The sequence below is a fragment of the Vidua macroura genome, chromosome 2 (assembly GCF_024509145.1).
Source record: "Vidua macroura isolate BioBank_ID:100142 chromosome 2, ASM2450914v1, whole genome shotgun sequence".
NCBI classification, from domain to species: Eukaryota; Metazoa; Chordata; class Aves; order Passeriformes; family Viduidae; genus Vidua; species Vidua macroura.
Genome location: NC_071572.1, coordinates 33291725 through 33435903, shown reverse-complemented (window position 1 = coordinate 33435903; position 144179 = coordinate 33291725). Strand labels below are relative to the sequence as shown.

The window sequence follows — 144179 nt, the reverse complement described above, 5'->3', positions numbered from 1 at the left end:
GCAAATAGAAAAAAAAAGGAAATTACAAGCAAAAATATTAAGAATAATTTATGCCTGGATTACAGGAGGAAAGTTATCTCACAACTGGATGACAACAAGAAAAGATTCTGTCTCCTTTTCTGTATACATTAAGTTGCGATGCTCACCAGTGTACAACACAGGGCTTCAGAAAGGCTGAAAAGCACACTCTTTTGAGTTTCTTCAAATGCTCCAGCTATGTGGAATTTGAGTAAAGAGCAGTGTAGATATACTGAATATTCCTGACCCTCAAGGGGGTCTCAGTGGCCACAGAAAAATAACCTTCATAAACAGCTCACCTCACATAAAACAATTTAGTCAGTATTTAACTGAATGACAGCTCCCAGAAGAAAAAAACAGGGGGCAAGAAAAAGGTAACAGTGTTAACTTCACTTGATTATCACAGTGATTTAACATACTTTTGACATCGTTTATCAAACATGGCACATTGGTATTTGTGATTTCTCATAAGGAAAGCCTCTCTGTTCCTTCATGGTCAGACATCACACCAGCACTTAAACTGTCACTTTCACCTGCAAAGAAACTGCATAAATAAATAAAGCACCCAAGCTTTGCCCTTAGACCGCAAAAACACAAGACTTGGAGCCCAATCAAATGACAATTAATGAAGCAGCAGAAACTAAAACACAGTAAACAAGACCTCATCACCTTCTTCCTCTGTGGCTGCAAATCCCATAGCAGCAATCAAATATGCCTTCTTCCTTGAAGATGATCTTAAATGGTTGGAAAGGGTTGTGTTGGGGGTTTTTTTACTGCTATGAAGGAGAAACTTGTGTCAATCCTTTTCCAAAGTCATTCCTACTCAGGCAAAACACATGACAAGCTCTGAGAAACAAGCAGGGAAACTTTGGTCTTGGTGGAGTCAATGGGAATTAAAGCCAGTGCCAAAACAAAGCCAGAAATTAGCAAAACATTTATCTGATGAATTTGTGAGCAGAATTCCTAAATTACAAAACTGAGTTTATTTCTTAAAATCTTTTGATGCAAATATATTGGGGAAGGGTGGAGGATTGCAAGACCAAGTTGTAAAGCAAGAAAACTATTCTTTTTTAAAGCACCCACTGTCAGAAAAACTTACTGTCAAAAGGAAAAACCTTTAACAGAATTGTCTAAAATACTGTCTAAGATCTTTCTGTTTTCTTTTAGTTTATTAACGTAAGACTTCCACTATACAAACTGTTACCTTTATAGAGGCAAAACTTCTGATATTGTTAAGCAAGGGATAAAACTAGACTTGGATAGTCTCCCACCCACATCATTATGGATGGGCTTCCACCAGTTCCAAGAAGGACAGCAGGTAACACTGCCCTTCACATACACGGGCATTAAAAAAAAAAAAAAAAAGAGAAAACTAGCCTTAATAGGTTTGCTCTCAGAGTTTTACATTACTTCTGCTTACCTGAAGCACAAAAACCTCTATAATCCTGCCAGACCTGGAAAGCTCAAAAGCAGAAGTAAACAAAGGAGCTGAGCTTTTTCTCTTTTGAGAATTGCCATCATGCAGTTAAATCCACAGTTCTGACTGATTAAATCCCTATGAACCTATAAGAGACCACAAACAGGCAGAAGTGACATAGTGTACCCTAATGTGACATTAAAACCTCTAAAAGAAAGATCTAAAGATGCTTTGTTATGGCCAAAGGAATCTGGTGCAGGAGTGAAGCTGGCTCAACTAGTACAGCCCTCGTGCAAAGGCTGACACTAATGCCACTTCAGAATTAGGTGTACATGACCAGTCGGATCATTATAAGAGAGTTACACCAGAGCAACACCTTCAAACTGTTATGAAAGCTGGCTTATTTGATAGAATGAGCTTAGGATAGAGTCCCTGAAATTATTTAAAGGGGGAAAGAAAAATCGTATTTTGACAAAAAAATTATCTTAGGGTAGCAAATGGTTTAAAAAGAGTTTGATACAAGTAACCAGGATGCATTGAAATGTTTTAAAATTTACTCCACTAAACCAATGCTTTGCCACTGTTTTACTTTTTCTAGCAGTTCCTCCCTATATAAAAGCAAGTTTGTTTTGAAACACTCTCATTATCTGTACCAAAGTAAACACAATTGCTGATGTGTGTTTAAGTCCAACATAGAGATTTAACTTCCTTAACCAAGCAAAATTTACCTATGTACAGGCATAACACAGAAGGGTTTCTTGTTAAACACTAGCTAAATAGTCATCACATCAGGAAAAAAGTTTTACATCACAAACGCTTCTTTTAATGAATTTTAAAAAATACAACTTGAATTTGCAGTGCACGATGCTTTTGTACATGCACATATGTAAACCCCCACAAATGTACCAGCCCCAAAAAAAAAAAAAAAACAAACACCTTACAAAAAAAACACTGATGAAGGAAAAGGCCCCCTTTATCAGACTGAGCAAACTTACACCAAAAAAAAAAACCACACCAAACCAACAAGTCTGCCAAAATACTTTCAGGTTGACTGCAAATAATCTGGAAGTCTATACTGTCTGTAGTCTGGTATAGGAGACAAATTTAATTTTACCCAGATGATTTATAGGGTCCCAAGAAGACTATGAGACACTCACTGGAAACACTGTTTTTTCCAATAATAGGAAAAAGTTGGAAAGTTATGTCAAAAAGAAGAGGGGAAACCAAAGGGAGACTACAAAGGCATCAAAGACATGGATGGCTGAGAGAGGTAAGTAAGAACTACAAATCACGTTCAAGTTCTCTTCTGCAATTGAGGCTTGACTTTTTCCCTTAAGTTTTTTCAGACTTTTTTTTCCAACTCTTAACCCATTCATACTTCAAAAATTGACTAATTCAAATGTCGAAGTCAAGCACACAGAAGTGAACACAGAAAAAAAAGTAGTTCAATAATCTTAGAGAATGAAATGGCACCTGCAAAAGCTACTGGATTTCAGTAACCTAGATTAATGCACATCCCTGTTTGCTGTCACATAGAGAGGCTTCTGAAAATCTGGAACAAGTATATAGAAGATGCCAAACAAAGTATCTAAGGCAGCACTTAAGCCAGTTTAATCCACCTAATGGCAGTCACAGGGCTCTGACTGGTACTGAGCTGATTGGCAGGTATGTAAACTTTCTAATAACTTATGTCCCACCTTCTGAAGTTCTATGGCATTTACAGAGGAGGAAAAATGAAAACATCATGCATCAGATCCATATGTATCCAGTTTTAAGCAACAGAGGAAAGGCTACTAAGAATACTAAGTATTGAAACACAGTTTAAACTCCTCTTTCATGGAGCTCAGGGCAGAGTCCCATTTTCTACAGTATTATACCACAGATATTCTGTCTCTGTATAGGTGTATACGACCAAATAAGGCAAGTCAGATCTCCATCAAAACTGCAGAAACACACACAAATGTAACCTGCCAGTCACTGGTAAAATCTCATTCAGTTGCCATTTTACGTAAACTCTTTGTACACTAGCTATCTACATAAGTATTTGGATCAAAAATATATTTACTACTAACATGAGCAAACTTAGGCATCTGAAAAATACCTGAATAAAGAACAACTTTCACAATTTTCATAAAATATCACTGGAAATTGTAGTATGAATCATTAAAAAGTACAAAACTACAAGAATCAAAATGAAACCACCCAAATTTATGGATACCAGTTGCAAAGGGCATACAAAATCATTTTGCATCATTTCTATTTATATAAAAATATGGAATTATTTAATCCCATGGATTTTTTGATCTTCTTCTTTGGCCCAAAAAAGTGAACAAGCAGTAACCAAGAAAGTGAAGAAAATTAGTATCTGTTATACAGGCATAATATTTTGAAAAAATATCTTCCATAAAAGAATCAGTATCATAAGAAGAAGTGAATTTTACTTCCTAGCCATTACAATACTGTTGTTCATAAACATGTACCTTACATTAAGATCAACTTTTTGGTTCCTCCCTCACTCCTAGCACATTCTGTTGCAGAGCTGCAAGTTCAAATTTGTCAAGCAAAATGCTTCACTTACTTCTCAAGATTGCTCATTTCATGCTACAATGGAAATGATTACATTGTTAACATAAGGAAGACTGCAACTTCATTAACAGGTTTAAGTATCTGCTTTTCAGTTACTTAAATGACAGGCAATTTGATTTTTGTAAAACAACACAACTGCTCTTGAATTAGGCTCAAGCCTAAGAGTTCCTGGAACTCCCCCAAACAAGGTGAACAATGGCAAAGCATAGCAGCAACACTGACAAGCAGTACCCCTTCCTTTTTCAGTGCTCTGGTCAGCAGTTCTTGGGAAAAAAATAACCTAACATAAAAAGCTGTTATCTGTGCTTGAAATGAGCATTTTTTCCCCCCTCCTATCAAACAACATCTAACAAGTTTACATTGCACTGCAGAGTAATCACTCGTTATCACTATTTCAGTCACTATATTTTCCTGCTGGGAAAAAGAGTCTATTAGTATGAAAGCAGGAAGAAGAGCACCACTTTATTACTGCTCTTTCTATCCAAGTATTAATAAAAGTGGGAGAAGTATTAGTCCTACCTCTCTGCTGAGGCTCCTCCTGGCCAGAGAATTGCTGAGCCTAATACTTTCCTGTGTGTCTGTAATGCACTTACATACTGAGTATTTCAGCTCCTCAAAGTCCTTGGTTGGCTTGTTTTTTCATTAAAGCCAAAACCTGTACAGGACACGGACACTATTTCCTATGATGAGCCCTCTACAGCCACTTTGATATCGAAGCCTGCAAATTAACACTGAAAGAACATTAAATAAGTACAAGCAGTTAAAAGCAGAACAAATAAAGAGAATTAAACACAAGGAGTCCCACTAGGGACATTTGTTTCCTCCCATGACAGGGTAGACATTTCTCCTATACACTTGTGTATCCAGCAGTTCAAGATGTCAGATTTTCTGACATGTCAGTAGATAGAAAATACTACCATTTTATTCTGCTATACTTGATACGGACGGCAAGATTTAAATATTTGCACATTAAAAGTAGTAATTTTCTCAATGCTACCACAGTCTATAGAGGAATCATTATTTACAAACTGTCTGGTCTAAAACCAAGACTTACATTTTTAAGTATGAATGAAAGCTCATAGTTTAGTTATGGTTTTCAAGTGCTTGTGAACAGCCATGTTACTGTAACTCTTGTCTAGCACTTGTATTAAAACCATCATTTATCAACAGATTTAATGAATTTCAGTCATTCAATATTACATGATAAACTGTATAGCACAATTAAAATACAGCACCCAGGCAGAAATTCTCCTATGCAGTTCTCCTCTCACTATTCTGTCATCAACCCAACAGCATATTCCAAAACAAGAACTACCTGAAAATAAAAAACAAAGCTTGGAAAACTCTTCATAACACAGTCACACAAAATTAACTACCTCCAATAAATGTTCCTGGTCAGTTGTTTCATTTTGTAGCACCTGGTGTTTGGGGTATCACCCCTCCCTTTGGAGGAGCTCAGGCATCCTAGCCTCTGCTCACCCAATGCACTATGCTAACGCCTAGCAGCTGTTGGACTTGCTGTGCACCAAACCACTTGTGCAGGCATGAAACTGCTCTCTAAGAGATGAGCAAGAGCCTAAGCCTTTCACCAGCAAAGGCTATCAACTGTCAGGAGCTTTAAGCAGATAAGACAGACCCTCAGAAAATATTCAAGAATAACTTTTTAGAGCAAGGTGGTAAAAAAGGAAAAAGGAAAGAAAGGGGGCTGGGGGAAGCCTAGAACAGTAGATTAGCAAAATAATACATTATTCCCTCAAGACTGTGTGACAAGCATATTCAGTTTAGCAACCAGTCAGGCATGTGTATAAACCTGTTTTTTAACATCTCCTAGAGCTCTAATTAAAACACAAAGAGACATTAACTACATGATATGTTATGTTCACCATTCAATTCAATAATCAAGAAGCACAGCTCTTTAATCTAATGCTGTAACAGGTGTACTTTGAAGAAGAAAAGCACTCCAAAATTTTCAAACAAAGTTTAACAAGCTAAGGCAAGCATCCCAGTATTTAATCCAGGAGAAAGTTATAACAAATAGTATCAGCAGTCACGAGCTTATCCTCCCACCTTCTCCTGCTTCTCTGAAGAGGGCAACTAAGCAAGTACCAGTGGAGCCTCCGCAGTCACACGCACAGCTCGGGGTCTCTTCCATTCCTTTAAATCAGAGTAAAGCCTGCAGTACAGCTCAACAAACACAGGAGCTTTCCTTAGGTCCAAGATCACACTTCCCAGACTGCTCTAATCCCTAAATTCTTGGTCTCCTACACACTGAAATAAGATATTAGAAGTTGGAAAAGTTCAGATGTCATCTAGAAAAGGGTACCTTGGAAGCAAATGAGTAAGAAAGAGTGAACGGCCCAGGGAAACAGGGAGGTGCTTGGTAAATATATCTGCATCTTTCCACAGAAAGCAACACCCAGTTTGTCACATTACGTTTCTGAAACTTATTTACCAGATACCTTCTTGTAGTCAAAGTAAGTTGAAGTATCAAAAAACATAATACCTATAGACACAATTTTTAGGGGTTCTGAACATTAGACGTGCAGTTGTAACTGGAAAATAGCAGAAAGAAAAGTACTTTTAAAGTGACAGGTTTAATTGATCATTTAACATGAATAAACATAAAAGAAATCAATTCTTAAATCAAAACGTTGTTCTTTTTATTAGCAGCATTAGACTAAAATAAGCTATGTGCTAAAAGGCAAAATTTCATACAGTTATCTCACTTTTCAGAGGTGCCATCAAGCCCTCCAGATCTCCACCATCTCCCACTCCCACCTGACCCAGCCTCCACCAGCATAAAACCTGCCAGGGCCTTGACATAACATTTTGTACATCAGCTCTTCAAGATGCAAATAGCATCTGTTGGCTTCCATTACATAAATACTCCCGATAAGAGCTATTATTAACTTGTTAGTTTCCATTTTAAGTAAAGTATGTAAAAATTGTATTTATGTCTCCAATTACATGAAGCCTCGAGCATTACAGGCACTTCAAATCTTCAGAAAAGAGAAACACCACACAATTTCAGAGGTTTCCCTCTCTGTAGAATTCAAAAGCCCCTGAGCCTCCTTAGCTATAGCTCCCACAAAAATTGTGGGAGTGGAGAGATTAAGCAACATGTGCAAATAGCAAGTTTTGGCTCAGTCCATTTCTGTCCATAACAAAAGAAGTCACCAACTAAAATACAACACTACCACTGATCTAGACAAAACAGTAACTTTTTGGTTATAAAATGCATTGAGAGAATGATACCTATACTTAACATAATATTAACTTTTACATTTCAGTTGAATACAACATTCTTTGCTATCAAATTGCCTGATATTTTCTGAAGAGTGGTCATAACACTACACCATCAAACCCATTCAAGTAATAGCCTCCCAAAGCACATACCAACTTCTGAAGGAGACTTCTAGGGACTAAAGGAGGAAGACAAACCACAGAAACACATGTTTACATGACATTTCCATCCATGCATGATAAAAGATGCACTACAGAAATGGGTGCACATTCCTTCTCCAGATGCATCCCATGTCTTGCCAAGCTAACCAAAAATATGCAGGCACCATGCCCCGCTTCTCACCCACTGGAGCATGATAGTCAGAAATTAATTACAAAGATTGAAATAAGCTACCTAAATAGACCACAAGGAACACTGCAGGAATGTTTCAAACTCAAGTCAGCTTGTACAGGATTTAGCTTCACTTCTCTCCATCAAATCTACCAAATCCAGCCATTTTCACCATGGCCTTGAACACTTGCCAACACACTAGGCAGGAGCTGAGATCACCAATCAAGATATCCCCCAGCCCAGCTGCAACAAGCTCTTGAGGAAAATGCTCTACAGCATTCAGCATGTGATAGCTACTACAGTGACCACGCACATAAGTCTCTGCCCATGTGTATATACATATAAAACTGTACATGTAAAAATAATACTAAATTGTAGATAAGAAAGCATCATATAAATTCTTCTCCATAAGCAAATCATCCAGGTTTATCAAAAGTATGTATATTTTAAAAATCAAAACAAAAAGCCCACGACAATCCCAAGTATCCCAATAAATCCCAAACACAAACTTCCTGATTTTCTGCCGCTGAGAGGAAGTGCACAGAACCGCAGAGAAGAAAACAGCTGGGTTTATTCTAACACTACACTGAGATCTATCTATCCCAGCCTCTTACATTCACAGCGGATTTTCATGGTTTTAATGAGATCCCAAATGAACATGCATCCTTGCCAATAAATGCCACTGCATATGTTCCTACATCAGTTCTCTAGCAAACCTTTGTGGGTATTTGCTACATGTACGTAATACAAATATAATAAAAAAGACCTATGGTCAGACCCAACTCAGAGGAATTTTTCCCACTGGGGGAGGGAGGCTTTGTTGTAAAAGGAACTTAGAAAGAGGAAACATCAAAGGAGGGACAGGTAACAGAAACAGTTCTGCTATTTTGATTACTTTTACTACATCTAAAGTCCAAGTTTTGCAAATAAAGCGAGTTCTCCTCCTCTCTGCAATAAAAACAGGGCATATCTAGTCTGAAAAGAGGTCAGAAGTTCAGTTTAAAAAGAAAAACAAAACAACACAAACTTTACATCCTAAAAGTACTAATTTGCTTTTAGTCTGAAAAGGTCCATTCTTAACCAAAGAGACTTCAAATTGCATTTTCTCCCATTGGTAAGTACAGGTAAAGACTTTTTTGATGTCTCCTTAAGGAACTCTCTGGCAAGCTGGAAAGTTATGCAAACGTGCCTTCATCCAGGTCGACCTTTCCAGCCTAAGGCTCTCACACTTTCAAGCCAGCTCTCTAACCATCACGAAGATGCGGTCTCACTGTATAGAGATGAGCAGGTGTGCTCAAGATGCTCTACAGAACAGCCCATAACAAGCACCAACCTGATGTAAAAAGTCAGCTGCTGATTAAGCATCTTGCAAGCACCAGGACAAAATACATTTCTCTTAACCTTTCAGTTTTAGCACAAAGGCTCTTTTCCATTAACAGAGAAGCACAAAAGCCTTCAAGTATCTAGTGTGTAGTAACTGAAGGTTTTCTAATCATACTTGGATGTTGTCTTCAGCATCCCTTCTCTCCTGAACATGAGAAATACATTGGGCTTTGAAGTACAGCACAAATTTAGTGATATTTTAATAAAAATACATAGCTCCTCATTATAACAATTTGCAAACAATAGCTGAACTCCTAAAGTAACTATAAGTGCTATTTATAAAACAACTATAGTTAAAAGACAGAAAAACGTGGCGCTTATTTGCCTGGTAAGATGTATTTTAGGGTGCCCTGTACCAAATTCTCCCATTAATCATCCCATAATTATTTGCAAGTACAAATACTTTTACTACATCCCCCAGCCGCTAACCATACTGGTCACGGTACATCCGTAGAACGAAGCCATGCCTTTGCAGGAAGATGAACAGCATTAAAGCAAACACCATGCAAGGTAGTAAGGTTTGATCCGGAGAAGTGAAGTCAGGACCTTCCTGTTCCTCTGCCTGCAGACACAGAGGGCACTGGGGGGCCATCCGCCCCCGCCGCTCAGGAGAAAACTTACCTTGGCGGCGCGGCCGGGCAGGCGGGAGGGCTGCGCTAGCGCTTCATTGTCAAACTCAGTTCTAGCAAGTTCCTCGACATACCGGCGGAGCGGTGCTCGGCGGCGGACAAGCGCCCGGCTGTCTGTCTGTCTGTCTGTCTGCCCGCCCGCCAGCCACGCCCAGCCGCGCTCCGCAGGGCCCCGCCGGCTCGGGCACCGCCGGGTCGCCGCCTCTCCGGGCTGCGGCGAACAAAAGGGCGCTTGGCCGGAGGTCGCCCGGCCCTTGCCGCCCCCCGCGGGTGCAGCGCCCGCCCGGCTCCGGAGCCGCCGCAACTTTTCCCTCCGGACGCGGCCGGGGCCGCAGCGCCCACACCGGACGGGCTGCCCGCCGCGCCGCCCGCCGCCCCCGGCGCGGCTCCGCGCGCTCTCCGCCGGTGCCCCACGTACCCGCAGCGCCCGCCGCCGCTTCCTCCTCCTCCTCCTCCCTCCTGCCCGGCCTTGGCGCCAAACGCCGCCGCCGCAGGCCCGGCGCCTCCCCCGCACAGGCCCGGCGCGGCGGCCCCGGCGCCCGCCCCCCGCCCCGCCTCCATGCGGGCAGCCCGGGCCGCGCTCACCTCCCGCCGCCGGCCCGGCCCGGCGCGCCGCCGCCTCCTCCTCCTGCCCTGCTCCCTGCCGTGGGCGGCCGCGGCCGTCAGGGCTGGCGCTCCCGCCGCGGCGGCGGCGGCGGCTCCTGCTGCGGGTGCTGCTGGTGCCGTCCCGCGCCGGCGCGCATCGCCCCCGCTCGCTCGCCCGCCCGGGCCCGTGGCCGGCGGCGGCTCCCGCCCTGCGTGCCGGCTGCTCGACGCGCCCGCAGCCCGGCCCGCTCCTCCTCCAGCGGCGGCAGCCGCACAAGAGCCCTATTGTATTATTGACACTGCTGGGCTCCAGGCCCCGCCTCTTCCCCTTCCCTCCCTGCCCGCGCCGGGCCTTCCTGCCAGCTGCGCCGGCAAAGCCGCCCCCCGCCCGGAGAGCGAGCGGGAAGCGGACGGCAGGGAAGGAAGAAGGGCAGTGTGTCTGGTGAAGGTGTGGAGCGCATGTCCTGAGAGGAACGGCTAAGGGAGCGGGGGTTGTTCAGCCTGGAGAAGAGGAGGCTCAGGGGTGACCTTATCACTTTCTACAACCACGAAAGGAGACCGTAGCCAGGTGGGGGTCGACCTCTTCTCCCAGGCAACCAGCGACAGGACAAGAGGTCTTAGTCTAAAACTATGACGGGAGGTTTAGGTCGGACATGAGGAAGAATTTTTCCACAGAAAGGGCGATTAGATACTGGGATGGGCTGTCCAGGGAGGTAGTGCAGTCACTGTCCCTGGAGATGTTTAAGAAAAGACTGGATGTGGCACTCAGTGTCATGGTCTAGTTGACATAGCAGAGTTTGGTAATGGGTTGGACTTGATGCTCCCAGGGGTCTTTCCAACCTAATTCATTCTGTGATTCTGTGAAGAGGCTGGAAGGGAAGGTCACGGTTCCCAGCCCTTCCAGTGGGTGTCAGGGACTGGGGGGAGAGAACCATACCTGAAACCGGGTGAGAGACAGGAGCTGGCTCCCACCGCTCTCACATGTTACTTTTCCCTTTGCCAGTTCAGAAGATGAGCCAGGAGGCAATGCCTGGTCTTCATCCCTGAAGCCACTGGCTACCGAGACTCAGCCTTGGACTGGGCAGCTGGTGGCAGTGACAGAGGTGGCCAGGCAACTCACCACATCCCTTTTACCTTCTAACAGCTTCTGAGGGCACGGTGCACCCATCTCAGCCCAGTCCAGAATTCAACTGAGGTTGAATATTGCCTCAGTGGCACAATCTGGAAAATAATGAGCGTAAACTTTACCTTAAGGCAGCTTTTAGCCAGCAATCAGTCTTAATCATTCAGCCCATGACATTGAAACAACATTAGATAGAAAGCACAGTAGGAAGCATCAGAATAAAGGAAACAGTGGCAAAAATTCAGCAAACCTGCTCTGTTGTTACGCCTCACACCCACACTCATTTCCCATACTGCTATTATTAAGTATCACTTGCGTCAAATCCTCTGGAAAGCCCTTTTGCCTTTCTTACCAGAAGATCTGCTGCAAAGAGTCTTAGTTGGAGATCACCCCTTGGCTGCTGCAGCCCTGTTTCTCCATGCACACAGTAACTGAGGCACAGAAGGGCTATGGAAACTTGGCAGAGAAAGAAATGGAACCTGGGAACTCAGATCTGGGGTACAGGCCTTCTCTTCTCTGGGGTACAGGCATAGAGAAGAAACAGCAAGATTATAATAAGGAGTACAAAGGAGAAAAAGGAAGAGATAAGCAGCAAGCATGGAAAGGATAGTTTGGCATGCGTGAGCTGCATTTCTACAAAGTTTTCTGACAGCAGTCAAAAGATGAAGAGAAACAGATCATAAGAAAGGAGGGACTGTTTCAGCCAAATGTTCCATCTAGCTCAGCCTAGCTTCCCACCTGCTCTACCAAGTCACGGGCACCTCGCACTGACTTCCTCTTGGCCCATGTGGGCATCCACAATAAGATACTTCCCCTGAGTACTCTCCAAGTACTTAATCACATTTCCCAAGCAGTATGTGGAGCGTCTCTTTAGTAACCCCAAACAAATCACTTCTCCAAGTACTTGTCCAAGTCATCTCTCACTGAATTCTTGCAGGCTCCTGACTGTAAATCACTGCTGGCAAGGACTTCTATGTATCTACTACCTGCTTCAAAATGAAAAAATTATAGTCTTTTTTCTTTAGAATAACTGGTTCATATTCTTGAGTGTAATATGAGGCATAGCTTTCTACAAATGCAGTTAGACCACAACTAAACACCAATGCTGACACATATGACTTCCTTCACACACCAGCAATCACCTCATTTGCCTTCAGTTCATTTACGTGCCAGAAAAGCACTCTGAGCAGCTTCAGAAAACCACAATATCAAGTAAAACACCAAGAATGCTGCCCCTACCACCGCCACTTGTGGAATCCTTCATATCAAACCAGCTGAAGCAGGCAGCAGGGCAAGCAATATTGAATTTAAGACAAGAGATTTGAAGACCCAAATGAAGGGAATTCAGAGTGATAAAACAAAGTTCAGTACTAAAGACCTGTTTTCTTGTCATAAAAGAAATAAAGTCTGATTGAATTAAACTAAACAAAAATCTTTTTCAAGTACCAATATCTTCATTAGGATTTCAGAACAATTTATATTTTTTGCATGTCCTTGAAACCTTAGTAGAGTATACTCACAACACACACACACACACATATAATATTTAAAGTATCCATCATTCTGAAGGACAATAAAGAATGTATATTCCCATCAGTGAAGAAAACATCCTTACAAGAAGTTTCCTGACAGACTACTTTATATATGTGTGACCTCATCAGGAGCAGATGCAGCCCAGCCCAGGAAAGGTGTTTAACAGCTATCTTCATTTCCCATGTCTGGAATCACACACACCTCCCTACACTGGCTGTCACATGTCAAGAGAAAATGACATCCAAGCTTCTAATTCTATAGTAAATCCATAGCTGTACATGGTGGGCTCATAGCCAAAAGATAAGTGACGTAGGAAAACTAGTATCAGAAAGTCTGTGGGGCTACATGTTTCAATAAATGCTTTACATTCACTGTGTATTTCTATAGGAACACCTAGCAAGATTAATAAATAGGAAGCAGACTGTACACTTTTGTTCTTTTTGAAGACGTATGCGACACAGTTTATACATTTGCTCACGAAAGGATGAACTTCAGATGCTCTTATGCACCTAGAGAATATAAGGAATTTACAAAGCCAGATGTTAACACATTGATAAAATGTAGCACAAACAGGAAGTCTTCCCAAAGGAAGAATGATCTGGAAACTAGAAGAGGTATGATCAGGGTAAAATAATGTATGGACATATACCATACCCAAGTTGAACCAAGTCCTAACTCAGCTGTACAAAAGCTGCCTGTGGTATATTAGGATATTAAGAAAGTTACACTGAAGTAGAGTTTAACATTTGAGGAGATGGTCTCGCAGAGTTTAACATGGATCTGAGCCACAAAAGAAGTACCTCTAACTGAAATACCTAGAAATACTCCAGTAAATTTGAACAACAGCAACAAGAAGTATTTTTTAATACTGCATCTGCTGTTGCTGATCAGATGCCAGAGAAGAAAAAGACAAGTATGTCACAGAGGAGTAGTCGGGGGAAACAAGCATTAGAAAGGCCTGGGAAGTTAATTCAAACCCCTTACCTCCAAGTCTTTGTGGCATTCCCGGCCTGCACACAGAAGACTCCATGGTCAGCAATTCTAGTTGTGTCTGATAAAAGAAATACACAGATACCAAAGGCTGGTGTACTACTTTTCTTTGAAATGCATAGATGCTGCATAAAACTCCCTTCATCAGCAGAGCAGATACCATTGATGAAAACTTGATACAATGTCCTTGAAACCAGAGCAAGCATTGGCAGTTACTGGCAAGAGACAGAAAAGCTTAACTTCTTTATTTTCCTTTCACAGTGAGCAAAATTACTGAACTGTTACCATAAAGCTTAAACATGCACCTGCAAATGAGAGCATTAATTATGACTGCAGAGAAACTTTCATTCTTCTGTGTAAAAAATGCAAAGCAGAATCTCAAATAAGGATGACTAGCCATCTCTAAACCCTTGTGGCTAAAAATGTTTCTAATACTCACTAGTAGAAATAGAAGCAAAGAACACTCAGAGCTTCAAAAGATAGTCTTTAAACACTGAATCCAATCCTTAGCACTTGTTGGGGCAGCTATCAAAAGATGCCCTCAGGTCATAGTACAGCCCTTCCATTTTATCTCCAGGACCCTATAAAAAAAGGCCCCTGAAGTGTTGGGTTTTTTTGTGGAGGGACTTCAGAAATGGGGGGGGAAGATCTCCCTTCATAAAAAGATCAGTACATTCAGACAAAAAAAAAAAATAGTACTTTCATAATCATGAGCCATTTACTCTCTTAAGAGCAAAATGTGCCAGCTTCACTTCCCAGGATCTGACAAGTTCAAAGTTCTGTGCTTAGGGAGATCTTTGATTTATCTTTCTCCTTCTAAGACAGTAGCACAGAATGCAGAGGGCTGCCAGTAGCTTTCAAAACCGATTAGTATTATAGCTCTGTACCTTAAAAGCACAGAAGTAAGTACCTAAAAAAAAAAAAATCAAAGAATACATTTTATGCTTGTATTAGTGAGGAAATAAAATTGCCTAAAAGACCTGAAAAGTTAGCTGCCTCCCTGGTGATGTACATCAGTTTGGGGGAAATCTCACCACAACAGACAGCATCCATGTAAATAGGGGAGAATAGGGCTGCTGCTCCCTTCATCCCTTCAGTGCTCAGAAATCACAGCTTTGTGGTCATCCCACCTTTCCATGTCCCCCAAAAGGTTTAATTTATTTTCTTTTTATTTTTGAGACACATGAGTTTAATGCCTTAAACAGGAAAAACAAACAAACAAACAAACAAACAAACAAACCAAACAAAAAAAAAAAAAAAAAAAAGAAACAAACCCAAGCTTTCCAAGTTTTCTTCCCTATGACAAAAGGTTCCTAAAATTAAAAGTGTAGAATCGCACATGACTATGAACTGTGACTTCACTACCACAATACTTGTGCTAAAATGAAATTGGAAAAGCAGAGAGATACATACCAGTGTTATTTAGACACAGAGTCCTTTGAGCTCCCAGTACTGCAGAGGTGCTTTGCTTTAAATTTAGCTTCATCATTTGGGTAGAACTTATAATAGCACATTGCTTTCAGCCTTTGCAGTTTGGAAGCATGAGACAAACACTCATTTAAACACTGTTCAAGAGCCTTTTAACATCACTGTAATTTCCTATCTATGAACTTTGTTGTTTGAAGGACAAATTGTCTACATCTTTTTTAGCAAAAGGATACAAGCAAAATCCACACATATTTGAAAGATCTCCTAGACCCTTGCAGCACTGTAAATTTTAAAGCCTTGAGCAATTGGAAAGAGGATGACTTGTACTTGACAGATGCTGGCCACATTGCTTAATATATATTCTGGGAAAATACTCAGATACTCTGGCCATGAAATTGTAATAGCTGGGGATTATCACTAAATGCATAAAAAAAAAAGAAAGAATGAGCAGTTGCACATTTTTCTTTATGTACTCAGAAAACTAAAGAGCTTTTTTAAAAGCTTCTCTCACTTCCTCCTCCTTTTCTTCTCTCTTACTCAGAAGCAGTGATGACTATGTGTGCCTCAGGAAGACTCTGACCACAAACATTACCAGCAACAGTCTTATGGCAACTGGGCACTCTGAAGAGATGAAAGCAGTAAAAAGCATTTTTTTATCAAACTGGACACCAAGATATCAATGTCTGGACTGTTAATGCGCCATGACTCCCAGGCATTCAGTTAATCCTCCTGCACATGTTGTTTCTAGCAGGTTTGATGTTTGCAAGGTTTTGCCATATGTAGATGGTTGTGTTGAGAGACAGAGCTCTGACTAGACAGCTTTAAGAAAAACCTCCAGGATGGCAATACAGCAAATTATTACTTTTCAGAAATTGTTGTCCTCAGCAAATTACTATAGCTCCTACTGCAAACTCTGCAATCAATGTCCAGGGAACAGGGTGGACTCCCAGAGCTAGCTGCCTTCCAACATATACTGCAGCAAAATGCAGTACTACAGCACACAGCTTCAGGAAGTGCTACAGCCAGTTGCACCATCCCACTCAAATCCAAGGATGCTAGAGACAATACTTGCAATTGGCACTTATTCATAGCTTTTGAAACTGTTGGACTAGAATTTACATGGTTTAGATCAGATTTAAACATGCCTTGGAAGAGCTGTTCCTGCAGACCTCCAAAGATGTATATCACCCTTGTGGACTCAGGAGGCTTACTCATTAATTCAAAAAATAAATGGCACAAAGGTCCCAATGAGTCAACAAGGAACCTGATAGTGAAAGACCTACTAGAGTTTAGGAACTAATCAGACAGGCAACTGGGCTACTCCTAGGTGTTAAAAGACTTATTTCACTATGTCCTGCATTAAATTTTTAGGAAAACAGCCTTTGAAATCAACATATTTTAGAAGATCTTATCAATGCTGATTTAAATTTGTGCAGAACCCTGAATTCTGTATTAATTACACCTAAATACTTAAAAGCCAGCATTTAAATAAGAAAATATTCAGCTCCAGAGTTTTACTCATGCTTAAGTCAGTAAAACAACTTTTTTTTACCTTATTAGTCAGAATGACTTAAGCAAGTATTTTGTAATAAAAGGTCAAGGCTGCTTTATGGAATTAAAAAAAAAAAAAAGTCCAAGTTATGTAAGTGCAGCCTGGTATGTGGATTAAAGTAATGCAAAAATGCATATATATTAAATGTGACAAAAGGAATTGGGTGATCTTCTAGCAACTGGGGCACAGATACTTCTTCATGTTTGTATTTGAAGATGTGATTGGTAAAAATGATTAAAATACTTAAGGGTAGCTTTGCTATGACTCAGACACATAAAAGAACAGATTATTAGGCAACTTGGATCCAGCTGGGGTAACAAGATGGTTTTTAAACTGTAAAATTGTACAATAATAGCTAAAGGTAAACCAAAAGCTTTGATACTTTAAAGCGTTACAATATTACTCAATATATTCAAAAGACAATTGTATTGATACAGTATTTTATGTTCTTTCCAAATATTTATGCTTAGTGAGAGTTACCCTAGACCATCTCTGCTTGGAAGAGTCACATTTCTGACCAGTTTAAACCCATGTTTGGAAATGTATTAAATAATTACCTATTTTCAGAAGGATTTTACTGATTTTCAGATATTAAATGGACCTGCTTTCTAAATTAACAATTTTACTACTATAACCACCACAATCTCTGAAAAATCCCTGCTGTCAAAAAATCACCTTTTTCAGAGAATGAATACCTAGAGAGTTAAAGTTTTTTTTTCAATTAGTTATAAGTATCTATTTCAAGATATATCCCTGTTTAATATCCCAGTTTTTATACCGAATATAATGTAATTATGTTTTTCAATATACCATAATTTTAAAAAGTCTTCAGAATCCAGAGCTCAAATATTTCAAATGTTTATTATGAATCACATTCACAGTGCAATACAAATTACATTAAAAGCTACACAAGAAACATACAAAGAATACATTAAACGCGTACCATTCTGTAATGCAAAGATTTCCTGACTCTTAAGCTAGAAGTGTTCTTAACACCTGTTAGCAAGAAATGGAAATCAATCATTGGATTGAGAAACTCCTTCATTATTTAGGGATTTTTTATTAAACATTCTTCATGCCGGTAAACAGACCATCCATGTTAAAAATAAAATAAAAATCAACACTGCTCTTTCCCAGCATGTAGAAAAGTTATTTCACTGTTTCAAGCCTAGATTAATTTTCAATTAATCTTCCTGCCTCCAGCAAAAGGAATCATAAAAGTCCATTTAGCACTTTGTTTCCAGAGCAGGTTGATGATACAAAAAATAAGCTATAAACATACACATAATCATGTGTCAGCATGTAACTTTGGAAATATTATATGCAGAAGTTTAGAGACCAAGATAGTCTGGTATATGTACTGCTGATAGAAATCACACAATGACAGCTCTGAAGTACATTATGCAATTTCAAAGTACTGTCCATACCAAAATAATACATTTTCTGTACATGTCTAGATTACTTCCTGTAAATGTTGACTGATCAGTTGTGCTAGTACTTTAGAGAGCAAGATAAAGTTTTTAGTTCTTTTTACAGCCTCACCTCACACTTATAAAAAAAAAAAAAAATTCCTGGCTGGCTAAGTGCAAGTAACTGATAATTTCTGCTACCAGTTGAATTCTGGTGGTGGCTTGACTTTGTCAAATAACATTTCAAAGAAGTGGCAATTTTCTTACCTCCAGTACACCAATGGTTTAGTTTATTCAGGAGATAGTCTTCCTTATTTAATCTATGTATAACTATAACAAGAGGTCCTAAGGACATATTCTCGAATTTAAACTAAAGGCAAGCATTTGCCCAGTAGCAACAAAATGACATTTCAGAACCTCTCTTGGTCATTACAGAATTATGAATTTCAGAAGAGATTCTTTCATGTGCTATTTCAAAAAAAAATTAGAGATCTGTTTTTAGCCATCCACTTTGGAGCTCCAGAGCTGTGAAACTGATGAGTCAAGACTCATCTTCAGTTAAAATTTGCAAGATCTTCCCTTTTGATGGATGACCATAATGAGGAAATTGCTTTAGCACCTCAACACAGCCCCAATCCTTTCAATGAATTGTAAAGGCTATGCATACTGGAAAGCCGTGTTTTAATTAAGAAATTTGGTTTTGTGTGTCTGCACTCACAATTGGTTCAAGTATTACAGAGGGCTTGTAAACCTGGACTGAAGCTTTAAGTTCATGTAGAAAAATCAGTTAGGCTGTAATATGCAAAAATAAATCAATCATGTATTTAATACCCATATAGATTTGCATTCTAATAGCATTATTTAGCAATAAGCATTATTACTGAACATTATTCAAATGCATCTCACAAAATACTGGTAGCACTTCTTCAGTCTGTCTTTAGAATTAATACAAAATAAATCCTATGGCAGTGTGTAGCACTTTACAGCACTTTCTATGTTACTTCTACATGCAAAAGCCTTCTCCTGGGGTCTAGCAAGGAAGAAGGAGTTTTTAATGCCATCAGAGTCCTTCTCTGACTACTGGCTATGTCCCTTCTAGCAAACAATACTATGCCAGACGTTTATTGCTCAAGTGCAAAGAAACCTCAAATATATCCCATGTGTGAGCTGGCAATGCCAGAGGTAGCTGTATCACCAAAGAACCTGAGCAGACCTTAGAGTAGCCTCAGCAGGGCACTCATGCTCAGGATTCACCTCAAAGCAGAAAAGCTTGGAAGTGCTCACTTACCAGAATGCTGTTGTGACAACTCACCACAAATGCTGCTGCAAACAACTTTATTCAAAAAGCATGCTGAAGCAGAGTAAGCCAAAGTCACAAACCGCTTTTGAAAGCGTGCTACAAGAACAATTCATTTCAGACTAAGCTTTCAGAAAAAGTCAACGACAGCTTCCTTCCTGGACACCCAGTGAAGATAAATTTGCATGTGGGAAAATTTTGAAGGGCACATTTCACATAAATACTTTCACACTTTCTAAACAATGTGTCTGAGTGAAAGATAACAATTACTATTGCATCGAACTTGGATCAGCATTGCACTTTTAAAATATGTATAACCATTGGATGTTGTCAAGAAACATTCAAGTGTCAATAGATGTTTAGAAATCACTGTAAAAAAATTAGTAGAAAAGCTCAATTGTTTTTGAAGTTAAACTTAAGTTTCAAACACAATGCACATGGCTAGCTATTCAGTTTACTCCAGTTGAGATAATATGGTATTAAAAACCACCAGTGGCATTATAAAAGGGATATATGAGAAATACAAAACTAAATGACAAAAAAACTGTGATATTGAAGCCAAGTGACGTCCAAGTGCTAAGACAAACCGTACGTGAGCACCTTCATGTTAAACTTCACATTCCCATCTGCATGTCAGCAAAATTGTAGAAATTGTCTACATCTTGAGATGCTGATGCTTTGCTTTCTGACACAAAAACCTGTTTTGTTAAACCAGAAAATAGTTATGCATCAGTAAAAGCAGTCATGCTCATTTGGAACCAGTAATGTTTATTTTTAGTTTTGCATTTTATGAGAGACACAACTCTGTTGGTCCCCACTGCACGACAGAACAAATCCTAGTATTCTCTCAGCCCTGATTCATCCACCATTTGTTATCGTCACCCTTCCTTAGCACACATTCTGGCTGCATTAACCCTTGCCTTCAGGATCAGGAGCCTGGGGCTTCATTATTCAGAGGTCACAGCTTCAGTTAGTGTCTATTTAGATATATTTTGATTGGCAAAATCAACTCTCTCCAGGAGATAGGGGGAAAAATAAATACCCAAAATCCTTAGACTACTACTTTCCTTTAACAGAAAGGGAGAGTTTGTAAGAAAGACTTCCTTGTGCTCTATTACCCTCAAAAAAATCTTCATTGCTTCTCCAGCAGATGACTATTTTTTAAAAAGTAACTTCAATTACTTTTGCATTTTTCAAAATTTATCAATGTGTGTCAAAGTCCAAGCTCCAGGAGAGTCACCTTTGAAAGCTTAGGTACTATCCAAACAGTTGAGTGTAAACTGAGGACATTGTGGCTGTTCACCCATCTCAACATGTAAGCAATAGCCTCAATTAAAAAATTAAATGGGATTACTTATCACAAGATGACTGCTTTCCAGAAACTGGGCAGCCTAGTTCCAAGTAAGTCTTTTGAAAGGAACTGAAAGACAGCAAGGAGCTGCATGGATGCTGTATCACAAAGACATTCTACTCATCTTTCAACAGCTGCCTGAAAGCAAAGGGTCTCTCTCCTGTTATCAGGAGTGCTCTAAATGTTTCCATAAACTTTCTCAAATCCGTTACCATTTAGAGAAATGGAACAGCAAGGAAAGAGGAGGTGTGGTGTAAGGAAGCTAAAGTGAAAGAAGCTGACAGAAGAAAAAAAGAACACTGTCTTTGAAGGATGGCATTCTGTGGTATCCTACACAGCAAAGGTAAACATGGAAAAAAGTTGAAATCCCATCATATTATCTTTGTTGTGGTTTAATAGAGAGGACACCACAAAGTTAAGTGACTAAATCCAAGACTTGAAGTGAAACTTTTTTGTACTACAATTATAGGAATTGATTTTGTGTTATGTGAAATAACAGTTTTAAGTGGAAATCTTGTATTCTTCAGTGGATATGGGGATTCAGAACTCTCTTTCCTAGGACAATTTTCTTGTCAGCAAAAAGTAACTCATGTTTTGAGTACAAAAAACAACAAAAGGATATTCCAATTTTACTACCCATGAACCTAAAAAAAAAAAGTGTAGTATGTCAACACTACATCTTGACCATGAAATAGCTCAGACATTCTGTAATATTTTCTGTGAATAAAGCAATACAACAGCTTACCTTGGTCCCACTAAAAACTTCATTTACAGTGCTTTGACATTGTTCCACAGCACCATCTCCATTGAATTCCAAAGCAACCACTGGACCTAGGAAATAGTTTCATCTAAAATCAATAATAATTTTAAGCTTGGCATTGAAACAGTAGATTTCTCAACCCATAGGGAATTGTGAAGCTTGCAACAAGCATTTTATTTTTTTGCTTGAGCAGTCCCATAACAGCAGATAAAGAATTAAAAAGACTTAAACATGTTACAAAAAAAATACCATGTTATCTGCAATTCCATGCCTTTTTTTTTTTTTTTTTTTTTTAGATATTTGGGCAGGATTCCAGTTTTACTTCTTGAAAGGCAGCAATAGCACAAAAATGCTAAGGAGTGCAAGGCATCATGGAAGTGAGTCAGACTGTGCTGCTCAAATAGTGAGCCATTTCACAGACATCTGGAGTGTCACTGAGTCATTCAAGCATTTTTGCTTCAGTCCCAAGACAGTGAATTGCCTGATTTTTAGACTTGTTCTCACCCATATTTGCAGATCTGCTTTCTCTGGTTTCATTCTGAACATTGTATTTCCTCCCACATGACTGTAATATAGCCCATAAGCTGGACTATCATCTTACAAGTGCAATGACTTTTGTCCTATTCTTGCAATGAGCATCACAGACCACTCATGTCACCATGAAAAAACCTGCTTGTTGCTACTAAGTTTGGGAATGTGCAGTGAGCTTTAGCATGTAACAGATAACAAGATGTCAGTACTTCTGAAAGAAGAGACAAAACCCAACTGCAGTCATATCAATAGAAAGACTTCTGAAATACTCTGACAGTACACCAGTTGTCAACAAGAATTTTAAACACTCATTTGCTTTATGTACACCTATACTGATTTGCTTAAATAATTTATACAGAAACACTGAACAGCTCAGTGGTTGAGCTAGCACTGGTGATAAGTCAGAAATAGTCTAAAAGCATGAGCTTTTTTTGACCATTTCAGGCAGACCTGCATGTGCCACTGCTCCTGAGCTATGCGGTTGGACCACTAGAGGGGGAACAGAAACACAAAACATATGTGAAATAACTAATTTTTGATGCCTTCAGGAGTTTTGGCTGGTTTAGGGCCTCACTGAGGCTTCCAAAACTCATCTCAACAGGTTTTACAGTATGCCCTTGAAATAAAAATTTGTCCCTCATTCCTGCTTCTTCTCCAGAACTTTCTAGTGACAGAATTCTATATCAAGAGGAGAAAGAAAACACAAACCTTTTTCCAGCAGGGGAATGAATTCTAATGCACTCTGCTGGAAAACTCTGTTAGCATCCTCTGCCTTCATTAAAACTTCTTTAGTCTGTACCAGCTGAAAGCCTTTGCCAGTCATCTGTTAACAGAGGAAGAATTCATGTTAAAAATGCTTCTAAGGCAGAGTTCAACTTGAGCATCCAAATTACGCTGTAATAGACTCATTTTTCCCATACACATTAATTCTCAGAGCAAAGGGACTCTTTTTGCTCTTTTCAGAGATCATTTGCTTTTTCTACACTTCTGTTTATTTTCATTCCATTCATCCAGATTTTCTCCTCTGCCCTAGTGCACCTAGAGGAATAAATGTGAATGTTTTTGTTTTATGTATTAGGGCCCAGGGTTATGTGTTTTTCCCCACAATCCCTCACAAGCAGAAACTAATGGGAGTTAAAGGCATTCAGCATCTGGAAACAAGCAGTCAGTTCTCTTTAGTCTGCAATAGTTTAGTCAAGCATTAGCTCAAACTCTCATCTGTCCACTGCTAAGTTTTCAGTTTTGGAACAAGAGTTAACAACGTTTGAAAACACATATACACATCCCACCCCCTCATTTTTACTCCAAATCTAATATGAAACTAAAAGCACGTGGGAAAGGAGCAAATATATTTTTACTTCCAAAACATCCACTAATCTACAGAGAAGTTAGCTTTCCACAGAAACTCACTAACTAGTTCTTTAGCATCTTCTTAACTCTAACTTCTAAAAAACTACTAACAGAGGAGAACACATCTATTACTCTCCTCCTGTAGCTATTCCTTTGTCAGAAAATAAACCACCCGAAAGTATCATTATCTGCCTTCACTCAAGTAACTCAGTAGCTCAGACCCATAAAAGTCCAGCTGGGCAGTGAGGAGGCAAGGAGACATCCTACAGCTTTCTTTCCTTGCAGATAAAGACCCAAGGGAAAGAGCTCCACCAGATGTTTAGTTGATCATACAACACTGTGATCAGCAGCTTTTGCAGATACCACTCTCAGATGCTGTAGCCCATGGTTGCTAGCTCTGCTCTGTGACATCCTTGGCACTTCAGGATGGTGAAAGCAGCCAGCCACTCCCAGGTTTTAGCCCCAGGAAAGTACAAACTCAGTCAAGCTTGCAGCCACGACAAACACTCACTGCCCCTTTCAGAAAAAAAAGTTCCAACACTGGATGACAGGGGGGATACATTTTAACACTTTTTTTTTTTTTTTTTTTTTTTAAAGACTCTCTGTTAGTACTGGAAAAACTTTGAGGACAGACTTTTGTTAGCTGAGACTTTTAGGACAAGCTAACAAGTTAATCGGTTACATCTTTCTCACAAGCATTGTCAATCACTTACTCTATATTTGACCAAGTTAATCAAATCAACTACACATTTTCTTCAGAGCATCGCTTTGCTGTGTCATGATGGAAAAGTACACCAGAACTGTTAGAGCATAGATGTGCCACTCACAGGATGTCAATTGTAAAGAACTGACTGATCAAATGAGATTCAGTCTCTTACCTTGCTTTAAAGTTTTAAACAATGCAGTTGATCAGTATGGTCAGTAGACAAACACAGCCTTGATATTCTCCCTTCAGGGAGAATCAGAGGCTGTCCACAGGAATGTTGAATTGTAAAACCTGAATGAATACAAAGGTTGCTTACCTCATCAATTAACTTCCTGGCATTTGCAGTTGTGTAGTCACCAGCAAAAAACACGGCCAAACACGATTCATCACTGTTCTTCTGTCTCCGCCCTCGAGTTATGGGTATTATGCTCTTTGTAGCATCAGTAGAAACCCTGACAGCTTTCAGCTCCTCAGAGCTGGGCAGAGGAACATAATCTTGGACTACAGCAGTTTCAGGCAAAAGGCCCCAGTTATTTTCTCCAGACACAGGGGTAAAGTCATGGATGTTGCTCCACGTGTTATTGAAGATACTCAGACCAGCATCTTTAAATTGTAAAGCAAGCTCGGGATAATAGTACTGGAAACATCCAAATTTCATACCTGTGGAGGACTCAATAATGGGCTGGGTGGCACAGCACAAGAACACCTCCAGCTTTCTGCAGTCCCGCGTGCGGAACTGTTGGCAGGCAACCACACATTTACAATCTTTGCAGTCACGGAAAAACACGCTGCCTTTTATTGGTCCTAAAAAGATTTGGCAATTTACACAGTCGTCAATCGTGATTGTAGCAGAATGGTCAAATATGTAGATTTTGCAGTTCTCACAATCCTGAATGACAAATTGTTGCCCTGCTACTTTTCCAGGCAGTCTACCCACAGTTTCATTCTTCAATCCGGAAAAAGTGTAATCTTTGGGGTCAATCTGAAGGAGGGATAAATAAAAAAAATGGTTAAAGTCTTCAAATGCAGAGACTATTATAATGTTAAATGCCCACTGACTTGCAGTGGTTGAAGTACCACTGAATTGTACAGGATAAACTGCCACAAGGCAGTTTATCAATGAGTGATGAAAGATCAGAAGCAACTCTTTCAGCTAAACTACTGGAATACACAATATTGAGATACAACTAAGAAGTGAAACTACACTTCTGAAAATCCCCAGAAGAATTTAAAAATAAAAAGCAACTCAGTTTGTCCTTAATAAAGAAAGGGGCAAGGGGAGCTAGTTTTAACTGTAGACTCTGAACTGTTTCAACAAGGATGATGGTTCTGGGTAGAGTAGTAACTGTAATAAATAAATTGCCCAACATACTTACAGATTCATAAAGCTGGAGATACACAGTATTTCCTTTTTGAGTAGCTTTCTTGGTCATATTTTACCTCAACACATTGCAAGGAAACCTTGTTGCTGTCAAATAGTATCTTCTCTATTATGTTTGCAAACTACAGAGAGCTCATTAATGTGTGCCACAGCGTTACCTCGTGCTAACAATGACAAGATTTTTGTGCTAACCAAACATAAGAGATTGTTTTAGCTATGTCCAAGAAGCAAAAACTGGCAGGGGTGGTACAGGGGGCATGTTTGCAGATCTCCTCCACACCCCAGCATCCCTCTAGCTGAGGCAGAACACTTGAGGGAGGTTGTGGCTTTCCCTGGAACTCTCCTTTAGGGAGCAGCAAGTCACAAGCCACACAGCAACTGGATGGATGCAATACAGGTGGAAAGCATGAATAAAACAGCCCATGCTGTCCTGAAACCAAAGGAATCTGAGCTGGCTTATTTCTAGATATAAGTTAAGTTTCAAGCCATCTACAATTCCTGGAGCAAATTCTACTCTTCCCTCTTGTGAAAGTTCATTAAAATAGCACTTAGAAGTGTACGAGTGAATGACTAACACAAGACCACTTCACCAACCTGCTATCTGATTATCAGCCTTGAAGCTCCTAAACTTTGCTGTACCATAGTCAGTTATCATGCATTACCACAGTTTTGATGTAGTCCAATTTCTAAAAAAACTTCTTCCTAGCAGGTCAAACATCAACACAATATTTAGAGACTGGTAAAAAGCATAAGCCAGAACGGGCTAGCACCAGACATTCATTAAATGTCCAGCTACCAGCCTTGGTAGCTTTTGACTGGAACAGCCAAAGGAAGCTAAAAATCTCTGCCAGCTGATAAAATGTATTTTGTTCTATGCAACATATATGACCTTCAGACAGGAAAGGAGGTTTGCAGCTGATGAATCTTCCAAATAAAATGCAAGTTGAGACAATGAAGATGGCTTCTTAGAATTCTCTCCTCAATCATACTTAATACCACTAGTATACCTCCAGGAAAGTGTTGCTGGAAGTATTATAAATAAAATTGGGAGACTCAAAAGATAAGGGACACCTTATGGAGACTCAGTCGCACAGCACGCTTTGGATTCAAACTCTCCAAGGTCTTTAGTCTCAAGTAATGTTACATATCTGTTCCATATACAAGTTATTTATCCTCATATTCTCTCTTACTTGAGAACAAAAATATTAAAATTGCTTCTGGACATATTCTTTCCAGGCATCTCCTTGAACATTTATGTATGTTTGTGTATATCAGGTGTTTTTTTTTTTTTCCTTAATAACCATGGGAGACAGACTCACTACTTTCAAAAGAGGCACAGAGGAACAATTACTTCTCTTAGGAATGAGAAGTTCAGTGTTTCCAGAACTTAGAGCATTTTTGAAACTAAGCATGTCTTTCTGAATTGCTCTGCTCTACAAAGCCTCTGAAGCAGCTCTAGCTCATCCTACCCAGTGGCCTTTGCAAGGACATGTGAAACTTCACTTTGCAATTTTATTTAGGCCTAGCTGAAAAACACTGTCAGCAAACTCACAGCTTATAAACATTTTCAAATGAGAGTTTTTGAGTAAGAACAGTAGTCAAGTTAAAGATAAAAGTTTGACTTATTATCAGATTCAGGAGCTCCTCTTTATTTACCTTTTTTCCAGAACTAAAGAGTTCCACCCCGACACAGCTTTTACTTCTCAATTTGTTGAACATGCCAAGGAATTTGCACATTTCCTTTGATTTTGCTTTGCAGTTATCCTTTTAAAGACTAAGAGTATTTATTAACACTGCAGTACAGACTGGAGGGACTGCATGAAATAGATTTGATACTCTCTCCCACCACTGGGTTATTGCCCCTGAGAGGAGGGGATAAAAGACTGTAGCAGATATAAATATTTCACTTCTCCTGGGTAAAAGAAGCATGCCAGAGAAACAGGCCTGAAGGCAGAACCATGACTTTGAGGATGCATCCACCATCTCCTTATATGCTCATAGGATTACAGAATAGTTTAAATTGGAAAAGACCTCCAAATCCATCAAGTGCAGCCATTAACCTGACACTGCCAAGTCCACCACTAAACTATGTCCCCAGCTGCCACATCTACACATCTTTTAAATACCTCCAGGGATGGTGACTCAAACTCAGGGCATCCCTGGGATGCCTGTTCCAACTCTTTCCATGAAGAAATTTTTCCTAATGTCCAATCTAAGCCTCCACTGGAGCAACCTGGGGCCTTTTCATCTTGTCCTATCACTCAGTACTTGGGAGAAGAGACCAATCCTGACCTCCAACAGCCTCCTTTCAGGTGGTTATAGAGAGCAATAAGATCTTCCCTGAGCCTCCTTTTCTTCCAATAGCCACAGCTCCCTCAGCTGCTTCTCATCAGACTTGTGCTCCAGACCCTTCACCAGCCCCATTGCCCTTTTCTGGACACGCTCCAGAACTTCAGTGTCTTTCCTGAAGTGAGGAATTCAGAACTGAACACAGGATTTGAGGTACAACCTCAACAGTGCCAAGTACAGGTCATGGCTCTAGTCCTGCTGGCCACACTACTTTTGATGCCAGGATGCCATCAGCCTTCTTGGTGCACATTCACTATCTCTGAAGTCTTCAGGTATCATCAACAGGTTAATATTAAGTCACTGCAACCACCTTCCTTCCCCTGACAGTGAACACCAACTGCTTCTTAAGCTCTGTCTTGGCAATATAGCAAAAAAAGCAGGCTAGGAAAGCCAAAAGAAACAGAAGAAAGGAACATCTGCAGTCTTGTACAACCACAACCAGGGCTATATACATTTCTCTGCCCACTCATTTGGTCTTCCACTGGCTATAAAATCTTCAGCACATGGCAGGTCAGGAAAATTCAACTATTTGATAACTCATCTACTTGTCCTTTGTATTTGGATAAAGTTTCAAAAAACTTTGTCCAAATCCACCCATCTCACCCAGACAGATGCTTTACTCTCCAGTTCTCAACAGGTTTTTTAAATGTCTTTTTTCCCCCAGGCTGCTATAAGTTCAAAAGGTGACAGTATTCATAGCAGTAACTTTTAATATTTTCAGCTGAATTTAAAGAGTTCTTAGAGTAGATAAGAGTCGTACATCAATAGATATCGGCGCAGCTCAGGAGCTGAAACCTTCTAACTTCAGTGGCTATGCAGAGGTTAAGGAATTACTCCATAGAATGACCTAACATAACCAGATGTGAGGATGAAAAAACCAGCCCTTCTTACAGGGCTAATACTTTTCCTTCTCAAAACAGGCATAGAAGCATAATCTTTGGTTCTTAGCAATTACAATGGTGAGAAGTCTGTTACAAAGGGCTAGAGGATAAATTGTAAGGAACAAGGATTTTAAAGAACAAACAAAAGGAGAGAAGTGAAGGCAAACAAGTTTACAGCCCCAGGACATCCTGTTACAAGTGCAAGATACATTAAGTAGCTTTCCTTCCTGCAAACACTTGTCTTGCAAGAAGGTCAGAGGCTAGGTGAAAGCTGCACATGACATACATCTCTTCAGCCACCATTATCCAATTTACTGGCACCAAAACTGGGCAGCTCCCATTTGGAAGAAGACTTGGAAGCACTAGAGCTTCACAACTTTTAATGGTAACTGTACCTAGAATCATAAAGGATCCCAACATCTTGAAGTGTTTCTGGTATGAGTTCATGTCTTAGCAAGACTTTTTCACAGGATCTATCAGGGAAGGAGTTTCAGTCAACAGTGATACATCCCTATAAATATGAGAAGGTACTAACATTCTTACAGTTCTCCGCTAGTTATCTGTGTCTAGGCTGCTGAGCAAACAGTTTGTGAAGTATTTCTAAACCACTTACACCAAGGTCTTCTCTTTTAAATATAATTCTCAAAAAATCATTCCCTATCTCTCTAAGTCACTATAGATGGCAGTTCAGAAATTAACTTACAGCTGATGACATACAGAAGTTGGCTGCTGACCCAGTGACATTAAAAGCTGCACCTATAGGGTAGGCACATCAACTTAAGAAGCTTTAAGTACTATTTTTGTCAGCAGGGGAATTAACTTTAGGGAAATAAGAAATAGAAGTGCATTCCCAGGCCTAGACACTTCTGCATATTCATACTTGCATGGGTTTGGTGCCCTCAAGTAATGAGTTGCAACATCCTCTGGAGTTTGCTTGTTGAAGTTACTCACCCACTGGCAGATTTCAAGATTCTTGCACAACAAGAAAAGGTGGAAAATGTAGTGCAGGTTCCTGTCTCTAGCAAACAGTTTTTCATTTTGGAGCACACTGTGACTTTAGAAGTGGCCAATACAACAGTCTGAATGCTCATTTCATTCTATTCTTGGGAATCTTCATGCTTTTCCATAATGCCCATAACATCATAAAACGGTCATTCACATTCAGCAAACTACTGCCAAATATTGCATACAGAAAAAGTGAAAGAAGAGAGGAAGCTACCACAGGCCTGTATTTGATCTAACTGGAAATACTGCTTAATATGAACCTTCTGACTGTTTCTCAGTTGATCTGACCACATTTTGAGAAATACAGCAATAGTTCTGGTGCACCAGGAAGCATAAGGGAGATACATTGGATTTAAGGACAAAATAATTAATTGTTTAGAGAAAAAAAGTTACGAATATTCAAAAATAAAGTACAAAATGGCTACCTAAACAAGATCTAGACAATTCAAGATACACAAGACACATTCATGAAAAACCCTGTATGGGTAAGGTAATGTAAGGCAATTAACAAAAGACTATGATTTAGGCAAAAAGTTAAACCTCTTGAGGTTTTTTAACCATTTAAATACAGCTACACAGCACAATAACAATGATAGCTGCATGTTTCCTATCAACTAAACCAGCTGCAAGTCAGTTGACATAAAATAAAACTTTACTTGTTCCTCCTAGAAGTTAAAAAAATAATCTGAGAAGGAAAGTTCCTCTAAGCTCTAAATGCCACTATAATCATAATTAATCTAATCCTACTTCTGTGAACATGAGACAAAAGCAAAAAAGATGATGCAGCTATTTGTGTTTCTTCTCCTGTGGAGGTCATGAGTGTATCTGCCATCACAGACACAAAAGCCCCAGTTCCTGTCTGTACATACCCACTTTCAGTTACTGCTGGTAGTCATAGAGTGGGAAAGGAAAACAACCCAGGTGGAAAGCTAGCTGAAGAAGGCTGGGAAGGGCTGAGCACCACCAAGTTCCCCTCCCAAACTTGGTCAGAAAGAGACTCTCATGACAGCCCAAAGACATCAAGAGACATAATAAGTCCTCAGGATGCAATGCAATACTAACAGTCTCTGGAATAAACTGTGCTCTACTTACACTCGTGGACTGAGAATCCCAGAGCAGCAAGAAACTGAATACTCATCCTTCCCCTTTCTGTTTTCAAGATAATCTGATCCTTTGTTTCTTCTACTGCACCATAAGTAATCTTCACACAGTTCTCTGAACCCATGGCTGAGTAAGCATTACAGAGACTCCAGAAGATTTACAATGTAATCTAAATTTGATTAAATTTTGCATACCTTAAAACTTCTGTCCTCACTTAATAATGTCACACAGAAATCTGAAAAGGTTCCTCAAATTCATATACTTTCCTTAATTTCAATTTAGCTATCAGCATCTCATAATATTTTCTATTTAGAATTTTCTACCACATGGTCTGGTTTTGGGTCTATTACACGAGATTTACATGGTCACTGTAATATCATCATATTACTCTTTGTCTGGGGCTACACTAGTAGACAGTATCAATACTAATCATCTTTTGCCATGAAAACATGATTAAAATAGGCTCAACTAACAATTATGTCCTTCAGAAGCAGCAGAAGTAGTTTTGTTAGAGGAACCCCTCAGGTTCCCCTATGCACACAAGTGTGCCTACATTTTTCTGCCATGTCAGGATGGCATTAGTTTACAGGAAGACAGCTGAAGTGTCTGAGCAGCAAGACGTACTCACCTGTAAGAACATACAGAGCATAGTTTACAAAAACTACAGACAACTGCCAAATCTGCTTGTGAAACTGAACTATATAACCACAACTGCATCACTGAGTAGGAGAGCCTAAAATTAGAAACACATCCCCAACCCAAATGGTGGAAATAAACATCAAAAGAAAACTTAGCAGATCTGTTGACAGAGTTGAGGTTTTCAGGGTTTAGAATACGATTCAATGCACTTGATGACCAAAAAGGAGTCTTGATGCCACAAGTTTTCTAACTGTCTTCAATTTAACTTTATGTACAAACACAAACTTGTGAAATAAATAAGTATATGTGAAGCATCAGAAATGAGAAAGCAATAGACAACAGGACAAGGTATCATACACAACATTTAAAGCTACTACATTAACACTGACAGGGTGTCACTTAATACAAACTGGGATCAACAAGTTTAATGCACCAAGTGCTCAGTACTCCATCTAAGATAAGGTGACTCCAGGTGCTTTCCTAGTTTAATGTATTACTCTTACATCCAAAAAAAACAATGAAAAATAAGGCTGCAAAGAGCAAGGGAAATGAACTCAGACATTAAACAGCCATTCTTAGGCTGTACAGTCCAAAATTAAGCAGCTGATTTGATGGTTTACACAGTTCACTAGCACAGCCCCAAACTCACTGATTCTTCTGGTTTCTAAGAGTCTTTTACAGAAAAAGAGGAAGTTTTACATGCAATACATGACCGTGTTTTTTTTACTCCACAGAGATAGATTGTTGGTGCTGTAACAGTTTCATATGTTAGCTTGAGCCTACTTCCAGCAAGTTAACAACAACCATTTCCTTAGCAACAAGGCCGGCTATTCTCTGAATCAAGTCTTTCTATATCCTGACTTTCCTTCTTTTAGTTTTCAAAGTTAGCTGTATATAAGTAGATGGGGTAAAAATTCTCATACCTGTTGAGCTTTAGCCGGTGAATTTGCTCTAAAATTAAAAAATAGTATTCCAAAGGCTGATTTAGTAATTTACTTTCAGATAAAGTTTTGTTCTGTCACTAAAATGTGGCTTCACTACAGTCCCTCCCATGTGAGAGTAGTCTCCATACAAGCGACAGGCTGTTATCCTCTCTTTCTCTGTCTGCTCCCTAAATATCCGCTATCCAGTCAAAGCAATAAGCCCAACACAGATTGCTCATCTTTATCCTCAAGGAACCAATTCCTCCAGGCCATGCGCACACTCTCTAGCTCATCTCCATCTAAGCTTGTCTTAATCTACTTGGAAGACTTAAGGGACACCCTAGAGCACCTGGCCAAGTTTAAAAAACAAGCAAACTAAGCATTCAAATAAGTTCACGCATTTTCTTTTCCATACTTGTAAAATATGGCCTAAAGGCTTAAGGATTTTATTTGTTGAAGCCACATTAATTACGTTTTTCTCCTGCCGAGTTTCTGCTTCCCCCACCCGAAGGCAGCTGGAGAGGAAGAGAGGCCTAGTAGGGCTACAATGTCATTATATATTTAGGAAGTGACACTTGAAATGAGTCTAGGAAGAAATACATTTTATCCAGCACTTAAATGCTTTCCCGCTTGAGTCTTCATGACTGCCTCCGGGAGCACTGGAAACAGCATGGGACAGGCTTTGACTTCTGTCTTTTTAGGGGCTAATAAACCCACCCTAAAGCCTTAAAAAAACCCAACCAACCAACCAAACCAGCAGCGCAAACACCCAAGCTAGATGAAGCTTCTTCTAGCTATAGAAGAATCAATCTATACATACATTCAGGACACACGGCAGGAGTTTTATGCCTCCGCTCCAACCCAGGTGCGGGGATTCGCCCGGGCACAAGCCGCTCCCCAGCCATTAATCCCGGTTTTCTCGAGTGAAGCACGCACCCAGGGGACTCCGCGCTGTATCAGGAATCCCGACGGCAGGCAGACACCCTTGGGGACTGTCACAGCCAAGCTGCCTGCCCACAGGGCGCTGTCCCACCGGGAGGCAGCGCCAGCCCCCTCCGAAGCAGCCCCGCACCGGGGACCGATGCTCGCACCGCCGGCAGCTGCGGCATCCAGCGCGCCGCCCTCTCCGCTTACACAATTTGAGACTGCCTGGTAAAATCCTTAGGCTAAACACTTTTGAATTGTTCAAATAAACGCACTGAACTGCACGGACCTAGGCGTAACAGCGGGACGGGGGAAGGCGTGCTCTCTGCCGGAGTACACACCCCGCCGCAAAGCCCGGACGGCAGGAGAGAGCGAGATGCTGCCCACTGAGAGAGGCGATGGCGATAGCCCTAACCCTAACCCTAGCCCCAGCCCCAGCCCCAGCCCCAGCCCGCGGCAGCCGCCGGGGTGGTACCTTGGCTCGCAGGTCCCAGCTGTACTGCGGCGCCTTCTGCTCGCTGGTCCCCGCGTCCTGCCCGGCTCCCGCTTGCTGCTGCAGCGGCAGCTGGCCGCCCTGGGCCGGCTTCCTGCGGCGGGAGAAGAAGCACCCCATGGCGCTGCTGCCGCCGCCCGGCGGGGAGAGGCTGGCAGCGGGGAAGGGCTCGCCAGCGCCGCGCCGCCCCGCCCCGCCAGCTTCCGGTTTTCTCCCGTCTCCCGTAGCGACCGCGACATTTCCCCCCGCCTTTCCCTTCCCCTTCCCCGCCCCGTCCCGCTCCAGCCATCGCCTCCGGCCGGCGGAGGCGCCTGGACGGGGCGGTGCCTGACAGCGGGCGAGGCGCCACCGGAGGCAACGCACCCGCGGGGCTGGGGGGACCGGGGGCAAGCGGGACAGTGGGGTTTGTCAATGATCGCTATCGCTCCCCTGCCCCGGGGAGGGTTCTCTCCCGCCCGTCCCGCGGGAGCGGCTCGGAAGAGGCGGTGGCTGCCCGTGAACCCAGCGCTCTACCGAGGTGAAACCTGTGTCCCGCCCGGAGCCATGTGCGGGTTCAGCTGTGGAAGCCGGAGGCAAAACGCCCTGTACGGGCTGTAAATACAAACCGGCTGATCCTGCAACACGTCATTTTCCTATGGATACACCGGCGCGGGCCCCTCGGGACGCGTGCCACCGCCGTGCTCGCCTCCCTGGAAGCGGTGCCCCAGAAGACCCGGCTTCTTGCAAGTGTTTCAGAGCAGCAGAAGCAGCAAGTGGCGGCATGAGAACCCACAGCGTTCTGCTGCTTTGTGCCTCCCTTTGCAAATAGTCGGGCTTCCTATGTTGGGTTGTTTGTGAGTTTGTTGTTTGGCTTGGTTTTCTTTGGCTGTTTTTTGGGGTGGTTTTTTTTTTTGGTTTTTTTTTTTTTTTGTTTTTTTTTCCCAGAGGAAAAACCCACACTCTTTTTATCAGACTGTCTGACCAGTCAAAAACATTTCCCCCGAGATTTTACAGATTTGAGTTCTGTGGTTGAGGTGAAATAGTTCAAAATTGTCTCTGATGCTTTGTTCAGTTTCTTCAGAAAGTATCCACCGGCTCTATTGTAGGCACCCTTATGGGCCACACTGTGGATATTTGCACTCAGTGTGGTTTTTTACATGGGCTGCAGGGAAATCCTTGTTCCAGCACCTGCAGCACCTCCATCCCCTCCTTTTTTTGGCCTTGATGTTCACAATGGTATTCCCCACTTTTTTTTTCTTCTCCCTCCTCTCTCTCTCACTTGTACGTAGTGGTTTTGCCCTTCTTTAAATATGTTTTCCCAGGAGTGCCACTGGTGTTTCTGGTGGGGCTCAGCCATTCCCCATGATGGGTCTGTTGGAGCTGTCTAGAAGTGGCTGTGTCCGGCATGGGACAGCCCTGTTTCCTCACAGAGACCACCCGTGCTGCCAGCACATGGTCACCTATATGTGGTCCACACCCACTAACAAAACTTCTGAGACATTTTGTGTTAAACAGAGGATGACATTCCTGCAGTAGGAATAGAAGAGACGAGAAGCCAGGAAATGTAGCAGAGCAGTGCTGTGCCAGCTGAGCAGGCTGAAAGGCTTGTCCAGCTCAGGGCCCCGAGAACAGCAGAAAGGAGGAAGTGAAACCAATTGCTCATAAATGGTTGCTAAGGAGGAGGGGTGACTGACACCCTTTTTGGCGTCATCTGTACTGCAAAACCGTATACCTGGGCAGTAGTGAAGCCTGCTCTGAGCTTTTGAAGCTATAGTTCAAGTCAATAGCTACCCTCAACACCACCAAGCACAGCTTTACGTCTCAGTTGAAAAGTAGATTTGCTCTATGAGCCATTTTCCTGGGTTTCTTGGGCACTGGTTTGCTGATCTTAATCTAATCCTCTGCACCAGCTCTTTCCTCCCAAGTTTTGTCTCAAACCATTACACACGGTGTGTCCAGCTAGCACAGTTTGAGACTGTTTGCGAATGCAGGAGTCTGATACAACCTCACCTCTTCTGGCTCACTCTCTGGAAGTCGAAGAGTCCTCCAAGACCCCTGTGTATTTCATACAGAGTAGCAAAGTTCTGCAGCCTTTAGACAACCAGGCTTCTCTTTCTGTGCATCCATTAAAAAAAAAATAAATAGAAGGAATAAAAAGCATTTTTGTTAAAAACTAAAATACCATACTTGTCCTGCAAAATTATCAGTCCCATGAAAACACAGGATTTTTGTATGACTACAGCTGATCAGCAGAACCCATTGGTTTTATTTCTCTGGTATAACACAACCTCTCAAGCTCCAGGGTGTCTCCTGACACCAAAGCCCCAGAGTATTTATTCCTGAGCAAATTAATATGACTTGTGATTTATAAGCACATAACTTCTTAAGAAATCGCAAATGCGTATTTCAGTTCTTCATTCTCTACTCATCTGCCAGCCAGACCCAACCCTCTTGGCTTCTGAGATTTGATACAATCCTAGCCTGAAGTGTAGTAATACAAGATTGCAATAGTATCATAGTCACTACCAACCATGACTACACTCACCTTAATTTCAACAAACTGCTGTAATCAGTGATTTCCCTCATGGGGGTGTTGTGAAATATATCTAATTACAGTCTAATACAGAGTTTTGTGGTCTCCAAGAGTGGTATCTAGGTAACTGAAAAGTAAAACATTTTCTTTGTAAAGGTTATATTTTAAGGTATTTGGTGAAAGAGACTCGCTCTATCGATGACTCCTGGGCACGTGCAGCTCACAAGAAGCCTTTCAGATCTCTGCTGTCCTTCCCAGGGGGGCAGTGATGCCATTCTCAGGTAGATGGGCAAAGCACCTGCATGGGCTGTGTCTCTGGACTGGCTCTTACCCCCATAATGCTTGAAAGTGCTTGCATGCCCACAGATAAGATTCTAATGCCCTTTCCTCCTTTTGTTTGACACTCTTCTGTATTGCCCCAAAAGCACAGAGAGGGAGTTCTCAGTGAACATTGGGACCTGGAATCCAGCCCAGGTCTTAAGCAGGTATCTTAAGGAAGCAAGAGCTCACTGTGTGCACATCTGCACTTCTCCTATCTTGGGCTAGAATCTGTTTGTCTTGGTAGTGTTGGAAGCCTGACAAAATGCACAAAGCCAAACTCTCACAATCTTCTTCTTCATGAGATTCATTGTATTCCCTGTGTGTTCTCTTAAAGCTCTTGTAATCATACATTTATGACAAAATCAAAGTGTGTTTTGTTTAAAGCAGGTTTTTAATCCTGTTGGTTATAGAGAAAACCTTGAAAATATAATTTCTAAGACATGAAAATAAAGAAAACCAAAGAGCTTAAATATTACCATTCTCTAAGAACTCCTTTCATGTTTTCTATCAGAAAAGATTATAAATCCCGTGTTTGGGATCCTAGCAACTTATCTAAAGTTGATCTAAAGCTTTGGAAAGAATTCCTAGTTAAGATTAGATTAACCTATACTCATACAAAATTGTGAATTACAGATGAATCCTTCCACAGTATTCAATTCCTTACATAGTATTCAACAGAAAGGAAGAGAAGGATACTTTATGGCTGGGTTCACTCTCTGAGGCTATGTTTTCATACACATTTAAGATAGAACTGTCACAGAAAGCATCCCTTGCCTCCAGCAACTTATTTAAATCCCCAAACACCTATGCAGTGGGACAGCACAAATATTTGCATAGACTTGGTAAACTGTGATGGGAAACAGACGAATGTGTAAAACAACCATTTCAATCAGACATCTGTGCATTAGAGTCTCATATATTTTTTTTCCCCTTTTTTTCTTACTTTTTTTTTTCCTTTTCAGAAGCAGATGATGTATATACAGACTAGGATTTTCACACAGAGTCATCACATACTATGAGGTCATTTTGGTCTTTTTTGGTTTCTTTAGCAGATTCTCCTGCTAGAGATTCTTGCTAGACTGGACACCAAGAGAAGCTAGTCTGCAACTTGAGACCGGGTAGAACAAATGATATGGCTAATTTTGTGACAAGATGTACTAGAATCTGTTTTGCATTGCTAATGGGATTTTGGACTAAGGTCCTCCCCATTTTCAAGCAATATATGGTTTTCAGCATCTCCTTGCATACAGAAATTAGCCCTGGTCATGAGTAACTATGCTGAATCACATTGCTGCTGGTCAACAAGGAAATGTACTCTTCTTTGTAGTCTTTTGGGTAGCTGTCCCTAGCATAGAGTCTGTGATACGCAGCTTTAATGCTGGGATTCTTTAAGTGGGAACAATGGATAGGTGTGCCTGTGTCCCAGGTTACTGTGAACTTACCTGATAGGACAAGGAAAATCACAAACAAACAAACTGAATAGTTAATGTTTGCTAAGCTGCTTATTCAAAAATTACCTTCCACATACTTCCAACAAAAATGACATTCCCTGTAAGAATTCGCAGCTTGTCTACAGATCTTTTCCTGTCGCTTGTATTCGGAACCAAAGTGAGCAGTGTTCTACGCAGTACATGAGATGCAGACAGCACAGTATTTTAAATCATTATTAAAAGGCACCACATAGAAGTACAAGTCATTTTAGAAGTGTGCTTTACTGAAGATCCAAATAGTCAATAATTTTTAAAAGGCATACATTAAATATTGTTGTCTGAAGGAATGAAAGACTATGTCCTAATATTAGCATGAAGGACAGCATAATGCACAATACAAACCCCACACTAATTCTGAAGTTTGCTTCAAGCCATCTCTGAGACAGAAATTCTGCATTTGGAAAGGTCACAATTGGCTTAAGGGCTGCTAATGTAGTGGGTGCAGTTACTCCAACAGAGCACAATTAAATTTTCAGCTATAAAGCTTATCCTTATGCAACACTTACAGGTTGATAGATCTCACACAAGAGTCTATATCCGAGATCCAGTTTTGTGATATGAAGAGAGCTGCCATAATGAGGGTATTGCCCAACATTCTGGTTGCCAGAAAGCCTTGTGTTCCATCTGAGCCTCTAGCTGAAGCAGACAGACCCTTCAGTTTAATGTTAAATGAAAATGCAATGTAGTTACATTAAAGTTTATGAATTATATCTCTTTAATTCATGTTTAATAGGGCAACAATTCAGAAAACAAGCTGCAGTGCTGATTCAGCAAGGCATGTGTGCACATGCTAAAACTGATAGATTTCAGTGGGATTTGTGGGAGTGCGAAGAGTTGGACACATAGTTAAAATTAAGATGTATTTTAACAGCTTGCTGCATCATGGCCCAGCAGCCCTTAATTTTTTTCCCAAGCTTAGAATTATCCTTTTTTTTTGTGGTAAAAGTGAGAGGTGCTCTGATTCCCCATGAATCTCAGTCAAAATTGACAAAATCATCTGCCAGCATCTGTCTCCAGTTACTTTGTCCAGGTCTCTAGCATCTGACATTGGGGTGCTCAGTGGAGCACTGTTACAAAGGTAGGGTGAGAGAAAGTTTCCCTCTGTCACAGTCCTAATGCAGAAAAGTCCATAAAACACTTGGGTAAAACTGGCTTGCTCTTATCACTTGGCATTTTAGAGACTTTTTGACTGTATGTTCTGTTTCTTTGGGGGGAGTTTTCTTGCTTAATGTCTGACATAATACAAATCCTCTTTCACTGTTGGTGTCAGCTGCTGCTGTGGCACAGAAAATGGTTGCTGAGACCTGGGGTAGAGACTTTCCTCCTAATTCTGGTGCACCAGACCATGACAAATGGACACTTGGAAGTGGCAAAGTGTTAATTTGCTATTGCACAATTCATCATAATTTGTCCATCTGAACTTTCATTTTACATTGTTGCACAGTTTATTGATGCTCTTCCAATCTGAAGCTCTTAACATTAGTTTTGCGGGATGTCTTTATCTCTGGCGACAACCAGCCATACATATTGTTCTTGTGGGTGTGAGCACTGGCTGCCTGATGCTCCCAGTGAGACTGGAAAAAAATGAGAAAGGTGTGATCCTCAACAAAAATGTAGACAAAAATCACTGATCTGAACCTTGTAATCCTGCCAAAATATACTGAAAGGCTGCAGTAAGGCAGTAGTCTGCTTACATTAACTTTAGGGAATTACACGGGAATCTATAAGCCTGAGCAACTCTCACACAGGTTGAGACTTTATAAAATTTCATCGGCATAGTAATAAGCCAATGAATCAGATCTAAACTGCACATTTAAATATTCAGCATTAACTGTGAAAAATCCTGCTGTTAAAGTAAACAAACACAGGATTCTATTTGTTTTGCCTTTTCTTCCCTTTCTGTCTTTCAGCAGAATGTGCAATTAACATTCTAGACAGTTTTTGGAAATAGTGCTATGTCACTGTAAGACTCTGAGGAATAAATTAGTTAAACTGTTGATAATACAAAATAGCAAGGGATACTGCAGAGACAGCAGATGGAAAGAAAATACTGATGTAATTATTATTGGGAAGAGATTAAACTCTAGAGCTTGCTTGGCTATTAGGAAGACTCACACTAGGACTGGTTTTCAAATAATGTATTTTGCACTGAATGAGTGAAAATGTTCAGTATGGAAATCAGTAAATAAAATGCTCAGCGACAGAGGAACTGAAGTGGAATGAAAGACATGTTCTCTTGCAAAATAGACTTACTCACTAGAGCGAAGTATAAATTCTAATATTGTAAGGTGAAATCCCAAAGGAATCCTGTGATCATAAACAGCATTAAGTACACTACACATGACCTGCATGTAGTTAGGCAAATTGGTCCAGAGTTAAAAGTCAAAAGAGGGGAAGCACAGCCAAGTCACGAGAAACTGATACAGAGCTGGCCACTGAGCATTGTGAAAATGGTGAATATCTTTGATTTAGAGCAAATTAAGTAATTTCTCATTCGACCTTCTGGTGTTTTGATGATTCTCAATCCTTCTTTTTTTAGGAGCTCAGGGGTTATTCAAACTCTCTAAAAATTTTCATCCAGAAAGTCGTCAGGACAAAGCCAAATGAAAAAAAGAACCAAAATCCAATAATGACAGCTGAGTTTGGGACTCACACTTTACTCTGTTTCAGACCTATTAAGCAGGACCTATGTACCCAGAAAAACAATCTAATAGCTGTCTCTGGTTTTAATTATGTAAGGAAGAATCTCTCCTGTACTTCTGTTAGTGGCTGAACATCTTCAGTACAGGCAAGTGATCAAAAAGTGCTTTTTTTTTCTTTTTCAGTTCATAGCTCACTGGAATCCATTGCTGCCAAACAGAGTCCTGGGTAGACTTCCTCAGCCATAGTATGGTAGGTCTACTTGTTAGATATGGGGCTCTCAGTTTGTCACCCAAAGCAATCATTTTGTAGGCCATGGAAAAAAATGTGGGGGTGGCAATTCATCTCTGATAAGCACTTTTGGATGGTAGCTAACCAGACCTATCTCAACTTCAAATTTTTTTTCTTAATAAAGCAAACAAAGAATGATGAACACAGACACCAAAACTTTAGGCAAGGCTGTTTTAGGTTAATCACACTTCTTATGTTCAATTGTTTGTCATTGATTATTTCCAGGAGTTCTCTCTAAGTTATATGTGCTATACATAAATGAAACCACAGTCCATGCCAGAAATGGCTTACATCTGGAAAGCAGCTAAGTCAAATCAGCTCACACACACAATAAAAGGTCAAATCAATTCACACGTTAAAGAGGTGCCTGCTATAACAACTCAGCTTTGAACAACTGGTTAAATTATACTCACTTTTTATTTATAAAGGTGGCATATCTATTGAGATAAATATAGTAAGCCAATAACCCTGGATCATACCCTGAAAAAAATCCATTTAAGATCTTATTCAGGCTTAAAAAAGATGTTAGAATTTAAATGAGTTATGGTAAGCACAATATTAATTATCTGGATTAAACTGGCTTGAGGTCAATATTGCAATGCCTATTTAAAATTATTTCTTTTTAAAATAGTTTGCTTTGAAGTCCCTCTCTCTATTTACACAACAAAGGACTAAAGAGTAAATCATAGAAAGCAACAGGAATATAATTAGAAAACTTCAAAATAGCCTGGTGCCATGAATGTAGACGAAGAGCACTAGAGAAAAAGCCCAAACACCAGAATGGGAGTGAAACCAAATTTAAGAGCAAATGAAATAAAATATGCCTTCCATAATGAGCTCTTTATCAAAATGTGAGTGCATCTCTCTCAGTTGTAGCAGAGCACTGAAATAATTTTGTTGGATGGGCTGTTGGGGACTGACTCATTGCACACTCTGCATGTCTCAAGGGCCACAGAATATGATGTTTGAGAAGGGAAACCATGGGAACAGGCTCCATAGCTTTAAAGAGCCCAATTTTTCTGTCTCAAGGTGTCCAGCAACCTCCTGTTTGTTGCACTGAGAAGCTGCATCAGCAACTCACAAGAGAAGGCTTCCCCAACCAGCCTGGTTGGGAAAGCCTGGTTTCCTAATCACACAGCTGATTAGGTGTTCAGTGTTCAGTGTCTTCTGTTGCCACACTTGTTGCCATTTCCACCTCATCTTCACATCAATAGCTTCTTTCTGGCAGACCTGGTCCTGCCTTTCCCTGCTGCCAAAGTTGATATCCTAGGCAGCAGCAGCAGATCATTTCTACCTTCTTTTTCAAGCTGTGGGGATTCCAGACCCTCTGAGAGGATGTCAGCAATGATGGCTGCATCTCTTCAGTGAAATAGAACCCACCAAAAAAAAAAAACAAAACCAGGGAATCAGAACATTATTCTTTTCCTGATGTTAACAGAAATCCTTACTCCTCTTTGACTTTCTGAATCACTGCAGAGAAAGCACTGCCAATTTTACCTTCTGGTTCCCATTGTCATTCCTTCTTGCACTGGTGCTTCCATGTTCCTTATTTCTCTACATGAAGATAATAGCAGGTGGGCTGGTTTTGACCAGGATAGAGTTAATTTTCTTCATAGTAACTTGTGTGGGGCTGTGTTTTGTATTTGTGCTGGAAACAGCGTTGATAGCAAAGGGATATTTTCCTTATTGCTCTGCAGTGCTTGCACAGAGTCAAGGCCTTTTCTGCTCCTCATCCCACCAGGGAGGAGCCTGGGGGTGCACAAGGAGTTGGGAGGGGTCACAGCTGGGACAGCTGACCCCAGCTGGCCACAGGGATATGCCACACCATACGGTTTCATGCTCGGGATGTAAAGCTGGGCAGAATTAAAAAAAGATGGGGGTACATTCAGAGTGGTGGCATTTGTTTTCCCAAGTCACTGTTATGTGTGATGAAGCCCAGCTTCCCTGGAGATGACTGAACACCTGACTCCATGGGAAGCAGTGAATTAACTCCTTGTTTTGTTTTGCATAGCCTTTGCTTTCCCTATTAAACTGTTTTTGTCTCAACCCAAGAGTGTTTTCACTTTTACCCTTTTGATTCTCTTTCCCATCCCACTGTGGAAGGAGTGAGCAAGTGGCTGGGTCAGGCTGAGCTGCTGCTTGGGGTTAAACCATGACACCAGGAAAGATTAATGACAATGTGTTATTAGTTGACAATGAAAACATTGCTGCAAAGCATTCACTCTGCTGAGTGTTTGTAATTTTTGCTGAATTAAAAACTTTTCTCAGTCTTACCCTGGCAATGGGCCAAAATTGGGGCTGGCGTAAATCTGGCAGTAAGGTGGGGTACAACAGCACAGAACTATCACATATGTGATAGTTCTTTTGTGACCTTGGCTTTTCCCCAGCAGCATGAAACTGCTATGTGTGACTTTGACAGTGCCTTGGGCTTAATACCACTAGAGGTCATGCGATGTACTTATTATCTAAGCTGCTTTTGGAAAATGCTCTAATACCACATTTAGTAGATGTATTTGTACTCACAGTATCTGCAGACACTGCTCTGGCCTCTAGATGTCCCAGCTTTGTATGCAAGTAGGAACTACATCACAGTAGATCACCCCACCTATTCTACTGCCCAAACCTGGAATTTATCTCGACTAGCACACAACAGGGGAAGCATGAGGAACTGGGAATATGCAAATAATTTTAATACGAAAAACCTTCTTTATAGAATGAAATACTCTGTTTACTAAAATAAGGAACAAATAGGTAAAGACAGTGCAGTATAACATCAAATCCTTCCTTACAATACTGTAGGTGGCATCTGTTCCTACAGTACCAGTTGTGTCTGACCTGACTACTGTGATGTTGATTCCACCAACATATCTGTCTTGGATGTTTCCCATCTTGGGGTTACAGTCTGCAATTATATTGATTGCACCTCGAAGCAGCTGATAGCTACTCTCTGTCTTTTAATTTCAGTCTTTTGTATCTTTCTCCTCTTTGCCTTTGGCCAGCAGCCTAGCAATGAACCAAATAAAAAATACCCCTATCTGCATCATCCCCATGAAAGCTCCATGTCCAATGTTTTAGGGAGCTGTTAGACATCTCATTCTCTCACAACTTGGCCCAGACCTATTATCATAAATTTTCCAGTAGATGCAGATCTGTGGTGAGAGGGTTCTACTGTTGGAGCCAGCATGTTTCCCTTTAGAGCTTCCCATTGGTATTAGCCAGAGTCCACCAGAAGCTAAAACTTGCCCAACAGCACTGCCTGACCAGCCCAAATTTGGTTATTCTTGGAAAGGAACAACCAGCTTTCAGTACTGGCATCACCTGGTCTTGTTTTGGACTTGTGTCTAATCCTCATCTTTCAGCTAGGCAGCCATGTCTGCTTCCCTGACTTGGAGTTCTCCCAAATTGTGTGGAACTCAAAATGAGCTGGTATTAGTCAACCATAAATAAAGTTTTTAGTTTCCACAGTAATACAAATTTACAATTTAAGTTTGATTTTGAAACACCACTCTCAGACTTTTGCCAGTATGGAAAGCTCTGGAGATGATTATTGTTGCTAAAATAGGTATTACATTCACAATCTCATAATTGATAATCTAATCTCATTTTATCATCTATTGATAATTTCATCAATGTCTATAAATATCTGAAGGGAAATTGTAAAGAAAGTGGAGGCAGGTTGTGCTCAGTAGCAGGACCAGAGGAAATGGACTAAAACTGAAACACAGAAGGTTCCCTCTGACCATCAGAACAGTTTTTACTCTGAAGGTGACTGACCCCTGGCACAGGTTGCACAGAGAGGTTGTGGAATCTCCATCTTTGGAATTGTTTAAAGGCTGTATGGACATGGTCCTAGCCAACCAGCTCTAAGTGTCTCTTCTTAAGCAGGGGGGTTGGGCAAGATGGACTACAGGGATCCCTTCCAACCTCAGCCATCCTATGCTTTCTGGCCAGTTATCTGACATTCTGTCTCCCTTAGTTATTTCTAATTTGTGCAAAAAATTGCTTTGATTATATGAATTGACTTATTAGTATACTGTTAATAATTCAGCTCTTTCAGCAGAATTAGAGCCTATGCCAGCCAAGTTATACCTTCTTACCTCTAGTTATGCCTCAAACCTCTAGGCTTCTTTCTAAACTGCAGAACAGCTGCTGTCCAGCATGATGGAAGTCATTTATCCATGGTTGTTTTAGGATCTCATATTTCTAGGAAAATTTTTTTTCCTGTAGAAATTTCCTGTTTGATCACTTCTTTCCAGAACAAGAGCAAAAAATAAGCACTTTCAGACATAACTTTTCAGGACAGATCTAACCTTTTTCTGTACAATGTCTCACCACACCTCGGAGCTCCTAATTCACATGAAGCTAAGATACTTAGCATAACTTTACTGACTAAGATTCATTTTCTAGCCTGTGCAATGCCTACAGGCATACATAATGAACATAGTCAAGATTTAATGAAGCATAATTTTGACTTTCTGTTTCTCTATCAAGAAGACAACAGAGGGCTTTGGGGTTTTTTGGGTTTTTTGTTTGTTTTTGTTTTGTTCAGTTTTCGTTGGTTTTTTTTTTTTTTTTTGTTTGGTTTGGTTTTGTTTGTTTGTTTGTTTGTTTTTTCCAAACAAATTTGAATGCCACAACATTGTACCCACATTTTTCCCAGTCTTTCCTCCTTTATGCTTCTGAACTGCATTCAGAGAAACTTTTTGCAGACACTCTTTCTGGTAGTGGTCAAGTGACAACTGTCACTAACACAGCATCTATGTGCATGCTTGCAGTTTCAAATGATGTTCGCATAGCCCCTTCTTTTGTGCACAAGGTCAAATCATAAGTCACACGTCTCAACAGGGGCTCACTTACTTTTTCCAGAATGTTTTTTTCAGACTCTGTTGGCACAGGTTGAGTTGTGGCACTTGCTGAGCTGTGATATTCACCTGTTTTAATATTTATGGGGAACATGGTGGGAAGTGATGAAAAGAATGATTGCTTAGCTTCTTCTTTGAGTGATTGCAACTTTCAAAGTCATAACCCTGATGTGCACCTGCAAAGGGTAATGAACTGCCTTCTTCTGAGGAAAAAGAGACAACCTGCTTTGCCCCTACCCTAGTAGAATGACACTTGCTGATATCACATACAGCTAGAAGGGGAAATAAATCTGTTTGGATACAAGGGAGATGACAGAGCACTCTTACATAGATAAAATTTCTAGTCGTATCCCTCTCAGACATTTTGAAAGTTTACCATGACTCAAAAGCTGTGAAATGTGGCTGCACAATGAGTGACTACTGCATCTTGCAAATAGCACAAAACAGCTTTTACTCTAGCTAGACTTTGTCTACTGGAAAGGCTAATTATGATTTCTGCACTTGCATTGATGGAAAATGGCAGTCCTGACATTTTCTCAGCTATATGACACCTCTGCAGAACTGGTACAAGCAGAGAAATGTGTCACAATTGTTAGCACCTCCAACAAGCTGGAGATTTGAAAATAAATGGTTTTCAGTAAAAACATGACATGTTCTTCAGAATTCAATTGCAGAACACTTAGTTGTCTTTAACCTCACATCTCAATAGGGCATGTTTTATGGGATCCTGGGATATGTGGATATCTTACACAGACACAGGAGAGTTGCCCACACGATGATGCCACTGGTGCCAGAAGTTAGCTATGGGTTGCCATTTTAAAGCAGAGTGAAGGGAGGGTTTGGCTTAAAATGGAAGAAAGGAGAAAAAAAGGAGAAGAAAGGAGAAAAAAGGGGAAGAAAGGAGAAAAAAGGGGAAGAAAGGAGTGTGGCTGACATGGCAGCTGCTCTACAAGGCTGATCTGACAACTAATCAATTTGCTACTGCATTCTGGATTAATGTGCTAGAAAATGTGAGTGTGCAAAGGCAGTTGCATAAGCACGCCATGTATTAAGATAAGGATTTGTTTGATTTTCCATTTTTTATAAGCCAAAGTAACAGCAAGACCTTCCTCTACCAGAATCGGTCCTACAACAGCATGTTAGATCAGTGAAAATCTCCAAACTGCTGCTTTCACCAGCACAAAGGGCCAGTCTCAACAGACTTGCATAATACAGAAAAGGGCTCAATAGAGCACCAGTTCTCCAGTTTGATTGACAAGGAGTGGATGATGTTACCACCAACAGTTGGAGAGAGAGTGATTGAAAATAGGACCTTGCACTTGCCTTACATGACATTATTCAACTCTGGGAATATGAATAAACCCAGAGTGTGTATCAGTTCATGTGATAACAATGACTTTCTTGACAAACAAAGCTATAAAAATGCTGAATGGACTCTTTGATGTTGCTTCTGGCAGAATGAACATTTTAATTAGACAAGACTGGTAGGCAAAGCGTAGGCTGAACCATATCAGTCTCTGTGGTGTTTTGGCCAGACTCCTGTGACTCAATCCTGCAAGTCAATTACCAATTATGTACAAATGTAAATATTTATTAGCATTTAATATAAAAATCCTCTTGCATCCCTCCAAGTATGGCTGAACTCTGATGAATGGCTATGCGTTGTCCTGTGACCTATTCATTGCCATCTTATAGTTTAGTTTGAAACTTTTTATACCTATGTAATTATCCATTTGGCCTTCCATCTCCCAAAGCACACATAATTGTTTCTGCCTCAAGGTAGGCCTCTCAAACAGCAAGCAGATCAAAGATCTCTGCCTGGGTCCAGATCAAAATTAACAAATGGATAGAAAGCAGGAATAGAATCCAATGACAGTTTTGCTAAGCAGGCATGCTGACTTCTGCAACATATGTGGTGGCTGTCAGGCAGAGATCCCACCTGTAGAGTACATGAAGTTTTAGTGCAGAACAGCTTGGGAAGGCAAGTAGAGGTCTGCCAAAAATAATCTGGAACAAAAACTGTAACTGCAGGTCTATTACAGTGGTGGAGCTACCCCTTGAGGTGAGATTATTGATGTTCCTAATGGACTGAAAACAGCATGGAGATCTGGGAGTTACACCACTGCAAGGAGCTGAGCTGTGTCAACACAACCCTCTTACAAGCCTGGTTTACAAAGATGCATAAAGAAGCTCAACTTGATATCTTTTTTCCTTAGTTGATAGCATACCCTCTAGATGATGCTGTTTGAATCAGTTTAGGTATTTATGCACCATGATACCAATCCATGAGTGTAAAGAGGCAGCAAGTTATGGCCTGTACAAATCAAATATGCTCTGCATATCAAGTTCCCTGGCAATAACTTATTAGATGGAACACTGAGTTGAAAAGAAGTCAATTACATCACTATTAAATTTTGATGCTCTGCACAGACAGAAACAATCATGCTGCCATCACCATTTTGCATACAGGATTTAGTTACACCTACACAGTCCAGAGAAAGAATAAGCTGTACTCACTTTTGCATACAACAGTAGTGAACACTGTATTTTTAATTTGATAAAAATAATTGGGGAAAGACTCCTAGGACAAGGTGATACCTGTACAAGGCCACAGGGGCAGGACAGCAGTGAAAAAAACAGGTAAACATGAATGTGGGAGTTCAAGGCTTGAGCTGATGGTTCTGACACACTGATACGTCAAACCATGGATGAATGCTTTCCTCCATAAACAACAGAGTTCAGCTGGGAAAAAGAAAGGAAAATTTGTCTACTATCCTTAAGTATTAAAAAAATTGCTACGATATTTCTCATTGTTGAATGGAGAGCAAAAGGCATAGTATGCAGTGAACTGTAGAAGGATAAAACACAGATTACTGGTGGGAGACTTGGCAGGAAGTAACTTAAGACCCTGACTGCAGCTTAACTGAGAGGTGGATAAAATTACAATATACATGGAAATTGTCTCCTTAAAAAGAGCCATCACATAGTGACAGACTTTGCCCAGCACTATGCAGCACATAAAAACAAAAGCCACAGAGGAGAGCCTGTTATTGCTATCCAGTTTTTTATTTTACAACTTTATTAGCATTACACATACTTAGCACTGTAGTGCATAACTCTAGTCTGCTAGGAGGCCTTTAGCTTGTTATATCCTAAAGATATATGTAACATTGTATGTAGATTGTATATCCTAAAGATACACAGTAAAGATTTAGTGGTATAATGATCTCATTATACCAGAAATGTTAATTTTGAATATGAGATTTAACATGTCAGCCTTGAGGCAGTAATTTTTAATGGTTCACATGGGTTTAAGAGCTAGGTCTTCAAGGCAAATTCTTTTCATCTCTAAGAGGTTTACAAATGATGGCACTATCAAAGTAAGCTTTCAGCTCTGCAAAAATATTTAAATATAATTGCACCTAATTACGCTGGATTTTTAAGGTTGTTAAGGACAGTTTGCATAAATATTGTCTTTAAAAGGACTACATATAAATAGAAGTGTAGATTTACATAGCTGTCATCTTGAGATATTTATAAAAGGGAATTTCTAAGATGACACAAAGACAATTCCAGATGCATTAGCAGGAGATAAAAGTTTATTGTAACTAGAGCATCCCAATAAATACCCTTAGAAACATGGCAACAATGTTAAGAAAGAGCACAACGCTAAAGGAGATAAGACCTGGCATGTAACTAATTAAAGATGTGGCCAAAGCTATTGTGCTTTCTTTTTATACAAAATAATGGCTAAAAATACATGTTAGATGTTGTCATTGAAAATAACTCTGGGAGAAAGGCCCCAGGAGCAGAAATGTCAGCACTGCTTACACCACCACTGGAAGGGGGGGGGGGGTATTCCTCTGATAGAAAAAAGGCAAAGCACTCTCCTGCCAAAGCTGGTAAAACAAAAAACCAAAACCAACCAACAAAACCCCAAAAGAAAACACAAACCCAGTTTTATAGCTGTTTGTATTTCTTTAAACCCAAACAATTTCACTGCTCAATGTTTCATCTGTTTCATCTTTTAAAGGGGTTGTGACTCATTTAAGAAAAAGGAAAAAAAAGCTAATGGAGAAAGTGCTGATTTTGGGTTGCTTGCAAAAAGTGACTTTTCTTTCCCTCCCCTAATTCGAGATGATTTTCAAACGTAAAACATATGCTCTTTTTCTTTTCAGGAAAAAAAAAATTCAATTAAAAATTGCCGACTTGCTCTTTATTAATTTCCTACAATTGTCTTGTTTCCTAGAAGCAAATGTCCAGTAGGATGTACCTGGATGAAAACCTCTAAGTCAGCAATTTACGTTTTTACGTTTTCCTATGTCTTACAAAAAAAAAAAAAAAAAAAAAAAAAGAAAAAAAAAAAAGAGAGACTACAGCGCTTATCCCCCGCCAGATCTCCCGGGGGCCGTCCGCTCCTGGTCCAGTTCGAGCCCGAGCGCGGCCGTGGGCAGGGCGGGCTCTGTGGTGATGATTTCCAGCACCGCCCCGGTGTGAGAGCCGCTCACAGGTTCGCTCTGCACCGCGGGGAGGGAGAGCGGCACCGGCGCCGCAGCTCTGCCCGCGCCTGGAGCTCCCGGAGCAGAACCAGCCCCGCGGGGGCGAGGGGAAATCTCGCCCACCCCTGCACCTCCGCCGGGCGGGGCCGGCCGGGCCAGGCACGGGGGAAGCAGCGACACCGCGTCCTTGGGGCGGACCAGCTTTCGCTGCCCGGCCGAGGCGAGCGCCGGCGGGGCTGCGCCTTTAAGGGGCCGGGGGAGGCGGTGGCGGGCGGGCTCCTGCGCGCCGGGGCCGCTCCCTCCCGCCGTCCTTCTTTCCCTTCCCCGCTCCCTCCCCCGGTGGGCGGTGGGCAGTGCCCGTGGGCCGCCGCCACGGGAGTGGGACGGGGCGCCGCGGCATCCCGGCTCCCGCAGCCATGGCCGAGCCCCTGCGCCGCAGGCTCCCGCTGCTCTCTCTGCTCCTGCTGGCAGCCGGGGGGCTGCGAGCGGCGGAGCGGAGCGGCGACAGCAGCAGCGCCATGGAGGAGCTCGCCACCGAGAAGGAGGCGGAGGAGAGCCACCGGCAGGACAGCGTGAGCCTGCTCACCTTCATCCTGCTCCTCACCCTCACTATCCTCACCATCTGGCTCTTCAAGCACCGGCGTGTCCGCTTTCTCCACGAGACTGGCCTGGCCATGATCTACGGTGAGTCTGGCCGGGGCCGTGGCACCGCCTCAGCCCCCGGTGTCAGCCCCGGCAGGTGCCGGGAGGGGCGGGGGGCGGCGGAGGGCCCGGTACCGGCCGCGCCCCTCCGTGCCGCCGGAGGAGCACCGAGCCGCTGCGGCTGACGGGCGGCAGCGCCCGGTAGGCCAAGCCCCGGGCAGGGGGAGCCCCTCGCCGCAGAGCCCGACTGTCCCCGCCGGTGCTCCTGGATCCCTTCCCCTTGCCGGCGCCTTTCCTGGGGTTGGGGACAGAAGGACACTGAGGGGGGACATGCGGTCCGCAGCCTCCCGTGCGGCAGCGGAGCGATGTCCTGCGGGAAGGTGCGCCCCACCGCCGTGGCCGCGCTGCCGGGGACAGCGTTCCAGTGACCCTCCCCGCCGCAGAAAGGCAGCTCGCCGGCCGCACTTCCAGCAGCCGGGAGTGCCGAGCCGTGCAGGTCATCGTAGAGATGACTTTGGAAAGCGCCATCGCGCTGTCCTCGCCGTGCTGTGGCCGCACCACGCGGAAAGGAGCGTGTTTAGCCTCCGGCTTTGCTCCCTGGCTGTCGGCGCGCTGCTGTCACCTGCGGCCCGCGTTTGCGGATCCCGACTGACCGCAGTGACCAGACACCCTGACACTGTCTGCGGCTCATCCCGAGCCCTCGTGGTGGATCGAGGGCTCTACTGAGTTGAGTTCACCCACTCCAGGCCCCTCTTCTCGGTGGATGTGAGTAAAGGGAAAGTAAATCCCTCAGGAGAAGCTGTGTGTTTCCCCTGCGTTTGTGGGACTGACGGTCCAGAGGAGCTGGTCTCTGCAGAATAATGTTCATGGTGCTGGTCTGCTCTCCCTGGTGCTGTCGATGCCTGGTGCAGAGGGCAGCAGGTGAGCCTGAACTGGGGACGCAGAGCCCTCGCTCCGCGGGAAACTCCACGGTTGCGCTTGGTGCGCAGTTTGCTACGCAGAGCATAGTGGGTTGCGGTGAAGAGCAGCCATCCATTTGAAAAATTATTTGTCTGCTGGTGATTGGCTACTGCCATAAGTGCCAGGGGCACTTCTTCACCAGCGGAATCTGTTCCTGTTGAACCGTGTGAAACACCTGCCTGATGTTGGTCGGGATAAGCATATTGAGGGTAACCACACATGAGAAATTCAGCACTCGAGGGGAGGGGGAACGTGAAACGTTTCCTCCTTGATGAGTACTACTGCTCTTGAGAGCTATGTGATTGCTTGCAAAGCAGTGGAATTTTCCTCTGCTGATGCTTCCCTTAAACCATCCCAATTTGCTCTTAGTCACTGATCTCTTTGCTGCACTGCTGTGTACTTCACATATGTTCATTGCTGAAAACTGACAAATTAATAACTGGGCATATAAGTAAGTTATGCACTGGCATGATAATGCTTAGCAGCTGAAGAGTGCCCAGGAGACAGTAGATTAACAGTCTGTATTGATCAGAAAAGAGACAGGGTAAGGTAGTATTGAAGATGTTCAGATATTACCCTAGTGTTGTTACCTTTGGAAAGTTCATTTATGATGTTTTATGATCATTTTAGTGGCTTAGTTTATGGTGAAAATCTTGTGTATGTGGGTGTGCTAATGCATGCAGTACAGGTGTCAGGGCATCAAGGGCATTTGAGTATGTGTTTTGATGAACTGTGTGGGAAAGGAGAAATTGTTCAGCTGGAGAGATTCTGCCTCTCATTAAACTCAGTTTAGTTTGCTCTAACACGCAGTTCCTGATCTGTGAAAAGATTGTTAGGTTCCCAATTTGATGTGCAAATGCTGAAGTTTTGTCTTAGGAAAGGCACTATGCTATATCTCTTTCAGCCCCCCTGGCAGCATCCAAAAAAGAATAATTGGCTCAATCGAGGTGTGCCCTCACTTAAATAATTTTGCTTTCATAGATTGTTCCCCAATATAATTGCCTTCTAAATGAGTCCCCTTAGTATATCAAAATACATCTTGTTCTCCCTCCCAAATTGACTCTTGCCTTTTCATGGCAAACACCCTAGGAAGCATGTTTAGTGTGTTCAGTTCCTACCTAACATGGTTAACCTCCACGCTGGTAAAACTCTGTTGAGAACTGGCTTCACTTTAACATTTCACAGACTTTCCATAGGGGATGAAGAACAACCTAGCAAGTGCCGTAGTAACTTTCTGTTACACTTCTGCTAACTGGGCTTAAGTTTCCTCTTCCTTCCTTGTTGTTTAAAAGACAGTGGTTAAACTGATAGATGGGTTTCTATTTTGCTGATAATTTGCTATCTGAGAAACGCACTTTTAAAAAAGCTATATATCTATTTAAAGTGCATATGTTTGATCACTCTGCCTTAAACACAAAATCATAAGGCAATATGTCAAAGAAAGAGTTTGTAGTCCCAAAAGCACAAGTATCTATTAATGCTAAATAGAATTGAATTTTAGGGTTGAAACAGTAACAAGAGTGCTGCTCTGTGGAAGTGAAATACTAGCAAATGTCAGTTGCTCCAGCAATAATATTGCTAATGCAAGTTATAATGGAACAATTAAAAAATCTGACACAACCAAAGCAAACCCCAATCCACAACAGAGAAATAAGGGAATTGAACTTTGCTGACACGTGTATTTCAGCTAGTGATAAAGATCGTGATGCTTGCTGTTCTTAGTGTTGGTCTGAGTTGGAGGATAAAGTGTTCTGAGACATGTTTTTCCTGAAGATGTTTGGTGGTGGCTCTGTTTTGCAGGCTTCTTGGTTCTGTACTGAGAGGCATCACCTTGTAGTAGGAGCGACGAGGCACGGACTGTGCACCTGGACAGCTCAGGGTGGACTTAAGGGTGGGAGGTGATGGTGGGCCTCCAGTTGGTGGGCTTCCTAAGGCTGCTCCTTAGGAGGCAGCCACCTGGATAAGTAGATGTCTCCCAGCAGATGCAGTGGTATCACTGCCACTAGGCAATTACTTTGTCCCTTTTCATAAGTGGTAATTCAGACAACTGGCCACCCATGAATCAGCATAGGTGTCAGTCCTATCAGGTGCCTTCTTGTCTGCAGGCCACACGTGCTAGTGCTGCAGAAAAAAGTGAAAGCAAATGGGACTTGGGTACAGTGAAAGAAAAACAGTATATGAAGAGGAATATAATACTTCTGTTACCTTTTCTGGAACACAAATGAGAGATAAGGTGTAAATCTTCAGGATAAAAAACCTTATACATGTTCTGCAATACTCTGTATCAGACTAAGTTTCTCTATCCACAGAGTAGATACAGAAAAGGTCTATTTTTAGCTCATCTGGCTGCAGTGCTCTCTGTTAGAATTGTTGTATCTATCTACACATGCTAGAGATGACCTAACACATCTCCACTGCCAGCAAAATAATGTCAGTCTTCGTTTTTAATAAGCCACTTTGACATAAGCCTCCTAATACTAGATTTAGGATCATAACTGAGCACCCAGTTTTGAGAACATTATCCTTTCTCTGGCAACCTGCTTGTTCTTCCTGAATATTATTTTAAATCACTTTGTTACAGGCTTTTAAAGTGAGTTTTGCTCCACTTTTTGACTGCTCAGTATGTTTTAATTGTAATACAAATCTTTTATCTAAGCTTACTTTATGGCTTGTGACCAGGTAGAAAAATTGTAAATTCTTCTTTTGAGAGAAATTTTGAAGAAATGCTATATAGTTTTTATTAACCTGCATGTATTTCAGATCTGCTCTTTGGGCAGGGGTAGTTGGATAGCTTATAATTGCTGGTGTTTCTGAAGTATCTTTGGAGTACAATTTATCTATAGTCCTCAGGGCAATGATTTTGGGTTTCTTTCTTTGTTTCTGTGGGTTGGGGTTTTGTTTTTGTTTCTGTGGGCTTGGGGGTTTTGTTAATTTGTTTCTGTAAGGGTAGTGTATTTCATTAAGATTAAATTAGTTCATTTTTATGTCTGTTAACTTCATCTTCATGAGAAGTTCTGTCAAATCAGCACCAGAATACCCTCTGATCATGGCATAAGCCAAAGAAGAGAGAAATGGCAACTTGGATTTCTTTTGCTTGAGGAAGCCTTTGGTGACACACCTGGCTGTTAAAGTTGGTACTGTTCTGTAGCACCGTGTAATTGTACGCACCGTGCAGAGGCTGAAGGGGGAAGGTGGTCCTCTCCATGTCCTGTTATTTTCATCTAAATTAGAAAGTTACCACAAACAGATGCCAGATCTGTAATACTGCAGAGCTCACACACCTGCCTGCCTTCTTCTCCTGTGTGAGTGCTCTGGTTGTGTTTGCTGGACTGTGCTGAGCTGAGGGCAGGTAACCTGATGTCTGGTGCACAAGCTTGTTGTCAGAGTGAGGTGGTTCCACAGCAGGTTAATATTGTGCATGTCTGGGCCCTGTAAGAACTGGAGATTTTCTTTTGTCCACTTCAGAAAATTTCTTTTGGAACCACTTCCAATTTGTCTTTGCTTCTTTGCAATAGAAAGATGTCTCTAAATAGGTCTGCTAATGATTGTCTCTGAAAGAACACAAGGACTGGACTGCTCTGTAGATGCAGAGCATCTGCATCAACTCTAGTTAACTTCTGCTATTGGTGCAGATGAGAAAACAGAAAAGGAGATGGTGAAGGAGTATACAAAAGCTATCAAGTCCAACAGGATGCCCAGAATTACTTCTCAGGTGTTGATGGTGTCCCCGTCTCAGTGCTTCTTTATTTAGTCTTTGGGGGTCTATATTTTTGGCAAGAGGATGATGGGAGAGAGGCCTGAGTTCTCACCTGTCCCCTTTTTGTTTGGTAAAGTAGGCCTTTGTTTTAAGATGGTGAGAGAAAGGTGATAGGGAAAGTTTCTTTAGCTGTGTTAACAAAAATCTGTGTGGCAACTAGTGTGTAATCTTATCTCTGGATTTCACAATACTGCATAGTAAATTTTCTGTAATGAACTATAATTGGTCATTCAAACAGAATGAACAATTCAGATATTGTTCTTTTAGAACTTTAATTTTAAAATGTACTGATAGAAGTGGTTATAGATGTGTATTCCTTTGCAGTGTATGTTTAATAAACCTTCTCAATTCTTGTGCTGTAGGAAGATTAGAACACCTGAACACTGAAATTGCCTTCACCCAGAGTAATTATGCAGGCATCAGGAAGTGCTTCTGGGTCACCTGTACAGGCAGTCCTGGGCACCATTTAGGAGTATCTGTGCTACCTGTTAAACGCCTTTATAAAGTACACTGTGCGTCCTGGGCTCACTAACAGAGTGACTAGAGAGAACTCTAGACCTCTGCTCTATGTGCTCCCAGCACAACTGGAAGCAGATGTAAGCCTTGCCTCTACTTACCCTAAATCTTCCTTCTCAAGGGTTTGGCCTTGACTCCAAGCCAGGATGGTTTCCTGCAGCGCACAGAGGTAGCTCTGGAAGCAGTGATGGGAAGGCTCGATTCCCTGTGACAGAAAATTGTCATGGTACAGCTAGCTATGATTCTCTTATGTCTTCAGTCCCTTTGTGGGTGAAGGACTTGCTTTGTGGGTCCATAGCAGCTCTTTCCCCCACTCCTTCCTTATGAAGGTTGGGCTCCCCTTACATATCAACTCTGCAGAGTAGTTCAAAACATCTTAGAGAGCTGGGTGAAACATTTTCCTGCTTCTGGTAGGGAGCTATTCCCACCCCTCTCTGCTGCTATCTGAACAACCATTATCTCCATTAGGTAGGGGTAGCAGCTTTACCCTCAACTGATTTAGAAACCAGATATCTGAAGCAGGAACCTCAGCTCCACCATTATTAAAGAAAAAGAAAAAAAAAGAAAAAAGAAAAAAAAACCCAACCAACCAAACAACAACAACAACAACAACAAAAAAACAAAACAAAACCCCAAAAACAACAACAACAACAAAAAAAAAACAACAACAAAAAAAAACCACAGAGGACACAGTTTGCATTCTAGAACTATGTATCTTGGCCTGCTGGGGCCAGAAGTAAAAATATTTTGTAGTTCCTATCTAGGCCTTTAACAGGTGTTGTATACTATGGATGTTCTCTCCTTGCTTACATGCTGAATGCTGTGAGTCCAGCACTGGGCTGCTGAACTGTCCCTGTGTGTTCAAGAGACAGCCTCAGTATTTAACTCAAGTCTGTTGTTTCCATGCTGACAGCCAGAAATACCAGCTTGTAGAGTTACTTTTTTTTTTCCCCCCAACATAGAGTACTTATTTGTGACTCAGGATTAAAGCTTTATCCCTTTTAAATACTGAATATAGCCTTTCTCGCCCTGCTTTACACTAAGTGGTGTCTACATTGAAAGAATGTGATACAAGCAATTTTTTTAGGAGAGTGTTTATGTTGAAGGGTTTTTTACTAGTGTTGTAAAGAATACACAGTCGTTCGCAGCAGTTCAGATCTTTTTGTCTACCAGACATAGGTAATTTAGCTAAAATGCACTGCTTTTTTCTCCCCTATTAAAAAGCACTTCAGCCTGCAATTAACTGAGTATGAAGAGAGAAAAGCAAATTGTGAGAAACTGTTGGTTTGGTTTTTTCCCCATGTCCTGAAATCAGACAAATCGCTTTACTTTAGAAGTACCAAAAGACCCTATGGTGAAAGAAAGAGTTGGGATATTTTTCTTTTACTGGGGAGAAAGAGTTGAAGGCTCCTTTAATTTAAAGTTGAGGAGATGAGCTCTGCTCTCAGCCAGAGGAGGTGTGTGGTTTCTTGTGCTTTCTTCATGGCTTTGGTATTCCATGTTGCTTTTCAAAGGTTGGGTGGAAGCTCTTCATTTCTCTTGATACAGACGTATGTGTGAGTGATACATGGAGAAAGATCACACCCTCTCCTGGCAGAGCGCTTGTGGGTCAGCACTGCTGCCAGGGGTGTCTGTGGGCTTGGCTACACTGCTACCCCGATGGCTCAGCAATGGGGGGGATCTGCTGCCACGGGAGGGTCCTGGCCCTAATGCCACACTGGTGGGACTTGCAGTTTTGCTGTAGCCTGTGTTACTGCTCCACAGCTGCCACTTTCTCTGTTTGTAGCTTTTTTCAAAATGTCGCTTCCTTGTTGAAATAGGTCTGTAGTAGATGGTTTTAAAGGCAGCTGAAGCTACCAGAATACCTGCTGCGTATTTTAAATGTATTTGAGTGTGTTACTGATTCCTTTTCTGTTACCTTGTAAGCTCCTTGGAGAGGGGAGTTTGAACAGCAAAGCTGTGGGTCTTGGTGTGCTGGATTTGTGGAAATGTTTAAATAAAATTGTCTGCTTATTCAGAATGCCACGCCTTTCCACCTTTCCATAGATGTCTTCACTTCTCACTTAGACTTAAAAAAAAAAAAAATTAGGATTGAGGAGATTTTTTTAAGTAAATTTGACATGTTCGCCTGCTAATTTTATTATAAAACTGGGGAACTATTCCTAATGAAAAAAGGGATGGAAACAAAGGAACATGCTACAAAAGGATTCTAAAATGCAATTAACTTGTCTGTGCATGAGATGACAGTCTTTAATGTGCTGGCTGCTTATGGAAGTGTGGTGGGTGCACCTGCATTTCTTGCCATCAGTAGCTAGAAGAAGAGAAAGCTGCTTGTGTGGCATGGTGTCACCTACATGTGAGAGTCCTCCCTGTGTCAGCTCTGCAGCAGAGCACTCCATGTCCATAGGCAGTGCCAACACACTGGGATTAGTTATTGCTTCTGAGGCTCGGAGGCTGTTCCATTAATTCAAGAACTGGATTCAATATAAAAACTGCTGTTAACCTTTGCCATTGCTTTGAATATGAGATACTAACAGAAGGATGTTGTAACTGATGATAGTTTAAAAATAGCAAGTGACCCACATGGATCTGACTAGCTTTTGGTTTTTACTCTGAATCCATTAAAATGAATGCTATTGCTTCCACACTAATTCTAAGAAATTATTTCCCCCCACACATACACTTCTTAGCACTTGACATCAAGTTCTTCAGTAGTGAAAGGGAACCTACATTTTAAGTGTCATGTACCTCTCTGCTGTTGTTTTACTGCTGTACAATCCTTCCTATTTCTCATTCCTTTGTGACAGTCTTCATTGTACTTACTGATTGTGTAATGGCCTTTCTCCTGAAAAGATTTTCCTCATCCATGAGAGAACTTGACTGTTCTCCTTAAAATGCCTTCTTAGCGAGTGAATACCAACTTATTTTAATTGGCTTTTAGCCTTGCTATGTAACTGATGCTTTAGAAGTTAGGTTCCCTAGAAGAGTTCAAAGTGGCAAACACAGAGAGCTCCCTGGTTAGCTGAGAGGAAAGGGTATTGACAGGAGAATTGAAGCAGTGAGTGGAGCTGGCATCACTGGCTACGCTGCAGTTTTGCACTCTCTGGAAAATACAGGAAAAATACATAAGAAGAAAACTGGCGTAAAGGTTTATTTCTGTTGGGGAAGTGCAACCCGATTGTTTCTCCTGGGTTATCTTTGATATTTTAGTTGCTTATTATGTAATGTTATATATTAAGAGAAGAGGAGGCTGACTGTAAGTGACCTTTCACAGACATCCCTGGCAGGGTTGGCTGTAGCATCCTCTCCTGACTCACAGAATTCAAGTGGGCACTTCTGCTTGTTTGGTTTGTCTTGAAGATTTATACTTTGAGAGTCATCTTTATACTCTGCACAGTATAAGGGGTGTGGCTTTGTCATACCTATCTGCAATAGTAGTGTCTTACAGGGAACATATTTCCAGCAGACATGGGTTGCAGTGAATCATTCTTGGAAGAAAATGAGTATTTTGAAAATGTGTTGGTGTGTGTGAAATAACCTTAATGCTCGAATAGACTTCTACATAGGCAACTGAGCGTCAGGACACTGTTTCAGGCTAACCTTTATTGCTTGTGATCTCTGCACAGCAGTATGTCTGACTTGGCAAAAATTTGTTTATGAAGTTGATTTTTATATCTAGAGACTTTTAACCTTCTTTCAACCATGTTCACTTGTGGTAAAGCAATGTGTATACACACACACAGAGTCTCTTTCTGATTATCTTTTACAGAGATACATAGATATAAAATTAATCTTTTCCTCAGCTGTACATGACTGAACAGTTAGTGAGTGATTTCCTAATGATGATCTGCTTGTTAAGCTGCAGTAACAAAATATAATTGCAGCATACTCTGATTACACATGTGCCTGCATGAAACAGAGAAATGTCAACATAGATATCTTGGTGATACTTAGTACTTGATTATGTCCCCCATTTCCTCAGGGAGCCATAAAAAGTGTTTATTGCTTTTGCTGGCAAATGCTTGAATCTACTTATTTCAACATTTTCACTTTTTGATCCTAATGGTTTTGGGCTCTCTTCCAAAGTATAAAAGATAGGACAGTTACATTTTTTTTTTGTTCTCTGTACTTCAAACGGAAATATCTAACCTCAGGTGCTTATGATGTTCGTGTTTTGTCAACCCTAATTACAGATAGAGGAAACTTTGCATTATCTTTTGTTTGTACATACGATATAGCCCCTCTTCTAAAGATTGAAAGGCTGGGCCAACCAAAAAAAAAAAACAAACCCCAAACAAACAAAAACAAACAAAAAAGCCCCCCAAAACAAACAAAAAAGCCCCACAAAAACCCAGTCATCAAACAACCCTAAAATCTACCTCTGAAGCATTTGGTTTGCTCAGCTTACTAGCCAAAGTCAGAGGTTGTCTTTACCTCTCTGTGACCAGGCCAGAAGTTCTTTTTCTGCATTCAGTGCTACCTCTACCACTGTAGAGCTCTAAGAGAAGATTGAGACTCTCACAATTTTTGGAGCATGGTCTCTATACAATTTTTTTAGCCTCCTTTTGCTCTTCTTTCTTCATTTGCATGATGATGAGACATAAGCCTTGCTCTCCAATGGTTCCTGTGGGTATTACAATTGTCATGTGTTTCAGCTGTCCGAGAAATTGTATTATGCTGACAGCCTGCTTTTTTGTGGGAATCTCCTAACACTCTTTCCTTGTTACTTCATTTGTCTCCACAGTGCATCCAATAGTTTATTTTAAAGCTGACAGCCTGGATTCCTCTCCATACATGAGAACTACGTTCCCATTCTAAACTGAAAACCTTTGCTCACTTCCCTGCTTCATGGGAATGTGAGGATTGGCTCAATAGCAGAATGGCTGAAATAGCTTGTCATTTTTATCTTCCTCCTGCTACCACAGTCTTCATCACTGAGACTGGTTCCCCTGACTATCTGTGCCTTGTCTTCACCGTAAGCTGTTTAAGCTGTGCAAGGTATTTCTAGGTAACATATGAGTAACGCATGAATTCCTATGTCTCTCTACACATCTACAGTTCAGGCTTTCACTTCAACACAGGCTCCTTTGATGTTCTGGTTTTCAAGATACGCGAGAATTTTGTTCAGATGGAACTTTTTTAGTCTGTGTTGTAGGAAACTTTTTTTCCCTGACCCTCTCTTGCTTTGTTTCTGTGTTCTCAGCTGTCCTCAGTAAAGTAAAAGATAAAGGTGCCACTATCTCTAGGCCCATTTAATCATAACAAGAATCAAACTAACATTTTTTAACTTGCTAATAGACCGTGTCAAGACAAAGACCTGTTTTTTAGCCCTTATACTTTAAAAAAGGCCTAAAGTTTGACTCATGAGCAACATAAAGATTTCACAGCTATGAGAAGAAAACTTGGACCGCTGAGGCTATTTATCACTAGGGTTGTGTTATAGATTTTTTGAACAGTCAGCGAGGAAATTTGAGTTAATTTGTAACATTTATAATAAGTAACAAGTTTATAACAACTTTGTAAAAAAAGCAGTCTTTCAGTAAGTTAAACCTTCCAAGATCTTTAGAATACTTAAATGCAGGAAAGGGCAATGCATAAGAACAATAATTGGAGCTTTTGTAATTATGTCAAGGTGCCAGAATCCCAGTGATGCAACACGTGCATGGCATTTTTGATCCTTGAACAGATCACATTTGACCCATGTGTGTGCACCCACAGGCAACATGCACACCTCAGAGCTGAATTGCTCACTTTCCAGAATAGCCTGTTCTTGTGTAATAGCCTGTCTGAGCAGAGACAGACTTCTGGTGCTTCACTTGATTGGAAACAGTATTTCTTTGTATTTGATTTAGTATAGAAAATATACCATTTTACATGTGGATATGGTATTTTTAAATGACACTGGTAAAACTTTTCAACTAAAACTTAGATTCATCTTTCTATTGTCCCGATACATAAACGGAGTGCATGTTGTGTGAAGAATATAAAAAGTCTGTGAATCATATACTGAGATAAATATGGCTGGTGGAAAGCTGATACACCTGAAGTTAATAGTTAGGTACACTCCTAAATTTAACCACTCTTACTGTAGATGGTTTTCCTGTTACATTGTATTTGCCTAACTGGTTAAGAGGATTGAAACAGCAGCTTGTTGACAAATGCAGATTTATGGGAAGTTCCTGTTCAAACAGGGGCTTTCTGAGGTTTGGAGGCAGTGGACTGGTGCAACCAGGAAGGTGTTCCAGAGCCGTTAAAAAGGTTTGGGAAGACATTACTTATTTCTGTTAGCAGTGGCTTGCCAGAGGTCCATTCCATACTGCTGGGCTTCAAAGTTAAGGAAAATTAACTTGAAAACAGTATCATATTTTAAAAATGTCTGTAATGTCTGGAACAAAGCTAATTTTCATACTGTAACTTGAACTGACCTAGTTCCTTGGACTAGGAGTTACTGCTGGGACTAGGAGTTACTACATTTGCAGGACATGTTCTGTTGGACAAGTGGTCGTTTTGGCCAGGGAAATTTATCTATGACTTAGGATTTGATGGACTTGAGAATCAAGCAGTCTTGTAAGCTTCAGTGAGCAGGAGGTCAGCCAGCACTGAAAAAGTCACCTAACCTGGCCAGAAGAAGTTGCAGAACAGATTCCTGCTGCAAAAGGTACCCCAAAGAGAAATGCTTGGCTTAATTGTATCTGCAGGGAGAGATGAAGGCAGAGGACTCAGTCAGGCTTATTGAAATGGACTGAGATGCTGACTATGGGAGGACAGAAATATCGGGAGGTGATAAGAATTTTTTTAGGGATGGCAAATCAATGGCTGAAAAACTAGAAGTTTTCTGCAAAGAAAAACATTCTGATTTCCTTGTCTAATTTTCCTTGCTATATTCCTGTGCTGTTTGTTTGACCTTTCTATTTAGTCTGTGGGTCACAGTCCAGTAATCTCGAATCTTTGAGAGAATAAATAGGAAATCCTGAAAAAGAACACTTTCTCTTAGCAACTTAATGAAGGAGGGGAGTCCTGGCTGTGACGGGGGTTAGGCTGTTGAGGTAAATAGTGACAAAGGTTTTCAGAAGTCAATGTCAGTTGCACCATCTCTGAACTACCACAAGTAAATTGCTCAGCCCTTAAAAATATTTTTAGTCACCTGCTTATACTGCTGCTTTTTTTCTTTGTATTCCTCCTTGCTTGGTACACCTACAGTATGTATATGTACAGTATATATCATGCAGTATAGTATGATAGCAGGGAGTAGGGGAATAGTTGGGCTAATGCTGCCCCTCAGCCTGAAGCTGGAACCCAGTTTTTATCTCTGCCTGTTTATATGGGATGGAAAAAAAAAAAAAAGTGTGTGTGTATTTACAGTTCCATGAAAAGTATCCAAGCATTGTAAAACCTTTTCATTTTAATTTTTGCCTCTTAAAGATGGAAAACAGTACTAGGTCTGAAGTGCAACAGGAAAGGTTTTCTCAAGATAGCTTGGGAAACTCACTGCTGAATCAGATCATGAGCTATGTTTCTGTCCTTGCTCAGTGATTTCTGTCAGTGCTGTCTTTACAGTTCCAGGAAAAGAGGAACTTCTACTCTGAAGCAGTTGTTGCTGTGCATGCTCTTTACTCTTGTAATGATCACACAGGGCCCCAGCTAAACATGATCTGACTTTACATATCCACCTATGCCTGCAATACATTCATCCTTTTTTCTTTACGACAGCCATGCAAAGCAGGCAGGCTGCCATGTCTCTTACACTGAGTTAGAGACTGTGGGGGTGCTGGAGTGCCCATGAATTTTAACCTGGCACAGAAGAGTGGAGTCACTTCTTGTGGTCCTTTTTTTCTAGTCAACAATTATAAAAAGAGGTGACTAATTTTTTTTTTCCAAGGGTGTCTAAGTATTGGTAAAACAATTAATGGGGGGGTTTCCTGCCTTGTGGGGTTTTGGTGTTTGCCACAAGTGTCTTAATATTGGCCATTGTGTGCATTACTCATGTTGCAAGATCCTCTCAGTCCTTTATTTCCATTTGATTTTGTACAATTTTTAGTTACTGTTGTGGCAGAAGGATTGTGGCGTGCCTTGTTAACTTTCAGTTGAATTTAATGTAAGTGTTCCACTTAGACTGCTGGAAAATATGATCTTTTACTCAGAGAGTAATCAAAACTAAATCCAGTCCTCAAAGCAAATACTTTAGTACTGACTAGTCATTATGCAGGATAATGAATATGTGAATTTTATATATGTAGTGATATTGTCTGCCAATTTTTTAAAATTGTTATGTTTGTGGCCTACAGCTTGGCAGCCTGACACTCTGAGTGTTTTCCCAATGATCTGGCAGTTCAGTCTGTCAGCATTTAGCATGAGCAATTGGGCACACCTTTTGTCAGTGCTTTGCTATTGTAACAAATATGACAATTTCTCCTGCACCCATCTGGATCTCATAGGCTGAAACATTATGGTAACAATGATAATGCTGTGCTCATCCCCAAAGTCCTGTTGTTCCTTTTGAAATATTACAACTATTTATTCCAGAAGAATATGGTAGGCTGAAGAGTCTATTTGCTTTCTCAGGATAATTAGCTCTAATCCCAAAACTGGTTCTCTATACCTGAGTCTAACAGCTAGGTAAAACTTCACTGTAAGGAGCAGTTATTCAATTAGATTTCCCATTTATTGTTACTTAACCTGCTCATATTTCATAATAATTTCTCTTGCTTAAGTTGATACAGCTTGTTAAAAGAAAAAAAAAAAAAAAAGAAAAAAAAATCTTTTTACTGGGTTGCAATTTTGCAATTGTGTAATTTGTTTTTAGAATTTGGGAGAGATTTTTTTTTATTTATTTATTTCTGTTGGGCTCTAGCAGAAGCATTGTGAAGCTGGTTTGCCTGCTACTGAGGGAAGGCTCACTGAAGCAGTGATTCTCTTGAGGCCATTGACATGAATAGGCATTGCAGCAATAATTTTTCTTTTCTTAAGAACTATTTTAATTGCTGCAGCTTCAGAATACATCAGGACCTGACATGAACATACTTTTGTACAGAAGCGGCAGAAAGCTCTACTATAGCTGCAACAATGTTTCAGCCTATCTGTAACATCTCTTAATTTTTGTCATTCCTTCTTTCTCTGAGTTACTGATCCCTATATAAAAAGGAATGGGGAAAGATAGCCCTTCTGCATATTTGGGAGGGATGGTACTGTGAAAAAACTCTATTCATACAGAAGCACATGTGGTTTTTGAAATACCACATTGTTTATGAAGCACTGCATCATTTAAATTTTTACTCAATTTCCACCATTTCCCTGTTTTGTTTATAGTGTGTATATTTTCTAGCTGACCATTGTACAGATCAGCAAATCTTCAGTGCATGCTCTGAAAGCTTGGATTTTCTTTGGATTGATTTTCATTATGGCCCTATTGCCATTCTTTACAATCTGAAGAAAGCCTGCATTCATAAGGATTACTGCATCTGCAAAGGACGAAGAATAAGTAGGAATGATGAACTCCAGTGGTCATGAATGGGCAGATTGTCCTGGACATTTATTCAGTTGTCAGTATATTGTGGAGTATTTGGGCTGAAAAAAAATGTTAGCATTGGGTAGCATACTCTTTTTATTAAAAGCACAGTAGAGTACTCAGAGAGGGTGTATAGTCCAAGACACACTAGTACAGCACATGCTGTCTCTCTTCCTAAGTGTGATGATTTGTTTATTTCTCACTGAAAGCTCGTAATTTTGGATTTTAATTCTTCTTTCCATTGCTAGCTGTGCTTATCTTATCAGACAAGTCTTATCAAAAAGTGCTTGCAATTCTGAGTGGGATGCTGCACTATGTTATTCCAGGAGCACTGAACAAGGAACACTCTGCTGTGCTGGCTGAAGATCAGAGTTGATTCTGGAGTCTGAAATGTTCCCTGTGCTTCTCAAATATAAATAGTACTGTCACCAAGAACTGTGTGCCTTCATATTCCAATTTGCCCTTGATGAGGTAGGTGTTGGTAAATGCAGATTTTTTCCCATGATGTTTAGATAAAGCACTTTATCAGTTCTATCCTCAGTGATAACAGTCTTTTCTGCAGAAGATATTTATCAGGAGTACATGACCACTGGGCAGTTGCTGTACTTTCAGGTGGCATACAGCACTTCCCAGTGCTCCATTAGTGGAGCAATTTAGGAATATCTCATGTTAACAACCAACACTTCAAATAGATAAAACATAGGAAACTAGTACAATGTAATTTAAAATAGAGAATTACAATGAAATTGTTTTGTAAGTGTTTTGGAGGGCATGTGTGAGTAGTGTGTCTGGTACAGACATGTCTTGACTGCCTGGGGCCTCTGATTCCATTGGCAGGGGCTGGTTTAGCAGCTGCACAAACCAAACATATGAAGTAAAAGTATAGCATTTCAGTGAGTGTCATTTATTGCAAACAGTATTAATATTCTGATCTGAAGAAGGTTTTTTTGCCTTTGAGATTTCACTATGGATCTCTTCTGGCTGAGTCAAGAAGCAAATATAGCCAGACTTTGATACAGCTACTGAAGTGATGTTAGTGGTGCTTTTTGAAGACAATCTTCTCTGAACAGTATTTTGCTACTGGTAGTACGTTACTGACAACTCTTGCATGAAGGCCTTTAAACAGCAAACTAAGAGCTTGAAAATAGCAACTATTTCAGAGAGATGGAGAGAGATAACAGGAAGCGAGCAATGGGGAAAGATTTTCTCTTGATGAAGACACAGTGCTATATAAGCCACTTAAGTGCATATTTTGAACACTGTTTTCTTCAGCTTTTCAGTGAAATTATTTTGTATGTACTTGCCATCTTTTCGATCTTTGCTAGTGCTAGACTTGAGCACAAAGTGGTGTGCTTTTTTGCTAATGTACGTGTGTTCCCTGGTTTGACAGATAATGGTGTGACTGCATTTCCTGACATCAGGACACCTGTGATTATTGCTCAGAGATGTTGTTAATTGAATATTTGCACTTCTGTAGACATCAGTTGCCCAGCTGCTGTCTGTCAGGCTGGATTTGTATTACTATAGGCATGTCACAGAAAAAATTTTTTTCATGTTCCTACTTGATGATTTTGACAGGTCACACTGAAGGAATTGGACTGTATAGTACATTTGTGTGAACCAGCTTCCATGCTACTTCTGGCACAGAAAATTGAATAACAATGTCCAATATTACTATACCCCATGTTCACCTGGACTCCTAGGATATTTCACTAGGTCTCTGGATACTGCAAAAATAATGACTGTCATACTCTGAAAGTGTACCAGATCAATCTGTGCACTGCTTCTGCCCTAAGGAAATGCTTCATTGTGTGTGTTCCACTGTGCCTCACCTGTGCTTCAGCAGCACTAGTCCAGCTTGTTTATCTTAGACTGAAGGATATTGTGTTTCCAGCAGCAGTGAGGAACATCTCCTAGATATTGTTGGAGATGGTGTATCCAAAATAGCAAATTGTCACCAGCAGTTGACTTGACTGGCCTACTTTACTCATGGTGCCTCTGTTGGCTTCTAGCAGAGAGCTTCAATGTGGTATATCAAGCTGCTATCATGTAACATGTTGCTGTAAAGTTTTTTTCCTTCCTTCTATTCTTTGGGAATATGATGGCCACTCCCAAGGTTCACACAATCATCAAACCCTGAGATGCATTTGCAGAGTAGTGCTATGGCTTCATCTTGCAGGTAAGAAGCTGTGGCAAGGAGCAAGATCTAAAGCAGTCACTGCAGCTTTCACCTGCTCCTTTCTGATGCCTGCAATTGGGATTTTCTTTTCTTATGCTCCCACATATGCTCTCATGTATCAGTGAAACTTGGAAAGCCCAGTACTTTTCTCAACCAAACCCCTAAATACTTATTTGTTCAAGAATGCCAAGTCATGGCCCCTGGTGAAAAGGGACTTGTGGTTGTTGGCATCACCTGGTAGCTCTTATGGGCTCAAGCCTGGAATCTAACTCTGCAGACAGTGTGGCTTTGCTTTAAGGCTTTGTCACTCTTGGAAGAGACCCACCTTGCTGATATCCTTAACAAATTGCAACAAACTGGACATGATCCTGGTGCTCAGCAACCTTCTGTGAGGTGTAGGAAGGCTAATCTTAGAGTAAATCCAAGGCATGTGTTGGAATGAGGCTGGGTTTTATGTTTGAGCTGTCTAAACCAGCACAGTGTTCTCATGTTCTGCCAGCTGATTTCTGGGAGTGGAGAGCAATTTTCTAAAGCAAACTGAAATTAAATTTATTGTGCTGCTTGTGCAGAGTGGAACACTTCTGTTTGTTTTAGAAAATTGTGTTCTGCACAGAAACATGGTATTGGAGTTAAGATGAAACAATGATACCGGTGATGGAGGGAAAAGAAAAGCCAGGGGATGCAGCTCCATGTAGTTTTGGTTACAGCTTCTTTGCACTTTGCTTCTTGGGAAGTGTTTTTGTCTTTGCTTTGTTGTCAGTCAGTTTGCCATCACCCAGCCCTTTTCCTTGCCCTCTGAGCTATGTCACAGTGCCCTCCCTGCCCCAACATCTGTGGGTTTTCTGGTGTCCCGTGAGTCAGTGTTGTAGTTTTGATCAAGGTAAATGTGGAGGCCTAGTTAAAGATACAGCTAAATATAACTGGTTTTAATCTTTCATAACTAACGGCAGAATTGTGATGGAAGCCTCTTCGGAAATATTCGTAACGTTATTTGGATTTCTCTCTTCCTAGTGTAGTAAGTGATTCTTTTAACAGCTAAAATAGCTGTTCTTACTAGTGTCAATTTTTTTGTTTGTTTATCTAAGTAGTCTTGAATCTTTTTAATCCTCTTTTAAAATCTTTTATGGAGGTCTCTAGTTAATCTTTTACAGTAAATTTATTTTAAAACACAGGCATCAATGAGGATAGGGCTTAAGTCTAGCAAGATAGAATTATACAAATTTTATTTGATAGAACTTGCCTTGCAAGTTCTGAGACACATTCTCAGAAACTGGAACTGTGAAATATTGTTCTGACAAATATTTTCTACTCCTTGTCTGAAAAAAAAAATCAAATTACTTTTTATGCAATCATGCCTTTTGCAAAATCTACAGCAATATTAGATGAGGATACCACAGTGACTGTTCAGCCTGTCAGTATTAGATTGCAAAGTCTTGAGTCTTGTTGACATCTCTGCAATTTGTCTGGCCTTAATATTTAATAAGCCTCATACTCTACAACCTCAGAGTGAGAGCAGTTCTTTTAAAAACCACCTTTTACTTTTGTCAGATTTCTTACCAGACTCTTTAAAGTTAGAGGTGTGCTTGCGGGTGTGATGGGTAGAGCAGTCATCAATTTTATGGCTCCATGCTCCTGTTGTATTAAACTTTTAAGGAGTTTGCAGAATGAATACGTTGTATAGCACATCAGGACCCTGGGTTTGCTCCTGACCAGTGGGGACTGTGGCAAGGCTCAAGTTGCTTTTTCAGGAGGACGAGTATTAGGAATGTCCAGGTAGCTCAGCAGCCTGCATTTTCTAGTTGTCCACTTGTTGCTGAACTCTTCACTGAGACCTAGATTTTCCACAGGGAACAGAGGAGATGAATGAGAGAGGCAACCCATATCTGTCAGTGAAATGGCAACAGTGAAAGCAGCAGATAAAGGTTTGCAGATGTGCTAGGAAAAAGCAGCTGAGCCTGCTCCATAAAGACAAATTTTTGTGTTTGTCTCCAGTAAAAAGCCATGGAGAATCTTAGAGAAATAGAGTCTGAATAAACTTTCATTCCAGAACTCTGTTTTTGTCTTTGTATACACAGGTGTAAATTTTTAGGATTGCTAATCCTAAAAACCTGCAGGTTCCCACCAGCTGGACTTGTCATAGTGGAGAGTGTTCATCCCTTGCATTGTGTACTCCAAATTTGCTAGCTTGAGTTGGTGGCTGTCTTTGAAACTACTGCCTCTCCTGGCTTTTGGACAGTCTAAGTGAAGAAGTTGACTTCCTTTGTTCTGCAAACCCTTAGCCAGTAGAAAGTAATGCACAAATTTAAAAGTATTTGTCAATACATTGGTGTATTTCACCAAGGCAATCCATAATAACATTTTGAATTACTTTTGTGTAAGAAGCTGCGTAGCTAAAATTGAAAAGCTCTATTATGTGGTTTGGGAGTTTTCTAGAACTCTTCCAAAGCATTTCAGTCTTTAAACCCTAGAAGTGGCTTTTTTTAGGTCTCAAAAGTGGTTTTAGCAAGCAACATTCAGCTGACATCTAAGGAAAAAAAAAGTAATTTTATTTTTTCTATTTTCCCTGGAGGCTTGAGTAAATTTTCGGTAATTTCTTTTTCTCTGTAGTTATGACAGTTTAAAGTTGCAAATGTTTTGTCCTAATAGCTCTTTATATTTTGAATCTGAGCTTGAATTTTAGATTTGTTTGTCAGACTTAAGTCAGTTCTAACTCTTCAACACTTCAATTTGTTTTGTTTGCAGCTGTGTACTTTTCTTTTTTCCCCACCCATCGTGATGAACAGCATGGAAGATAAATGTGTGGGAGCTGCTGCAAACTGCTAATGGCTTTTAAAAGGCAGATCATTAAATCAGAACTCTCTTCAAGTGCACCAGGGACTTTGTGTCTGAAAAAAAATGAACTTCATTTAAAGCACATCTGTAGCTTTTTTAACAAGAATTGCACAAAAGACATTCAGTTTCTGCCTATGAGGTGTATGTGAACTCAACTCTAATATTTTGAGACATTAAAGAATTTCTCCTGAGGTGTAAAAAGTATCATGTTGTGCTGAAAATGCTGTGTTGGACTGGAAGCCTCGAGCAGTGGGTTGAAAGGAAAAGTTATTTATCTTCTGACTTGGTGCTTTGGAGATATGGGAAATCCTAGGCTGGTGTCTCTTTGTTTTAATGCTTGGCGGCCTGGAAGAGGAAGAGATGACAGCTGTGTTTCCTGCTGGCTCTGGGCTACTCACCACTTCTAGTGGCTTCCCTAAATGTCAAGGTATACAGAGGGCTGGTACCAAACCAAAGCTTGGTGGAGGCAAAATAGGAGTTGCAATGAGTTGCTCTAGATACTTTACCTCCACTGAGGTAAATCTGAGGTTTTTATGTGTTAGATACTGGTCAAGCTTTTGTACTGTGAGGATATTAATAAGTGCACGTACACTGCCATTTAACCTGCAAATTCACATGGTAAAAAATCTTGGAATAAGTACTTTTTAAAGTTTCAAAAGGAGTTTCTCTAAGTACCTAATTAGTCATGTGTCTCTTAGCCATGCTATCTAAAAGCAACAGTACTAGCACAAAATTTTTAAAAACAAAAATCCAGCTGCATCTCCCCAAGGTAGCTCTCTCCATGGGCAGTGTTGATGGATATAGATTGTCTCAGCACTTAGGCAGGGTGGAGTAACCTTTTATCTATACATACCATTGTTCAGTGGGGTTTTTTTGGGTTTTTTTTTCTTCTCTTAGTTCCAACTACTTATCTGATACCAGGGCCCTACCAGGCACATTGCTATTAAATGACATGCTTTTTCTGTGGTTTGGGATGGCAGTTGCAAACTGGACAAAATGCATTATAATATATTACATGTTACTGTCACCTGCATTATTCTATCATGCAATTTTCTTAGTCTTTGGAGAAGTGAAATTGAATAGAAGCCAGAATTAGCTGTATTTTTTACTTGAAAAATCTAAATGGAAAAGTGAAATGAAAAAGGCTATGAAGGTATATGCTATATCTGAGCAGTGATGTGGCAGGCTACTTAAACTCACGTATGCAAAAAGGATAAAGGATGTGCATGGTGAGCAGCAGTGCTTGGTTTCATGGCCTGCTACTCTCTGTCCTTCATTGTGAGCATGGCTGTGGGTCCATCCTGTCCTCTAGTTTTATGTCAAGGTGGAGTTGTTCATACTTCTGGTGGCAAATGTATAAATTATTTTTATAAGTATCATGTGTGACTAATTATCTAAGGAGCAAGTTGATTTCAGTAATTTTTCAACTGTACTGGTTAGACATAATTTTATTGATGAAAATGGTTATTTTTGAATTCATATAAATTATGTCGTGAGAAAAAAAAATAGGAATTTTGGAGGGTATTCTGGTGATGCTTATCTGAAACAGCTCTGAAAGTACTGTGGTGTGAAAAAAGTGAAATGAAGATCCTTCTTCTGGCTTGGTATCTTCCTTGGGATGCAAGAATTGCTTTGTAGTGATTGTTTTGCAAATGTCCAAACCCAAAATTTTAGTGTAGGGCTGAGAGCTGTTGTGTTGAAACTGTGTGGGAAAACCTGCTGTCTTAACCTGAGAATTTCTTATGTTTGTTCTTGAGGTTGTTCAAGTGAATATGCAGGGAAGAGGAATGAATGGCCAAAAGACAGCATAAATAAAAAAAATATGGTTTACACACTTCAAATGGGTTAAGAGGAAGCTCATGGGATTCTGCTGATGTAGGTGGGATGGTTCTGATGGTTCTGCTCATGTAGGTAGGATCAGCCTTTGGAAGGGCTTACTCCTGACCTTTTTCTGTCCTGCCAAGGGGTCTTGCACCAAACCCTTGTGGTGTCAGTAGCTACCCTTGATGCCAGTGGGTCAGATTATTCCATGTAGCAGCAATTGGCTGCTCCTCTTCTCTAGTAAATCTGATTTTATTAGCCCTCATCTGACACCTTTTGCCTAGGAGGAAACATGAAATCATAGGTTCCCATCCACTTCTGTGCCACCAATGAGACATGCTGGGGTTAGAGTTGAGCTGGCATGCTGAGAAGAGATGAAATGGATTTGATTGCTTGGGCACCTTGTTGGCACCACTGGTGTTAAAACGATGTAAGTGATGGCAGAAAAGTCAGGCTGCAGCAGCACCTGAGATCTGTTGGGAGTAGGCAAGGAGGCATCAGTGTGTAGTAGGAGCAGAGCAAGAAGTTAGTGGCTAGGAACTGTAGGGTGAGCTCGTATGGAAAAAGGTAATGCTTGTGCCAGTTTAGGGGGAAAGGAGGGTGGTAACAGGCTGTGTAAGAGGTTGGGAACTGCAGCTGTGGGACCTCTGGACAATGTACTGCTTGTAAGCAGGCTGGGCTTTTGGATGGCTTTTTTTTTTTTGTTACAGCTCAAAGTGCATTCTTTCTTCTTCTCCAGCTCATGGGAAGAGCTCATGGGAATCAGTCAGGAAAGCAGAAGTGTTGTGAAACTGCTCATGCACTGCAGGCTGTGGCAGAAGCAATTTGCTGGCTTCTGCAGTTAGTACTAAACCAACTGATTAAATTAAATTTTTGAACTACTTATGAAAGCAAGTAATAGTAGATTCCTTTGCTCCTCTGGACAGCTGTCCATAAGGTCCTAGAAGAGCAATTGCTGGCTTTTTTTTTTTTTTTTTTTTTTTTTTTTTTTTTTTTTTTTTTTTCAGTTCAAAGCAGATATAGTGGGATGGATGTTAGAACAGCTATACAGGGGCATTGACAATTGTGGTGTGGTTTTGAGAAGGCCATGGTCAATGAGGTGCCTGTGCTCAGAGCAGTCACCCAGAAATGAGAAACAGGAAACATGTGGCTTCTTGGCTCTGCTTTGGGACATGTCTGTAAGGAGCAGATTGCTTCTATGAGACAGAATAGATCTTCTGTTGGACTGTGTGTGTTTGGATGCTGTAATAGCAAGGTTTTTATGGTCAGACATGATCACAGAAAGCTAGAGTTGTCATCTTGCTGCTATTTCTGTCTTTTGGGTCAGTACATTTCTCTGTAAGCCACAAACCGTTTTATCTACAAGTGCTGGTTGCTTTTCTGCCCACAGCTACAGAACATGGGGCTTGCCTCAGCAAAAAATTAGTTTCTTGAAAATTCAGTCAACTTGAAACCTTTGTCCCCTCTACATGTAGAAGATTATATTGTTAGTAACTGGGAAGGGCTTGGTGCAAAAAGATCTTTGGGAAGAGAGCAGTACACTTTGGGAAGAGAGAAGTAATGTTTTCAGTTGTCTCAAGGAGAACTTTTCTGGTACATGTTTTATTTCATTCACCTTGCTCAAATTTATTCTTGTTCTTTTCCTCCTTAGACTTTGTTTTGGCCCCTATCCTAGTCACAAGTTCCCAGAAATAGTTTTTAGGATGAAGGCCTCCACACACATCTATTACTTTCTACAGATGAGCAAAGGCCTGCGGATGTCATGTCAGAGTGTTCCTAGTAAGAAAATACACCTAGCTACACTCCTTGTAGCTACTGTGAGATCTCTGAACCCAAAACTGTACCAAGATGGATGCAGTTCCTGCCCCTTCCCCCTTCCTCCTTGCCTTAAGTCAAACCTTCAAAATTAAATGACAGTGTCAGGAAAGAGATTGTTGCTGCTTAATGAGTTTCAATTGGGTTATAGATTGAAGCCTGACTCCTTGACTCCTTGCAATGACAGATTAATAACTCCTTCTGCTGAAGATTTAGGAGGGGGGATAATTATTTTCTGGGCTTTTTTTTTTTTTTTTTTTTTTAACTGAAAAGCTCATTTCTTGCTAGTGCCTGAGCCAGGTGCTATTACTGTAAATCTTTTTGTAACAAAAGATTTGACGTTATTTTTCAGACTCTGAGGAACTTGTGGCCTCCTGTTTGAGATATGCTGAGTGTTCTGCCATGCAAATGGGAGAAAAAGCAGTAACAGAACACAAGGATTAAATAGAAAGCGTTCTGTTATACACAATTCTATAAATATAATTAATATATTATTTAATAATAGAAATATTAATACTTATAATAAACATAAAATTTAAAAAACTGCTGCTGGTTCTGCTTTTCTTCTTGGTGCCTGCCAGCATGGCCACTGATGTGCCTGGGGGAAAGAATCTTGGTGTTTGGGGTTTTACTCATCTGGCTTAGAAGTCTGTGTTGGAAGAAATGCTTCAGCTCTGCTGCTGCTGCAGGGGACTGGGACCAGTTGCAGTTGGCACTCTGTTAGGGAGTCACTCCTGTGTGAAGGAAGGAAAAGGGAGCCACAGTGAGGCAAAGGTTGGTGTCTTTGTTATGGCCCATTGCTGCCCACATCTCTAGGAACGTACTGGTACATGTATGGCTTTCACTATTTGGGGTTTATAAATAAGGAAGGAAACTTAACTTACATTTTCAAAAGTATAAAGGAGCTTTTAAAATGTTGTTTATAAAGTATTTAACAGCAAATGCTTTAAATGCTTAAATCTGTGTTGCATGAAACAATGATTATGCAGTAACTAAACTTGAAAACACCTGAGTTGAGATTAGTTGCAGACTCTGTAATCTCTTGACAAATACTTGTGCCCTTTATGACTATGTTATTTTATTTCTAAGTTGAGACTGTCTCTTTAAATTGTGTTCTGTAGTTGTCCAAGGTCTTTCACTGAGTCATTACTAAGGCTAGGGCTGGCTCAGGAGCCTTGACTCATAGTCCCATGCTTGGACCAGAGGCCACATGTGATTACCACAGGACAGCAGCTTCTTCCAGGGCTGCCTGTCAGTTCAGGCTGTTTGACAGATGCTGTTGGGTTGGGGTGTGTGTGTTGGTGGGTTTAGGGTTTTTTTTTAATGCTTCTAAACTTTTTTTTTTTTTTTGTCTTTTCTGGATTTTATATTCTAGGGGAGGATAAAACCAGCAATTTTTCTTACTGGCTATCATTTTGCCACATTTTTATTGTCATCTTTATGTGGCTGCCCTCTTGCTAATAGTCTACTCATCCCTCCAAATTATTTGGAACAAACTAATTTTTCTGGGGCTATAGCTCTCCTGTGCAAATGTAAAGCTGTATGTGAAACTTAATGCTGCTTCAGAAACTAACTTTTGACATTCCAAAGGAATCTTCTGTTTAAGTCTTCTGATAGTTGTGTTTTTAAATCAGCCTTCTTCTACTTTGACCCTGTTCTTTAACCTCACTATCAGTAAGAATGTGCATTACAGAATAAAGCATACCTGTCTGCTCCTGTAGTTCATAATTTTTTTTTTACCATTTTGATATACATACAAGTATGTAAATCACACAACATGAAAAAAAACTAGATCCCTACACTCCTGTAAGTTTTTTGGAACCAAAGGCTTGCGAGAAGGCACGAATTCACAGTGCATGTGTGTCTGGCAGCACAAAGCCAGCAAGTTAATTTCATATTTGGTTCTGCACAGTGTGCCAATAACATTTTGTGTAATCTGTTTATTTAAATTCAAAACTATGCTTAGTTTGGCTTATTTTAAAAGTGAATGAAATGCTTATTACAAAGATGCCCTTGATAGCATAGTGCTATGTCTGCCTACAAGGAGGAAGAACTACCCGCTTGTTTATTGTCTTTTAACTTCCTTATCTAAAATAGCCCTAAGGCAATGACAAAGCATGACCTTGAACTTGTTATTCAGAATTTTAGGGTTTGGATATCCTCAAAATTTCTTCCAGACTTCAAGAATTCGCATCCTCTGCCTTCCTCTCCTGTTAAAAAAGGCTGGTTTTAAATTTTTAAAATTGAAATATAGTGAGGATTTATTATCCTCAGTGCTCACACTGCTGAACATAAACTGCTTTCCATTTTTCCAAGTTTGCGTCTTCTGCAGCAATGTGACAAGCTGGTGAATGCCACACAGACAGCATTGCACCATTGAGAAAGTAGTTGGTGATTAGCTATGCTGAGTGCAAGACAGAATCACAATTAGGTTGGAAAAGACCTCTGAGATCAAGTCCAATTCGGGACCTAACACCACCATGTCAATAGACCATGGCAGTGGGTGGCACATGCAGTTGTTTCTTAAACACCTCCAGGGATGGTGACTCGACCATCTCCCTGTCTGTTCCAATGTCTAATCACCCTTTCTGTGAAGAAATTCCTCCTAATGTCCACCTTCAGCCTTCCCTGGCACAGTGTTAGGCCATTTCCTCTTGTCCTGTCAGTATCTGCCTGGGAGAAGAGGCCGACCCCCACCTGGCTACAGCCTCCTTTTGGGTGGTTCTAGAGAGCGATAAGGTCACCCCTGAGCCTCCTTTTTTCCAGGTTAGCAATCCCAGCTTCCTCAGCTGCACCTCATAGGACCTGTGTTTCAGACCCTTCACCAGCTCCATTGCACTTCTCTGGACTTGCTCCAGCCCCTCAAAATTCGTCTTGAAGTGAGGTGCCCAGAATTTGACAGAGGACTTGAAGTGTGGCTTCACCAGTGCTGAGTATATGGGAAATACAGATTCTGTCACAGGCCTGGGGTTCTGCAGACATGTGATCTTATTTGTTTTTTTTAATATACAGTGTTACTGGCTCAGTTCTGGATAAAAAAAAAAAAAAAAAAGCTTGAATTATTTTGTGCAAGTGTTGAAATTTCCTCAAAAATCACTCTGAAATTTGAAGGTGTGGACTGTGATGTTCAAAGGATGACACTGTAATAGGAAAAATACTTTATTTGTTGCTGTTTAGGCTATCTAAAGTAAAACTTTCCAAGTGTGATATCTTGATGCATGTAAACATACAGAAGAAAAATTATCTATATGATAAACACTGTGTATTATTTTTAGTCTTTCACCTTGAAAATACATACAGGACTTTCTTTCATCCTTCTTGCCAAGTTTTTTCATCTTTGTTTCTTTGCCCTCAAGCTGGTATAAAGTTCAGTTGGGAAATAGGGAAGAAAAATCTAGACATAAATTCTTCCCCCCCACCATATTCTGTGTGTATTTTCAAAAGCTAACAGTATTTTACTCTCTATCACCAAGGAGCTGGTGTCAAGGTACATAAAATATGCTATTCTGCCTCTGTATGGGCTGCACTAAAGGATGCCAAATTCTGCCAAGCCAAGATTGACTCTCACACTACCTGTCAGTGGTTTGCTGTAGTGTCACTTCCAAAAGATACTATTATTGCATTAAAAAACAAACCAAAAGAAAACACAACAAATCCTCACAAGTACTAGTAACAAGTGCTTTATGTGATGTATCACGGTACCTGCTTTCCTGTACTTACATGGAATTAGCTGAATATCTCCTGGTCACCCCTTTTACCTGCTTTTGATGGGGTCAGTTGAGGCTCAAGGCAGGTGGCAAGTCAGGGTGGATTGAGGCAGTAAAAGCAGCCCCCTCCTAGCCTGCTGAACCTTTTGGCTTTTATGATAAGACTTATTGCCATTTCTTTTGCTCTGACTTACTGAGTTAGGAGAGCAGTCTGTCATTTAAACAAAATAAAAACCCAGCTCCAAAACAACAAAAAGCCCCATGACCTGATCCAGAAAGCAATTAAGGTGATTTAAAATAAATTTTTGCAGTATGAAGTGTGTGTCTGAGGAGTCCAAATGTTCATGGCAAAGACCTTAGGAGGTAGTCTTGTCCAGCCCTTTGCTCACAGCAAGCCCCCACAGCTTGGGTTGCTCATGGCCATACTCAAGTGAGTTTTGGCTATATGCAAGGAAGGAGATTATACAGCCTGCTCTGGTACTTAGCCACTTCATTGTTTTTAAAAAAAAACCCTGCCTAATTTTTTTGTTTTTTGCCTGCATTGCAACAAGTTTGTTGCCTTTAGTCTTAATCACTGTGCACTTTCCAGAAGATTCTGTCCCTCTCTCCTCTGTCTCCCCAGAGTGTAGCTGCAGACAGCAGTAAAATCTCTACCAAGTCTCCCTCAGTTTGAAGGTTGGAAGGGAAGGACCCTCAGTTTTCAGCACCTGGCTCTTTACCAGAAGTGTATGAAAGAAACTGTATCTGTACAGGTTTGAGCTCACAGATTGATCCACTCCACTGATTCAAAGATCAAGCTGAATTCACTGATCAAACTGTGTGATGTGAAGTGTGAATGCCTCTGGTTTCTGCAGTCAGCTGCCAGCTGGCACCCCCTGAAACCTCAGGGCTGCTTCAGCAGGGAACTGGGCTGGAAATCACACAGACCACAGCTCTTACCAGATAAAGGCACTCGTGGTTATGTGTGTATTTCTGAATTCATGTTCTCGCTTCAGTGACTTCTGTACTCAAACAAACCAAAAGTAAAGATGACATTTTAAATGGTGTATTGTTAGATTGGTGTTGACCAATCTATTTGCATCAAAGGAGGTTTAGATTGGATATTAGGATTATTTTTTTCACTGAAAGGGTGGTCAAGGATTGGAATTGCCTGGGAAGGTGGATGAGTAACCATCCCTGGAGGTGTTTAAAAGATGTGTAGGTGTGGCACTTAGGAACATGATTTAATGGTGGACTTGGCAGTGCCAGGTTAACAGTTGATCTTAGGTATTTTCCAGCTTAGGTATTTTCTGACTTGGTGATCTTAGGTATTTTCCAACCTAAATGATGCTATGACTATGTCTGAAATCCAATATTTTTCATTATCAATAGTGATTTGTTTCAGAAGGGACAAAATATTCCCAGGATTTAACACTTCATTTTTAGTAAGATGTTCTTTGTGTACAACCTGCATGATCAGCATTGTACAGGCAAGCTGCTGGCATAAATGCTCTCTATTAAAAGTGAGAATGCAAGTCATGCATACAGGTTATTACATATTAGTTTTTGAGATAATCCTTCGTAAGAGTATTTGAGCAATGAAGTAAACTTGCCGTTGCAATAGCTACCACAACCCAAAACTTTGAAAGTAAGGCCCTTCTCAAATTTTGAAATATTTGTACCTAATTATAGCTTTTTTCTGTCTTGTTGCAGTCTTGCAATAAAAGGCACTGCTGGATTTATTTGGCCTAGAGGTTCTCTTTTAGAAGAGTCTTCTTAAGCAGTCAGAAAAATATTTGCTTTTGTTCCAGGTTCTTCACAACTCTTCAGCAGTAACACCTTGGGTAGGAGTAACACAGAGTTTATGTACTGATTCTTCTGTATCTGTTCCTAGGTTCCAGCAGCCATTCCTTTCTTCCAAATAAGCAATAGAGCTATACTGAATTTATGCTTATGTTAACAGCCTATAAGTAAGACTTAGTCTAGGCTTATCCATTGAAAAATTCCAGATATCTCTCTTTCTATTCTACTTTTGTTCTTCAGCTGCAGGAATGGTTGAAATCAAGTATCCAGGGAGAATTATGGAGGATGCCCTGGTCTACTGTATAACACTAATGGCAGACAGCTTAGAAGGGCATCCTTCCTGAGGATATGTCAGGCAGTTTCTTCCACCTGAAAAGCATTTGGGGTTTTTGTTTTTTGTGATCTTGGGGAGCTGACTGAGCTGTCTGAGCTTTGCTAATGTCGTATTATCAAGTGAGATGTGATGTAGAAATCACATAACAAGTCCAGGAACTTTCTTGTGTGTAAAAGGTGCAACGTTCATTGGAAAACAGAAAATTCTTCCAAATAGTTTTCTGTGAAGACTTCAAATATTTTTAGGAGAAGCACTAATGACTGCTGTCAAATGTGTTCTTTAATGTTTCACTTCAATGTTCAAAACCTGTTGGTTTGGGACTATATGACATATATAGTCGTATGCCTGTACCTTTGTAAAGTCAGGGAGCTTTCCATTCTTCTAATTCATCTTTTGAACTAACAAATGTCTAGTATTTTGCCAATGAAACTGCTGTGGAATTTGTGTGCCTTCCTTGGGGCCCTTTTGTTTTCATACATGTTTCCTTTAATGACTGAGCTGTGGGTGGCTTTATCCACTTGACTGCTTCTGACAGCCTTTTGCCTCAGCAAAGGTCCAGGTGCATCCTGCTGCAAGACAGCACCCTGACAGCAGAGACCACATGTTCCTAAACTGCATGGTTCTCAGTATAAAAACCTCATCCATTTTGCTGTTTTATCAATAAGAGGTGTACAAAAATGCCCTGTAGCTGTGCTACTGGGCCATGGGAGAGCGAGGATATGGGACAGAATGTTTCACTTCAAATGCAAAGTACTAGTTATGAATATAATTGTCATATAACTGGCATATCTTATTATGGAGGAGGATGTACAAGTGGATTATATCCAGGTATGTAGTGCAATCACCTCCTGCTCTCAGGTTTCTCTTCCTAATGCAATAGTAATGGGGTTTCCCATCTGCTTTTGCAATACATTCAGTAAGGACAGTCTCTGACCCTAAGAAGCAACCAATGTCCCCCTCTCTATTCTCAGATGAGCAGCAATATAGAATTGGCTTTATACCACAGCTACATATATGCTCATCTGTACAGTTTTCTTTTTGCATTCTGATTTATGGCAGGATTTCTGGCTGATGCTGGTTAGATCAATTTTTACCACAGTCAGTCTTCCTGATGTGTTCTGTGAGTGTAGCCTTTCCCAGCTGTGAGTAGGGTGAGAGCAGCAGAAATCTTAGGCTGCTTGCCTTGCTGGGTTGGTGAAGGGGTCTGTAGCCATAACTGGTAGTGCAAGTGGCTTGGAGGTGACTGGCTGTAACCTTGTCATTTTGTGCAGAGCTGTGTTTCTGCTTCATCCATCATATATAGCTGCAAAATGCTCTGGTGGTGTTAGAAAATGCTTCTATAAATCTGTGTATTCAAATTGTTAGCATTGAAATTTCAGTAAGTAGATTTATCTTGTTTAGGACATCTCTTCCAGTGTTCTCTCTGAGTATGTACTTCTCTTTTCTAAATAAAATGTATCTTAATATTCCAGTTACTTTGGAATGATCATGTTGCTGCTATGTTCTTGGAGAAGGAAGGCTGGAGGTGAGCCTCCCACTAGTGTCACAGCTGCTACCTGCTGTATCTTCTTGCATTAAAAGTTTTGTTAGTATGGACTTCAGGAGAATGAGGTGTGCTTCTTTGCTTGGCTTTTTAGGGGTGCAGCTTGGTTACTCTTTGCACTATGTCATAACAATAAGTCTATTTGGGGTTTTCGTTATGTGTGGTAGATTTTTTTTGTTTGTTTTACCTCATTTATTTTTTGGTTACTACCTGTCAGCTTCATTTACTCTCTGGGGAAACTATGGATGCAGAAGGAGGGTCACAGAGAGCAAACCCAACACTGACTACTGACTTGTCAACAAAAGCACCAAACATCCATCTTCATCTTGCAGTTGTCTGGAACAAGGATTAAATTGCAGATCATCCTACAGCAACAGGGGAAGAGTTTAGACAGTGGGTATCGATTTGTTTACTTACCAGACCAAAACCACTTTTACTGTTCTTATATGTTCTCTCTGCAGATGTTCTTTTCTTAGTACATTGCTCAGTTAGAACTTTATGCTTCTCCGGCCCCCTGGCATTAAGTTATGAATTATTTTTGTCACTGTGTCTGATGCATTTGTTATTGATAGTCTTTTCTGATTGGATTTTCTCTGCTGCCTAAGTAATTTGTCCTGTATTCCTGAATCCTGGATTTCTTATGATTGTTCATTTACACCTTATTTTATTTTTGTTTATATGAAATGTGGAAAATGCTTGCAAATGACATATAGTGGCTTCTTTGTGCATGTCATCTGTCTTAGTTTTAAAGTTTGTGGAGTACACAGAAGATTGTGCAACAGGCATTGTTTACTTGCCTAGAACTGTAAGACTAAAAACTGTGTTCTTGCTGCAGCCATAAAATAATATGGCAAACATCACCATTCCAGATCAGTTCCGGTCACGTGTTTCCAGCAGTTGTTGTTTTCTGGCAATAGTGTTTGCTCGGTTCTGCCCTAAGGCAGGTGAAATATATTTGTGCCCTATTAATTAATTAATATTATATGTGCCCTAATGTTCAGCCTCTTATGTGACTGGGGGTTTACACTTTTGAGGTATGAATGAGGGTGAGGAAGACAAAAATTGAAATGGAACCTTTTGTTTGTCACTTCAGTCAGGTACCCAGTACTTCAGATGCACTGGTAGTTTTGATGTGATCAGGGCCTCTCTTCCTCTGCAGAAAACTGATAGTAACAATTCACTTCAATGTTATTTATGCTTGTACATATGCTTGTAAAGTTCATGCATGATCCCTTGGATGATGTTTGAAACTTGTAAAAGTGCAGGAGTAACAAATCAGTCTCATTGGTTTTTACATCTCTTCCAGGACTCATAGTTGGGGTGATCTTGAGATATGGGACCCCCTCCACGAGTGGCCATGACAAACCATTCAGCTGCTCGCAGGAGGACAGGCCCTTCACCACCCTGCTGGTCAACGTCAGTGGCAAGTTCTTCGAGTACACACTCAAAGGGGAAATAAGTCCTGGCAAGATCCACAACGTGGAGCAAAATGACATGTTGAGAAAGGTGAGGCTACACCATTTTGCATGCTTGACTAAGTATTTCTCCTTCATCTATGCTTCCCTCCCTCCTCCCCGCTCCATCCCGTTTGAACCTTAGGCAGTGCCAAGTGTCAATATTCCTGATAGTAACAGCACTTTAATGCTTCATTCAAAAGCACCTTCTGTATTATATCACTGCTGGAGAAACTGTGCTAGGTAGTGCTTTCCTAAAGGCCTTGGTTTGAAGACTTAACTCTACATCTGTAGAATTTACAGAGACCAGCTGAACGGAAAAAAAAAAAAAGGCCTTGTGCTGCCTTGTATAAATGCAATATAAGGAAAATGATAATTTCTTAGTGAAAAGTGATTGTTCCTTGTTGTTTTGGTTTTTTTTTTCCCCTGGGGTTTTAAAATCTGTATATTGTCAGGAAATAGTTACTGCTTCCACCCTATAAACCAGCAAATGAGACAGTCTGGTGTTAGAAGTAAAATTCACTTATCAGCAGTTATTCAGATGTCTTATTTGCCTTTTTATTCAGCGTCAGGAATTAATCACCTTTTGTGTGTATCAAAGCTAGACTTAGAAGCATAGGATTGTGATCTAAAAGTACTTATTTCTCCAGATTATGAAGAGATCTTAGCTGTCTATGTGTATCTGTCTGCTGTAGGTATCTCAAGGAAATGAGTCCTTCTCTGGGAGGGCACAGTTCTAACCTGTGCTTAGGCAGTGGGTGAACAGAGCCTAGTTAGTCTCATATGTGTGAAGGTCTTCTTTTTGCATTTTAGCTGTTGTTTTTTGTTCTTTAGTGTACAGTAGTCCTTCATGGATATGTGGAACTTGTACTGAAATACATGGAAGAGGTGTATGATCCAAATTTCTGAAGACCAGTCTTGTATCTGACTTGACAGGCTTACACTAACTATTCAGTGGCTAAATTTGCGCAAAAAAAGTAAGCTAAAGTAGCATTTCATCTGCAGCTATACCAATATCAGGTATCACAATAGGAGAGATCTTCTCCAGCATCATTTTTGCTAGAAATTTTTAATTTTAAATAGGGGACTGTGTTTGGACTGCTGCCAGATCATGATGTAATGCATATTCTTTCTAGATGATATTTACCAACAAGAGCTGCAGCTTTTTGCTGCTATGTGCAAATAGAGCTGGCCAATGTTTTAGAGGCTCAACTTATCTATTTCAACAACCAAAAACAGTGGTTGTCAGAAAATGAATGAGGAAAAAAGTCCTAACAATTTGTGTATGTCTGTTTCTAATTGAAATTTCTTATTTTATCTTTTAGGTAACATTTGACCCAGAAGTTTTCTTCAACATTCTATTGCCTCCTATTATTTTTCATGCTGGTTATAGCCTGAAGAAAGTAAGTGCAATATCTTCTGATGAGAACAGATCCTTTTTTTTAAATGAAAGATTGCTGATTTGTTCAGGATTGTAGTCTCCTTTCAGGCATTTACTTACAGTAAGAAAAATCTAATTTCCTCCAGAGATGGTTAGGTCGTATTGTTTTAAGAGAAAATACATATATTTTTGAGTATAAATGTATTAAACTTTACTTAATTTTGCTGATTTGTTTTTCTTTGAATTTAGCCAGACATTGATGTCAGTTTCATTTAAAGTAAAAGATGTTCTGTTATGAATTGTTTTGGTCCTTCTCAAATGTCCAAAATGCAATAAATTATGCTGAGAGGCAGACCCAACCCTGAATCCCAGTGGAGATGTGCCAGACCCTTAATGGCAGAAGGGCCCAGATTCTGATCTTGCTTGAAGACACCATGAATTGGTGCTGGTTTCTGTCAATAAGCCTTCTGTCAGTAAGCTACATGTAGGGTCTAATGCATGGCACAGATCTGGTTTATTCAATTTATTGAAGTTAGATTGAATTTACATAGCAGTAATTGAAATGTTTCTCTGAAATAGAGGCATGTTTCTGTGTATTGATACAAGTGAAGTAGTGTGCTACATGGTTCTGAATGGGCAATATAACTTTTCTGAAGTATATAAACCTCTTTTTCTTGTGCAGAGACACTTTTTCAGGAATTTGGGGTCCATTTTAGCTTATGCCTTTTTAGGAACAGCAGTGTCTTGTTTTATTATTGGGTAAGTAAACTCTGATATCAGTTCCTCTCTACACTAAAGTTTAAGCTGATAAACACTCTCTTTGCCTACATATATATATTTTATGTATGTATATACACACACATTTAGTTTAAGATAACTGGTCATTGATTTGCTTGCCTACAGTCTCTTATCCTGCTCATATTACTGTATCTTTTATATGGATATTCTGAATAACAGAAATCCTGAATTGTATTGGTGACCTTGACTTGTCTCTCAAAGAATTTCACTAGAAGAATGATCTATTATTATAGATTATTCTTACCTCAGAGCTTTGGGCCTTTGTGTTGGGAGAAATAGTTCTAGGGGAATTTTGAGCAGAGAAAACTTGGTGGAAAATGGAAGAAACATCTAGACTCTGTGCTAATTGTGTGAAGATTTCAGACTTACTGGTTTTATATGATGTCTTCTGGATCATGTATTGCTTGATTTGCTTCATAGAGAAAAGAGGAAAGTTCACTTTGAGAACTTTGTGCTACACTGTGGCAGTGTCCCACTGAGATGTAGCATAAAAAAGCCTGTCTGAAATATTGTTGCTTGTGCTTTCCCTTGGCCTGACTGAAAGGCACCATATTGTTTGACTTGGAATGTTTTATCTTCTTTCTCTTCAGGAATCTCATGTATGGGGTTGTGAAACTAATGAAGTTGGTTGGTCAGCTGTCTGATAAATTCTATTATACAGACTGCCTCCTCTTTGGAGCAATAATATCTGCCACTGATCCAGGTAACTTGATGAACATTTTTAATAACCTTACAAAATAATGCTATTGTTAGGATTTTCAGCTGCATATTAACAGAACTCTATTTTCAGTTATGTCATTAGCATCTCTGAAATACATGCAAATTCTGAGCATTTTGAAAGCTGTTCTCTGCTGATTTGTGACTAAACTGGCATGACATCATGGTATATTTGGAGAAAAGTCTAACACTCCTGTTCAAATACTTAAATATGTTTTTTGTTAAGTGCTTTCTTGTTAAGTGTGCAACAAGTTTAAGACTATAAATAGATGAAATTATTGCATTTTCTGGATAGCAGGACTTCCTTCTTCAGCTACATTGCTTGGGGCTAGGTAATTTAAGAGCAATATTTGAAGCTTTTTTAGGGTCTTTAGGTGGGGGATTTTCTTTTCCTCTTTCAAATAAACATCATGTTTTATAAGTTAGAGCAGAAGAATGCTTTTCTGGCTAAGTAATTTCATCTTTTGCCCAAATAATGTAGACATCCTTCAGAGTCAAGCAGGCTCACATTGAAGTCTCCACTTAACAGATCAGTTTGTAGGGCTGGCAAAGGTCAGGGGCCAGGATGGGGAGTGCTGAAGTATAAAGCTTGACATTTAAAGCAGTTTATTTGAGATGCCTAGTGGTGATTAGTGTGAAAATGGGAAGTAGCTCCTGTGATTGAGCTGAGCTCTTAACAGCTGGTGGTTGCATACAATTTATGCAAAAAATCACCATGTGATTTTTGAAGTGCATATATGGGAACAACTTCAAGATCATGGTCTTTCATCTCAGAATTTTCTTGGAAGAATAATTATAAATATTTAGCACTCTTGTCCTTTTTAAATTATGTGGAAATTCACACCTGTGGCATAATGGATACTTAAGGGAACACTTAAGATTACTTCTAATATTTTACAATGGCTGAAATGATAAACCTGTGTCAACAATCCATACAGCTTTTAAAAGCAGGAAGAGCTGCACAACATTTTGCTTACTGTCTTAAATGGAACATGTTCTCAGATAATATAGGGCTTTGGTAGAAGGGCTTTGTCTGCTCCATGCCCCTTGATCATAGGGGCCTTGCTATGAACACTGTGCAGATGGGAGGACAAAAGAGCCACCTTTTAATGGAGCTGGCCTAAAACTGATGGAGGAATTGCTTACTTGTAGGTAAGCAATTCTATGGGAAACTATGGGAAACAATGGTTTCCCATTTTAGTTTTGATCCTGTACTTCAATTCCTGGGTTTTCTTGCTTTAGCCAAGCTGGAAAGTCTGCTCCACAGCTCATGCAGTCGTTGCAGTGTTGTTTTCCTCTTTTCTTTCTGTAGTTACCGTGCTAGCAATATTTAATGAGCTGCATGCTGATGTCGATCTCTATGCCCTTCTGTTTGGAGAGAGCGTGTTGAATGACGCTGTTGCCATTGTATTATCTTCGTAAGTAACTATGGGAATTTCTACTCTGAAATTACTAAATTGCTTGTGGCATTTGTCTAAAATAAATGCTTTTTCTGAGAAACATTATTTTAAGTCTAAATGGATTGCCTTTAACTGGATTGATAAACATTGCAAACATTTTCCAAGGCCCCTAATGCATACATAGGCCAGAATGACACATATGCCTTCGGCATGGGATATGCCTTCTCCCTGTAGCTCAGATAGTGTTGTTACAGAAAAATTTTTCCTGATACCATTTCTAACTTGTCATTGTGTTCTCTCTTTCTAGATCTATAGTTGCCTACCAGCCAACAGGTGAAAATACCCATGCTTTTGATGCTGCAGCATTTTTCAAGTCTGTTGGTGTTTTCCTGGGAATATTTAGTGGTTCTTTCATGATGGGAGCAGTGACAGGAGTTGTGACAGCTCTCATATCCTTTTTCATATTTGGTTATTCCAGCTGAGATGACACATGTGGATATTATCAGGGCTTTCCTGTTTCCCATTGTAGCAGAATTGACTCTAGCTTGTTTAATTCTGAGCATGAAGATATGATCAGTATTCATTTGACTTCTTTTCTATAGAAAGACATTATAGGTGCCCACAGAAATCAACTCTTTCCACCAAAATTGAGGCCATAGTAGAAATTTTAGTGATGTTGCTGCAACAAACCAAGGAAGGGCATTAAACAGGCATGTCCTAATAATGTTTCTTTATATGGAGTTATAAAACCTAGTTTTTACTATTAATCTTGAAAGACATCTCCTGTGATAAATGGCATTTGATTCTGCCTTCAGCAAAATCTCTGTTATTTCTGACCCCCACAGCATTCTTTGAGTCCTGCATTTAAACTTTTTGCCAGAAATCTGATGTCACACATCTTGGATAAGATTGTATCTCTATGAGATTTTAACTCAATAACACAATGTGCCTTGTATGATCTCTTCTGTTCTCTTTATGCTTGTTGCTGTTATTTGGTTAGATCTCTGACGTGCTTAGCATGCAATTTGTGTGGGTCTTGTTTTAGCCTCAGGCAGTAGACCTTCAGCCTGACCTACTCCAGGAGTCATGATGCTCCTTCAGGAACCAAATGAAGTCTTTGCTTTCTGACAGACTAGTGTAGCCATCTATATATATCCCAGGCTGCTCTGATGTGCCTGGGCTTCTAACACTGAGCTGGAAGGGGTAAAAATGTGCTGTTCTGTACAAGGATCATGAACCTGTGACTCTGAAGCAGAACTGTCTGAACTGTATCTTATATACAAACTATGCAGAACTTCCTGACGTGTCTGCATGATGGAGAAACCCTTTAAGTATAATGGGGAAGATGTGCTGTTGATGCTTTAATGTTCGGTCTCAGGAACTGCAATCTATGTGACCCAGAACCACAATTCTTCCTCTGGCTTTTAGGCTACCAGCCATCCATAGCTCTCACTGCTCAAATGCAGTTGTTGTGGGTTTTGGCTTGCTGGTTGGCTACTAATTAAGGCTGAAATGCATTCAGATCCATTTTGTAAAATTATGCTTCTGAAGCAGCAACCAATCCTTGCTTTTTCTAATGGTTGTGCTCAGGAAGGTGATGTGAGGCTGTTCAGAACAAAGCCTCTGGGGTGGCATTTTGTTTGTGTGGTGGGAATATTTTTCTTTTTGTTCTGTTTTGGTTTTGTGTTGTTCTTTTTCTTTGGTTTTTTAATTATATGACTAATTTCTTTTGGAAACATCCTTAATGTCATGCAATGCTGTAGAAGCAAAAAAATTTGCATTTTACTATTCATAGCTGATTAGAACCCATAAATTAAAGTTTAAGTTAATATTCCTATAGCGTGAAGTACCTATACCTGTACCTCTTTGAGTAAGAGGTTTCATGCAGTCATGCACTGTCCTTTGAGAATAGATAGAATGCTTGGTTTCCAAATTATGCAGATAACATACAAGAACTTATTCTGGCTTTCAGCAAGCTGTGTTTTTTAAAAAATAATTAAGTTATAGTACCACAGTGTGTATTTTTACTAAATAGCAGCATCTGACTGATTGAAAAGATGTGAAATACAAGGCCATGTCTAACAAATAAAGAAAATAGTTAAGAAAAAAATAATTCAGTGTCAGCTAACATTTCAATGTGATCAATTCATGAAATAATAAAATGTTTTTCTTTTTTTTGCCTTTCTTTCACCTTGATCTTCCTCCAAAATGATGAGCACAGGTTTTTAATTCAGATTTAATGAAATATTTTGGTATGGCTACTTACAATAACAGCAAGGGGAATAAAAAGTGTGATTCACAAAACTGCCAGAAAAGACTGGAAATAAGAAACTGGCTCTGACAAGGTCCCTTGCCTAACTTCAGGGGAGCAAGGTTCAACCTCTTCCTCTCCCATGGAGTGACTGTGGCTATCCAGTTCCTTAGGCATCTATGAATGTCCCTTGAGCCAAGCACTGGGATTATCTGAGTACTCTGTGGGAAAATGGGTTCCAGTTTTTGTTATGGTGGATGTTACCGCTTCAGAAGCATGATTTTAGAAAATAGATCTGTTTGGGGGAAGTGGTGGGGAGGAATTCAAATGAGCTCAAAAGTTTTAGAGGTGGTTTCTTTGCAGAATTAACAGCTGTTTAAAAAGTATGCTGTGTTTTATATTTCATGTAATGCCACCATGGAGATTATTTTTTTTTTAATTATGGTCTGGGCTTTGTTTTTAGAGCAACCTTCTGACAAAGTAAGGTCATGGCTGAAGGTGTGTCTGGAGTATATGTTTGCCCTAGTCCAAGTCAGCAGAGAATGTCAGCAAAAAGTAGGTGTGAGTAGAGAGTTGGTACTGATTGCCTTCATATGAACTGTGCATATCTGTTTGCACCTCAGATACAGCATGCTGTTCAGTGTTTACCTGCTGCCAGAGTAGTGCTTAGGGAAAAAAAAGACACCTAAAGGATTCCATAAATAGGTGAACAACTTTTCTTTGTAGTGTGTGAAGAGCTAAATTTAACACTACTGAAATCTGTTCTGCTTCTTCAGTAGCTGTATGAATTGTTAATTCAGTGTGTGCTTTAATATTCCTCAGGTTTTGCTCTCCTCTGCAAGATGAACTTGTTTTTTCTTTCCTTTGAAAGACTGAGCTGCTCTGAGTTGGCTTTTTCTCTAAAACATATCAGCACAAAGAGAGGAAATATATTTTGTAGGCAGTAATTGTTTTGCCTTAAAAGTACTGAAGTAGCCACTCTTGCTGGAAAAGACTTATTAATAAATCTGAGAAGAAAAATTCTTGTTGATCTTAGGGTTGCTGTGGTCAAGAACAGCTCTGTAAATTAAATGCTTTTGAATGCATTCTATGCTTTATTTGAAGGTGGGAGTGCAACTCATAATTGAGGTTGGCAAGGGGAACAAGACATCATTCCCTCACCAATCCCCTGAAAAGCCAAGGCACACAGTCTAAAAGCAACAGCAGGTAAATATCCCTTCCTTGCCAGCATTTCAGAGGGAACCATGGAAGAAGATAACATTACTTCTAAGAGGTGGAGCCACACTTTATGCTATGGATATACAACAAAAATAACCAAAACTGATTGTTGCATGTTGAGCCTGAAGTTCGCCTTGATGTGTTGTAATATGCATTTTTCAGCATCAAAAGTTTTGTTTTCCAACAAGCATGTGCTGTTAGTACATAAAAGTGTTTTTCAGAAGTACTGGGAACAATACTGTACAGTACTGTAGAAGCCAAAGGATTTCTTTTTGATCCCTTAACAAGTGACTTAACGTGACAAAGTTTACCAAGTTGCACTGCTTCCCCCTGCTGGAAACAGCTCTCTTCTTCTTGATGTCCTGGAGCACTTTCTTGCTTGCAGAAGCATGTGGATTTACCGGTGAGTTGCTTGGATTCAAGCACAGAAGTCCATCTCAGCAGCCATTTTTCCACTTTCTCACTACAGCTTTTCAATGAGAAATATGTTTGTGCCTAAAGCTGGGTTGTTGAGTTTTTTTACCTTCTGTTCCATGTTGAAGCTGCAGCTCATTGTGTAGCAAAGGCAATAGTTTGGTTCAGACACCATCTCCCTAACCTGGTATCTCATTCACTTGAATGGAAGAATCATAAAATCTCAAGGTTAAGAATGATGTATAAATTAAATGGAGCTTGTGAAGGGAAAGTGTGGTGAGCTGGCAGTAAACAGGCTGATTTTTACATGTGGTTCTGTTCACAGGTGTGGTGGCTGTCCTCTTCTGTGGAATTACCCAGGCACATTATACATACAATAACTTGTCAGTTGAATCAAGAAGTCGCACTAAGCAGGCAAGGATGTCTTTTACCTTTTTTTACAGTGCATTGCCATAGTAGTCCATGTACTTTTGTTTTTACAGCATCTTTTTACTTGGCCTTTAACATGTGATGGCTTTCTCTCTAGCTCTTTGAGGTGTTGCACTTCCTGGCTGAGAACTTCATATTTTCTTATATGGGCTTGGCTCTGTTTACTTTCCAGAAGCACATATTCAGCCCAGTTTTCATTATTGGAGCTTTTGTATCCTTTTTCACATTGTGTGAGGTTTCTCTGTTTTCTTATGTGCCCAAAAACTTGTGATGTCTGTTTGGCTTTACCAAACAGAGAATGGTGGCTGGCCTAAGTTTTCATAATGCCTTGCAGGCACAATAATTTTGAGAAAAATCTTTGGTTACACCTTACATCAAAGCCCTAAAGCCTCTGTGCCACACAGTTGTTGGGTCTGTACCTAAATGTTAGAAGCTATATAATTTAACTAGATAAATAAATGAATATGCTTTACTGTGTGCTTTGGCTATTGACAGCCAACACTGCTTGTGTTGTTCTTGTTTGGAGAACAAGTTCCAAATTTGAACTTTGGAGACCTGTAAAAGGATTCATTTTTCTCTCCACTTCAGAGGCCCCTTGAGAAAGTAAGGGGCAAACTTCAAATACATAAAAAGGAATGTGAGTGAATAGAATATTGAGCAATTCCCCAGAGGTCAGCATCTCAGGTGATGGGAGGAGAAAGGAACTGAACTGGGGTACAGACCATTACATGAAGCGTACACAATTAAAGGTTCTGCCATTGTCTCTGGTTGACTTGGTACCTGACTCTCAAATTCCCCAGAACTGAACACTTTGTAGTAGTCACACTCATGTAAGCTCTGCATCCTGCCCCTGTTGAAATGGATTGTGTAACTCTCTCCTCACTATATTCCTGGCTACTTGAAAATTCAGCAGAATTATAAGTGTGCATGAGGAAAAGGGAACTAGTTTTCCAGTCTTCATTTACATCTGCCTGCTGTAGGAGTAGGGCTGTTGGCAATGGAGGTGAAACCCTGTAAAAGGATATATAAAGATGGCTATGTATGAGATGTACTTATTTTCTCTTCTTTCTACTGTTTTCTGTACTACTTCTCAGGATTTACCACATTTGTTTTTATTTTCCTTCGGCCATTTACTTTTTTCTGGAACAGTAATAAATTTTCTCCAGTGTCACCTCATGTCCGCTTTTCTGACCTAAGAAATACTCCAGAGCCCAGCAGATATTGGATAAAGATATGAACAGAATAGTTGCACCTGGTATAATAAGCAATGCAATTTTTCATGCTTAGTGTGGCCTTCCATCTTCTCTCGAGTTGTGCTGTCTGCCCTGGATTTGTTTTCAGTAGTTGTTTCTCTACCTACTTGCCTTTTAATACATGTCCACATCTTTTTCTACCACTACACTAATCTCTGTTGTCTCTTGAATGCTTTCCTACCTTTGTGAGGAGGGCAACTAGTACTAGCACCCGTGTTTTACTCAGCACCTGTGGTCCCCACTGAGTTAACAACTTGCAGGGGTGAAATGTAGAGACATCACCACTTGTTGAAAGTGAAAGGCTGGACTGTAAAGACACAGCTAGAGCCTCAGCATCCTTGGCAAAATCTTAGGTATTGTTCCTACACACATTAGTCTTGATTGCTTCTGGTGTCTGATTTCCGCAGTCCTCAAAAGGACTGGTATAAAAATTGCTTGGAATAGTTATGTGAGTGTTATTGTACAAAGTAATAATCAAAATCTGATTTTCCTAGAGATATTCCCTGCTGACAGTATTGCTTTACTTTAACTATGGCAACAGCCCAGTGGTGTCTAGAGCTCTTATGCTCTCTTTCTTTTCCATGGGAGAAGTATTATTCTTCTAATGTTCCCATCCCAGCAGCAAATGATCAGTATTTGTTTGGCTTCTGGCCATGCTGGTATTTTACAGGATTTCAGCCCACCAGTCTAATTTTTCCCAAAGTGTTCCTTATACAGTGGAGAGTATTTTCAGCTTTCTGCTTCTTCACTGGAGCCACTGGATGTTTTGCACCACAGTGGGGGTGCTTACCATCTATTGTCATGAATTTCCTGCAATACTTTCACTATTCTTTTTCAATTTCATTCTAGTGCTGACAAATGGCTTTTGGATTTATATTCATAGTAACTCTGCACTGGTGTTTGCTAGCCATTAGGATATTTTGCCTCTGCAAGAGTCATAATGGGGTGGCCACTTGCTGGTCTTAAGTTGGTTTCCCCTCTGTATCCAGGGCTGCATTTCTGTTGCTCCAAAACTCAAAATTGAATGCTGCTGGTCATAATTGTTTAAAGTGTGAATTTTCAAAGTAAAGTCTTCATTTGTACAATTGATAATTTTGATACTAGGTATAATTTCACTGTGCATCTAAAAAGTTATATTAGTAAAAGTTTGCATTTTGTGCCATCGCTTTTGAATGCACAAGTTGCATAAAATTGGGGAAAGTCTGCTTTAGATACACAGCTATAGGAAGAGCACTTGATATGACGTAAATCTCTCACTAAAACAAAAGCTTCATCTTAAAGCCAGGTACCAAAAACTGCATACCTCAGGAAAAAGAAATCCTTAACCCTCAGCTGCAAACAGGTTGCAATCTTTTTGGGCAGAGCTGCACATATCTACCCCCTCTCCTTCTTGTTGAATTTGGGCAGAAGGCATAAGATCAGCTGGAGCTTTCAGCACATGATGATGTTTTCAGGTAAGAGCAAAAATTCTGGGCAATGCAAAAGGTCTTAATTTTAACTCATAAGCAATTGACTTTGCTACCTTCTGTTTTTGTGATCCACATTCATGCATCCTAAAGTGAAGGCTTACTTACTGATTGTTGCAGCATGCCATCATGTGTCTTTCAGCCTTTAAGAAAGTGTGCCATGTCTGGGGTGGGTGACATCTTGAAATGCTGCCTGCTCACAGCAGGCAGCACCTCATGTTGGGAATAGAGCATTTTCATTTGAAGTGCTTGTGAAGGACATGGGAGAATTGGGATGTATCTCTTCCAAAAGGTTATTTCTAGCTGAGATGATGTTCATGTTGTGCAGAAACAGATACCTGCTGAGAAAATGGGCGCCCTTTCCCATTTAGTTGGACAAAGGTATTTGACTTAAATTGCCTTGTAATTTCTGCCACACAGATAACTGTTGAAGTCTGTAATTTAAGGCAAATTATGTATTGTGTGTCTAAACATGTGCACCCAGGGAATCCTCTATACACAAGAGGGTATAAAGAGGATAGAGCCAGGCTGTTTCCAGTGGTGCCCTGTGCCAGACCCAGAGGTAATGGGCACAAACTGGAACACACGAGGTTTTGTTTGAACATCAGGAAACCTTTTTTACTATGCCCAAGCATTGTACAAATTGTCCAGAGAGGTTGTGGAATCTCCATCTATGGAGATATCCAAAAGCCATCTGGACGTGGTCCTGTGCAACTGCAGGTGGAGCAGCGGTTGTTCAAACAGGGAAATTGGACCAGATGAACTCCAGGGGTTCCTTAAAACCTTAACCATCCTGTGATTCCTTTACATAAGAAATCTGCGGGTGGTTCAATGCCATGGCTTGTTCTTGCTAGTGAAGTTTCATAACTGAGAGCAGAGGAGAGGAGGAAAGATATAGTCTGCCTGTGACCATGTAATTAGAATATTCTTCTAGCTGATAAAAATGTCAGGCCAAGAACTTACATTTCAATTATGGATTCAACTGGAAAAGTCTGAATTTTCATCCAATTCAGGGAGCTGCTTAACTTACATAATATTTTGCTGTTGTTCACAAATTGTTTGTTTCTGAAGTCCTTTCCTGTTAGTTTCTGGAAGTATTTACACGTTTTCACAGCACTTGTGGATTCTATAAGTTATAGGAAACCAGGACAGTTAGAACATTCTGTTGTAAATTATCCCAGGGCATAATTTATCAGGGAATCTAAGGAAATTAAAAGCTGCTGGAGCCCAGTGCTTTCTGCCTGACACTTTGTGGGAGGAAGCAAGGAAAGGTGCTGTGCTGTCCACAGTCATGTCTGCACTTCTGAAGCTGTGCTGTTTCATTCTTTCTGATAGGTCTCAGGGGAGCCATGGCATTTGCTCTGGCTATACGAGATACTGCTACCTACTCCCACCAAATGATGTTCTCAACAACTCTGCTCATCGTGTTTTTCACTGTGTGGATTGTTGGTGGAGGTACAACCCCCATGCTGTCGTGGCTGAACATCAGGTTGGTATGCAGCTGTGTGCTGGGGAAACTTCACTTTTCAACAAGCAGCTGTGCTGACATGGCATAGTTCTACAGAACTTTTTTCATTCTACAGATGCTTGCTAGAAGCATTTAGAACTTGGTATTTATATATCTATATATGTAGGTATTTAGAACATGATATTTTATAGAGGAAGGTGCTAGTGCAGTCTGGTGAAGAAAATGTTCTGATGCTGCTGGGATTCAGCCTAAGGGTGCTCTGGTGCTCTGCAAGTAGGTATCTAAGTCTATGTCAGTCCAGCAGGATATGGAATAGTGTTGCCTGATAAAGCAGCTCTATATTGAAAAGAAAGAATTAATCTAGTCCCATATAAACTTCATATAATACTAAGACTGTTCCCTTTCTTTTGGCTCTTCATAGTGGGCCTGTTAAAGTTTTTAAGTCCAGTAGATTCTTTATTGGGTGGTGCTAAGGTGAACATACTTTAAACAAAACCTGATGTTACCTAAGTATCAGGGATAAATGGGATCCTGCTGGTCTTCAGTGTGTGTTTCCTCTTGTTTTGAGGAGATCTTTGAAAATGGTAAGTTGCATGATTATAGATGTCTGACCATAAATCCTGGCTAATACTTAGTACTTTTGACTGCATATTTGAGAATATTTATCAAGAGATGTGCTAGAGAATCATAAATCAATCATTGTTAAAGACATATATATTATAATTTTGGAAGTTTTGGTGGTTTGGGAGACAAAGATGAATAGAGGGAAATTAAAATCATACAAGCTGTACAAGCCCTGAGTGCAATCAACCATCACCTCTGCCACAGAGCTCTTTCAGTCATCAGCAGGACAGGACCCGAATTCCTGCATGTGGCCCAGCCCTTGGCCAACTGCAAAATCATTCTGAGGCAGCAGGTTTTTTTTCCTCCCACCCTCTTCCATCGAAACCAGGAAGCATCCCAGATTATGTACCCCTTCCTTTAGCTAATCTAGTTCAGTAGTGAGACTCCATAAGCCTGGCTGATGAGCTGGTCCTGCGGGCAGAGAGGACTAACCCCATATCCAGGCTTACCCCTCAAGGTGTCTGGGGGATAGTGTGGCTGGAGGATTAGTGTGACCAACAAGGCAGAACACCTGGAAAGGCTATGGTACCATTCCTAGAGAAGTAACTACCAAAAGGTAGCTGACTGAAGCATAGTTTTGAGTGTTTAGCTGTAGTTTTAGGGGGAGATTAACCCATCCTTGCGAGTAAGCAGTAATTTTAACTGTCGCTTTTTTGGCATGGTTGGCAGAAAATAAAGGGTTAACTTTCCTATCAAAGGAAGGATAACATCTATAACAAGGGAGCTCTACATAGGAAGCATTTTTTACAGCTGGCTCGGTAGGCACTGGCCTGCCAGAGATGGAGTCTGCACCTTCTGGGACACCAAGAAATCAGATTTGTGCCAGGAGGTGGCGGCCGTGTGCAGCTGATCGAGAGTTAGAAACACGGCGTCGGTGAGGTACCCTCAGTGGTTAGAACACTTTATGCTGGTGAGGAAAAAAAAAATTGCTGAATTTTTAAAATTATGCCAGTTATCTCTTTTCCATCCCCTTGCACTCAGTGGAAGTGGTAAACAGGAGGCGATGAAGCTGAGGTGCTGTCCCAGTGCCTCACTCAGCAGCAGTGCATAGTGCTGACGCAGTCCCAAGGCTGTGCAGCAGGTAACTTGTCCCTAGGATGCTTGCTGAGCTTTGGTACTTGCCCATTAAATTTGATTGCCAGAGGCTGGAAATAAGTAGTGGTTGCATGCAGGACTTATTTAGCAGAAAAGATGTTGTAAGATAAAAGGTGGTTTTGCTTCCTAGATGAAGTGAAGGGATGTAGAAAATTAATGCCGTGTGCATGTTGGACTTAAAAATCAGAATTTGTGGGAACTCCCAAGAGTCCAGTTCTGATGTGAAGGTCACACCAGTTGTACCAGGAAGGCAGGCAGGCAGGTTAGTCAACCATTACCAAGTCCTCATGAAGTAGTTGGCCTTTCTTCAGTGTGGATGTAAATAGAAGGCCCATGTCTGGGCAAGTCAGAGGAGCCAAGACAGACATCAAAACCAAAGGGGCTTATTTAAGGTGGTGCCTGCATGATCGAAGTAGAACTGTACCGGGGAGCTGACTCCAGCCAGGAGTGTCAGCCTGGCCCAATACCACTGAGCTCATGGGGAAGCAGCTGTGTGCATGCAAGGAGCAATGCCTACACAGGGATCCAGAATTGCCTTGCTGTGGCTTGGAGGAAGAGGCACATGCCTTCTGGCCACACCGTCAGTTGTGTAGCATGCGAGATGCGTGCTTGGTTCTTTACTTAGTGTTGGTCCCTTCCCTCCCATAACACGAAATATTAAAAGTAGGTAAAGGGTAGAGAGGCTAACATGAAAATGAAGTTTTGGTAAAGTAAAAAGCAGTATAAGGAGGAAAATAGGAAAAAATTACTCTCTGCCTCCTCTTGTTGTTCTGAAAATTTCAGATATTTGGATGAGCAGGTATCTTTTCAGATAGGGCAGATTACCAGGGACCACTGACCAGGCTTTCATATACAGCTAAGCAAGGGACCTATGGTTTGTAGCAGAGGCTTAACTTCAGTTTACTGCTTAACTGGTTGGAAAAGTGAGGTCACAACTTCAAAATCTGAGTAAAAAAATAACAGGATCTTTAGATGCTTTTGATTTCTGCCACTTGACGCCGAGGAAATTAAAAACCAACACCAGAAACTGGAGTTAAAGCCACGATATCATGTGTTAGAGTTCCTTGGCTGACTCTCAGTGAGACACATCCAACATTTGAATGGTAAACTCTTACATTTTCTTAGTAGTAGATTTTTTTTTCTTTGAAACTAAAGCATGACCTGGATATTAAAAATATAGTCTCATCCTTTAAGATCTAAACAAAGAAACAGTTTCCTGGCTGAAGCTTTAACAGTTTCAGCAAACTTGAGAGCTATGTAAATCAAAACCACTGGCAAAATTCCTCTTTTCGAAAAAATAGCTGACTTCTTGTTTCATTTATGTGTCACAGGAAAAAAAGGGAACTCCTAACATTTGTACTGCAATACACTGTGTTTTCCATTTTTGATTAGAGGTTAGTGACCTGGTTCTTTTCATGTTGAATGAAGCAACACATGGATTACTGCCTTCCTCTCCTTCATAACCTGCTTCAAATGTGGAAGTTATTGCTTATTTTAATGAAGTAATTTCAGTTATACTTAGAAAACTTTTTATAAATCTCAAAGCATTATACCTTACACTTTAAAATAATTTAGGTTTCTTTTTACCATAAAAGCTAAAGGTTGCACAGACAAGGCCAACGTAGATATTTAGTGTCTTATGTCTAACTTTGCATATATAATCTTTAAAGAGCTTCCTATTTAGTGATTTTTCTTTTCCTGTAAAAGAGCAAACTGAAAAAGAAATGTGGAAACATTAACTCTCATCCAGCTGCTATGTGAACGACCTAACTATCTGGGATGGTGCTAAAAGTGTTGGCTTGGTGGTTATACTCCATTCTCTTACCCAGGGTGGTGCAATGATAAAATGTGCATTACATACCACACCTCGGTGTGCTGGGATGGCAGGAGGCAAGTGCTGCTGCTGGGATCCAGCCTCATGCTATGTTCCAGGCTGGGGTGAGCGATGTCTGATAGGAGGTTACATCCTCCTGTTTTGCAGCCTGTTTCCATTACTGTATTACTTAGATCCTTCACTGCCTTCACCCACTCTCTGCTGCCCTTGAAGAGAGATGCACAGACACAGGGGCTGTCCCTTGCCCCCTGTTGTGAGTTTTTTCCTTGCCCATCTCTTTTGGTACTGTTTCTTCCAGTTGTCTTTCCCTAGTTTTCCTGTTTTCCTCCTTCTTTCCCAATCTCTAGTTTTTCATCATCAGTCTTGAATCTCCCTTAATATTGGGGCAGTGCGGCCTGCAAGCCTCCAGCCTCACCCCTCTGGGCTTTTCCCTTTGTGGGAAAGAGATTAACTCTTCCTCTGGAAGTAAGCATGGGAGATGTTTCCTTTTCTCTCTTCTTGTTCTCTGAAACACAGCAATTCACACCACATAGAAAAAGGGTGGGGAAGACACTGTAGGAGTTGGGTTGAGACACATGTAGAACACACAGATGATAGGAGTTGAACTGCCAAGCTCTGACAAGCCTCAGCCAGCAGTTTCAGGAGTCATTACTTGGTTAGGTGAAGTAAACAAATACCCAAAGGCATCCTATAAACAACCTGAGACAACTTTTCCTAATTCCAGAGCTTTTTAGGATTGGGTTTAATTTTTTAAAACATGGTGGTGGGAGGTCTCTTCTTTCTCACCCTTCTTCTGAGAAACTGTTGAACTCTTCCAAAATAGCTAAAATTTTCCAAAAATGCTGCACTCATTACAGACATCTGGGAAAACTTTAGTATACTAACTTGGCAAAGATACAGGAAAGAGAAAGAAGTCATAGAAGGGAAGTTGTTGGGCAGTTTTTAATTTTAGTTTTTGCTGTACATGCAGAACAATCTTAGTGATGGCCTTGGGGAGCAGAGTACTCTGACCTGGAGTGTATGCTGGCATGGGAAAAGAGCTATTGAACCTGGAATCCAAATCAAAGCTATCTAAAGCCTGGGATTTGCCTCGATATACAAGGATTAGATGAGTACATGCTCTTTGTATCACAAGTCATGGCCTTAAATATTTGGTTAGTCAAGATGTCAGCCTGCAACCAGGGTGTGTACACCTGCTTTTTCTACAGTGAGGCCTCTGTGGATGTCTGATCATCTGTGTTTTTATTTCACATAAGCAATATATAGTTCTTGACACATGCCTTCGAGGAAAAATCTGGGGGAAAAAACCCCACAGGCTGCTAAGGAATGTATGTGAAAAATAATGGAAACCAAAATTTCTTTCATTTGCACCTAAAAAGCCCTCACAAACACAACTGAAAAAGACAAAGCAACAAGTAAAACAAGACTCTGCTATGACAGGAGATTAAATCAAAAACTGATAGTTAATTTTTAGTTAAAGCAATGGAGTGATTTAGTGCTTGTTACCAGTTGACTTGGAGCACTCTGAAACCAGGCAGTATTGGTGACCCCTCTCACACACGTATAGCATCCTGTGACTACTTCCTATGATGTCTCTTTCTCTTTCAGACCCTGTGCAGGTCTGAAGTGGTAGGAATTGTCTTAGATGGGCTCTGTCTCTGTGCAGCATCACAGAGAGCTACCAAATCTGGTTTTCTGGGGGGTGTAGTCTGTCATAAATACAGATGTGTTGCCAGCTGGGATCTGAACGAATGAAGAATATTACTGGATATGTCAACCATAAATTGCTGCTGTTTTTAATTTTGGTTTTTTGGTCACTTTGTTGTTGCTCTGCCATTGTTGTTCATGTATGTTTTGTCTTTTTTGATTGGGTAGGGATTTTTTTGTTGGTTTGCTCTTTGTTTTGCTGAAGAGCCTGTAGAGCCCCCATCTCATGAGCATTTTGTTACTCACATTGCATTCTTGTACTGTACCAGAGTTGGTGACCATGTTCCGTCGGTGGAAGAGATGAGTGAAAGCCACTGGCTGTATTTCAGGTGACACTGTACTTTTCTTGATACCACATTAACCTGGTGCTTGGCTTTTTTCATCTTTGTAACACTGAGTGTGTGCTCTTTTTCTATACTGTGGCATGCTACTGCTGCTTCTTTTCTGAGAGTACTATAGATGTTCCTCAACTGAGTCTATTCACTTATTCTGAGCTGTGAGAGTGTGGATCACACATCAGGTCTAAAAAAATGAACTATAAAACACATTATTTCACTCTGTGTATAGATATTTAATGAAGCAAAACTTGAATCTCTGACCTTGGAAGGCTTGAGAACTGAAAACCATGGATTTGATCTTATGATCTTTATTCACAAAGGTATTCTTAAGCATTGCTTGAGGTTATTTTGTATAACTCTTCAGGTTGGAAGGAACTTCATAGGTGATTTAGCCCAGCCTTTTTGGGGATATATTTTTAAAAACAGAGAGATATCAACCAGAGAAGACTAGGATTCTGATATGGTGTTTTTAGAACAGATAAATGGTTAGAGTGAGAATTTAAAATAAGGTAAATCTCTAACTGACATCTACAGGCAATGTGTATGTATATGTGTGTGTGTGTGTGTGTACATGAAAACATACAGATTATTTATATAAAGAAAGTTCTTTGGGATGGGGCAATGAAAAGCTTTCATGTACCTTGTCACACTTGAAGGTTTCCAGCAAACCACTAGATTTGCCAGAGATGCAAATGTTAGTTTGTACAACTTGAGAACTATTATCTATTACAGTCATTCTTGGCTGTTGCCATAGTAACTACACATGCTAAATCTAATAATGCCTGGTATTTCAGTAACTTGTCATCCGTGTGTTGTAGGGCCCTGGAAAAGTTTCTGAAGTATCAGAAGAAATCATTGCACCCATTTAAAAATGATGTAGTAGAGAACTTGATGTAGTTCTAGATGCCTTTTTACCATTCATTTCCATCCACTTAGTTCAGTTTTGTGTGTGAACCACTTTCTCCCACACTGTTTAAATTACTGAATTATACATTAGCTTAATGTTTGAAGAGATCAAATCTGAGTAGCTCCTCTCCTACATGTGATGCTGGAGTTGTAGTTGTAGGATAAAGTCCAGGAATCGGTTAAGGGCAGAAATGCTGTGTTTTGGTGTTGGGCATTAGGAGCTCAAGACTAGTTCGTTGTTACAGAGGTCTTAAAGCACAAAATGCCTTTTTTGCCTCAAAGAAAAGTTTTCATTAGGGAGGAGTGAAGAAATACACTTGAATTGGATTAATTTTTACTATAGCATACTGTTTACAGATTCCAATGACCTTCTCAAGACTGAAATAAAGGTGTCTGAACTTTACATACTAGTAATTGTCTGCACTGGAGGAATAAGGTGTCTATCATATACCAAAGTTAAAATGGGGGAAGTAAATGGTTTTTTCACTGATTTGGAAATATATATGAATTGTTACAGCTAAAAGACTGCTCATATTCTTCATCTGAAATCTTCCTTTTAAGACTTACTTATTTGTACAGCCTTGGGGAATCCCCACACAACTCCTGCAAAGGGCTCTCAGAAAGAGTGGAGGGGAAAACAAAGATGCTTGCTAGCATCTGCACTACCTTGGCCTGGGCTGTGCCACATCTGCTGTGCCACTCAGTCCCCATTACAGAGGTGCCTCTTCAATAAGACACTGTTTTCACCCTGCCTTTCTGCTATGGGGCTTGAGCAAAACAGCCCAGCCTTTAGCAAGGCCCTCTCTGTTCTTCTGACCTCTGGGAGGGGATCTGTGTAAATCCATCCAGTAACAGTTTAATTTATAAAGCAGGTTAAATAAATGAGAACTCATATTGACCTTTGCAGCGCCTGTAAATGCCAGGAAGCTTTTAAAATATATTAAGCATATGAAATGGATTTTTTTTCTCTTCAGCATAAGAAGAAAATCAATGTTGAAGACATACATGCATCAGCCTTACTCGTACTTTTAATTATTGAAGTAGTTAAGCAAAGATGAAGTAACTAAGTGTTTTCTGTGCTTCTTTTCACTGTAAAGGAGGTTGGGACAGACTTGACTGTTTTTTGGTATTGTTTTGTTTCAGGTGATAAAAGTGACACTAAGAATTCTAGGGCTGGGCCTGCAAAAAAAAGTGATGCTTGTCATAAGATAAGGGTATTTAACCTTGAAAGTTAAACAGGCAGGCTTGCTACCAAAAAGTTAAGCTTCCTGTACAATTGATGCTAGAATAGAGGATAAAAGCTTATTGTTTGAAAGATACAAAAAGTAGTTGTGAGAATTCAAAATGGCAATGTATTTGGTATTTATCTCTGAGGAACAGACATTGAGAGTGAATTTTTTTTTTAAATGTGATTTATGGAAAAAAATTATTTATAAATATTCAAAATATAAATTAATTTGAAGAATAACTGAAAAAAAATTAAATTGACAAGTCTGTGTAGATATACTATTTCAATATTTAAAGGAACATTTGTAGTATGATTATTTTCCTAAAATTTGAACCATTTTAATATAAAAACTTTTTTTTTTTTTTGCCTCTTCAGCACAACAGTGAACCCAAATTCCTGATCTGTGATACACTATGACTTTTCACTGAACAGTGTAGTTATCCTGCTTTGGTCTCCCATTAAGCCCCATTCCCCTGCCTAAGGGCAGTTAAAATTCTCCAAACAAATGCACACAACCTTGTAAGTCAAGTAAAAGTTGAGACACTGAATTGTTTGGTTTTCTTATGTACTGTGAAGTGAATAGGTAGCCCAGGGAGTAAAAACTATTTGGAGAATGTGAGCTATGTTCATCTTTTGGAACAAACTCCTTGAACTCCCCATTCACAGTGTCAGCTACACAGCCAACATGAATCTGGTTGCTTTGCATAACACATTGAACCTTCCCCCATGGGCAGTTTGGAAAGCCACAAATATTTTTCTTTTATTTTCATGTGTTCTTATAATGCATACTCTTATGTACATACATCTATTACTGTACTTAGTCGGTTTCCTGATGTTGTTTGCCAGCTTTCTGCATTAGAACTCAGTTTCCCTGCCAAAACCTGTTCTTATGTAGTGATAGCCAAAGCAGTAACACCTCAGCCCTTGTAAGCTCTCAGAGTGCTGGTGTATGGTGTTTCATTTTAGCATGTGTTACAATCCAGTACTCAAGCTCTCCATCCAGTGCTCTCTTTAGCTGGTGAAGCTTTTCAGTTCTGAGGCTGGTGAGTGCCAAGGAATTTCCAGGTTAAATGTGCCTAAAGTTTGAGATGACTCTATATGTGGAAAAAGGAAGTGATGAGGAAAGAGCAAGAGGCTTAGAAAAAAAGAAAAAAAGTCCAAGCAAAGGACTGGCTCAGCACTAGTTTCATACGAGGCTGCTGCAGAGCAGCCTTCTGGATTTTCTCTGAACTACATTAACTTGTGGAGCCTTGAGCTGGCTGTGAGTCTAGAAGGATGACTTTAAACTTTTCTTCTTCTATTGTTCTATCAAAAAATGCTGCCCTGGAAGCTATTTGAAAGTGTTCTCCTTTTATTTGATCCAAGCATGGTGTCCCTGGGACAAAACAACGATATGGCCTGACCAGCAAGGTTCTCTTGGCTTCTGGTGATTCTTAGGGCTGTTGCATAAACACCATAGCTATAAAATTATTAACAAACTTACAAGAAGTCTAAGTAACAAGGAAATTGCACCAAACCACTCAGTCCCTTCTAAGAGAGTAGAAGTGACAATGTTAACAAAATCTTATTGTCTGAGATGGCTGTTGCATGTGTTTTCCCACACTTACTATGTGCCATGGTGGAACTGAAACACAGTTTGAGACTGAGAATCTTACCTAACTTCTGATGTTGGAGGTTTATTAGGTTCTACAAGAGATGACAGAGATCAGGACATGAATAGGATATAAAACAGACAAATCCAGTCTACCCCAAACCAGACCAGAAAAACCTGAACATAATTACAAGGATTAAATGCCAATCTTGGATAGGAGCACTATGTGCAAGGATGGTTCAGTAATAAGATGCTTTCTAACTATGCAAAAGTGAGTAGACAGTTTCTTCTTAACATATTACTCTGTCAACACCCTTATTACACAAACCCTGCCTCACTCAGATGGGAGGCTGGACTACAGGCCACGTGTTAGTCCACTGTGGCTGTGTTGTGTTAGGTGAATGAAACTTGCAGCAAATTAATGTTGTGACCCTTTATAAAATATTTCTTTTGCTTCCCATAGTGTGTTAAAACATGGAGTGTATGTGTCTTTTTAAAATAGTGTATTTCAGCCATTCGCAGATTTATCTGGTACATATTTGCTGGAGAAATATTTAGGCTAGGCTTCATCCTTAGTTTCTCTTTTCTTCCTGCTGGATATGAGGGATACTGTCCACTGAAGAGGATGCCATTCACTTTTTAAGGCAAAATAGTATTTTCCAGTGTTCTAAAAAAATTGGCAACAAAGGTAAGCAGTAGAAGTTGATGCTGACATAGAGTTAAAGCAGTTTCTTGAGTGAAAAACGATCTTGTTTATAGCTATGTAACTGCAGGGGAGTAATGGACAGCTCTTCCTCAATCTATTCTTATAACCTCTCTGATGCAGCTTTGCTGGGTGCTTAAAGTGCTTTTAAAATGCATTCTGCCAAACTTACAGCATTTGCAACCCTCAGTAACACCACTTGCTTTGTTTTCCTAATGTTTCTGTAGGGTTGGGGTTGACCCAGATCAGGATCCTCCACCTACTAATGACAGCTTTCAAGTCTTACAAGGAGTAAGTAATTACATAACTTCTATATTAGGCTGATCTTATTTTATAACTAAGACAGTAGAAAACTGCAGAAGTTGTATGCATGGATAAAACCTTTCTGTCCTAGCTGACAAGTCAGTAGGGGATTTTGCTTTGTAATATTCAAGTAATGCCCACTGAAAAACATCCAGTGATTTTGGGTGTAGTGCTGTCATGGTCACATTTTTTGTATATGTAAGGCATCACAAACCTTCCAAAATCTACTAATACACTGTATAACAATGCACTTTCCTCTTCCCCCACCTACCCAACATGCTTGCTCTTAGCATGCTACTGCATAAATAGTTCTTCCTCAGTTCAGAGGTAATACTCTTGGCTCCTCTTCCTTAACTGATACCAAATTTTGGCCCTTGGACTTGCTTAGAATCCAAGATTAAGTTTGCTAATCTGATCTCAACTCTTGTATACCAAACCACATGCCAGCTGGATCCTGGACTGCCTATCACCTGGGTGAAGCAGAAGGAGCACGGGCAAACTGCCATTTGTATTCAGCCAACTGCTGCTGTGAATCTTTAGTGAAGCTTTCCATACATCAGTAACAACCCAAGACTTGACTTTTTTCCCCTGAAATATGCTATTGGCAAACAAGATTGATGGAAGAATGTGGTTCAATTTTGCTCATCTATAAACTTGAGTTGATTCACAGGAGGAGTGAAAGGTCTGGAAAAAACCAAAACAACTCAAAAATTCCTCAGGCTTAACTGGGAGTTTCCTCTGTCCAGACCTTGGTTTGCACTCTTCCAGAGTTCTGCTTGACACTAATAGTTCAGCAGCACAGCTGGTTGCTTATGAAGGAGCCTACTTGAAGAAGACAACTTTGGATCTAGAGGATGCTTAGGGAAAAAGTGCTGTATGATGATGCTGGTGTTCAGGCTGGTCAGAGATAGATTAATTATTTGGGATTTGCTTTTTTCATAGTGGTTTCTCCTGCCTTGGGGTGTTTGTTTTTTTGTTGGGTTTTTTTTTTTTTTTTTTTTCCTTGTAGGTTTTTTGTTGTTGCTGTTTTTTTGGGTTTTTTTTTTTTTTTTTTTTTTTTTTTTTTTTTTTTTTGGGTGCTTTTTGTTTGGTTTTTTTGGGGGGTTTTTTGTTTGTTTTTTTTTGGGGGGGTTGTTTGTTAGGGTTTTTTTGGTTGGTTGTGGGTTTTTTGGCTTTTTTTTTTCATTCCTTTCTTTTTCTTTTCCTGGTACATGTTGTACAGGTAAGAGATACTTGCTCAGGAAGAACATCTTTCATTTCAGAAACTGCATTTGGCATCTCAATTTTCTTTGTAAAAGCCTGTGTCCAGCACACAAAATAGATGCTGAAATGGTGGAGCTGGCTACAAGTAAGGGTGAACTTTGTTTTGTAACTATCTGGAAGTAACCAGAAGTCCAGGCCTCAAAAGAGCTTTTACAGTGAAGGCCATAATTATTGCATATATACCAATATATATATATTCCAAGGTTAGGAAGTGGTATAATGAAAAGATGGCTTTGGCCAGTTCAGACTGAGCTTGTCCTCAGTAACTGAGGAATTGCTGTAATGGGAACAGAGCATGGGTACTCTGTTCAAATTCAGTGTCTGCTGTGGAAATATCATATTTGCTTTTTCCCATGTAAACATCAAGAACTTACCCATTTGTTTCCCTCTTTAGCTGTGCATTACATTCCTAATGTAGTCCATTAGTCAGTTCCCTTTGGATTCATCTTTCTTTCACCAAGCCAAGATTAGCAGTATGTCACAGTTAAAGAAAATAGATCATTTGGGAAGGGGAGGGAGTGAAAATGTATTTGGTTTAACTCTTGCTGGATCATGGATTTTTTGCAGGTCAGAAGTACACAGTGTAATCCTGTCTTGCTCTTTTCCAGTAGTTTGGAAGATGATTCACACAAGGCATTCATTTATTTTCCTGTGTTTAATTCTGGCTTCTGGCCATAAACACCCCCCCCTCCCATCTGAACAACAAACAACAAAACAAAAACACAAAGCAAAGCACTCAAACCCTAAACAGTAACAAAAATAAAAACAAATGCAGCTGCAGACCAGCTGGTGTGATCATTTGCATCACAGCTAGGTAAGAGACTACATTTAACACTGTTAGCCCTTTCAAGGTTGATCCAGCATTTCTGAGATTTGCATGACCTCCCTCAATTGTGATCTTTATATGGATTCTCTGTTAAGCATATTTCTTTTAAATGTGATATATTTAATCAGATTTCTGAGAATTTATCAGATATGGTAATTTCACTTGTTCTTCCAAGGAAGCAACACACTTAAGAAAAAAACATCAAATGTACAGTTAGACCCAGACCTAGAGTTAAGGAAGCCAACCAAGAAATGAATAGGCATCAGTCTTGGAATATCAATGAGGCTTATTTATCAGTTTGGAAGTTATTTCTATATCTGTTACTAGACTAACAGCAAGATAAGGTTTTAGGCTCCAGGGAACTTGGTGGTAGAGGAGTTGTTAAGGTAACTTGAGTGCAATGAAGAAAGCCTGGTTCTCTGCAGTTGTTTCTGGTCTTTCTAGGGAAAGTAAACTCAGTATTATCAAGTCTCTAAACAGATTTCTTCTGTGTTTCAAGTACAGTATTGAAGTAATTTGGCTTTTTTTTTGACAGGACATTATATTATAAATTATTGGAGTATATAGTTCTGTGTTTTTCTGCCTGAAGTAATTTGATATGTTTTTATCTTACTTTTAGGATGGCCAAGATTCTGCGCGAAGGAACAGGACGAAGCAGGAAAGCGCTTGGCTCTTCAGGCTGTGGTATAGCTTTGATCATAAGTATCCTTTAGAAAACACAGCCTAGTTTCAAGGCATGAAATGTTCACTTTTTCCCTTTCCATGTACCCATATGTAGCCTTAAGCACTTCATCTTTCTCCTGTTTGACTCTCTCAAGTATTTGACAGGCTCAAGGCACTGAAGCTGAACTCACTGGCTCAGAAGACATTTCCTTTCCCTAATGTAGGGTGTGTGACACTTGCTGGAGGACAGAAACCAGTCAGAGATTAAATACCTTCCTAAACAATAGGACAGACAATTAACTATTTCAGGACCTCTGATTTGTTCTATTAATCTGTGCTTATTTTCAATGATGCTAATAGCACAAACTAGGTTTCCAGTTCATTGTATATATGTAAGCCTCAACTCATTGCTCTGCAGAGCCATCTGCTTTTGTGATGAAGTCCCAAAATCTGTGGTTGATTCCTAAAGAGGAAGTTCTGGAACTAAAAATCTACATGAGATCCAGCTGATCTCCTTAAGTATATCCAGAAGATACTATGGGTGTTAAAGCAGAGTGTCTCTGAGTGTATATACTACTGAACAACCTTTCTGAAGCTATTATTATACTATTTAGATAACCTTGTTTAAGAGTCTGGGTAACTTTTGTGTAGCTGTCCTGTATTTCATGTTTGTGGGTTTGGTTTTTTTTTAAATCTACTTAATCAGTATATTATTGATTATGACACATTAAGTATGTCACAGCTGCTCCTCAACAGCTTAGAGTTACTTAGCAGAAAATGGCAAAGATAATCTTGTGGCCATGGCAAGTCACGTAAACCTAGAAACCCAAAGAAATTTCAATACTGAATTCCTAGTAATTTCTGGGGCAGCTAAATATACACGCTGACCAGAGATAGGGCCCTAATGTTCTTGTAGCTTGCATGTGAGTCTTTTCACTGGGGTCTTGGCCTTTGATTGATGACAGATTGCTGGGTTGGTTGGAGCACAGTAGTTTCCTTCCATGCCTTGTGCACGAGGTTTTCACACCCAGGCAAACCTAGCTAGTATGTTAAAAATGTTTGGATCCTAATAGCACTTGCATTTTTGGGATAAAATCTGTTTGTGACCAATGCTTTCAGATGCAGTAGTACTGACCCAAACCACAGAAGGGAGTGTATGTGCTATTTTAAATATTCATAAATGTTTGTAATTCCAAGTTATCTCTTCTAGTGACTGGCCTCAAAGTGCCTCAAGGTCAATTTTTATTATTAAAAAAAATAAGCCACAGAGAGACTTTGGTGTTAAAAGCATGAAAGGATCTGGCTGTGGCTGACTGCTTCTTTTTCGTCTTAGAAGGAAGCAGAGCTGTCCTCTTCCCTTGCCTTTACAAAAGGGATGTGCCCAATGAAAGGAGTAGCTGGCAATGCTGACTTCCCTCAGCTGATGCTTGCAGAGAACATCCCTCCCTAGCAGCTGCAGCAAAGGCAGGGGGAGTGCCTGGAGAAAATTACAGCCTAACTACCCGTTTCACAGAAGCTTAAAGGATCTTGCCTTCTTTTTTTTTTTCTTTTTTTTTTTTTCAGTGGTGACTACCAATATTTAGGAAAAGTTTCTGTGAAGTTTGTGCCAAGGAAAGTGACATGGAGAGGCAGAACTGTCTTATTGTATGTAGAGATAAAAGTCTGCTCCTTCTGTTGGAAGAAGGCATTCAGATAAACATTGGCTGGGTGGGCTTAAATTGTACAGATGGGATGATCTTTAGATTTGCCACCTCTATATCCATGGCTAAATTTTTTTTTGCTGGTTCATTCACTTGGTTTCTGTGTAGAAAGGCAGATTGTCTCAAAATTCACTCTTTGCAAGAGAGCTAAACTTTGAAAAGATGTAAGTGATGGAAAAGTGTGCTCCAGAGCTCACTATTGCCTGCAGAGCTCTGTATGCATGGATGAGTGGGAACTTCATTCCTGTGGAATGCACTTAATGTTGTGGGCTGTTCCCTGGGCTCACCCACAACTGTCAAACATGGAGAAAACTGCAACTTTGATGAAGCAGCAGATGTCTTCAACTGGGCTTGTTTTTTTACGGCCGAGTTGCTGCCTGTCTGGCACAGGGCAGCGTGCAGCCTGGGTTAGTGCAAGGGCGAAGAGCTTGTTTCTTTCCAGGAATGGGTGTAACCACACTCTTAGTGAAGGAGGAAAGGAGGAAACATAACTCTGCTCGAGTAAACAGCTGTGCCAGGATCTGCTAGAGGGAAGGGATAGCTCTCTGGTAAACCAGCCCCCTTTTAACCTCCTTTGCCCTAAGAATCTTAATGGGTTGGGAGGGAAACTGTTATATTTACAAAAGGACTTGATTATCTCTGTGCTTAGAGGCCTAAGAAAGTAACTAGAATACCTGAAACTTATGTATTTGAATTTAAAATAAAATTGATTGATTAATTTGTTAGTCAAGATCAATATGCTGCTTTTTAACAGAGATATATATTTTGACTCTTGGGTATTTTTTTTCAGGCATATCATCAGTGTGGAGTACTCATGTGAAAAGTGTGGATTTACCAGGGCACAGACCTGTAAAGTAGGGTAAAGAGACTTTCCTTTGCCCATGTCCCCTCAGTGTCATCTAGGTAGCACTGCTTTCCTTTGACACTGTGGTACATGGTTCATACAGTTTTCCCTTTGCCTTTCTGGCTCCATGTGGTAAATATATGTGCACTGGAGAAATATCTGTGAGTATTACCAGGGCAGTATCTCTGGCTGCACCTCTGTGGCTCAGTAACCAGCAGATAATGGCTATATTGCTTTGAGGATGTTGAATGGACAGAATTTCTGTACTTCCCTATATTGAGCCACGCAGGAATGTCACCTTGCTGCCTATAGCTTGCAACCTTGACACCATGCTCCCATCTTCAGAGCAGAAATACCGTTGGACATTTCAACACTAAAGCACCTTTGCTTTCTCCTTTTACTTGAGAGCATGGAAGCTGGAAACATTGCAACTGTTTGAAACTTGTAAGAAGAAAGTTAGCTAGTGGTCCTTGCAGAAGATTAGTGAGTAAAGAAACTGCCCTTGAAACAATCAAGGGGAAATGTTGGGAGGGTGTTTTATGTACAAGTATTGCATCTCACAGTTCAAAGGCAGAACTACATTTATGTACAATTGTCTCTTTATTTGCAATAGTGTTTTTTGAGTACTGGTGTGTTTTCCTTAACTACTGAAGTTATTTAAAGCCAATTCTCACTCACAGTGGCCCTCCATTGACCACAACGCTGCCCAGCTGGTGTGGCCTGATAGCCCGCTGTCTGACAAGTCCCCAGGTTTATGATGTGAGTAGAACAATTCAATACCGCTTAGTTTTGCTTTTTATTTATTAAACTTCAGCAAAATGGTGTTTTTTCTTTTTAGGTAATGTCCTGGTTTCAGCTGGTCTGATAGACATACTGCAAGAAAGTCCTGGTTTGCCTAGGCAGAAAAGATTTAAGATTGTCTCCCCTGAGACAAAAGCTTCTGTTGTTTGAGATCAGAAATTATCTTATTGTTCAAATACTACTTTAGAAAAATAACATTTAAGGATATGGGGAAATTACAGGCCTAGTCAATAACCCAGTTCAGTGAATCACTTCAAAATCTTCAGTCCCTTCTCAAGGTTTTTGGACAGGATTCTTTACCTGTTACTGCTAAACTTTGAGCTCTCCTTGGGGATGTCATTGTCACATTTACACAGCTGGAAAAAAAAACTGGTAGCGCTTCCCTGCATTGTTTCCACTGCAAAATTTGAGATCAGGTTTCAGAAACCATTAATCAGTTACTTAGTCTAGCAGATCACCATACTGTCTTTACAGACGTGTCTTGCAATAATTTGTGCTCTATTCTCATATTACTCTTGTAGGATCCTGATACTTGTCATTCTTATCTGTACAGTGCTTCTGAAATCTACAACTTTTCATAAGCTGCTTGTAAATAAAGCCATAGTACTATGTGGGACATCTCAAATTTGCAGGTTTTCTGGGATATTAATATCTCTATGCTCAAGTAGTCTTGGACCAGTTGTCTATTAATCCTTTCCTAGAGAGTTATGAATTCTAATTGCAGCATTGAAATATTTCCCTACATTTCTTTCTGTGTATCATTAGCATCTTACTTGTACCTGACAGAAAAAATTCAGAGAACTTTGAGATACCCGTTGCCCATTTGGAACTATAGTAATACAAGAAATTGGCCTAGTTCCCATCTTTGCAATGGCACTGAAGATCTTAAAACATGTCTAGATTGGAAGGCATCCATCAGACCAATTAGCCCACTTGTGCACTACCCATATGTCTGTCTTTGTATGATCTTATGAGAGTAATTGTCCAGTAACTGAGGATCTAACCAAAATGAATATACAAGCTTTGACTCTCATTTTCTCTTATAGTTGGCTCTTTTTCTTCTTTTTTTTTTTTCCCTCATTACTCACCATTGTTGGCTACCACCAGATATGGAAACTTATTATTTAATGGATTGGCTCAGTGGTACACACAGGACATTAATTTCATTAAAAAGGCTTGTTAGGTTGTATACTTTGTTAAGGTGTATAACATGGAACTTTCCTATTGTATTCTCTTTCCTGTTCCTTTTCAGTGCAGTGCTGCATTTGTCTTAGGAAAGAATATGATTTTGAAGTTTTATTTCTAGCTTCTTTTCAAGATTTCTGAACCCTGCAGTTGCTTTGTGTCTTTTTGTTTCTTTATATGGCTGACTTTGCTACAGCACTTGGCTATGACATTTCATTACTGGTTTATAAGCTATGGAATCTTTTGCCTTCCTATTAAATGCAGGTGAAGCAACAGAGACAGCCATGTCTTTGTAGGGACAGAAACTGCTTGGAATAGTGCTTTTCAGAGGTATTTCCAGGAAAATTAAATGGTACACCTGTGCGAATTAAAAACTGAAGATTGTCAGTTAAACAAGAAAAAAAAAAAGTCTGTAAATACTTAATAAAGTATAACATAGCTGTAAAATATGTTTCCCAAACAAGTGTTAAATCCTGGATCTCATTCCAGGTGCATGTCTGAGTTATGATCTCTATATAGAAAAGAAAGCAATAAGTATGTGGCTATGCTGACTGTATATTTGTAGATCATTTTTAGCTTTTTTTTTTTCCCTTATCTGACTTTATCACAACCTTAATTAGAATTCATTCTCACTTCCACAAGTGGGAGTAGGTCTTTTTAATTAAATGCCAAAGGGAGGGGGTTCAAAAGTCTGAAAGTCAAATAATCCTCCAATGCAGCCCACCCACAACTTATTCCTCAGCATGAGATCGTGTCCTCTAAGCCTCAATTTGCATGGAGTATGTGTAGGGCTCTGAGTCAGCCCAGGGGTGAGGTACAGCCGATTTTTTCCAGAGATGATGTTACTGTTCCTTGCTGACATTCTCCCACTGCTTTAAGGCTGTGCCACTAGGCTGTTTCCAACCCAGACAGACAAGTTGGAATTTAAAGCATGAAAAGTTGCTGCTGTTTGCAGTTAAATTTTGAAAGTTATAATTTTAATCACTGTTTTTCTCTTCTGGTGTTATCTTCAGTGCATGACCAGTTGGCAGGACTTTCCAGCTTATCCCAAACTGATGTAGATCACTTATTTTGCTTTTCCTCTTGAAATGTCCATTGAAATTTTTAGTAATTTTCTGTTCTATCAGTCATTTATTCCAGCTGAAAGAAGCCCTGCTGGGTATACTTTTTTTGTTGTTGTTTGTTTCAGGGTTCTTCCACACTTAAAAAAAAAGGATTTCTTGCACATACAGAGTATGACAACTTGGTATGAGACCAGAAAGAAATTGAAGTAATTTATAAATATGCAAGCCCAGTGAAGAAACTTGATTTGCAATCTTTGGAGGAGATAACTCCCAAAATGGATAAGAAAACTATTCAGCCAGCCTTCCCCCTTCCTCCTCCTTAGTGTCTCTAGCTTCATAGCAAAAATTACTTCGTTTCCTTGGTGAATTTAAATTCAGCTGAGAAAGAGAGAAACTAAACGGGTTTAGTTGGAATATATTTTGCAGGTTTAAGTTGGAATATATTTTACATGCATGGTACTTGATGCTTTCATTTTGGAGCCACAAGATAAGTAACTTCTAATGCAAGTTCTGTTATCTGTGGTGCCTGTGTTGTGTTCAGCAACAGCATTTGTGATGACTGCCAGCACTTTGCACATGCATCGTACTTTGCTTGTGCTTTTTTTTTACATTGTCTTAGGAGGCAATAAAGACTGGCTTTGTAAGCAGTAACTTCTTTTAAATCAACTTTTATAACAAAAAACATCTTCAGCATGTATTCCTAGGAGCAGGAACAGCTTTTACCACAAAGAGGATAGTCTGCAGAGAGGTCCCTCAAGGTCCCTCAGCACATCAAAGCAGAATTCAGGCTTTTGCAGAGTTTTGGATTCAGGTCTTTTGCCATTCTAGTGTGTCAGTTTCAGTAGTGTCGTTCAGGCCTGCTTTTATGAGTGAATTGAAGCTTTTCCTACAGAACCGTAGGGGATTGCAGAGGCCTGTTCAGGGTTATTCTTGGGAGTATTTCAAGTCTCTGTGGATCTATTTGGATACATTTCCTGTCTTTCTTGAACAAATTGTTCATGCTGTATGAAGCACGATAGGTTTATTCGCCCATCCTCTTTGTTTGCAAACACAGTAAAACTGTATAGTACAAGAGATTTTTTGTGGGTGTTCTCTGGGGAAATATAGGAAATAAAATACATGCTGCTTGCAGTACTATTCAGATTGGAAACAAACAAGTGGACCTTTGCTTCTACGAGGCAATGTTTGTTCACTACCTTGAGAGAAAGCTCAGTGTTTTCTCTGGAACTGATCATGTAAGTGCAGCCTGGGACAAACCAAGAAAGACTGAGTCGGGACTTGCCATATAGTATAAAGCCTGTGACCTTCTCTTTCAGTACCATGCTTCCAAGAGCTCCTCAGCCTTTTGGGGAAGCTCAGGTGCAGTGTGTTCTTAGAGTTTCTTATCTGATAGGTGGCTGCAAGGGTTCACTGTTCAATAGCATTGTGGAGACAGGAGGTGCTTTGGGAGCTTGCTGCAGCCACTTCACATGTGGCCCTGGTACAGCCATACCTTCTGGTGCTCTGTAAACTCTGCCTTTCTCTCCTTGGTGCTTCTCCAAGGGCAAAAACCATGAAGGGGAATGTGTGATAGACCTTAGCAGCTTCTTCAACTTTTTAAAACATAATCAGTCAACAGTCACAAACTTCCTGCTTCTTGCTAATTTTTCTGATTTTCATTCTTATTTGAATGCCTCTTCTTCAAAACAATATGTATACAGATCACAGATTTTCTTAAACTGATTATTTTGTGACTCTTTTAATAATTTTGGTCTTGTACCTCAGACTTGTTGTTTTTTGTTTTTTTTTTTTTTTTTTTTTGCAAAATATTTCAAAGGCTGTTTCTGCCAATTATAGCTGAACCCCTTAATTTCTCCCCTTTTTTTTTCTATTTAAGATGTAGGTCAGTGTTTTCTTTGTGATCAAAAAAGCAAGTGTCCTAATCCATATTTGCTCTTTGAGAACAGTGCTCCCTATCAGAGTAACCCTGTCACAAAAAAGCAATGATAAATTTGGATGCCCTAAAGGTTCTAAGAAATTAGCATTCCTTCAAAGTAGAGCTTGTCTTGCACCCAACACTGAACTGCACCATTTCTTGCGTTGATTTTGGCAAACTCCTGACACCTCTTCTAGTCCTTGTTAGTTATATATTCTGTATCATCTAGAGGCTTTTGCTGCTTCATTTTGTCTGATTATCTTTCTGACATAATGACAGGAAGCTTTCCCAGGAAGTTTTATTTAGCCAGGAGCTGCATTTTTCATCATGGACAGGTTAATCAGCATTTTCAATCTCCAGTGCCCTTAACTCCTGTTCTGCAGTAGAGGCAGAGCTTTCTGTTCACGTTGATCACAGATATCCCATCTCACATGGCCTGTGCCCCCCTTCCTTTGCCGCAGTGCAAGAAAATAATGTATTTTGAGAACGTAGCCCGATCCGTGTCCAGCCTACTGAGGGAACAGCAATACACATTTTAGCTCCTGCTAAGCCGTACGGAGCCATTCATGTGGGGAAATAATTGCTTTCAGTTGCAAGAAAGCAAGCTTATAGCACTGATTAGAATTTTCTTCAAATATGAAGAAAGCCCATTTTCTGACCAATTCAGCTATTTTGCCCTTTACCACATTAAACAGGAATGGAACACGGTACAATTGTTGTTTTATTATGCTGTGATAGAGAAATGAAGTGCTTTATTACACTTTGGCAATTTCTATTCTCTGACTAAATATTTCATTCCATGTCTGCCAAAATAAATTCACAGGGTTTTGTGAGCCACTTTCTTAAATAATTTTGAGAAGAAAACACATCAGAACTAGTTAGAAAACTATGAAGCAAGCATTTTGTTGTATCCATCCTTTATGGCTCGGAAGCATTCTGAAGAACTAGGTCAAGTAGTTCTTTCTTTAGTAATAAGTAAAAGTAAGGAGATTGTTTGAAAAAAATATTGTTAGTTCTTGATGTATAACAAAAAAAGTGTTGAGGAATCCTTGAATATAGAGATTTTGGACTTTCTGAGTTCTTATTGACTTGCACGAAACGTTTACTAATGAATTTGACTAATTAGCAACAGATGCAACTCTGTGTGTAAGTGGCTCAACTGTGCTTGATCCTCCTGTACTGCCTTCTAAATTGTCATGCAAAATCCAATATGTACCACTCATCTCTTGTACTTCTGGTGTCCTTCCAGTGCTACTAAATCCTGGGTTACCCGTTCCATAACCTAGTTCTTGGCTTCAGCTCCCTCTCATCTCTCCTCAGTAGCAGTAGTTATACAGGGAACAGTAAGCTGATTTGCAAACACTGGGTTCAAGGCTATTTTTAACATTTCTTAAGGTGGAACCTTATCTCTTCTCTATTGACATGTAGGTGAATTTTCTTCAGTTATGTTCTGAGCAAAGAAAGGTGCTGTGCACTGTATACAGATTTTTCTTTTTTTTTTTTTTTTCAGAATCAGGAACAGCTTCGAGAAGAGGATTCTGATTTTATTCTGAATGATGGTGACCTTACTGTGACATATGGTGATACAACAATAACTGCAAATGGTTCTTCTGGCCCCCATACAGCTACTACTAACCTTGACAGCAGGAGAACAAAAAGTAGTTCAGAGGAAGCACTGGAACATGATTTGGGAGCAGCAGATCATGAAGTTACAAGCAGGGGTACCCGGCTAGTATTTCCTCTGGAATACAATGCATGATTACTGACTCAGTAAAAATAACTCTTGCTCTGTGAATGGATCAAGGAAGACTGCAGGCCACTGTGTCACTTGAGGTGGGGGTGTTTATTTAAACAAGTTAACACACATAAGTGGTTTTACTAGGGTCTGAAGATGTCACCTATTTTTTACTCAAGATGCTGACAGTGGGGTTTTCTATGTCTGAAAATAGACAAATGAGAAAACTGGTTATTCTCCTCTTTCCAATTGCTTATCAAATCCAAGTATAACTAGCATGCTGCAATTGTCTTGTTCAGCTGCAGCAGCTCTCTCTCTGAAGAGAGATACTTGAAGATGTTGTCATAGAACTGAGCTTGTCTTGGCTTAGCTTGAGAATGTGAAAGGACAACTACAAACTTGATAATTATTAAGAGACAGAAAAGATTGTGTGCATATCTGAATGTGAAGAGATCCATGGTTAACTTCTCTCTTGAGGTTGAGGAAACAAGTAAAATGGGACAGTAAGGGTTACAGAGGACATTACAAAGGACATTAGGGTTACAGATGTGTGAGTGAAAGACTGGGGAATCTGATACTGCAAAATGTACTTAATCTATTTCAGGGAAAAAAGGGGAAAATAAGATTTCTTCGCTGGCCAGCTGTTTAAATAGGAAGGCAATGAAAGCTACTTGTCCCTTGAGCTTTGGGCAACTTGACTATTACTCTTAGCCTAACTTCTAGTGCCTCAAAAGAAAAACATCCAGCTTCCTGTGGTCTAAGATATACCTGAAGCCAACGTGAGCCTGGAGCCAGGCTCTCTCAGGTAGCAGTCATGAAGTAAAACTTTCTTTCATATGAAGATAGTTGGAAACTTGGGCTGGGGAAAACTGCAGATAGGAGGAGGAGAGAAATAAAGAGAGAGAGAGAGGCAGTATTGAACTTGCATGGAACCAGGAGGTTTCATATTTCTCAGAAGAATTCATGGACTCTGCTTATAGTTCTTGTGTGTGATAAACAGCAAACATCTAATTAAAACAGACAAACAAATACTACTGTTTTTACCATTTGTGACTATCCTAAAAGAAAGCTGTTTACCCTTGTTCTCTTTTGCAGAGTAGATGTGAAACTTCAGTGGGGCATTACACAACAGCATATAAGCTACAGAAGCGATGAACTGTAGTATCATCTTAAATGTGAAAAGGGAAAAATCTCTGACTAGTATTTAGCCCACTTACATGTAGGCTAGCTTTAACTTATTGCTAAATGCTTTTTAATTTCCAGATGAGGAGATAATCATTGTCTTTGCAAATAGCTGAAAATGTATGCTTTGAAGAGCCTTTCAGCTATTTAAAGCATGCTAAAATGTGATTTCATTCTCATGTCTCAAAAGATTTATTTTTTTAAAGAGTTTGTGGCCCACTAACGTGATGTAATAACAGTTTGTCCAAAAAGTGTGTTTTTCTTGCTGTCATTTCAGTTGTTCCTCTCATAAAATTGTGTGTGAGTAAATACCCACTCTGTTTTTCCTTAACTATTAAACTTATTGGGCTAACCTCAGTACATGAACTTCCTGCTGCAGAGGAACTTTGCAGTTGTGTTGTCTAGTCTGCTTTCTTTCAAATGTATTCTCTAATGAGTGATCTACCTCCCTGTCTGTCCCTCCAAGGTAAATTTATAAAGGGTATTGATCCATAATTACTGTCTCACATTATTAAGAAAAGAGACAAGGAAACCAGGAGTGTTTTTGTGGAAAAATTGTAAGACCAGTATAGAATCACAGAATATTCACAGTTGGAAGGGACACACAAGGACCATCAAGTCCAGCTCCTGGCCCTGCATAGCACCATCCCCAAGGGTCACACCTTGTGCCTGAGAGTGTTGTCCAAATGCTTCTTGAACTCCATCAGGCTGGTGCTGTGACCACTGCCCTGGGGAGCTGTTCCAGTGCCCAAACACCCTCTGGTGTTCTGATATTAGAAAATGGTTCTTTTTCTAATATCCAGCCTAAAACTCCCCTGACACAACTTCAGGCCATTCCCTGGGCCCTTTCACTGTTCACCACAGAGAAGAGACGAATGCCTGCCCCTCCTCTTCCCCTCATGAGGAAGTTGTAGACTGCAATGAGGGAGCTTTGCTCTTAAATGGTGCAGAGTAACAAACCTTGATGAAGATCACTGAGCAGAACAACTCCTTTTCAGGCCTGCATGTGTTTTGCAAAAAAAGGCCAATTCCCTTCGCTTCCTTGGGAGCCCAGGCAGTTTATCAGTTAAAGCTGAGGAGCCATGAGCAGATCCTGTGACTGCCAAGAGCACTGCTACAAACAGGGGCCCAACACTGGAATTTCCAGGGTGCTTTCCATGAGAGGTGTTCCAAGTGCTGCTGACACTGGCTCCAGGAGCAGCTCTGATCCTCGATCTGCAGTTATCAGAAAGGAGGAGCACTATGACAAGTGTGTTTACACTCTCTGCTACATGTCTACTATGCAATGTAAACTGCCTTTTCTGATAAGCCTGAACAAGGGTGAAGTATCACATACTTGGTACTTGACCAAGTCTAGCCCTATTCCAAGGATGCATGTTTTCTGACCTATGAAAAGATGAAAAAAAATGTATTTACTTTTACAATGAAGGATTTGCCTTTGGGGAAAGGACTGCAGGAATTTTAACTGGAGGAGAGAAAAAAAAAAATCTTTTTTTGGCTGAACGTCCAAAGAGCTGATCTGAAGCAAGTAAATAGCAAAGGTTAAAATGACATCTATTATTAAGGAAATAATGGCTACTATGTTTTACTCCTGGGGGGGAGGGAAAGCTCTCACAGTAGGAATTCTAGCAACCTTAACAGATAGTGCGAGCTGCTCATGCTACTCAAGAGGCCAGATTCTGTGATTTTCATCTTTATAATAAGATTGGCATGGTCCTTCATGTATAATATCAATTTAACTCCAATTACAGTCTTTCTTTAGACAGTATTAGTCAGCAGAATGTCTTTTATTCTGGACAGTAAAACCCTAAGAACTACTATGCTTCACGTGCCTTTCAAAGAAAGGTTCAGTGTTTCTTTTAACTCTGAAGCAGCTCCCTGGAATAACATGCTTGACCTCAGCCTTGGCAGACATGGTGTCTGCTTCTGCACAAGTGTGGGAATGGAATTTGGATACTCTCAAGCCTAAACTTCATATGCTTTTCTTTAACATTTGGGGGAGGACCTTTTTAGGGGAGAAACCGGTGAAGTTACAGATGCATCAGCAGGGAGTATTCCTCTCCAAAATTACTGAACTCATGATCCACTGAAACTTTAGAAGAAAGGGAAGACAACCCATGACTAGGAGACACAGTCCATCCAGGAGAAAAGCAGCCAGTAAATACCCTGGACTGGCTATGAACAGTCTTGGTCATAATCAGACATGCAGAAAGTAGGAAAAAGCTGCTGACTAGGTTGAACAGATTAATCGGTCGAAATCACATAGATTAACAAATTGAAATATCCCTATATTGGAAAACATATTCTTCTTTGTAAGAAGCAGCCCATGCAAATCTTATTTTCAACTCAGAAGCAGGGTCTTGCTTCCCAAGGTCTAGGTGAGAGCTTAATATGGTGCAGGGAAAAACCACAGATACTTCTTGGTCTGGAATTTTTGGGAGTGCCATTCTGAAAAATAACTTCCAGTAGAAATAAGCCTGCAAAGTGAAAGAGGAGGAAAGTGTGGAGGAAACAGTGAATTACAAAGCCAGGAAATGGTTTAAACAGGCAGCTCTACTGTGGGAACAGCACTGTAAACAATTGCTATTCTTAATCTTGCAGTCCTAAATGCTGAGAAATTATATTGGCTTCTGCATACCTTATCTAAAACAAGGGCTGTGGGATAATGCAAAAGTAATAAAACCACCCCATTCTAACTGATCACAAAATGAAAGGCTTTCATAGGGTAGCACTGACTTGATTCTACTCCAGAGTAGGGAAAGTAACTTTGAACAATTTTTTTTTAAGTAACCTCACCAATAGGTTTTCTTGATTCTAAAATGCCTGTAGTAATGTTGAGAGCAGTTCTTAAGGTAACATTAGTGTGGTAAACATGGAGAAGCCTTATGAAACATGCACACATACAAACAGGATGCAAATGCTTATCTAATACTTGAATCTGTGTTGCAGACTCAAATGACATATCTTCATTTGATCCTTGCAATTTATATAAGTTTTTGTTATGGAAATTAAACAGTTGCAACAAAGCAATTGAATATTAGAATCAGTTCAGATTTTCAGGTAATAAAATTATCTATCTGGTTTGGCTGCTTTATTCACTCTTCCTCTGGTACTTTCCTGATAATAATTTATTTTGCACTACCCCACATGGACTTGCTGACATCCAAAATGCCAGTGGGTTTGAAGATTTATCTAGGGACTGAATGTTAAATGGGTGAGACAGCTCATTATAATTTATACTGGAATAAAAGACTTTATTAGTTGCTTGTACTGTCTCTATCTGGGAACTTACTGGTGGAGAAAGATATGTGCAGGGAGGGAGAGAAGCCCTGGCTTATTGAACACCTGCTATTCTGCCATAGGTAAAGCCAGTGCTTCCCTCAGGTTCTCATGCAGTAGTACAGAGCCAGAAAGGATTTTTATTGGCGCATGCAAGGGAGCAGCAATCTTTGTCCTAGGAAAATTAAAAATATTTGGGTTAGTTCTAGCTTATATTAACATAATAATTTTTAGTTTAATTTTCAGAAGCCCATTTCCTGCAGTTTTTTAACCTTTTGGAGCTTGAAAATGTCACATATAAACACATTAGATATAGATTTTTAAAAAGGAGAGAGGGAGGCAGAATAGTCGGACTTCACTTTGGTGCCCAAGTGCAATTTCAAAGCTATGCTACGCTGCTAACTTATGCAAATTTGATTAATTAAATGGCAATAATTTGAAATGCTGCAATTAAAGGTTTCTTTCCTGCTTCTAATTGAAAAAAAAGCCTCCGGATTTGCATTCCCTCAGAGAAACTGAATGCCCAACTTAGAAGGTTTTTGCTGCAATGTTAAAATACTTAACTTTAGGCTATGAGAAATGAATTGGATTTATTTTTTAACTAGTAAAATCTCTGAAGTTCTTATTACTGAGGCAGGGAGAAGTAGGTCATGCAGTTCCGTGTTGTAATATATTTATGACTTTTGTTTCCAGACTTTAGTTTAATCAAGGAGGTTATCCTCCACTTCCTGATTTTGAATTTCAGTCCTAAATTGCTTGGCTTGAATGTCTTGATGTTGACACAGATTAATACCAGAAAGCAGAACACCAGGAGGCATTCTTCTGGATCACATCAGCCGATTAGTAATAGCTGTTGTGAAATAACAACTTCCAGCACACGGGGTCACTTGAGGTAAATTTGTCTGATTTGAGTTTGGGATATCAAAAGTAAAGAAAGGGAGGTGAAATCACATGACCCATAGCTGATTCTGATGGAGCAAGGAGAATGTAAGCCATCTAAGGACGTCCCAAATTTGCGTCCTTCCTTTAAGGGAGACTGGATGCCGTGCCTTACCTTTGCAGTTACAGGCTGACTGCTACAGGTTGCCTGTTAATTAGTTTTGGTCTGTTCATAATGCTCAAAATCAGAAGCAGCATTTAACCTGAATTTTCAGTTTGCCATTCTTGTCACTTATAAACATATCATTAAGGTTTCAGGAAGTGTCTTAGGGTTACTTCAAACATAAAAATGCACTGGGTATCCAAAGCATATCATGCTGTCCTAACTAGGACTGCTGTGGTAGATGGTCTGTCGAAAACTTTTGGTGCTCCAGTTCCCTTGAGGCCTGAATGGTATGTTAAGTTCAAGCTGGGTGGTCCAACTGCTGTTAGGGAGGGCTGTAATATATCTTTAGTCCTATCCTTCCAAGAGATAAACACGGTTTCTTGAATACAAGAAACTGGGTGCTACTGCACCAAATGTCTTTTAACAATGTTGAAGTAAGTGCTGTAAGCAGAGGTTAGTAGAAGTGGAATATAGTCCTGTGTTCCCTGACACATCCTCTTCATCGTGTTGATGGCTACACCACAGTTGCCTTTTCGTTATTTGCACTTGAAGCAGTGAGGATGTAAGGAAAACAACAGCTCTGTGCACTACCAGGGCTTGGTTTCTTGGTCTTCAGCACACCAACACTATTCAGCTCTCTGAGTCCTAGTTTGGGAGCTCAATATCCTAAAGAGGTTAAATGGCAAGGAATTATCATTTAAATGCAACAGTGAGTGGGGAGGAGAGAGAAAGCAAAATACTGTGAAAGCTCTTGATGTTGTGAGGATAGTAGCAGTGGAGGATGGGGAATAAACATCTGCTAGGCTTTCTGCCACTGGCTGGCTTGTGTACAAGCTTGGCTAAACTTGCATTCATGTGGACAAGATACTGCAGTAACTTCAGCTTTGAGTCTCTTGACTGAGGCTTCAACCAAGCATTCTGTTCTCAAGAGAAGAAATGTTAGTGCTGCTTGGAACTCCTGCTCTGTCAGGAAGTTTCAGGTAAGGTATGAAGATGGTGTTACTGTTCTAGATCAGCACCACCTTTCCATTTCTTATTACTTCCATGCTTCAAACAGACCTCGGAGTCACTAGGAAGTAGCAGGTACAAGGTGGTGGTAGCTTTTATGGAGTTCATTTTTTCACATGGAGTTACACCATTGGCTGCACTAGAACAAATAATCATAGTTGTCATTTGTAGTCATCAGAAACATGTCTTCTCTTCTTATTTAGCTGATAGTAATGCAAAACCTACTGTGGCTTGACTTGGTTTATGGCATGAAATTTTCTATAACAATTGCAGTACTGAATTGGACCTGTCTTTTGCTAGAACTGCCATGCTTGTCTGTTCAGCAGCGCTTTTAGTTTTTACACTACAATGAGGAGAAAGTGCTTCTCCATGGTTTGCTATGCCCCACTTCTCTCTCAACATTGGTCATCCTGTGCAGAAAATTCTTTCTGTGCTATTACAGCAGTGAGTTTGTCTTGTGTGGTAGATTTTGAAACAACAAACAGAAGTTGCACTCAGTAGGAAGCAGAGCTTTCCTGGTGCCCTCCATGGTGCCGGAGGTAGCCAGCTCCCAGACACTGGAGCAGATGCTATGGGGCTGGATGTGGCTGTGGAGCTCCAGACACCTGCTCCCACCCAAGTCCCTGGTACTCACACCTTGATAGACCAAGTGCCAGCTGGGTTAACTGAAGAGTGGGATTTGAACTGTGTGTATCCATGGCCAGTGATGTGGTTTAACCCAGCCAGCAACTGAGGCCATGCAGCTACCTGCTCACTCACCACCAGTGGGATGGGGGAGGGAATTGCAAGGACAAATGGAGAAAACTTGTGGGTTGAGAAAAAGACAGTTTAATAGGGAAAGCAAAAGCTGCGCACACAAGCAAAGCAGAAAAAGGAATTAATTCGCTATTTTCCACAGGCAGGCAGGTGTTCAGCCATCTCCAGGAGAGCAGGGCCCATCTCACACAACAGTAACTTGGGAAGACATCATCACTCCAAATTTCTCCTGTTTCCTTTTTCTGCCCCAGCTTTACATACCAAGCATGAGGCCACATCATCTGGGATACCTCTGTGGCTAGCTGGGGCCAGGAGGCTGTCACCTTCCAACTCCTTGCTCACCCCTAGTCTCTTCACTGGTGGGTGAGGAGCAGAAAAGGCCTTGACTCTGTGCAAGCACTGCTCAGCAATAAGGAAAATATGCCTGTGTTATTGACACTGTCTGCAGCACAAATCCAAAACACAGCCCCACACTAGCTGCTCTGAAAAAACTTAACTTCCCCAGCCATAACCAGCTCAGTTGGACTTTTCAGCCAACAGCAGGAATTTGGGGTTAGACCCCAGAGAGGCAGCAGTGTTGAGCAGCTTCAGGCAGTGAAAGAGAAGGTGCATAGTGCAACTTTCATCTAATGGATCATGGGAGAAAGTCTCTTCAAGCACAAGAAACACCCATGTTGGTAGAACCCTACTGGAAAAATAAACAGGGCAAGATGTGATTTACCCTGGACATTGGTATTTAGAAAAGGAGGAGAAGGGAATGCCAGCAAATTTCCACAGCTTTCCCTTCACTAGGAAGGAATCAACTGTTACAACACTATGGTCAAATTTAAACAGAACTTGACTGTCAAGTCAGGATGTAAAGGATTTCAAAGGATGCAAACTTCACTCTGTATTAATTGTACTTATGATATTACAGGTATTCAAATTACTGCTTACAGTTAGATATGTCTAATACTACAGTTGGTTTAGATTAAGGAATAACTACCACCTTCCCTGGATGCTTTTTACCTTCACTAGTTTAAAACCTCTCAGTATTGGAATAAACTTCCCATGGGTAGAGCAGTGAAGAAACCCTGCAGGCATTCAGAAAGAAGTCCCAGGAATTATTCTGTAGGGCCCTAGACTACTTGTGCATTCCCCAGATCAAAGCATCCTTAGAAGATGAAAAATTTTACTAATTAAATGTCTAGCTCAAAATTATTCTAGCTATTCTGTAACAGATCACAAGAGACTTCTCTCCCACTTATCCCTGGACCTTTTCTTTCATGCACTAGTAAAGAATTTTAAAATAATGTTTATTAAAGGCACAGCCTAACTCTTCTGAAGGACAGGACTTTTGCTATGAGCACTGGGGTATCACTCACCTGCTCAGTAGCCAGTAAAGGAGTTTTACTCTCTGCATACTGAGGAGTGCTCCAAGGTCAGCCCTCAGGAGCTCAGTGTCTCAGAATTGGAATCCCTCCTGGCAGGAATCTGTGAAGCTGTAAGTACAGGCATGACCAGACACACTTTGACAGCTCCAAGCAACCTGAAATTCAGTTTAGAAATAAGCCAAGTTTATGCAGTCTTAAAATTGCTGACTAGCTGCTTCCTTCAGAGATAGCATTACCAATTTACAAGCAACATGTTAACCTTTGGTAGAGAGCTAAAAGCAGCAGTGAGGCCACTTTCCAGGGCAGAACTATCAAGGCAGCTACACATAGCCTGTACTGCTTGTCAAGATTTTAACTCCCTTCCTATTAAGGAACAAAGTTTTAGAAATATCAGCTAGTTATTATTATTATCCTCCAATCTAAATGCAACTGCTTTGATTTTAAGTTCTTAGAAGAGTCAACTAGCAAATATTTTAATAAGAATTTACAGAGAGTCAGGAGGAAGATATGGTTTCCAATTTACAATTTAAGGATGCAAAATGAAATTAATGCTAAAGCAACTCCTCAGTTGCTGTAGCAGCTTGAGGCTGGTCCTTCCTTCTAGCATTTTTCACATTTTAGACATTAAAATCTTTTGAACAGACAAAACCAATTTTCAGGTTAGCAACAGCACCTCTTTTCATGCAAGAAAGTGATGTTATATAAATGACAGAAATATTTAACTGGTTATCTGGTTTGGGGGCATGAAGGCAGAACTGGGACTTGAGTATGGAAGTTGATCATTATGCAAGGATGAACAAACCAAAGTGCTTTATTGAAACAAAAACTGTAAAATGGAGACCTGAACTGGAAATGAATAAGCTCGAAAGCTGAGTATTTGGGGGAGGATTGTTGTTGTTGTGTAAAAAAATAATTCTGTATGCTTCTGACAAGAAAAAGCACAGAGCTATGGTAGCAGGCTGTTTTCTGCATCCAGTAAGAGAAGTAACAGGCTTAAACTGAATGAAGAATTATTCAAACAGATTATTGAGAGCAGTTTTTAACAGTGAGCATACAGACATAATGAAGTAAATGAATGCTAGATGAAGTCTTTGTCCTTAATGATTTTAAAAACAGCTTGAAACAGGTGACAAATGTCCCACCCTCTCATCTCTAAATCCATTTGAGAAAGAGTTATGTATCACTCAATGTACTTAAACTGGTTTTATAAAAAAGGGGAAAAAATAAGAGAGGGGGCTGAATACTGACAACAACTCAGCTAAGTCACCCCTGCTCAAGCAGCAGCTGAAATGACTGTGAAAAGCCAAGGAAAGGTTTTCAAATCTTACATCAGAGAGGCCTCTGCTGTACTTGGATTGATCTCTCACAGCCCTTTCCCATTATTTTAACAAGTGTTGCACTTCAGATCCTATCCAGAGCCCACCTGAAACTAGTTTCATGCCTGTGCATAAATAAACAAGGGACTAATCATTTTACAGCTGTATGGCAAAGCATTAAAGGCAGCTCAGCCACAGTGAGGGCAGTGCTAGGGCTGGGTGGTCCCACATCCTGCACTTGCTGGCACAGCTGGGATTTCTACCCATGGCAAGTGAACAACCATGCAGCCTTTGCTTACACAAACACACCCCACCTTTCCTTTCCCTTCGGCTCCTCTCATCTCAAGAAAAAAAAGGGCAAAAACTATTGGGTTAATGGTGTGGGCTTTGTGCTTCTCTTGATTTATTGTACAACTCAAATATATTTTATTCAAATTCTGGCAAAGGCACAGTTACCAGATTTCCTCATAGGAAATGCTATGAGACACTAACCTATTGCAGAGTACTCCAGAACAAACTGGAGTCTGGAATTAACTACATTTCTATGAAAGTTAGCATTCCTTCCTTTTCACAGAGCACAAACAAAATGTACAAAGCATCTTTAAACTAGGGCTCTGGTCTTTCTGTACATTAAAGCTGATTTTTTTCAGACGACTTCAGCACTCTGTACAGTACTTCCTATGGGTCACAGGGCTTCTGGACCATCAGCTTCATATCTAGTCATAACATGGTAGTCTACCATATCAGTCCCTTTCTATTTCTAATTATAGGAGTTGTCTTTTAAAATTAGTTGTTTCTTCCATCTCTTCCTGCTGTTCTTATGGTTAAAAAAAACCCACCTTCTTCCAACTTCCAGGCTGAAATGATTCAGTACTGATGTGTTCTTATGCCAGTATTGTTCAGAGCTTGATTACCTCTCTTCCACACTGTTGTTCATGCTGCTGTGCACTGCTGTCCTCTTTCAACCTTGACTTTGAGACTAAATAAATCACACAGCTTGGTCCTGTCCAAGAAATTATTTCACCTGACATTTCTCTGTATCTATTAAAAATATTACTTCACCCCCTTAGGGCTCGGGTGCCTATGACAAAGAACATGTTAATACCACCATACATTTGCCCTTTTCATGACTAGCTCACTCAGGGGCTCAGAGTCACCCCTTGAGCCACCAGTGCCCCCTGACCAGGCACACCTGAACACTGACTGCTGCTACAGCAGTTCTGCAAAGCCAGCTCTAACCTACCAAAAATGTCACTCAGCTTCTGCTTGATTTGGACTTGGCCTCTTCAGAAAACCTAACTTACTTGTCTAACATCTCACGGACACTGTGGCACCAGGGACTGAGTCCAGCTCCTCTGAGAGCTTTTAAATACCTCAGCCTTGAGATACTGCCTCCATCCTTTTTACCTCCTTCAGTCACCCACCAGATTCCTGCACACTTTCTAACCTCTGGCACAGACCAGGTGCCAGACCAGGTGCCACGTGCTTATGGTGCCAGTCGTGCTGCACGATCCATTCCTGCCCCAGGTGTGTCCAACCTTGAGTGCTGATCAAGTGCTGCACTGGAGAAAAAACAATTGCTTGTGATACATGACTGAGAAGGAGCGTGAAAGGAGAGGCAGCAGACACTGAGTCTGACTCCTTCAGTGCTTGACTTTGCAGCACAGACGTTGAACGCCTCTCTAACAGTGTGCATAGACAAGAGGTTTCCTGGCATTTTTTAAAAGCTTATACTGAAAACAATAGATGTCAGTGATATGCATGTGAGTCACTGCTAGAACTGGGACTTTTAAATCCAGTGTACAAACATCTGTCACTTGAACCAAGGACACGGACAAGCACCTCCCCCAGACTCCTCTGTTTCTGGTGGCTAGTGGTAATGCCCATTGCAGAAGTGACTGCAAAGACACTCCCAAAAGGAGCTCAGACAAAGGCAGCTGGGTAAGACAGCTCTCATATCACCCCTTTTACTCACAGACTGAGCCCAACAATAGCAGAAGGTGGGCAAAGACTTTATTTTTACAAATTTGAGCTTTAAAACTTCAGTTTTGCAGGAGAGCACTTCTTCCCAACTTTTATCCAGCACTTCAACCCAATGGTGCTAGGAGAGCAGGGGGGCAGTTAATAAATTCCTTATATAGAGGGAAAGAGGGGAGTCTGGTTTGCAGGAGAAATGTGTTTATGTAGGCTGGGAAAGGTATAGGGGAGGGCAAGTTACCACTGCCCTCTGGACCAGCTCTCCACCCAGGGGCTGGTCCACTGCCAGTTGTCTGCACAGCCATTTGAGCTGAAACATGGCAAGAGCTGCTGTTGAAGACCTACCAGTTTCCCCCTGCAATTTGGACTCAGACTCACTCTGCTCTCCATCTTCCCCCTCTTCCTGCCCTGAGCTTTCCTCCTCTATCTCCTCCAAACAATACACGTGGGGCAATTCCCAGTTTTTGGTCCCTACTTCTCCTAGCTTGCTCTCTCCATGCTTCTTCCTTTCCTCATACATTCCTAGCCAACTTTTCCAATTAAAGCAGCCACAACTTCCTGCCTCTCCTCATCAAATCCCAGTCCCTCATTCATCTCACACCCAAGTCCTTTGCACAACAAATCCCACTATCCTCAAGCAAAAGTGAATTCCTTTCCCCAATCCCTCATGTTTACCCCATCTGTCATCAATGTCTTTCCCTCTCACCTATAGACCTTTCCATTATTAAACACTGGAAAGCTGAACACTGGATTTGGGGGTCTTCCTTAGGAACAACTACAACAGGGAAAGAGGGGATAAGGAAGAAGGCATCAGTGGGAACCAGGAATGGCAGAATCCTCCCTGCTCAGCCCAGTGATGAAGCCCCAGCCACAATTACATGGTTTTGAGTCCCTCTGTACCACACTGAGTTTTCTATGGGAAAGAAAGAGGTTTGCACATGCTCACTGGAGATAAGACCAATGCAGATTTTATTTGGTATAAAATAAAGATACATACCAAAACCACTTTTACTGAGCACGTGCTATCAATTTTATACAAACATTAATATATTTGGCCAAATCAGAATAGAAATCAGAGGTAAAAATAAAAACACAGGAGACATCCTCTACAAAGAGGTCATTGCCCCTACCCAAAATGGAGTTCCAAAACACTGAAGTGACAAATGATTTCAAAGAAATATCTTTGAGAATATTTGAATACAGGCAAAAGACCACCACATCCTAAGTTAAAAAGAATATGCAACTGCTTTGACTGAAATTTCAAGAGACTGAAACCTTATGCCCATGACAAAAAGCTTCAGTGTATATACAGTTGAAGTTTGGCAAAGTTGAACCTTCAGAAACAGGGCAACAAGTTTGGAAGCTCCAGGGAAGGACTGGATTCCCACTCAACAGCAACAAGAAATGGCACTGCAGGTGCCCCCAGGTTAGCAGCAGAGCTTAACATCTCAGTGCTGGAAGCAAGAATTTCACAGTACTCAATACCCAGACTGCAAGTCCTAAAACGTTAATCAGCTCCCAGCCTGCTGTTCAGAGCTGAGACTGCCAGATACACGTCTCACCAACAAACAAGAGGCCCCCTAATCATTGAAACCCACCACCTCAATGTGTTTGCATCCAGCTTTCATCTCTTTGAAACACAGCCAAGAGAAGGACAATTTGGACCTGGCCCCTCATTCACACACACACACACACACACACACACACGCACTGCCAGTGGGGTGTTGAAAACTGCTAGTGCAAGGCTTGACAAATCATATTTCTCCCATGTCAGCCTCCATGGTGATAGGTGTCATGTTAAGTTAAATAGGAAAGACAAAACAACATCTCAGGTAGTCCCAGTGCTGCACGGATTGCATGGTGACTCTGAAGAATGACATGCACCATCAGAGAGTCTCAGTGACAGCTCTCTGTGCTCAAGAAAGGAACAGAACATGCTGTCGGGCTTGTTGGCTCTCGGGATTTCAGTGGTTTAATTGCGTTACCATAACAAACCCAAAATTCTGCAGTATTTTTCTCGTTGAGCTTTACTGAAAGTGATGATACTGAGAACTTAATGCAGAAACTCAGGACTTTTCTTGATGCCCAGACTGATGGGGGAGGAGGGGGCTAAAATGACTCATGCAATACTGAAGTTGTTAAATAAGTAACTCCACAATCATTCTAACACTTTTGTTAGATACTGCAACTGATACCGTACCTGCAATATGCAAGTACATACTGTGGATATCTACAAGGACTCCATATCCTAAGGAGTAGAAATAAGGCAGGGCCCAAGTATTTCTTGGCCGTGGACTTTCATAATTTCCCACAAGCAATTATGGCATGGAAATATCCCAGCCTTTTATGAATAATTACAGTACTCAAGTTTCTACCTCCCTTAACTTGGATGTGTGACAACCAGGAATTAAGTAAAAACAGACAACAGAGTTGTCTTGTGAGCATTTGTCAGTTTTGTACCCATTTCCCACTGTGACTTTTTAATAAATTAGTTGTTAATTCATTGTATGTAATGTAGCATAAGTAGGTAATTTTCACCAATCTCAGTCTGAAATACTACAACTTTATGGCTGAGTCCTGCACTCTGCAGGACTGCACTTTCTGTTCTCTGCATGTGGTGTCACTGACAAAGTGATTCTAAGCCTTCCAAGTTCAGGTTGGCTATAAAAATGTGTTTACTGTTCTCTTGCTTATCATGCCATGCTCTGCTCTAAATGAGCAGTCATGGTTCAATTTTCTACATCATCCAGTAGAACTGTGACTTCACCTTAAACTGCCCATAAATGTCCAGCTGCTCTCAAAATGCAGTCTAACTATGGGTGTCCTGCTTTCAGCAAGTTCTGGTTGGTTCCAAAGATCTCTGCCACTGAAACTCCATGTTGGTTGTCCTAATTAGGCCTGTTTCTGCCTTTTCCGATAAATACCAACACTGACATTTGAAAGTACATTTGCTTTTTCTTCAAGGCCTGAGTTTCAAGACCAAGTATATGCTGTAAGCATCCTGAATGATGCTGTCCAATGTCATCAAAATACCCTGAAGAGAAAAGTGGGATTCATTTGTTGGTGAGTCTTAGTTGTCCTCCTTGGGCAGGAGAATTTTAGAAAACCTTCTAGTGACTGAAGCACACATGTCACACCACCAGTCACTAAACAACTGTCATCCACATACTGTTCTAAGATGTCTCTCTGGCCTGCTTGCTCCTTTCTCAGCTTTGGATATTCCCTATGGACTTTTTAGATGAGTTTTCTAATGAATTCAGGTGCACTGAATACAAACCAAAAATTACACTTGCTATATTTTCGTACACTTTGCCCAGTAGAGCCCTTTTCACAATATACAAAAATTTAAAAATTAAAAGAATCACTCATGGAGAGCAACCAGGCTAGTGAACAAATTTTGCTGACAGAAACAATTATTGATACAGAAAATGCATCTATCATAGATTATCCTGAGTTGGAAGAGACTCACAAGGATCAGCAAAGTCCCATTCTAGGCTCTGCATAGGACAGGCCCAACAGTCACATCATGTGCTTGGAGCATTGTCCAAATACGTGCTGTGACCACTTCCCTGGGGAGCCTGTTGAAGTGCCCAACCACCCTCTGGGTGAAGAACCTTTTCCTAATACCCAACCAAAATCTCCCCTGGCACAACTTCAGGCCATTGCCTGGGTCCTGTCACTGGTCACCAGAGAGGAGAGATCAGTGTCTGTCCCTCCACCCCCCCCTCATGAGGAAGCTGTGGATTGCAATGAGGTCTCCTCTCAGTCTCCTCCAGGCTGAACAGACCAAGTGACCTCAGATGTTCCTCACATGGCTTCCCCTCAAGGCCCTTCACCACCTCTGCAGCTCAAACATGGAACAGTTTCAGAAAATACCAAATAATTTTTGGAAAATGGATTTTCTCCCAGCTATAAGAAACAAGTTAAGCTAGATGTTAACACTTCTTTGCTCATCATGATGAACCATTTTAAGTGAAATTAAGTGTGAACTTTGAAAGACTTATGAAAGATATTTACCACCTAAAAGAGCATGATGAGATTCCCTGTCAAGGTGAGGAGAATGCTTAACTGTTGCATCACACAATTCTGTGACTGCAACTTCCTAGGAACAAATCAAGAGGATATACTGGATTTTAATCTCCCATCCTATTTAAGAAAATAAGTACCATATCATCTTCTGGTATGCACAAAAATCTTAATTTCTTTCCAAACCTGTCAGTACAAGTCAGGCTGGGTATAGTCCCAGAGAAGCCTTCCAAAATAGGTTACCTGACAAAGGTTATCAAGGCATTGTACAGGTACTGTCTATACAAACACCATTATTAAATGCCACTGGAACACCCAGAGATAAATTTTGATGTCACAGGCACAGTGAGAGAATGCAGAAACATCCCTTAGATAATACAGAAGTTTTTCCAGCACAAAATGAGACCCTGTAATTCATACTTCAAGCAGAAGCCCAAGGTTGCAAAACTGTATGAAGTATGCTACAGGGAAATGGATAAATCTGTTGAAAAATATTGTTACGACTACATTTTCCTGTCAGATAATGAAAGAAACCTGCTTCTTATGCTAACATACTTTCAGATGGGAATATCAAGGGAAAAAAGAGCCAAAATAAATGAAGGTTCATCCTAACTTAGTGACATACTGTACAGCATAACACTCAGAGCACAGAAATGTACAGTGCAATGCAAACACCTCCTCCAGGATAACATAACATCTTTGATCTGCCTTTATTTTCAGCACTTTATATTAAATACTGCTTTCTTCCTGATCCTGGATTATCCTCATTTTGAAACTCATATTCTGGGTTTGTATTTGAGGAGTGCATGTAAACATCCCTATAATCCTGTACACTCTTGTGAAGCCATTTAAAGACTACCAGACTGTAATAGATTCAAAAGCAGTCTCTATGAAGTTATGAAACTGCATCGCTAAATTACAATTGAACCTTCTATCCTCACATAAAGAAATTAAGAAACAAAGGTGCTTCCAGATAAACACACACCCTCTTCTTGTACAAGTTGCAGGACATCTGCAGGGACATGTCATTTTAAAATCCAAAATAAAACTCCAGTGGTTTTTGTTTGTTTGTTTCATTTGTTTGTTTGTTTTTTTAATTTAAGATTTTATTTGGGAGCTTCATGATTAATTTGTCTTAGCCTCTTAGGAAACATTTGCTTTTGTCCAGGAGTTGCCAGCTGAGAGGATGTTATTGTTTGGAAGGGATGTGATCAGAAGGACCCTGTGCACGGCACAATGTGTCAGCCCGGAAGCGAGGGAAGAAAAGTGATTCTCTCATCTGAGAGAGAAAACAAAACGGAAATGTCGAGCATTTGCCTTCCAGTTTCATTCACCCCTACACGTGTTCCAAAGAAACATGTTAGTCACCTGTATCTCACATGAGTATCACCAAACGATATATATTATAAAAAATCCTACTTTCAAAACAATTACAGATTTCTTTAGAAAAGCAAAGATTTCTGCCACAAACACCTTCAAAACACATAAGCAGGCAAATGCTTACCCTCCCTGCACCACTTACCCTGCTGCTCAGAACGACGGACAGAGCTGGACACGGTTCCCCTTCCCTCAGCCCCCTCCCTACAGCACCAGCAATGAACAGGGGCAGAGAGCATCTCTGCAGAGCAGGCTTGGAGCAGGAGAGCTGAGCCCTACCCTGCAGCAGGCTCCCTCCTCCTGGCTGTCCAGGCCCCTGCTGACCCCTGCAGCGACTTCACAGAAGCCTCTTGTGTTTCAGTAGCAGTAGGATAGAGGTCAGTGTGATTCAGAGCTCCAGAAGGGCAATGCTCTCACAGGAGCACCTTCCAGGCCCTCTAATTCCTTGCTGAGAGTCTTCACCTGGAGGATTTTTCAATTTTCATGCAGTTTGTTTGTAGCATACCTGTTCTTTGTACACGATCACAATTTCAAGCTAAAAGGCTCCAAGATGATGCCGTACTCGGAGGACACCTCTTACCAAACCCTCCTCGTAAATAAAACATCCCCCTGCCCCCTCCACGCAGCCCAGAAGGAACACAGCCACAAATGAAGCCACAGCGGCACGGGGAGCCTGGACCCTGCAGCGCTGCCTGCACCCGAGGCGAGGCAGGTGTCCCTCAGCCCCCGAGGGAGCGCCCGGCCCGCCAAGTGGGCGCCTGCCATGCCAGCGGCGACCCCCGCGCTCAGCTCTGCCCGACGGCGCCCGTCCGTCTGTCCGTCCGCCCTGGGGCCGGTCCGGGACGTGCGGCTCGGGCGCTACCGGGCGTCGCCGGCGCTGAGGGGGTAGGCGAGGATGCTCATGGCCTCTCCGCACGCCGCCTCCACCTGCCGCACCTGCTGGCGGCTGAGGCGCTCCCGCCAGGCGTGCACGGCCTCCCGCGCGTCGCGGGCGGAGATGAGGAAGGGCCGGTCGGAGGAGTAGGCGGCGCCGCGGGTCATGTTGACCACGAAGTCCTCCAGGGCTGGCGGCACCGTCAGCCCGGCGAAGCGCAGCAGGCGGCGCAGCTCGGCGCGGGGCTCCCGCACCAGGTCCTCGTAGCGGAGCTGCGTGTAGCGGCGGCGGAGCCAGTCCGGGGCGCGCCGGGCCAGGAGGAGATCGCGGAGCCAAGACTGGCAGATCACCTCCAGCGCGCCGCCGAGGAAGAACTCGGCGCGGTGCTGCGGCTGCGGCGGCCGCCCTCCGCCCAGCAGCCCGGGCGGCAGCAGGAGATGCTGCTGCTGGTGGCGGGCCGGGCCCCGCGGCTCGGCGCGGTGGCGGCTGCGCAGCACCTGGACGCTCTCCCGCAGCAGCGCCTGCCGCGCCTTCAAGCGGGAGTTGTGGACGGCGCGGGGGTCGCGGAAGAGCTGCACCACCCGCAGGTTGAGGCCGGGCTCCCGCAGCAGCGGCAGCAGCGCGCCTAGCTCCAGCAGCCGCACGTCCTTGATGACCACCACCGGGTACTTGCGGCACTCGGCCTCCAGCTCCCGCAGCGCCCGCGGCGGACACGTCTCCTCGCAGGTGGCGCCGTCGACGAGGCCGATCTCCCCGCGGGGCCGCGGGGCGGCGGGGCAGAGCGGCGGCGAGCAGATCACCTTGTTAGTCCGCCAGCCGAAGATGCTGGCCGTGGTGAGGTTGTCGGCGGCAGGCGGGGCGGGGGCCAGCGGGTCGCGGGGGCCGGACGGGGCGGTGTAGAGGCGCAGGACGGAGAAGTCGCATCGGAAGAGGGCGCGCAGCATGTCGCGGAGGGCTCCCTGCAGGCTCAGCGCGTCCCCCGGGTAGAGCGCCTGCCAAAGGTGCCACATGGGCTCGTACAGGTAGAAGACGTCGGGGTGCTGGTTGAAGAGCTCCCCGAGGAAAGAGGAGCCCGTTCGCCAGGTAGCGTGCAGGTAGATGTGCCGCTTCCCCGCCGTCCCCGCACTGCCGTTACCCGCCGCCCCGGCCGTGCCCGCCTCATCCTCCTCCTCTTCCTCGTCCAGCGGCGGCCGCTGCTCCCAGCCCCACTCACTCAGCGCCTCCTCCAGGCTTGGGCAGCGCCGCAGCAGGGGCTCCTCGTCCGTTCGCCCGCGCCTGGCCCCGTAGTCCAGCGCGTAGGGCACCAACAGGAGCAGCAGCAGCGTGTACAGCACCAGCACCGCGGCGAAGCGGCGATGTTCGCCTCGCCACCGTCGCCGGCCCTTCATCGCTGGGACCGGCTCGGATCCCGCCTCCGCCGACCCTCTGTTTGCCGGAGAGCGGCTCTTTGCGGAGCAGCAAAGTTAGCGGCGGCGGCGGCGGCGGGGATGTGGGCGGCGGGCGGTCCTCCCCGCCGGGGAGCACGCCCACGGGCACGCCGGCCCGGCTCCGGGCCGCTGGCCGCGCCGCCCGCCGCTCTCGCCGCCGCCTCCTCCTCGTCCTGCTCCTCCTCGCAGCGCGACGCGGACGCGCCCGCACCTGCCCCCGCTGCCGCTTGAGAAGCCACTGCCGCCAGCGGGGCGCGGGCTGCTGCTGCTCCCGGTGCCGCTGCGCCGGGCTCCGGGCCGCCCCTCGCCCGGCCTCCCTCCCTCCCCCCCGGGCAGGGCCGGAGGGGCGGGCTCGGCACGGCGGGACTCACCCCCGCCCGGGAAGGGGCGCACCGAAGAGGAGGTGTGTTAGCCAGGACAGGTACCGAGCAGCTGAGGGTGTCCCGAGGAGGAGTGGTTGGTCCTGCTATTCACCAGAGCTCCGGAGAAAGAACACGTAAGACGCTACAGTAAGGAGAAGAGGTGCAAATGTATTTTTAGGGTAGACGACAGCTATTAAAATCTGCAGTGAGTTTCAGAAATGCTGCAGTTCTGCGCTGTAGAGAGCTGCGGGGTTTCTCAGCTACACTTTTGGCTACGTATGTGTGCTGATGGGATGCGGACATCTCAATCATGACTCATTGTTCCAGTTTTTACACCTGTAAGTTCCATAGCTGTCTGAGCAGGTCACCCTTTGCAGCTAGAAGGAAGAAATGGGCACCCACAAAGGGACATTCAACCTATTGTGGATGTCTTCCTGATAGCCCTCTTTATTAACTACAGTAGGAGCATAAAGTTACCAGTTCAAATGTAGACTTCTAGTCTTTTAGACATGTAAGATTATTTGAAATCTCCTGGGAGATGGAAAGTCAACAAGATATTGACTTCAGGTGTTTCAATTAAAACACATAGTCTCAGAATCTCCAGCCCAGCCCTTGCCAGCCCTTGCCTGACCTTGGAAGGTGCTCACATAAGGAGATGGACCATGGTCCCATGTTCCTGGTCCAGGCATTCAGCTGTCAGGAAAGTGAGGTCCCTGTCCTGCTGATGGTGTAGTGGGAGCTGCTGACAGTCCTGACCTCTAGGCAATAGATGGCATCCTCTGTAAAATACTACTAATAATTAAGTATGCTGTGCAGGGTGAAATTCAGAGAGGATAACACAGTTCTTGCCCTTGATGTATGATGCTTTGACTCCCAGAGGAGTCTTTATGGTATATAAGCACCAGTCGTTAGACATATGACACAGCCTTTGTCAATGACACCACATGCAACTGAGAACAGAAACAACCCATTAGTTTCATTGGTTCTAAAAATGCTCCATCCATATAAATATATAGATACACAGCCTGAAGATGCTGGACATAGTATGAATGTCCAGTTATTAAACAATAATCTAATTTTGAATTTGTCAGGCAAAGCACAAGGACCAGAAATCAATGTGAGAGAGAAAAAGCATGCTTCACTTCTGTCCAGGTGGTGAGCCAGTTGTCTGCCTGCTAATGCTTTACTTACCCTATGTTAATAAGTGTTAAAGACTGGGCTTCCTGCCCTTTATAGCGTGCTGAGTGAGTAGATGGTGCCAAACAAGATTTGTGAGCTTCTTAGCAGAAGAATGTTGAAATTATAGCATTGGAAAGAAAATTCTACCTCAATATACATTTTACTGCTTATGTTTTTAAACACCAAGATACACCAGTATTTCACACTTAGCAGTGTGAGTTTCACCTCTGACTCAATAATACCAGGATTTCATCCAGACTCTCAAACATCTAAAGGAGGACAACAGAATAAAAGCACACTTGCCAAAATCATGTTAAAGTCTTGTCAAAAAAGTCCCTTCCCCATCCAAAAACCATTTATACTTATATTTTGAGACTCTTCAGTTTAGCTGACTTGTGTGGCATCATGCAAAATAGTAATTTGGATAGATTTACCAAGATAGGATCCTGAGAAGTACCGACGAGAATGGATAACTCTGAGATGCCAGGATTTCCCCTTTGTAAGACAAAATAATGGGTTGGCAGTAGCATCAGCACCACTGATGACAAAGGAGCCATGCTGCAAGACATGTTATTTTAAACTAATTTTGTATGGGTTTCTACAACATATACTTAGGCCTAAGAACTAAAATCAAGGTCTTAAACCTGCCTAACTGAAGTAAAGCTGTCTTGTAAAGAATCAAACTTCTCACAGAGTAAGACAAACTATCAGAAAAATGTGAAACCATAGAAATAAAACTACATATGTCTTAACGCTGATTTTTTTTCAGACAGTGGAACTACAAACTTCTGTAGTAACTGTTCTAGAAAAAATGAAAGGTGCAAATAGCTTTATCACAAGTTACATATTTTAGTCAAGATAAAACCATAGTTGTTAAAAGATTATCAGATCAAAAAAGAATGACAGTAAATGTTCTGTTCTCCACCTTCACAACGGTTCCTCTACTGCAAGAAGATTAGGCTGTAAGTGTTTACTTCAGTTGTTTTGGGTTACAGCTGTTTCTGGCACAGGGAGATTCCAGCAAAGCCAGTATTTATTTTGTCACCCTGCAGGTGCCTGAGCTAGACTTGTAATCGTTGAGCTCCAGCCTTCCTGAAGAAAGTACCTACTTCTCAAGAAGTACCTAATTTGAACACTGGGGAGTGGACTGCTGGTCTAAAGAGATCAGCTTTCTCTTTTTTCAATTTTCAATTCCGTACTGTGTTGTCTCTTCAGCACAGATGAGAGAGATGATTTTTCCCTATTTAGGCTTTTTATATAAACCACAAAGACACCATTTAAATATACAAATGATCTGCATCTCTTTCTAAGATCAGGACAGATCTGTACCCAAGGGAGACAGCCAGGTTCTTCTTCAGTGATCTGTGAAATAGTCTGCCCATTTGGCATCTAGCTCCTGCCATTTTTTGGTAATAATTTTGCACTTAATGTATTTTGTAAAGGGGTGGGGGAAAGAATATAGGCATAACATGTTCTGCATATTTTAGTATTGCAGTATTTCCTTTCTAGTTTCCAAGCTTGTAAGTACTGGCTGTTTTTAATACAACATAACATTGGCTTCCTGTGTATTATCTCTCTAACTTAATTTTTGCTCTTCTGTCTCCCACGGTGCTTCTACTGTCAAGAGAGACAGTAAATGCTGGAATGCAGCATTTCAGCCTCAATAATTTTTATATTCTCAGCAGAGGCTTCAAAATAGAAATAGTTGCCTCTATATCTCGCAATCTTTCAGCTCTCCCATGCTCTTGTCATTTTCACAGAGTACTTTGTGAGTAAAAATAGCTTGATTTGCTGATAAAATTAAACATGCTTTGCACACAGAGCACCGCCCTCAAACATCCTGACTGTTAATGAGCTCTCTGCTTGCACATGTTGTCACTCACAGCCTTCAGCCAAGAGGAAGTCCGTGGTTAGTAGCAGCTTAAAAACCTTCCAGAAGCCAACAAGCTAGGACAAATGTCCTTATTTTTGAAGTTACTTTGTCATCAGATGTTCTGACATGTGCAATACCACATGTTTCGCATATGGGACCAGACCTAGTAGCTCATATTTTAGAAAGGGCATGTTGAGAATAGTGGGAAGGACAAGCTGGTCCAGGCGAGATGGCTGGTGCAGAAGGGACTTTTTGCAGTATAGTTTTCCCGAAAGTGGAACAGAGATTGAGGACCTGAAAAAGGTCAAAAACGTCGCAAAAATTCCGAGAGACTCAATGGAAATTTAGAGGATCTGAAGAAAGTGGAAAGTAAGACAGAAGCAGAGTTGACTTCTAATCTGGGGCTGGTAAGCAGTTGGGTGGAAGTGTCTTCAGATGCAAAGCCACATTCAGAAGGTAGCAATTCAGCTTTCTGCATGTACACCTGATGTCACTCTTGAGCATCTGCAAGGAAGACAAAGAAATGATGCATGAAAATGTACCATTCTTAACTACCTCGGTCTTGTGTATTCCTGATCATTACACTGGCACAAGTCCAGACCTCTGAGTTTCTCTGTGGGCTGATTTGAGAGAACCCAGGTGTACAGTTACTGGTTGCAGCCAGAACAGCTTCATAAGAGGGAAGTCCCGCTATCAAACCTGATTTCCTTTTATGACAAGGTATCCCACCCAAGTGATCAAGGGCTTGGATTTCAGTAAAGCTTTCAATACTGTCTCTCACAGTATCCTTCTGGACAAAATGTCCAGCACACAGCTGGATAAACACATGGGTGAGCAACTGGCTCACAGGTCAGGCATAAAGGATTACAGTGAACACAGACATTGGACTGGTGACCTGTCACTTGTGGGGCTCTACAGAGCTCTATCATAGGTCTTGTGCTCTTACACATCTTCATAAAGGGCTTGGATGCAGGAAGGGATCATAAGCAGGTTTGCAGACAATACAAAACTGGAAGGAGCTATTGCCTCCCTCAAAGGAGGCCCTGCAGAGAGACTTAACAAATCAGAGGGCTGTGCAATCACCAATAGTAGGAGGATCAACAAGGAAAGGTGCTGGATTCTGCACCTGGGGTGGGGCAGAATGTATGGACAGACTGGGGAATGAGATGCTGGAAAACAGCACCGTGGAAAGGGACATGAACATGAGTCACGGCTGTGCCATGGCAGCCAGGAGGGCCAACCATGCCCTGGGGTGCATCAGGCACAGCATCACCAGCAGGGTAAGGGAGGGGATGGTCCCGCTCTGCTCTGCACTGGGGCAGCCTCACCTTGAATACTGTGTGCAGTTTTGGGTGCTGCAATATAAGGAAAATGTAAAACTATTAGAGAGTGTCCAAAGGAGGGAGACGAAGATGGTGAAGGGCCTTGAGTGGATGCTGTATGAGGAGTGTCTGAGGGCATTTGTATGTTCAGGCTGGAGGAGACTGAGAAGAGACCTCATGACAGTCTACAACTTCCTCGTGAGGGGAAGAGGAGGGGCAGGCACTGATATCTTCTCTCTGGTGAACAGTGACAGGACCCAAGAGAATGGTCTGAAGTTGTGCCAGGGGAGGTTTAGTTCAGATAGTAGAAAAAGGTTCTTCACCCAGAGGGTGGCTGGGCACTGGAACGGGCTCCCCAGGGAAGTCGTCACAGCACCAAACCTGACAGAGTTCAAGAAGCATTTGGACAACACTCAGGCACATGATGAGACTCTTGGAGATGGTCTGTGCAAGGCCAGGAGTTGGACTTAGATGATCCTTGAGGGTCCCTTCCAGCTCAGCATATTCTGTGATTCTGTACAGCTTCAGGTTTTGGTTAATACAATTACATAGCCACCATGCATCTCATACTAGCCAGTGGCTCTGCAAAAGAGCAGGGGCAGCAGAAAGGTATGAGACTCCTGTACCCCTCAGACTGAGGGAAGAGGGCAGTGGAATTTGGGGACCAACAGCATGTGTGGAGTCAGAAGTGGGTGGATGCATTTCTCCCTTCTCTCCCAAACTTCTCCAGTTATTCGTAAGAACTGCTAAAATTGTAAAGTTAGGCCTGCTACTGCTCTCTTCTTCCTGACATAAGGGCTGAGTACAGAGAGTGAGCTGAGAAGGGATTCAGATTAAGCCAAATTCAGCACTGCAGCCTGTGTTTGAGCTAAGGGATGCTTGATAACCCAGTGCAGCATCGCTGAACCAGCTGCAGCAGCTTGACACGTACATAGGGGAGCTCTTCTATGCCCAAGAGAAGCAGAGACATTTTATTTCTGATTTATTTAAAAATTAAAATATAACAAATATACTACACTGTAATTGTCAGAGTAGAGATTGTCTGTGGCTTTCCAAGAATGTGAAAGCTGAGTATTGAAATGGCAAAAAACAAAAAACAAAAAACAAAAAAAACAAACAAACAAAAAAAAAAAAAGGAAGCAGGAAGGTTTGGGGTTTTTAAATTTAAAACATGGTTATGTCATCAGTGATCTTGTGAGCTCCTCTAACTTCCTCTAAGAAAGAAGCTAATGCCATCACTGAAGATGATAGAAAATGCTGCTAGGAAATGTAATAAGAAAATGCAGGAGGTGGAAGGCAGAAC

The 144179-nt window shown here is 41.1% G+C and overlaps 3 protein-coding genes across 4 annotated transcripts; 1 reads left to right on the top strand and 2 right to left on the bottom strand.

Annotated features, from left to right (window-relative positions):
- Positions 1-17660: 17660 nt before the first annotated feature.
- RP2 (RP2 activator of ARL3 GTPase) lies at positions 17661-34038 on the bottom strand. Its single transcript, XM_053971798.1, has 5 exons — positions 33901-34038; positions 24539-25204; positions 22875-22989; positions 21621-21706; positions 17661-20222 (listed from the first exon to the last, which is right to left on the bottom strand). The coding sequence occupies exons 1-5, from the start codon at positions 34036-34038 to the stop codon at positions 20139-20141; spliced, it is 1089 nt and encodes a 362-aa protein (XP_053827773.1). The 3' UTR covers positions 17661-20138.
- Positions 34039-50912: 16874 nt separating this feature from the next.
- On the top strand, positions 50913-120048 carry SLC9A7 (solute carrier family 9 member A7). 2 transcript variants are annotated; one of them, XM_053971439.1, is made up of 17 exons: positions 50913-51217; positions 83233-83432; positions 84706-84783; positions 85444-85520; positions 86150-86262; positions 87589-87694; positions 87984-88125; positions 91443-91548; positions 91885-91973; positions 92086-92199; positions 94584-94695; positions 96043-96196; positions 101705-101764; positions 106429-106492; positions 109213-109295; positions 112454-112559; positions 118276-120048. In XM_053971439.1, the coding sequence occupies exons 1-17, from the start codon at positions 50950-50952 to the stop codon at positions 118522-118524; spliced, it is 2121 nt and encodes a 706-aa protein (XP_053827414.1). In that variant the 5' UTR covers positions 50913-50949; the 3' UTR covers positions 118525-120048. The 2 variants fall into 2 exon arrangements, with proteins under 2 accessions (XP_053827414.1, XP_053827415.1); XM_053971440.1 differs by lacking the exon at positions 101705-101764.
- Positions 120049-131381: 11333 nt separating this feature from the next.
- CHST7 (carbohydrate sulfotransferase 7) lies at positions 131382-138141 on the bottom strand. Its single transcript, XM_053971363.1, has one exon. It carries the CDS (start codon positions 138099-138101, stop codon positions 136698-136700), a length of 1404 nt encoding a protein of 467 aa, XP_053827338.1. The 5' UTR covers positions 138102-138141; the 3' UTR covers positions 131382-136697.
- Positions 138142-144179: the final 6038 nt, after the last annotated feature.

Coding starts and splice junctions, on each gene's coding strand:
- CHST7 (XM_053971363.1), bottom strand. CDS start 138,101: ATGAAGGGCCGGCGACGGTGGCGAGGCGAACATCGCCGCTTCGCCGCG.
- SLC9A7 (XM_053971439.1), top strand. CDS start 50,950: ATGGCCGAGCCCCTGCGCCGCAGGCTCCCGCTGCTCTCTCTGCTCCTG. Junction 83,433..84,705: donor AAAATGACATGTTGAGAAAG/GTGAGGCTACAC, acceptor TTTATCTTTTAG/GTAACATTTGACCCAGAAGT. Junction 91,974..92,085: donor CAAGAAGTCGCACTAAGCAG/GCAAGGATGTCT, acceptor CTTTCTCTCTAG/CTCTTTGAGGTGTTGCACTT.
- RP2 (XM_053971798.1), bottom strand. CDS start 34,038: ATGGGGTGCTTCTTCTCCCGCCGCAGGAAGCCGGCCCAGGGCGGCCAG. Junction 25,205..33,900: donor GCTGGGACCTGCGAGCCAAG/GTACCACCCCGG, acceptor TCCCTCCTTCAG/ATTGACCCCAAAGATTACAC. Junction 22,990..24,538: donor CCAGGAAGTTAATTGATGAG/GTAAGCAACCTT, acceptor CTCTGTTAACAG/ATGACTGGCAAAGGCTTTCA.